The sequence below is a fragment of the Saimiri boliviensis genome, chromosome X (genome assembly GCF_048565385.1).
Source record: "Saimiri boliviensis isolate mSaiBol1 chromosome X, mSaiBol1.pri, whole genome shotgun sequence".
NCBI classification, from domain to species: domain Eukaryota; kingdom Metazoa; phylum Chordata; class Mammalia; order Primates; family Cebidae; genus Saimiri; species Saimiri boliviensis.
In genome coordinates this window covers 84,943,825-85,081,240 of record NC_133470.1, presented here as the reverse complement: position 1 = coordinate 85,081,240, position 137,416 = coordinate 84,943,825, and the positions used below count along the sequence as shown (strand labels likewise).

Below are 137,416 nucleotides of genomic sequence, written 5' to 3'. Positions count from 1 at the left end.
GTGGACAGCAAAGAGGGACAGCTCGGCAATCTCAGGCTCCACACTAGGGAGCCCAGTGGCTTCCAGATCCAGGAAAACAAAAGTCTCAGCCCGGGGTGCCTCTGACATGATGATGCTCCAATGGGGATAGCGAGGTCTCAAACTGCCAGAGCAAAAGGCACAAACCCTGAGGTGAGCGGGGCCCCTGCTGCATAACACGCCCCTGCCAGCCAAAGCCCTGAGCCCTCTGGTGCTCACTTCTGCCACCCCCGACCCCAGCACCTGTGACCTTTGGCTCTGGGAGCATCAGCCCCACTCCTGCCACCTACTGAAGAAAAAAAAAAAAAAAAAAAGCAGGCCTCGGAGCACTCTACTGCCTGCCCCGGGGCAGTCCCCAGCAGGGACTGGGAGAGGCAGCTGCAGCCCAGGGACGCTTTGGCTGGGAACCTAGGGCATAGCATGCTGGGTCTCCAGCTCTGGAAGCAGCCGCCAGGAAGCAGGCAAGCAGCCTCCCGAAAGAGCCCATGCAGTGCCTCAGCTCCCCAGGCGCTCCACCTCCCCGGCCTTGTCCCTGGCACAGGTGCTAACCCCGAGCTGGCCTCTGCCTGCCTGCCCCCAGGCTCCCGGGGTGGCTGTCCTCTCCAACCCCACCGCATCAGCTTACCTGGGGCAGGCACTGACCGGCTTCCTGGGCTTCTGGGCACCTGTCACCGCACAGGCTGCTCCAGGCGGCCTTTAATAAGCAGCCACGGCCCGCCCCCAGCTGCCTGTTGGCCAACAATGAGGCCTGGGGCCGCAGGACCTGCGAAGCCGGCTCGCACGCCACCCCCTCGCTCACCACCCCCTCGATAGCTCACAGCCACTGGGACACACGCCCCGTGTTTACAGATTAGGAAGCAGGTCCTGGGCCGCATGCAGGTTCCGGAGCTGGTCACAGGCACAGGCAGGAAGCTGGAGCAGTGTGGAAGGCCGTATCCTCCACCCCGCCAGGCTGTTGCTCCCCCATGCTGGGGCCAGTCACACAAAGGCAACAGGTCCTCTTTGCCAGCCCTCAGTCTCCCATCACTGGAAACTATGTGCCTCTCGTGGGGACGAAGCGAGTTCTGCAGTGTGAACGAGGTGCCCACACATGCCATGCTCCCCAAAAACCTAGGGATGTGGCAGCCTTCTCACACACCTTGCAGGCTCACTTCCACCGAAAGGGGGAGATGCTATCTGCTTTAAGGGCGTCATGACCCATCATATCTACCGTGTACCCAGCAGAGGCTGCTGGGAAGGAAGGGAGGTGGGCCTGGCCTGGGAGCTGAGCTGATGCTTCCCCTGCCAGGGACGAGCAATATTAAGGGGTGGGCAGGGAGGGCCAGGACTACAGGAGGAGTGAAGCCCAGCCCGATTCCCCAGGCTCGGGGACCTGCCCCACCCACACCATTCCAGGGAAAGGACACCAGGACCTTTCTGGTCCAGGGAGCAGTGGCACCCTGAGAACCTCATTCTAGAGCAAGACACTCCAGCCCTTGTTGGTGGGTGCACTGCAGGGCCAGCCCCCTCCTGGGGGACCGAGACGTAACCAAGAGGAGTCCGTTGGCCTGTAAAGCTGGTGGTGCACCTGACCGTGGTGACCACAGGCGTGCCTGGCCTCCCATCTCACAGTGGTGGCTGGAGGTGCCTCAAGTCACGGGGCTGCAGGGGGTTTGGCACCTGGCTCCTCCTGGCCTCCTTGCCATGTGTGCACACGGGGACCTTGGGGAAGCAGAGTTGGTGCCAGGAGGGAGCAGGGTGGGGCAGGCAGCAGCAGGTGGGACAATGGGCCCAAGGAGGCAGAGGCCCCACCAGGCGTGCCTGTTCCAGTGCTCGGAGGGAGGGACGCAGCTGTGACAGGCACAGTGCTCAGAGAGATACTGGGTCACCCTGCGAAGCTCAGACAGCAGCTTCCTGGACAACCAGTCAGGCTGAATTCCCCCGCCCAGAGCTGAGTGCCCGGGAGGGAGGAGGAGGAAACAGGTACCCCGTGCGGGATCCAGGGGCACTCAAGGAGGGCGGCAGAGGGGTGAGTCCTGCACAGGACCCTAAGGCCAGTCGGGGGAGGCAGTGCTGGGACTCTGCTCACACGCAGCAGGCAGCAGCAGGGAGCAGTGAAGCGATGGGAAGAGGGCACAGCCCAGGCCCACCACGGTGATGGGAGGGCCGCAGCCAGCCTGCCCAGACCTGGGTCACCTAAGCAGCTTAGGACAGACGGGAGGAAACAGACGCAGAGCTAGAGAAGCAGAAAGCAGGCTGGAGGCCACTGCTTAGAAACTGAGGCTTTTTTTGTCTGAACCAAACCACCCCTCTGTCTCTCCCTCCCCAACGGGGCCAAAGGTCCCTGCCGAGAGCACAACGTGGGCTTCTGCTGCCACGCTCATCACTCCTCGGCCAACTCAGTCTCAGGAGAGGGCTTCTTGCCCCCACTATCCTGTGCGTTTGCGTGGGCCATCACTGAAGACTTTGTATTTCTCCAGTAGTTCATTCATCTTGGCAGCTGCAGAGGAAAGAAAAGATGCCAACAGGAAAGTGAGCCTGGCGGAGAGGTGAGGAGCCTCCTGCCCGCCACCCAGGCTACAGGAGGACACTGCCAGGACGGCAGAGAAGGGACAGGCACTGCCGAGCTGGGAGCTGCTCAGGCTCTGTGGGGGCCAAGTCGGCAGCTTGGGAGCCCCGGGCTGGGTCACACCAACCGTAGCACGGTTTCCGAGGCCCAGGCCAGGGTCCGCTGACCCAGCTGTGCGGCTATGCCCCCGCCCACCTGCCCCCTGCCACCTGAGCCCCGGGGGCAGCACATGGCACACAGTGAGGAGGCAGAGCCTATCCTGACTTCAGTGGCACACTCAGTATTAACCAGATGTATAACACTGCACACAGAACAACAAACCCCATCACACAGACAGCCCTCAGGCCTGGGCTCCCCAGACCAGTGGCGACCATGGTGGCTGCACTGTACCTTATCTGCTGAAACCACATCCGTCTCTCAGGTGCCAACCCCAGACCATGGCCATCATCTCGCTCCAGCAGGCAGAGGAGGAGGACATAGCCCCTCAACTGCCCTGCCGATCTGCTCCCCATCCGTGACCCCACTGTCAGCTATGCTTTGCCTTTCACATGTTGAGGTCATTAGCATTGACATTAAGTGCTGTGAAGCCTAGATTTGTCATCCTCTGCCCATCCCAAGGATGACTCTGAAGCTCAGGAATCACGTGTATGCCTCAGGGTGACACTGACTGTGCTCAGCCCACCCGGAATGGCATCCCGGGACCCTGCCCGCTGGCATCAGCTTCCAGCGGCATCCCAGTTGAGGGGCTCCCTGCCGCAACGCGCAGCACTCTAGACTGTCTGCCCTCGTGTGGCCTCCGCCCCAGCCTCCTGCTCTGCCCTCGCTCTTGGTGCTTGTCAGGCATCACCAACAGGCCCCGGCTGCTCCTCTGACGCCACAGGCTCTCTCGAAGCTTTGGCCCCAGCCCTTGGCCCCCGTACTCTGGATGGCAGGAGGTGGGTCCCAGCCGTCCGTGCTCGGCGCCTGTAGTCGCCTGGCTTGTCCTGTGGACCTGCCGCCTCCTCCAGAGCCCTGCCCTCCATCTCCCCAACCCCGTGCCCTGGAGACCCTGTGGCTGGCTGGGGCCTGCACGACGCTCATCTCCGCGCTGCTTTTTCTGTCTCTTTTCTCTCTTCTTAGAGATCCCAGCCTCAGTTCGCTTCTAGTCTCCTCATTGCTGGGTCTTCACAGCTGTCCAGGCAGGTCTGCATGTCGGCACTGAGTGAATTCAGTGGTGTCACAAAGTCCGTTGGGGCTGATTTCCTGCTCATCCCGGGCTTCCTCCTCTCCTGCACAGGGCTGTTTCTCAAGCCGCCGGCGTCACGGAGCGGACCTGGGTAGCTGCTGCACTGCCCCTGCTCTGCTATGGTGGAGTGGCCTGCTGCCCATGGGGCCTCTCTCCAGAGGACAGTTTGAAGGAGTTCCATGGAGGCGAGGCAGGGATCAGCTCAGAGGCCAGGAAAAGGGAAAAGGGAGGCTTCACCCGGCTGCTGCCAGCCACATCAACCTCATCAAGAGCGAAACTCGGAGCCGCTCAGGCTCTGTGGGGGCTGGCTCTTCATGAGGCTGGGAGCTGGGTTTGCTTCTTCATTTCCATCATTTTCTTCAGAGAAGAGCAGGCTAGGGTCTCACTGGGGTCACCACCCTGTGCAGCTGGCCCTCTCCAGACCTGCTTCACCCGAGCCCTCTGCTTCCATCTGCTCCACTGCCCCGTCCCCGGCACCCCACTGCCCCTTGCGCTGTCCTCGCAGCGGCCGCTTTCCCCGCCCTTTCCCTGTCTACCTCCCAGGGTCGATGGCACCTCTCCAATGTTGGTGCCCTCAACTCTCCTGCCCCATTCTTGCGCTGACAGCATTGCTTTGGTCTCTAAATACATTGATGTTTTCTTGCCCCTGGGGGCCAAATGGGACTTCAGGCCCATCAGATCAAGACGGTGACTCCCAGTGTGTGGCGCTGACCCACAGTGCCAAGGCCCTGCCAACCCACACGAGATCACACCCCGGCATGAGCCCAGCAGGCACACTGGTCGCTCCTCACTTCACAGCTGATGCCACGCCTCCAACAGAGCCTGGCTGCGGGCATGCAGACTGCAGGGAGGGGAAACAGCACAGAAACACAGGCCTTCCACAGCAGGAGGAGGGCCAGCGAGACCAGGGCCCTCAGGGGCCACAGAGGAAATGGAACAAGTAAAGAACCAGCCCAAGTGGCCTTTGGCATGGATTTGATGCTGACCCTTTCTCTGGTGTGTCTAGAGCCTAATAATTCATCTCAAGCCAAATCAGGATGCTGCATTGATGAAAGCTGGGGCTCAAGACTGAACATACACTTTCCTGTACACAGTGCACTGCCCAGTTCACACAGCCTGGACGTACAGAGTGCATTTCTGGTAAAAACAGATACTACACTGATCTTAACCCAGAAGCAATAAGGGGCCCTTCTGCAAGGCAAGACCTGCCACCAGTCCTATGGTGCCACAGTCACAGGTGAGACGGCACACTGTTAAGAGTACCAATGATCAGTATTGTGGGAATGATGGCATGGATTATAAGCAGTTTATTAACAGCAATTATAAAAAGTGGAGAGAGAGTCGTAGTAACAGTGGTGATTAGGATCCATGCTATGATACATTTTTAAGTGGAGCGTTGTGTTGAAGTTCCATCAGCAAGAAGAGGCTTCTCAGTGCCCAGTATACACAGGGCAGATATGTGATGAGGTCAAGAGCAGTTAGAAGCCTCGCTCTCCAGGGAGACAGCCGGCTGGAGGTTTCATCCAAAGACAGTCTCCAAAAGGAGGATTTGGGGATCGGAAGCCACTGCTTGGAGGCACAGCCATGGACAACACTGACAGCAAATACTTTAGCTGCAGCTGGCTGAGGCAGTGCACCACAGCTGGGCCGACAAGAGACTAGACAAGCTCAGGAGGAGGGGCTGGAGAATCAGATGTCCACAGAGGCTCTGGAAAGCTCTGGCATAGTCCTGGGAACCTGGAAGACCATGTGCATGCACAGGGCTGTGAAAATGCCCAAGAGAGAGACCAGAGAAGGCCCTGAGCTCTCACCTCTGACTGACCTTGAGGCTCTGAGCAAGCAAGATGTGAAGGACAAAGAGCTGTCAACCGCCTGGCTGAGTGCTGATGAAAAACAAGAATGTACACATCTAGAAAGTTCAAAAAGCTCCCAGTAAAATAAATTCACAGTGATTCACACAAAGACACACTGGAATCAAACTGTCCAAAGCCAGGGACCAACAGAATTTTGAAAAGAAAGTAGAGAGACTCATACATCAGCTGGCTTCACATCAGAAGCTATGGCAGCCAGGGGACACTGGAATGACACATTCAAAGTACAAAAGAATTCTACATCCAGCAAAACTAGCCTTTAAAGATGAAGGAGAAATGAAGACATTCCAAGATAAACAAAAAATGAGGAAGTTCACCACTAGTGAGACTTCCCTACAGGAAATACTGAAGGTAGCCCCCCCGCGACTGAAACGAGAGAACACTAGACAGTAACATAAAACCACATGAAGAAATAAAGAACCCTAATAAATGCAACATCGATAAATACAAAAATGTGTACAAATGTATTTTTGTGATTTTCTCCTAATTTATAAGGCAATTGCTTAAAGCAATAACTATAAATCTGTCTTGATGGGCATATAATATCTAAAGTTGTATTTTGTGTAAAAGAATAGCACAAAGGAGGTAAAAAGGAATGAAGCTTCATTCTAATGAGCAGTTTTGGTATACAATTGAAATTAATTTGGTAACACACTGTCTTCAGTTAGGATGCTAAGTGCAATTAGAAGGGCAACCACTTAAAAATAACTAAGAAGAAGTGGTAAAGAAACAAGGGAATTAAAACAGTGTACTCAAAAATATCTAACACTAACATACTTTGCTTTAATAGGAGAGTTTTTGTATACTACTGAAATTAATTTGGTCCTAGACTGTTTTCAGTTAGGATACTAACTGTAATTCTAAGGGCAACCACAAAAAATAACTTTAAAAAACAGAGTTAAAGAGGCTGGGTGTGGCGGTTCATGCCTATAATCCCAGCACTTTGGGAGGTCAAGGGGGATGGATCACCTGAAGTTAGGATCCAAGACCAGCCTGGCCAACATGGCGAAACCCCATCTCTACTTAAAAGTACAAAAAATTAGTCAGGCATGGTGGTGGGTGTCTGTAATCCCAGCTACTTGGGAGGCTGAGACAAGAGAATCGCTTGAACCCAGGAGGCGGAGGTGAGCCGAGATTGCACCACTGCACTCCTGCCTGGGCGACAGAGCAAGACTCTGTCTCAAAAAAAAAGAGAAGAAAAATATGTTCGCACAAGACTTACAATGTACATAGCCAAAAAGTAGAAACAACCCACATATCTACCAACGACAACAAAATGTAGAATATACATACAATCAAATATTGTTCAGCAATAGAAAGGAATGAACAGCATGGATAACGCTTACCAAACTTTATGCTCAGTGCAAGACACCAGACACAGAAGGCTACATATTGTTATTCCATTTCCAGGAAATGCCCAGCACAGGCAAATCCATAGAGACAGACAGCATCTCTATGACATGGTTGCCAGGAGTTGAGGCTAGGGAGGGACAGAGAGGGACTGCTAATCACATGGGATTTCTTCCGGACTTAGGGACAGTGATGAAGGGATGCTTACATAACTTTGTGAATATCTTAAAGACCGTGAAACTGGACACTTTTAAAAGGGTACATTTTATATGTTATAATTCAGTAGAGCTGCTATTTAAAACATAAATTAGAAGAGGTAGAAAACTGGCTTTACCTTCTTTCTATGAGTTTATTTTGCTGTTTATTTTTTAGCCACTGAAATCTGATATTAGTGGAGAGAGAGTTTTTTTTTTTTTAAAAAAAAAGGGGGGAACAGAACAGAGGAGAACTCAGAAACCCACAGATAATGTATGGACACTTAATAATTAACAAGATAGATGGGATTATAGATCAATGAGGGAAAGAGTGATTCCCATTAAATGGTGCTGCAACAAATGTGTATCCATATATAATACAAGGAAACTGGACCCCTATCTCATTCCATATGCAAAAATCAACTCTGGGAAGATGGCCCTCATTATAAGCATTTTCCCATTTTCCTTAAGTAACTTTTTTTTTTTTTTTTTTTTTTTTGAGACAGGGTCTGGCTCTGTCACCCAGGCTGGAGCGCAGTGGCATGATCTCAGCTCACTGCAACTTCCCTCTTGTGGGCTCAAATGACTCTCCCACCTCAGTCTCCCAAGTAGTGAGACTGAAGGTGCATGCCACCATGCCCAGCTAGTTTTTGTATTTTAGTAGAGATGGGGTTTTGCCATGTCGCCCAGGATGGTCTCAAACTCCTGGGCTCAAAGTGATCCATCCTCCTCGGCTTCCCAAAGTGCTGGGATTATAGGTATGAGCCACCATGCCTGGCCCAAGTAATGTTTCTCATTGCCAAATACTATTCCATTCCGACATTTGCTATCATTTGCTTCACATTTTCTATTACTGGGTTATCTCAATTTTCTACGATGAGTGTTTTTGATAATCCACTGAAAGCATGTTTTCAAGGGAAGGAAAACGTGCATTCGCAAATGAAAAACTAAAGAAGGGGCCAGTCCCCAAATGCTCCCCCAGGGTTAGAGGAGCACAGAAATGGAAGCCCGCACATGAGGCAGCCCCAGGCGGAGGAGCAAGTGGGTGGCCACGTACCTAGACTCATGACGGAGCTGCTGCTGCCCCAGCAGATCTGCTCACCCTGCTGCTTCTTCACGGTCTCCACAGCTTTCGCAGACGTGTCAGCGACTGCAACGATCACTTGCAGCAGCTGGGGAGGGAGGGAGGAAGCCAGCGAGCGAGCAGGCACTAAATGCCGCTCGTCTGACCTAGCGATGGCGTCTCCTGCTTCCCACCCATGTTCACACTGATCGGGTACTACTTACCCGAAAGATAGCCAAGGGTGAGGGACACAACTCCCAGCTGGCAAGTCACCAATCAGAATTCTCAAACCTGAGTCCCCTCTTTCTGGCCCGGTGGGGATGCCACACTATCATGTCACTCTGGTAACCCTCGGTGCCTGGGAATATGCCAGCCAGCACTGCGTGTCCTCCCAGCCCAAGCAATTGGCAGGGTGGGAAAATAAATGTTCCAAGAAAAATAGACAGGAGAGGTCTGTGGCCTCACCATCCCTGATCAGGGATTCTCACAGGACCTGGCCAGTCAGAGGTTGGAAGGCTTGGAGCCTCTCAGTTTAAAAATCAAAATAAACATCACAGAACCCTTGAGCCAAGAGCAGAGTCGCACCTATGGCAACTGTAGTCATCGTAACTAAAGCTGGCTTCTTAGGCTGGCCTCTGGGGATCCCGCATGCAGAACAACGAAACAAGCAAACATTGACGAGCCCGCTTCCTCCCGTCCCGTCTGAGCAGGCTCGAGGGCAGACAGGCAGGCGTTTGTCTGCCTGCCTGGCACAGTTCTTGGTCATACACAAGAATGAATGGACCCTGCTATGTTGGAGCATAACATGAAAACAGTGAGGCCAACACAGGGACAGCAGCTGAAGGCAAGGACATGCAGGATCCCACGCCAAATCTAGGCCTAGCTACTGCCTGCTGAGATGGGCGGGTCCACAGACCAGAAGCAGCACGTGCCCCAGCCCAGTGATGGCCCAGAGCCCTGCCACGCCACTGGTCCACAGGGGGCCCAGCCCAGCCCCTCCCAGCCCCCGGTCTGGCCCTGTGGTCCCTTGTCAGGGGCTGCTAAGGTCCCTGAGGACAAGCAGGGTATGAGCTCTCGGTCTGAGTGAACAGGGGAGGGGGGTGGAAAGAGAAAGGGCCCCTTACTTGTCTGTAGGAAGTCAGATTCTGGTGCGTGGCCTGGACGATGGGGCCGCAGGGGTGGAGGTCAGGGCTGGGACGCTGGCAGCACTCGCCCAGCTCGTCATCGTAGACTTGGAGGAAAGCCAAGATGAGCTGGTGAAAGTCAGAGGTGACAAGACGCAGCTTCTGGTCTAGGGTGCTAACACCGGCCGCACCCATAGCGGCCCCTTGCTCGTGCTGTGCAAAGTACCGCAAAGTCAGAGGCAGAGTCCCTCGAGGCTGCCCTGCCTACCAACCAGGCTGCCACCAGCCCTCGCCCCAGACACCGCACGGTCAGGGCAAGGAAGAAAGCTTCCAGAAACAAGGAGACAGGGGAGCTATACAGAGCAACTCAGGACCGTCACTCACTCTCCTGTGGGTCCCGGTCTCCTCTGGGATCAAACAGAGGCCAGACCAGGAGGGTCACATGCGGCAAGGCACAAGGCAACGTGCTCAAGAGTGGGCACCGCCCAGTACCCGAGGCCGATCCCTTCCCGGAGCCACAGCACCTGCCTCTTACCTCCACGTGAACTGAGCACCATAGCATTCTAGAACGCGTCAGGCCCAGAGCACAAGCAACCTTGCTTAAGCCTCACATGCTGGAGGAAGTGACAAAGCAGGGCCTTGCCTTCAAGGCCCCCTCCCAGGAGCCAGCACCCTCACCTCCATTCTAAGCGCCTGCAACTTGGCAGCACTTTCCTGCAGCTGTCTGGCCAGCTTCGCCAGCTTCTCTTCCTCCTCGGACTCGGCAGAGGCGCTGGCCCTGCAGGGAGAAAGGGGACACTCGCAGTTTCCCACTGCCAGCAGTGGCTGCAGTGACAGAACCGAGCGGCCGGGGCTGACACAGGAGGCCAGGGTGCGGCTGCTGAGGCCTCCAGGAGCACGTACCACTGCCAGTCCTCACTCTGCTTATGGAGGAGGGGCTGCATGTCCAGGGGCCACGGGTCGTATTCTGGATTCAGGAGCAACCGCAAGTGGGGGCTGGAGAAGAGCTCCCCCAGCAAGGCCTCGTTCTTCTCCCTGGTGTCCTCGAAGTGCTCCATCAGGCTGCAAAGGTAGCCCCAGGGCCATGCTGTCACAGGCCAGAGGACTGGCCCAGCAGGCTCTCGGCCCCACAGGGAAGACCCTAGAGGCACATGGGGCTAGGCACAGAGCCGCACTGCTCGGAATCCTGCCCTACGTTGTCTGCTCTGGCTCCTCCAAAAAGCCCACCTATCCACCCACCCACGGGGCACCCTACGTGCTCACCCTCCTCTGTGCCTGGCCCATATGCTCTGAGCCCCATACCCCACCTTTACACTCACCCCCGAGGCCTTGGGCAGCAGTCAGCACCCTTGGGATACAGCCACTCCTTGCCCAAACACTGCCCGGCGCCTGACTGGCTGGCCAGATCCCCAAGGAGGGTGTCCCGCCTGACCCAGCACCAGAGAGGGAGTGACACCCCAGCCCCTACCAGCTCCAGAACTAGGACCAAGACAAGCCCGCCAAGGCTGCCAACCTGGGCCTTTACCTCGAGCAACTGGAGCACCCAACAGTCAGGCTCTGGATGACGTTGAGCAACTGGTCCATGAAGTACAGCTGCTTCTGGGCGCAGGCACAGCCCTGGGCAGGGAGGGCCACAGGCATTCACTGGCTCCACCTAAGCCAGGTCAATGCCAGCTGTCCCCAGTGCCCCTGCCCCCATACGCCACCCCAGCCAGGAGCCAGTGGAAAGGAGGGGCCTGGCCCATCAATGCCCCTGTGCCTGGCCGGCGATGTCTTGGACTAGCAAGTGCTCCCTGCCCGGTCCCCGCCTTGGCCTGTAATGATGCTGGCCCCACATACCGGAAAGGGCTGAGTGCTACAGAAACAGATGGGAGCGTGTGTCTGTGGTGTAGCTGGGCAGCACACAGCAGGGCCAGCTGCGACAGAACACAGCCCACAGCCCACAGGGGCACCTCCAGGACAAGACCCGTTTTCCTCCATAGATCACCCACCCAGCTGGGAACAGATGAAGCCGATAGGAGTGGGCTGGGAGGTGGTCTGCTTTCCAGCCAGGGGACTGGCGTTCCAGCCCGGAAGGCCCAGGCTCCTGGAGCAGCAGCTCCTGAGGCGCTGACTCAGTCCCCGACTTGCCAGAAAGGTGAGTGGGATTCCCACAGAAGCCACCCAGCCAGGAGCTCAAGGCTTCCAGAAGCACAGCTCTTTCCTCCTTCCAGAAAAAGGAGGAGGCTCGCCGATGAGCCCCAGGACCTGAGAGGCTATGCCTGCTCCAGAAAGGCCCCCAGCCAGGCCCGCCTCTCAAGCTCTGAACAGCCTAATCACGTCAAAAGGGCCAACTCCACGGGGTGTGAAATGCCACTGGAAGTACCTCAGCCCTTTCACTGTGGCCTGTGCCTTCAGCGCCAACTTGCCATGCAAATGCTCCTTGGGGGGCTTGGTGAAGGAAGCGGTTGGAACAGCCGGCTGAGCCAGCATGTTCCGGTGCGCTCCTTAGAACAGCCTGTGGCAACACTGTCAATAGCAATAGAGACTGAGCATCATCATGACATCCAACTGAGGCAGATTCGGGAGCACGAGTGCAAGAAGCTCAGGGCACCCAGGACAGGGGCGACGGCGCTGGGTGGCCTAACTGCCTGCATGGCGGTGCTGTCCACAATCATGCACTCCAAGGCGATCTGGGGACGCCACGTCCCCGCAGCACTGACCTGGCCTATCTGGACTACTACACAGCACGAGGCTGGCGAGGATCACCCGTGTCACAGTGCAGATCAGCAGTTGATTTCCTTAATATTGCTAGTTAGTTTATACATTCACCAGTTGAGGGACATTTGTGTTCTTTCCACTTGTGTGCCATTAAGAATCACACTCCTACGGACACTCAAGTACAGGATTCCGTGTGCAATTATGTTTTCGCTTCTCCTGGGTGTGCAGCTAGGAGTGGAACTGCTAGGTTACAGGGTAACCGTGTGTTGACATCTCTGAGGAACTGCCAGACTTTTCCACATTCCTACCAGCCACGCAGGAGGGTTCCAATTTTCCTCATCCTGGTCAACACTGTTAATTTCCTTTTTTTTTTCTTAAGCAACAGGGTCTTGCTCTGTGGCTCAGGCTGGAGTGCAGTGGCACCATCAGAGCTTACTGAAGCCTTGAACTCCTGGGCTCCATGTAGTCCTTCCGCCTCAGCTTCCCAAGTAGCTGGGACTACATGGGTGTGCCATCACAACCGGCTAATTTTTTACTTGTTGTAGAGATAGGGTCTTGCTATGTTGTCCAGGCTGGTCTTCAACTCCTGAGACCAACTGACCCTCCCGCCTCAGCCTCCCAAAGTGCTGGGATTAAAGGCATGAGCCTCTGGGCCTGGCCTCCTTTCCTTTTTTGAGTCTAACCCTCCTCGTGTGTGTAAACTGTATCTCACAATGGTGGGTGCGTGCTGCTCTAACGATCGGTGATGCTGGGCATCTCTACATGTGCTCCTCAGCCACTTCTTCATCTTCTTTGGAGAAATGTCTATTCAGATACTTTGTCAGTTTCGAACTGGGTTCTCTGTCTTTCTTATTGAGTTGTAAGGGTTCCTAATAGATTCAGGATACAAGTCCCTCATCAGTCATGTGATTTACAACCATTTTTCCCCCATTTTGTAGGTTTTTCTGTCTCTTTAGTTTCTTGATGGTATCCTTTGGTGCACCAAAGTGTTTCATTTTAACAAAGTACGATTGATCTGTGTTTTCTTTAGTCGCTTATGTTTTTAGTGTCAAATTGCTGACTTCATCAAACGTGACTTTGAACACCTGGATCTGGGTGTAAGTGAAGGGTGCCCGTCTACTGCAGCCACCATGCTTAGGAGGCTTGCACTGGCCCCTCTCTTAACTACTGCTAGTTGGCTCCTGAGTCCATCAGACGTGACTCTAAGTCTTGGATGAGTACTGCTCTCTGTGTTCCTGCCTGTATTACAGCCGGGGCGCTATTGTTCTAGACACATTCAGGGCACAGGATAAGGAAATGCATATTTCTTAAGTTAAAAATATATTAGGAGGATGGACACAGCGGCTCACCCCTGTCATCCCAGCACTTTGGGAGGCTAAAGTGAGAGGATCGCCTGAGCCCAGGAGTTCCAGACAAGCTCAGGCAACGTGGTAAAACCCGCCTCTACAAAAATTTTTTAAATTAGCTGAGTGTGGTAGCACATGCCTGTGAACCCAGCTACTCAGAAGGCTGAGGTGGGAGGATCGCTTGAAGCCCAGGGGCTCACACTGATATTCCCAATGAAAACTCAGGACTACAAGGTATGACCCTACCTAATGATCTTAAATCTGTAGCTCCTTTCTCCCTCCTTTACCTCCCAGGTCTCAATAATGCCAATGGAATTCTCCAATTCCTTTGACTGTTTATCCATAACAAGGAATGCAATCCTGCTACGTGCTGCTGTAACATGGGCAAACCCTGAAAACCATGCGCTCAGTGAGGAAGCCAGTCACCGAAGGCCGCATATTCCCGCATTCACCTTTGATGACAGACAGACAGTAACTCAGGGCTTGCCAGGGCCTGTGGGGAATAGCAGTGGCTACACAGTGGTCCAGGGTCTCTTTTTGGGGTCATGAAAATATTTTGGAACTAGATAGAGGCGGTGGTCGTACAACATTGTGAATGTACTAAAGACCACTAAATGACATGCATTAATGCGGCTTAATGGAGGAGAAGCTTCAGTTGGGGAAGATGAACAGGTTCTGCGGCTGGATGGCGGTGATGGCTGCACAGCACCGGAGTGTGCTCACGCCCCTGACCACACACTTGCAAATGGTGAATGCGGTACAATATAGGTGATGCATATTTCACCATCGTTTTCCAAAAAAATTTTTTAAAACGAGGCAAGCTCCCACAGGCCTGCTGGGAAATTGATTTTCATAGCTGACATGGTAGATTTTATGTAAAGTACATTTTGCCTCAGTGCAAATGTGGAAATATAAAGCTAGTGCAGAGCGCCCGCGGCAGGGCAGGTGGGTCAGGTAGGAACACCAGGATTCCAAGTTCTCCTGCAGAGTCACCGGGAGCTGACCGTGCCGCCACAATCACAGAAGTGGGTGGTTTATGTCTGGAGAACAGAAAAAGTGGAGCCCCAGGGAACTAGAAAGTATTGAAGAGAGAGCGGAGAGGAAACAGCTTAAGAAAGTGACCCCACAAATCTGTTTATAACACCTGGGCTCAGGCCCACCTGTGCATGGGTGGATCTAATCTTGGTGAACCCAGCAAAAACTCCCAGGGTGACCACTGGGTGGCGCACACACGGGGCGGGGATCCAAAGAGTCGTGCAAAGGCTGTGGAAACAGAGCCGATACATTCTCCATACAATTTAGCAAGACCCAGAGCCAAGGTAATAGCCAAAATGTACAGAGAACTACGTGGCACATGAAAAACCACGGACTCTCAGCCACAGGAGAAAAGACTCCCTGGATATGGACTTTGGGTGACGATATGTCCACGCTACTTCAGGGACTGTGACAACGGAGCCACCGGGTGCAGGGTGTCCACGGCGGGACAGGCTGTGCATGTGTGGGGCAGGGGGCCTGTGGGAAACCTCTGTGTTTTCTGCTCAATTTTGCTGTGAACCTAAAACTGCCTTAAAATATTAAGTCTACTAACCAAAAAAAAAACCTCACTGGACAAGTGACCTGATTAAAAAGTGGGCAAAGGACGTGAGTGTGGACATGTTTCCAGAGCGGATACAGAAATGGCCAAGAAGCTCACAAACAGATACTCTGTATCATTGGTCATAGGGAAATACAAATAAAAACCACGAGATACCACCCCACACCAAGCAGTGTGGCCAAAATCAAGAAGATGGACGCTAGCGAGTACCAGCGAGGACAAGGATGAACTGAAGCTCTCCCGCACTGCTGGTGGAAAAGGAAGATGGCGCCACTGCACTGGAAAAGCCTGTGACCCAGCAATCCCATTCCTAGCTATACACCCAAGAGGACTGAAAACACGTGTTCAACCAGCCAATGTATATCTCGCATTTATCAACTGATGTTTTATGTCTCCCTAAATTGTATAAAACCTAGCCGTGGCCCCACCACCTTGGGCACATGTTTGCAGGAACTCCTGGGACTGTGTCACAGGCCATCAGTCACATGAATAAATCTCTTCAGATATTTTTTTAAAAAAAAACATGTTCAGTCAAAAACCATATGCAAGAATGTTCATAGCAGCATTACTCATAATCATGGAGTGAAAACAATTATTTCAAAATTTAGAAACGTTAAGGTGGGGGCTGGGGTTTCTTTGACCCATCTCAGGGTAGATAAGGGGCCTCAGGAGAAACTCCCAGACAGGCCCCAAGGGCATGGGAGCCAGGCGCTGGGATGTGAGGCCTGGCTCTGCCACCGTGTGACCTCAGGTGAGCTGCCTGTCCTCTCCCTTGCTGCCGAGGGTGGCTGTGACAATGACTGGCACATACAGCACTCAGCACAGTACCAGGCAAGAATCACATCATCAACCAAGGACAGGACACTCTCCATCCCACTGGTCATCAGAAGACAGAGACCTGCCCCTACCTGCATGGCTGCCCTCCCCACTGTGCCCCAGGGACAACCAGGCTTTACCCAAGGGAATCCCAGCAGTCCTGGCCCCAGGGATGCCTGGAGAAGCAGCCTGCCTGGGCACCCAGCCCGCCCTGGAGCCTGAGGAACCTCAAAGGCACTAGGGGAGGAAAAGCCTCCCATCTGAGCCAGCACCACGAGGTCCCCCGCCCAGGGTGGAAAGTATGCATGTCACCTGCAGGACAGACAGGGGCCCTTTTACCTTGAGGAGCTCCTGGTCATCTGGCGCACACAGCATCAGCTCATGGCCCAGCTTTGTCATTTCTGTTGAAACACAAAGAGCCCATCACGGCAGGCACCTCCCAGATGGCAGGAGACAACAGACACCCAGGAAGCCCAGCACCCATAGGCCGGACCAGGGACAGGAGACCAGGGTGGACCAGGAGGCAGGTAGAAGGTACCCAGGTGCTGGTGCTGCCTCTTGCTGACTGGCCCCACCCATCTCTGGGCATCAGCTTCCTTGCCTGAAAATGAGGGGTTGCACCCGAGGCCCTCCCAATGTCTGGGGTCACTCATTCTGGCTTTGAGCAGAAGCCAGCAGCTGAGGAGTGGACAGGGGTCAGGAAACCTCCAGGGTGCACCGTGTGTCCCCCTCTGAGACCTCCCAAGGCCAAAGCAAACGGAACCACCACTCCCACCTGGCTATGTCCTGAGGGCCCTCATGCCATCATCTGCTCTCATCTGCTGGCAGCCCCGGGAGTGGTAGGCCTTGTTCCATTTCATGTTCGGGGAGCCTGGGGCCCTGCACACTGCAAACCATCCAGTCACATCTGCCAGGGCGCCCAGGGCATTTTCTCAGTAACTTGGAGCCAGAAAGCCTGGGGCCGGTGCCAGGCCTGTCCCTCCACCTAGTCCTGGAGGGTTTGTTGCCAGAAGTAAGCAGAGAGTCTATGGGGAAGCACTCAGTAACCCCAGGCCCACCACAAATGCCAGCTGCGCACCCAGGAAAGCCTGCTCCACCACTGCCCTTAATCCTACATCCTCGAGTCCTCCCTGATCCCTCTCTTCCTCTCAGCGAGTCCAGCCAACCCTCCCCACGCTAGAAATCCAGATCTGGCCAGCACTGCCTCCTGCACTGCCCTCCAAACTTTCACCTGGGCCACTCACTGCAACAGCCCCACACCGTTCTCTCTGCCTCTTCCCCAGGCACCCTATTCCCAGCACCGTGGGCTAGGAGTCTCACTACAGCCAACGGCAGAACGCAGCCTTCCTCGGAGTAAAAGCCCACATCCTTACATGGCCCACACGGCCTGGCCTGATCTGGCCCATCCACTTCCCACCTCACTCCTTGCCCTCCCTGCGCTCCAGCCACACCAGCCTCCTCGCTGTGCCTCCAAGCGGCCAGGCACAAGCCCACTGGGACCCTATGCACATGCTCTTCCTCTCACACGTGCCGGGCTGGTTTCTACCCCTCCTGCCATCTTATGTCAACAGCACCACCCTTCCCCAGCCCCCACGGGACCACTCAGCCCTCAGCTGTTCCCGGTACTTCTCGATAGCAGGTGCATGGAGAATTCTCCCACCCTCTTCCTGCCCGCACTCTGACAAGCCTGACAGTATATTCCCATGATGGGCAAAGGCTGGATTTCACCCCCATTTGACAGGAAAGGAAACTGAGGATGGCAGTGGCGGTATCAGGGCTAAGGCTGGGCTGGGTGGCACATGTGTTGGTGTGGGTCAGAGAATCTGGAATGTACCAGGCACGGCAGCTCCGGGGAAAAGGGCAATGCCCCTGTGTGGTCCAGGCCAGCCCACTGGCTACTCCAAGACAATGCCGCATTCTCCTGGCCCGCCTCAGCACGGGACAATCGACCCCAGATAATTCATGTGGCTACACCAGCTGGGGCCCAGATCAGGACTCCGGGGTCCAGCTTATCTACCCTGGAGTGGCCAGAAAGGACACAGGTCCATGAAAAATTTGACCTTTGGCATTCCACCAACTTCTGGAGAGATGACCGTGAAGGTAGAATGTCAGCCCCCAACTTGGGGACTGCAATTTTGCTCACCTTTATCTAACACTCATTACCAGGTTCAGTACAGTTTCTACCAGGAAGTGATGGAACAGAGGTTACAAAACAAGCCCCACTGGAGAGCAACAGGCATGTCCCCAGAAATGCCACCTGTACACAGCGGGTCACACACCACTGACACAGGGAGATGGAACCACTGGTGGCATCGGCAAGAATCTCTGTCTCTGGCCACTAGCACCACAGGGGCTGATGACTCTAGGTCCCTGCAAGAGGAGCTCTCCCACGGGGTCATGCCTAGGGAAGGCTGGGGTTGGAGAAGGCTCTCGCAACATCCACACCATGTGCACCACCTTAAGGAAAACACCGCTCCGATGGAACACGCACCACTCAATAAGGAGGCTGTGGACAAGCTCAGGATACACCAGGACTGCACCTACCTTGGATCTTCACCTCTGTCGGGACCCCTTTCAGCAAGCTGAGCCTGTCCTGCAGCGAGGGGCAGATCCTGCAGGGAAAGAGCAAAGCCAGTCAGGCCGCAGACAGCTGGAGAAGCCCCTGGGCCTCTAGACGCGCTTGAAAAACTAAATTCCTTGTGCACCTGCTCACTTTCAAATGGTTGCTTTCATGTCATGATTTCGTTGCCATGAATTATTAGAAAAAGAATACTCGAGCCGGGCGCGGTGGCTCAAGCCTGTAATCCCAGCACTTTGGGAGGCCGAGGTGGGTGGATCACGAGGTCAAGAGATCGAGACCATCCTGGTCAACATGGTGAAACCCCGTCTCTACTAAAAATACAAAAAACTAGCTGGGCATGGTGGCACGTGCCTGTAATCCCAGCTACTCAGGAGGCTGAGGCAGGAGAATTGCCTGAACCCAGGAGGCGGAGGTTGCGGTGAGCCGAGATCGCGCCATTGCACTCCAGCCTGGGTAACAAGAGCGAAACTCCGTCTCAAAAAAAAAAAAAAAAAAGAAAGAAAGAAAGAAAGAAAAAGAAAACTCGAGAAAGTATACCTCGGAAATGTGACTCTAAACACTAAAATGAAAATAAATTCTTCTCAAAACAACAACAACAACAAGACGGCTGCAGCAGAGGCCGAGAGGGAGGCCGCCAGCACCCAGGGCTCCTCGCTGAAATGGCGGTGCAAGCGGGTTTTGAGGGCTGGCCCCGGGCTCCTGGTGTCCTCCCTAGCCTCACCTGGGTGGGCATCAGCTCCTGGGGTACAGCAGTTTCTTCCCACCCAGTCCTTTGCAGAAAAGGCTTGTGAGGCCTACTTTCAGCCATGTGGGGGCTCCTGCTGCGACAGAATCCAGTGAAGGCTCATCACCCTGGGCACGGACTGCCGCACGCCACTCAGAAGCATGCCACCTTAAAAGCCATCTGGTGGGCAAAACCAGGTCCAGATGCACAGTGCATGAAAGAGAGGAAGTCCCGCAATGCCCAGACATGCGCCGCAGGTGACACAAGGCTCAGCCCTCCACTGGGTCTGCTCCTTCAGGGCAGTACAGCCCAGGCGCTACACCACCAGCCCCGAGCCTCAAGGCCAGTATGACACTGAGGCCCAGGTACATTACTCCAGCCACTGGGGCCACAGGCTCTGACCAGGGAGCCCCAGGTGCCTCCCGCCACAGCAGCCTTCCACAAACAAGAAGGAGGTGCTTTCCACCAGGCTGCCCTAGCTACACCCCGCCATTGCTGTCACGCTAGGGGCCTGCTGACTCATGTGGTGGGAAAAGGGCTAGTGGCTGTTCCCTGGAGAGGCCACACTTGCCCCAGGACTGCAGCAGAGATCAGGCTTGGCTGCCTCTGCCGTACCACCCGCCTCCATGGCTTATTAAGACAACGGCGGGGTCTGCGCAAGCAGGACTGGGAAAGAAAAAGAGTGACCAGCAAGCTGGTTCTGCCAGAGGGGTTGCCAGGAACGTCCCTGAGCACAAGGCCCGGTGGAGCAGGGGACACTCACCCAGCACTGCACAAGTAATCCCGGGCACAGTAATCCCCGGAACACGCAGCAGAGGCCCAAGCAGCCTGACTCAGTAAAGGCTGTCATTCAAAGCACTGCACCGTCACCGCAGGGGGCAGAGCAGGAAAGGAAAGTGCTGGAGGCCTTGGAGGCCCCCAGGAAACCACAGGGCCTTGACCTCCAGCATCCAGGGGCTCCAAGCTCTGCCCCACCCGACACCAAGGGCCAACGCTAGGCGCAGCTTTCAGGCTCTACCAGGAGATGGCAAGGCGGCCCTAAACAGGGCTGCCAGGGTGTGGCCACGGGCAAAGAAAGGCAATGAGAAATTTGGAGGCAAACTGCCATCCTCCCAGTTCTCCTGGAGGACCCTCAAAAGGCCCTTCTTAAACTCTTGCCAAGCTGAAATCAGACAGTGCCGTTATCTGTTCCCTGGCAGCTTTTCAAAAGGATTCTGTTTCTGGTATTTACAGAAGCACTACAGCTTGAGAATCCCTAATCTGAAAATCGGAAATGCTCCAAAATCCGAAACTTTTTGATTGCCAATGTGACACTCAAAGGAAATGCTCATTGGGGCATTTCAGATTTCAGATTTTCGGATTAGGGATGCTTAACCAGTATAATGGAAACATTCCAAAATCCGAAGAAATCGAAATCTGAAACACTTCTGGCCCCCAGACATTTCAGATATGGAACACTTAACCTGTAGAAGCATTTGAGGGATGTGGCTTTGGCCTCCCACCTGTCCCTCTCTGGCCAGCAGATGACCCAGTTCCCGGAGTGCCCCCAGCTTCCACCTGAGCCGGGCAAATCCGCTCCCCTCCCATAAGAGCCTCCTGAGAGCTCGCTCAAGACAGCCACACTCTACCCAGCCACCTCCAGTCCTGCCCCACCTACTAGGTTCCCGGGCCAGATGCCAGTCCCTCCAGGGCCAGCAGTGACTGCCAGACAAGCCGCCTGCCACTCCGGGCCGGGCTCCTGCGGTCTTTCCCTGGGGTATTAGTCTCCCTGCCTGCAGCCACTGCCCTTCAAATCCATCTGCCCAGAGCACCCCAAGTCACCTTACCAAAATACCAATCTCAGCATGTCGCTCCCCAGGTCCCATGCCTGCCCTGCCCAGAATATAAAGCTCGAAGACCTGGGCACGGCAGCAAGGCTCTGAGGGAGCTGCCCTGAGCTGCCAATCTGGCTGCAGCTGCCCAGCTCTCTCCCACGCCTCAGCTTCCTGCTCCTGTCCACACGAGCACCCGCCGTTACCCATCCCCCTCCCAGTCACACGCCACCTCCTCCCTGCCAACATCCACGGCACCCAGCTCAGACTGCAGTGCTGCGCATTATTTCTGCCCGACCCCAGGACTCATGCCCACTAAATACCCAGCTCCCTGAGGACACCCACTCACATCTGCAGCACCCAGTATGACACACAGGTGCAGCCTGAAGAACTCCCTGGCTACGTGTCCACACCATGCTGTGGCTCCCACACTGAAGAGCCAGAAATGACAGCAGGCCAAGACAGCACCCACAGGCTGAGTGTTCCAGCAGCGGCCGGATGTGCTCAAGAGGCTGTGGGCATCCAGAGGAAGAGGAATACATTTTCAAAGGAGATGGGACCTGTGAGTTGGGTCTTTGATGGCCGTATAGGAGTAGGTGCGACATGCGGAGACCAGAAGGGCACTTCCATGAGGGGAAACAATGTGAGCAAGAGCAAAAGGTTATGGGGCGAGGCTTGGGGAGGGGCCTGAGGAAGGGCCTAGAAGGCGGAAGCAGGAGACACTGCTGGAACGGCAAGGGCTCAAACACAAAAACGTCCCTTCCTTCCTCTGGGAGCCTGTATCCAGCTGGACATCCTGCTGATGTCCCTGGTCCTGGCGGGCCAGACCGGCTGGATACAAGCTGGCACCTCGCCGCTCTACTGCCAGGCTCCCCACCCAGGCCCATTCCTCAAGCAGCGTGGGCAGGAAGGCCACAGGCTGAGGAGGGGGAGGCCCAGGCCTGGCCTCACAAGTGGCTCCCGTACCAGCAGACCACAGCCCTTCCAGAGTACCGCCGTGGCATACACTCAATCCCACAGGAGCCTGTGCTCTCCATCCACAGCTGTGAGGCAGATGCTCAGCTCAGGGACCGCGTCACCAGGGCAAGGATGTCTTCCCTGGCCATGGAACGCTCTGGATCATTTCCTCTGCCATCACTCAGGAAGGTGCCCTGTCACCATGGGCCTCGTATGGTGCCAGGCATACACCATGCTACACCCCGACCCAAAGGCACCAGAGGACCAGGAAACAGGTCACAGCACAGAAGCTGACAAGAGGCAACACTGTATGAGGGCCACTTGGCCAGCTGAGACCCAGGCAGGAGCCTATGCCCTGGCCATGCTTGTCACTCCACTGCAAGGCCAAAGACATCCAGCCTGACCCCTGGCTTCCCGGTCTGAGAATGAAAGGACTGGAGTGGGACATTTCTCAGGCACCTGCCAGTCCTGAACCTCTGAACTTGTAGTTAAAGCAAGGCCAACACTGAGGCTGAGTTCAGCACTGCGGCAAAGGGGTGGCTGGACTAGCTCAGCACTGTCAAGGGCTACTTTAACCCCAGTTCAATCATGCCTTGTCACCAGCACTTCTTACCTACACAGCTATTCTCACAGGAGTGCAGGCTAGTGGGTGGAGCCCTCTGGGAGGACAGCTACTCACAGTAACCACAAACCCCATTCTCCTAGATGGGGCTGCGTGGCGCGCATGCACACCCCAAGTGGGAAGAGGAAAAAACCGACACATTACCGTGTACACATCCACTCCAGGATCTCCAAGCGGTACTTCGAGGGGCTGCACAGCAGTTCCTGAATTGTCCTTGGCTCTGTGATATACAGACCATCGAGGAAGGGGCAGTTTAGGTCCTAAGCGATGAAAAGGAAAGCAACATTCACTGAAGGTTCCAGTGTACATGTTTTTTGTTTGTTTTTTGTTTTTGAGACAGAGTCTTGCTCTGTCGACCAGGCTGGATGCAGTGCAATGGTGCAATCTCGGCTCACTGCAGCCTCCACCTCCCAGGTTCCAGCGATTCTCCTGCCTCAGCCTCCCGGGTAGCTGGGATTACAGGCACGCACCACCACTCCCAGTTAATTTTTGTATTTTTAGTACAGACGGGGTTTCACCACGTTGACCAGGCTGCTCTCAAACTCCTGACCTCAGGTGATCTGCCCAACTCAATCTCCCAAAGTGCTGGGATTACAGGCGTGAGCCACCACGCCAGCCCTTTTCCTTTACCCGCGTCCTGCCATCTTGCCAAGAGTTCAAGTCCCCCAATTCTCAACCCCACATCTCTCACAGCATGCGGCCTCCACCTCCTTCATGTGCTCCCACTCTGGGTTCTTGTGGCAGCAGGACCTAGGAGCAACACCTGAGACTGAGACCTGAGACTTTAGAGAGAGCCGTAGGCTTCGAGACTGAGGGAAAGGGGAGGGAGGGAGAGGGGCCACTGAGCCAGTCGAAGACAGGATGAGGGGAGTGGCTGCGGGGAGGAGTGAGCAGGCCCAAGGGACCTGGGACAGGTCCCTCACCTTGTGGGCCAGCTTTTGTCACTGCTGCAGTGAGTGCTCTGTACCACGGCGCTGTAGAGGGCTTCTGGAGGCCAGACACCTGGTATGTGACACCAAGTGACACCAAGCCCTAGTCTCGCTAACTTGACAGAGTGGCACGGGGCTCTGCCCATCTGTTCCCCCCAGGCCCGCAAGATCCCTGAGGCCAGGCCTGCGTCCTCCGTGTCTGCACTTGCGAGCGCCCAGCCCGGATACTGCAGTTCCACACGCGGCGCTGGCCCCAACTAATAGGCAAGGGCCATGGAGACGGCAAGAGCGAAGGCCTGCGGCACCGCAAAGAGCAAAGATGAATGATCCACAAGCATCCCCTGCTGCGGGGGAACAGTGCGCAGCCGGAACGAGCGACAGTGGCCTTGCGGTGCCGCGGACTTCCGTAGCAAGCCCGCCGGGGCCCAGGGCAGTGCCCTAACCAGTACCCCGCCCTAGAGTGGGTTTCTGGGCCCGCAGCCTTTCTGGGCCCGCAGTACCTTCAGCTTCTCGAACACCTCCACAGCCGCCCTGAACACGCTGCTGTCGCCCTCGTCCTCTGAGTAGCAGTCGCCGCCGCGGCCGCAGCCACCGTCCTGCCCCGCCATCTTTCGCGCTCGGAGCCGCGCCCCGCCCACGCCCTGGCCTCACAGGCAGGCACGGCCGCCAATCATCCTCCAACGTTCTTCCGCCCACCTGCCTGCGCCGGGGTGGGGCGGGGCCACCCGGCAGGCGGGCACGGCTCCGGCCCGCCCCCTCCCCCACCTACCCTTCCCATTGGGCCGCGGCTCCACCAGGCTGGCTCCCGGGCTCTCACGCCCGCCGCGGCACCACCCAGGGGCAGGACCACGGGGAAGGAGGCGGGGCGAACACTGGGAAGCTGGCGGAGCGGACAGAGGGAAGCGGGCGGGGCGAGCGGGCCAAGCTGGCTCTCAGACGCAGGCCTTGCAGTCGTCGCCCCTGCCGCCGGCTGGGAGTGATGACGCGTCGAAGCGAGGCTCTTCCAGGAGGGGGCGCTCCCGCCTTGATCGGTTCTCCTGGGCCACCACTAAGGGGACCCTAGTTCCCAGGAAAACCAGGGGGAGTCTTGGGTGCAGAATGGAGGTGGGACTGAGGCGCCCTCTCCCATCGCGGGGCTCTGTCTTCTCTTCACCATGCTCACACTATAGTTAGAAGGAAATTTCTTGTCATTCACTAGCTGTGTGCCTTTGAACCGGTTACCTAACCTCTCTGCGCCTCTTTGCCCTCACCTAATGGGGCCAATGAGAGCACCTATCCCACTGGGATGCAAATGAGGATGGCAGGCAGTAATAATTCCTATGGCCTGGCACATGCAAAGCACCATGTAAATGCTCACTATTATAATCTATGCTGGGCCCTGCTCCCCTCACGGCTCCCGGGGCTATCTGTGACTCCTTCCTACCGTGTCTACCTACAAATTTGTCTACAACCCTCAGCCCCCTCAAACTCAATGAGTCTGCAGTGAAATATGTCAGCCCCTCCTCCCCCAGACCTGCCAAGCCCCCAGCTCGCTGAATGCTCCCTACCCTGGGACTTGCTGATTGGACAAGGCTGGAAGAAGCTGAAGGGTGGCTTGTGCCCAGGAGCCCATCTGCCCCTCTTCTGCGCCCTGCCCTGCCACCTCCTGGAGGATGGGATCAAGGGGCAAGTCTAGAGTCAGGGAAACCCAAGGACCTGCAATCATCCAAGCGACAGGAGGGGACTTCGTTCTGTCCTGCGAAGACGGCATGGCCAGGAGTCTGGGACCCGGTGGCATGCCTCAGGGTCTCTCTCCGTCCTTTCACGTGGCTGCCGCCTCAGGCCCTTCTGGAAGCTGAGGGCTGTCAGGGGCTTTGGGATTTTTTGAAAAAAGCTTTTTCCCCTCTTTTTTGTTTTTTGTTTTTCTTTCTCTCTTTTCAGAAAATTTCATTTCAGTCACAGCCCCAGCTCAGACATTCAAATTCTTGTGGGTTTTTCTGTGGATCCTTCCTAGGACTGGGGAATTTGGCGGAAGAAACCACGGCAGTGTGGCAGCCTCCCCCAGCCCTCCCCCTCCTCACAGCCTCTGTTCCTGAGGACTGGGAAGAAAATCTCCCTCCTCCACCCAGCTCCATGGAGTCTGTGTGCTAAACAGGCCTCTCCCACCTCAGCAGTTCTGTCTATGGGATCTTGAGGAACTGGCAGGCTCTTGAGAGGAGGCCATCTCAAGAGGTGATGGAAGCATCCCCCTGCATGGAGAACCTGTTGGCCAGCTCTCAGCCCAAGGAGATGGTCTCGGAAGACTCAGCAGCAGGAGGCGGCCTCCCTGCCCACGCCACCCACCACCCGCCACCCACCACCAGAATCATAGCAGCTCCCAGGCATCTTCCTCCGGAAAAGCTGGAGGCTGGGGAGGGAACAGAGGCTGCTGGGTCTCTCAGGAAGTGGGGAAGAAGGGGCCCAGAGGTAAAAGCTTCTGGAAATGTGGACTCAAGCTTGATGCAAGACAGCACTCCTCCCGAAAAGCAGTGTCTGAACTGTGGCTGCCTGGAGAGGGAAGGGCTCCTGGTCCTAGGAGGTCTATAAGCCCAGGGAGGTGGGTGGGTGTGATGTGGAGGGTTGAGTCCTAGCATGGGGGAGGGAGGGGCGCATCTCTAAGGGGCATTCCAGCCGAGAGCCCCTGGGGCCTATGAGGGAGGCCTGGGGGGGTCAGGGGCCAAAAATGTGACTGAAGGACCCACTGACCTGCAGGAGGGATGGGGGGGAAGCTGTGGATGTCGGGGGAGAGCTGGGGAGTCCTGGGCAGACCCGGGTGTCCCACGCAGCGACAGCCAAGCTCCTGGTCATGGGGGAAACTTGGCCATGCGTCCCAGCAGGGCCTCAGCTGTGTGTCAGTGCTTGGAAAACAGGCTGAAAAATGAGACCAGTTGACAGGCACTGGCCCCGCCATGCCAGAGATGGGCTGGCTGGCGCTGGAGGCGTTCAAGACCCTCAGTTTCTGTGGTGGCCCAGCGGTTGGGCTCACTGAATGGGCAGCCTCCCTGACCTGTGGAGGCTGTTGAAAAAGTCCTCAGAGCATGTGGGCCCTGCTGTTCATATGACCTTTAGGACAGACCCCAGGATGCAGTGGGAATTAGCCAGCCCCCCCAATCTGCCGAAGATACCACCGATCAAAGGAAGCCGAAGTCCGAGGGCTTTCCTCTCTGCGGAGGTGAGTCCGCTTCCGGCGTGGGCTGGAGTGAGATCCAAGGGGGAGTTGCCCCACCTGGGGGGCTAGGCCTGGAATGCTGTCGGAGCTAAAGCCCTGGAAAGCCTTGCTGCACAGGCCACTTCTGCTCCGGCCCTGAACCAGGGAACCTAGGGAGGAGCCTTTGAGGGACTGAAGTGTCCGCCTTCACTCACCCCCTCCCCCGCCCCTAAAGTTCCTCAGTGAGGGTGGAGAGCACCAAACGCAAGCTATTGAAGACAAGGCAAGTGTGTGTGTGTGTGTGTGTGTGTGTGTGTGTGTGCATGTGTGATGTTTTGGGGGAGAGTTCAGATCAAAGATGGGAAGCTGATCACACCCATGGGAGAAGCAAGTGGAGAGGCCTGGCATTGGGTTTGGGGGAGAATGCGACAGAGTAATGAGATCAGGCTGAGGACGATCTGCGTGTGAGGCTCTCCCCAGGCAAGGCAAAGCCAGAAGGCTGCCTCTGCCTCCTCTCCCTCCCCTGGCCCTCTCTCTTCTTCCCCCTCTTGTTCTCCTCTCCCTCTTCTCCTCCCCCTCCTCTCCTCCCTCTCTTCCTGGGACCTCTCTGCTGCTACGCTGCCAGGCTGAGCTGTTGGTCATCCAACCACCCCGAGTCCTGGTATGCAGGCTCAGTGCCCAGGTCTGTGGGCAGCCCACGCCATCTGCACCAGCCAGGAGCCCACCCAAAACCCAGCCCTTCCCTCGAAGATGGGGGAAGGGGTGCAGAACAGGGAAGCAGGGGTGAGGGCCTTGTAAATGAGACAAGAAAGTGGCTGTTAGCTTGGGGGAGTCCCTCGACCTGTGGCATTAGCTCTGGAGGGACTACAGTGTCCATCTGGGAGCTACCTGAAGACTCGACTCTAGAACTTTCTTCTCCTCGGCCTCTGTGTTCATCTTTGGAGTCTAGTGCCGTATGTGAATGGGGAGGTTGCCTTGGGACCTTGGCTTCCTCTTCCTGTCACTTCTAGTCCCTCTGCTGGGCCCACCCTCACCTCCTGAAGTTGAGAGGCCCTCACCTGCCCCATCCTGCCCCCAGGCCTCCAGCACAACAAGCACATTCTTCAGTGCAGCCCACATGCTACCACCATTGCCATCACCATCATCTCCAGTGGGCCTGGAGGTGCCACTATCACCTGCCCTGTCCTGCCCACCAGGCCACAGGCTCTTGTAAGACCACATCCTGCAGGGCAACTCTTGCTCTGAGGCCAGAGGTGGTTGTAGGGGATGCGGACAGAGTCTGGCTGGCGGGGAGGCAGTGGCCCAGCGGTCCATACTTGTCCTCCTGCCCCGGGCCCCAAAAATGAGGGGGAAGGACTGGGACCCTGGGGACCTTTGGGTTTCCAGCTTCTGCCCTGGCACTGCGTGTATGCAGTAGAAGCACAGCGTGAGGCAGGGGCGGGAGCGGGGACCAGGGAGGGGACGCAGCGTGGGCGAGCGGCTGCGCGTGAACTCGGCTCGCGGGAGGTGGCGGACGGGGGCGGGGCGGGGGGCGCGCGCGGCTGCACGTGCGCGGGACGCAGCAGCCCCGGCGGAGGGAAAGGAAACGGCGGCGGGCGGGATCGCCCCCTCCGCGGGGAGACGCTCGGGTCTAGACGGCTTGGCAAGGCCGGTGGGGCTGAGTCACATGCGTCTGGAGAGGGAGGCCAGGGCGCCAGGATGGGAACACGAACGTGTGCCGCTATGAGGGCCTGCCGGGGGAGGGCTGCCGGGGGAGGGGACTCCCTGCCTCGCCTTCTCGTCTCGCCTTCCGTCCCCTGCCAAGATCCTTGACGCCCACCCTAGGGGGCAGGGCGGCGCTGCTTTCACACTGAGTCCAGTGAAGCCATGTTATGGGCGAGAACGAACTTGAATTTCACACGGGCAAGAAGGGTGGGAAACTGGCCCCTACTCTGCCCCCATCCCGACCATGGCCCTATTCCCTGTGGGCCGGTCCCAGCTGCGTGCAACCTTCTGCAGTCCTCCCTCCACTGGCACCCTCCACCCAATCTGCAGCCACCCTTGTCCAGTTTGGGGTGCTGTGCTCCCCTTCCCCCCTTTTCCTTCTCTATCCCCTTCTCAGAATCACCGGGTCTCAAGCATTTAGTGCTCACCAAAGCATCTGCAAGGAAAGTCATTTAATTGGGACCAGATCCTCTGAGGTTTCAGTGGCATTAAAACAAGATGGGTTTCCTCTAGGGAAGAGTAGCAGGCAACAGGAAGAGGGCATGGAAAGTGGGGCTTGAAGAGGGAAAGGCTCCATGTTGTTACTGACATAGAAGATAGCTGCAGGAGCATGTCCCCTGAGAGTCCCAGCCATGTGCCACACACTGCTGTTGATTTTACCCAGACAGCATGTTGAAGGCTCAAGAATGGCCTGTTCCCTTTCTCTGGGGGTGACCCCAAGGCTGTGTCTCTGGCTGCCCTGGGCCCTGGAAAAAGGACAGGCATGCAGTAGGTGCTCCTGCAGAGAGCAGGAGAGCAGGAACAGCCCCTAGACCTTGACCCTGAGGCTCACATGTTCCTGACCCCACCTGCTCCTCCCCGCAACCCCGCCTCCACCCTGGGGCAGCCACTTTCACCTGGCTGCTGCCTCCCACCTCCTACCCTCATGCCCCCAGTACTCCTTCCGTGCTCCACTCCACAGCCTGAGGGGCTGTGATCCTGTGACTCCTCTGCTTAGCAGTCCACGGTGGCTCCCTGATTCTTTCAAGGACAAAGGCCAATCTGCGCTCCCCGCAGCTCACTCAGCCTGCTCCGCCACTTTGCTGTCATGCATGGCCAGTGCTCAAATTGGACCCAACTCTTTCCCACCTGGGGCCTGCGCCGCTGGCCAGCCCTCCTCTTTCCGCAGCTCTCTGCACGGCCACGTCCTCTTCATTCACACCTCTGCCCAAACGTCACTTCCACTCCTCACCTGTCACCTGTCGGTGAGCAAAGAATCCACTCTCCAGTCCTTATTGATGAGAGCCTTGAGGGACAAACAGCAATGCTACCAATCTGAGTCCCCGCTTGTGGAGGGTATGTGTGTGCATGCGTGTGCACGCGTGTGTGAAGAGTGGGCTACGTGGAAGGGAAGGGGGAGGAGAAAAAGGGACAGGAGTCTCCTTGACCTTCAAATCCTGGGATGGTACAGCTAGAAGTGACCTTGATCAGCTAATGCAGCTTCTCTAGGCCCCTTCTGGCTGTCAGATTCTAGAACTTTCTAAGGAGCTGTGTGCACTGTCTTGAGATGAGGGGCACTGAGGAGGGAAGCTTGTTCTTGACATCACATGGCCAGTCCATCCAGAGCAGAACTGGGAGCCCGAAGCTCTTTCCAACAACACTCGGGCTGCATCCCTGGTTCCTGGAAAATCCCAACACCCCTCCCACCCTCTGCTCCAGACACCAGGCTCAGGATTACTGTTGGCCTGGGGCCTGCCTGTCTCAGCACAAGTCCATCAGTGAGCTCCTGGGCGGGGGTGGGGGGGGGGATGGGGGGTGCAAGGCAGAAACTTGCCAGGAGCCTCTGGCTCTGCTGAGCCCACTGAAGGCTGGCTCTGCTCCATGGGGGTTCCTTCAAGGTCCCCAACAATGGCCAGGTGCCTGGAACTGGACAGAGTGGGTGGCAGGAGTACTACTCCCCAGGGGCCCACCCAGGTCAGCCACCAGGCCCCCAACCAGGGGACGGGCAGCGAGGCCAGGCCTCCACAGGAGATGGGAACAGAGAGCACCCCAGGCCTCACTCCTTCCTGCCTAGGTGGATAGGAGCGTGATCCCTCCCTCCTCCAGGCTGGCTATGCCAGAGAGACCTGGGAGCAGGCTTTCCCCCACCCCCAGCCAGCTAATGGGAACCAGATGGCAGGATGTTTAGTCAGCGCCTGGGGAGCGGTGCAAACAGGGGAAATGGGTAGGGGGCCAGAATTCCAGAATCCATCCCCAGGCAGGCGGAGGGGTGAGGCCAGGGCTCCCATCACCATCCAGTCTCCAGGCCCCAGGTGTCGGGCTCACCTCAGGCAGGGACCTACCCCATTTCTCAGGCCATGCCTGGACCAGGAGGCAGGAGACCTGGCCTCTGGTGTCGAGTTTGGGTGAGCCCAGCTCACTCCCTGTTTTTTCTCTGTAGAATGGGGGAAATGTGCTCTGTCTTGCAGGATCCCAGGGCAAACTTCACTTAGTCTTGGAGCCATACTTCAGGCCTCCTGTGCCCACGTCCTGCCCTCTCTCGGCTTCGGCAGCTGCCCCCAGGAGAACACGAGCCCAAGACCATCCTGTGTCACCCCCAGGAGACAGTGGCCTCATCCCTGGCTCCCAAGGCATTTGCTCATGCCCCAGATGGTCCCTGTCTCTGGTCTGTACGTGGCACGGTCCAAATTCAGGTCAGAAACCAGAGTCCTGGACAGCGGGAGTGCCCTGGACATGGCAGAGGACCCCGTGTGGCTCCTATGGGACTGTGAGCTGGAGTGGCAGCTCCTCGAGGAGCCCAGTGAAGACCCGATTGCTGGAGCCTCCTCCCCATCTTGACTGGCCCTGCACCCCTCCGGGTCTCACACATTGCCCCATTGCCCCAGGACAAAGACTCCTGCCCAATGGCCCTTGCCGGCCCCTGCCCCTCCTCCACAGCTTCCCTTCTCCCCTCCACCCAAGCCCTGCCCACAATTAACTCATTTCTTAAGATCGCTTCCAAACCTAAGTCAACGCTGGACAGGGCTGTAGGAAAAGCTTCCTCAATGCTGGCCCTGAAGCGCCCAGCCAGCGGTGAGATCAGTCCTTTCTGCCAGCCCCCGTCTGCCTGCCCCCCTCCCCCAGCTCACACAGCAGGACCAGGGGCCTGCAGGGACACCCCAGTTGGAGCAGGGACTCCAGGCAGCCCTCTGAGAGTGGGCTCTGGGAACTGGAGCCAGACACCCCCTTCTTCTTTGCCCCTCACTCCAGCACACGCCCCTCCGGCCCCACCCAGCAGCCCCTTCGTCCGGCCCAGCCTATTTGCCGCCTCCTGCCATCCTGATCCACAGGCCCCCCTCACCTGCCACCTGGGACTGTTGGCCAAGAAGTCTGCGGGAAACCGTGACATGGCCTCACCAGGCAGTGCCTAGAACACCCATGCTCCTATGTAGGGGTCAGGACAGCCGCAGGACATCCAGGCTGCCCCCACCCCATTTTACGCAGGAGGAGGTAGAGACCCGGAGGGCAGGCAGAGGAACCGCAGCCAGCCCAGCCCCAGGCACGCCCATGCCCAAACAGCACTGGGGTCTCGGGTGCAGGAGGGGCACCCTTGCCGCCTGTGCTCAGCTTGCCAATATGATTTCCTCTGGAACCTGGCGGCCGCCACACTGCTGCCCACGGCAGAAGCCCGCGGCTTTGGCACCCACCCTTACTCCTGTGACAGCAGTGGAAGCAGGGCCTAGCAGCCCGCAGTGGCCAGCCCGCTCTGCGGTGGGCCTCTCAGGCCTGCCACGTGTGAGACAGAAGCCCCATTCATGGGGGCCACTGGGCCAGAGCCATCGGAGAATCAATGCGGGCCTCACAGCGAAAGGGCAGGGCTGCCCGGTCCGAGGAAAGGGCAATCTGTCTTTCTCTTCTGGTGGGAGAAGGGCACATTGTGGGAGTTGGGGGCAAGGCCTGGGGAGGTGTTCGTTTGACAGAAGAGGGGCCTTCCTAGGGAAGGGCTGGGGTTGGCAGGGGAGGCTCCAAGTGCTGCCACCAGGGCCCAGAACTTAGGGAGTGAAACCAACTTATACTGCCACCACCGTGCCGCTCCCAGTCCTCCTTCGCTCCAGGGCAGCCATGAGGAGTGTGCTGCTCCCCACCCTGGTGCTGTGGGCAGCGTACTGCCAACACCCCCCATGGGCTTGGCTACCCTGCAGCTGCTGCCCAGCCCACCAGGGGCCCTCGACGGTGAGTAGCTGGCACCAGCGGGAAGACGACCGCCACAGGCTGCCCACCTCGGGCCCACTTCGGGTACTCAGGCAGGGCTGTGAGGGGCCCAAGACCCTGGGGGAGCCTCCCTGGAGGGCGAGGGGTGTGTGCAGACTCCAGGGGTGAGGGAGGAAGAGCCTCCCCAGGAGTGAGCACTGTGGGGCTGAGAGCAGCTGGGCAGTGCTGGGAGGAGCAGGGACATGAAGAATCTCGAGGGTTGGAAGTGTAGGGCTTGGGGATGAGGAGTGTCACTGCCAGAGAGGGCTTCAAGGGGCTTGAGGATGTGGGCTGTGAGTGTCACCTTTGTCTTATAGGCCCGTGGTTGTAGCCACACTTGGTGGCACTGCCCCAGGCTTGGGGATGGGGCAGGAGGGGCCGGGCAGGTGGGTCTGGCGCCGGTTAAGGAGGAGCTGCTCCGTGTAGAGGGAGGCATTGGGGTTGCCACCCCTCTTAAAAGCGGCTGACAGACCCCTTGAGGTGTCCCCCAGCTTGCCTAATCCGCACCAGACCCCTTGTAGCAGGCACTGTCCCGAGGAGGCACGTGTGAGATCCCTGCTCACCACTGGGTATGGGGCAAAGGGGATGCTGAGGAAGCGAGAGGAGTTGGGACCCATGGTCCCATGAGCAGGCCAAGGCTGTCTACCCAGTGCTGCTGAAGGTCCCCTGGGCCCAACCCCCGGTCCAACTCCCTAGTTCTCATGGGCCTAGATTGCCCCCAGCAGTGAAGGACTGCCTCGGTTCTGAGAGCCAGGCCAGGTGGCCAGGGGCCGCTGCTGACAGTGGGGACAGCCTGTCCTCTCGCTGGTCTCCTCAGAAGAGAAGGGCAAGGTCGGGGAGGCCTGGGTAAAGAGGAAGGGTGATGGGCTGTCTCGCAGCGGACCACCCCTGGGGAAGGGAGGTGAAGCCCCCAGCCTAGACCGGCTCCTTCCCTGGTAGCATCTGCCTGGAAAAACCTGAGGCCAGGCAGCTGGACCCGTCACAGTCTCGGCCCACCCCGAAGCAGGGAGCTCAGAGAGCCCCCACCCAGTCCCCCTCCACTGGCTAGAAGGCACCCCCCCAGGCCAGCACTGGCTCTGAGGAAGGAGTCACCCCCAGTAGCGTCGCAGCAAGAGCAGGGTCACAACACGGGCCTGGCCAAGACGGCATCCATGGCGGCAGCGCCTCCGAGACCCCGGGCCGCTGGTGGAAAAGGCCAGGAAGCACACACGGGCACAGGCACAGGCATGTAGACCTGGGCACCACCCAGCAGGCCATGCCCTCTCTGCCGGCCTCGTGCCACCTGGCCCAGGCAGTCATCGCCTGTGGCGATGTCAAGATGAAGCATGTCCCTGCCCTGACCGACCCTGGCCTGACCACACTCTACCTGGCAGGTGGGTGGCCTCCTCCCCTCACACCCGCCCCGGTGGCAGAAGTGAGAAGGCCGAGACCTGGGCTCCCGCCCCAGCTCGCCCAAGCAGCCCTATCTGGTGTGGGAGGTACAGAGTGGCAGTGGGCAGGCGGCAGAGAATATGGCTGCCCCGTGTGCACACAGAGAATGAAATTGCCAAGATCCTGGGGCTGCCCAACCTGGAGTGGCTGGATCCTGGCAAGAACAAGCCAGACCCCGAGGCCTGCACCCCCATGCCTTTGAAGTATTCTGCAGAGCCTTCACCTGCTCCCAGGGGCCAGGGCTGGGGCTGTGGCTGGCAAGTCCCAGATGACCTGAGGCATCCACTCCCTGCAGGGTGGAGCTGCTTGCAGGGTAAGGCCTGGAGGAGGCACTGCAGAGAGCGCCAGCACGGTGGGCTTCTACGATTTGGGGTGACGTGCTCCATCACTGGGAGCAGGGGGAACAGCACAGGCCCGAAGCCCCAGACAGGCCTGGACTCAGTGGGAACTACGAAGCCATGATGCCCCGACAGAGCACCCTGGGTCAGGCCCCCAACCCCAGCCCACCTATTCCCCATGCACCCCAGAACCTGATGCGGTTGAAGCAGCCGAACCTGGATGGGAACTGGCTGGCCACAGTCCTGGCGCCGCCCCCCCCCGCCCCCCACTCCCTGCAGGAACTCAAGCTCAACGGCATCCTCCCGTAGGGCCTGCAACGCAGCAGCTTCCGTGATTCGGTGAGCTATGTGGCAGGGGCCAAGGGGGCCAGGCCGGGGCAGGTGGGCCCCCCAGGATGGGCTGGGAAGGGGTGGGCCCCCCTCTGGGAGGCACACTTGGGAGAGTGCCCGGGGCAGCCCAGCTGGAACGCAGAGGAGACTGCCAGCCTGGGTGAGGGGCAGGCAGGGCTTTGGGAGCTACTGCCAGGAGCTCTGCCCACCTGCAGGACTCAGCCAGCTGCTGACGCTGGAGGTGGAAGGGAACCAGCTGCATGACAGGGACATTTCCCCCCAGCCTTCCAGCCCCTCTGCAGCCTGCTGTACCTGAGGCTGGACCAGAACCAGCTGCAGACCATCCCACACGGCCTGCCAGCCTCCCTGCAGGTGAGCGGGAGCCCCCAGGATGGGGAGGCAACGTTGTTACAGCCAAACGACCCGCTTCTGCTTCTGCTTCTGCTTCTGCTTTGGGGTCATTTAGCAGCCTGTGGGGTGATCTGTGCGCTAAAACTCATGAGGCTTCAGGCCTCTCCTGAGCTTGACCTAACCTTCCAGAAGCCCAGAGTGGGACGTCCTGGATGGCTCTGCGCCCTCTGGGGTCCCTGAGTAAGACCCATAGCCTGCCTGGTGGTGTTCTCTGGGGCTGTCTAGGGCGATTCTGAGGTTCCCCTGCACAGATGGCCATGGGCCTGACAGTGGCAGAAGCTGGCACCTGAGTTACATGGGCATGGCTGGGTGTAGGAGGCAGTGCTGGCAGAGAAGGGGGACGGCCAGAGTTGGAGCCTGACCAGGTGGCCAACGACTGGCAGGTAGGCCCCTCAACCCAATCCCTGACCCCTGACCCCTGACCCCTGACCCTAGGACCTGCATCTGGGCACAAACCTCATCGAGGAGGTGGCAGAAGGCACGCTGAGCCACATCCACAGCCTTTACGTGCTGGTGCTCAGCCACAGCTGGCTTCAGGAGCACCGGCTGGCACCCCAGCCTGGATCCGTCTCCCATGAGGGGCCACCCCAGAGCTTCACCCCTATAGGCATTGGGACGCAGAGAGCAAGGATGGCCCAGAGCAGCCCCAAGAGGCAGGCGGGGAAGGCAGAGAGGGCAGTGCTGAGCCATGGAGCCCCAGAGAGGACCTCCCAATGCCTCTAGGGGTGAAGCTCCGGGGTGGCCCCTCACGGCAGATGGATCCAGGCTTGGGCCCCAGAGGAAGGCTTGTTCCTTGGGCCTGCTCTCTGGCAGGTCACTGGAGTCACCTCCTTCCCAGCTTAGGTTAGCCTGGGCCCTCAGTCGCCACAGAGTCTTCCAAGATATTGCTTGCAAGGCCTCCCTTCTGTCTCTCCCAACCAGCAGAATCCCCCTCGCCCTCCTGTGCCTAGGCCTGCCGCCCCTAGGAAGCTCACCCTGGAGGTGCCACGGGCCAGGGTGGAGGGCAGCAGTGGTGGGGAGAGCTGGCCTGGCTGCAGCACAGCCCCGAAGGGCTGGGGGCACAGGGGAGTGGGAAGGGGAAGTGCATGCGTTTCCTGGGGCTGCCATCGCTGAGTGCTACAAACCGGGTGGCTTCAAACAACAGGAATAAACTCAGTTGCGGCGGCCAGAAGTCTGCAATCTGGACATTAGGGGTCCTCGATCCCTCCAGAGGACGGGATCCTTCCTGCTTCTCCCAACTTCGGGGACCCCAGGTGTTCCTGGGCTTGTGGCTGCATGTGACCCCGTCCCCTGCGTGTCTCCCTCTGTCTCATCTTCTCTCTTCTGTCTCTCAAAACCTCACCTATCATGGGAGCGGGGCCCACCCGGGGAACCCAGATGAGCTCAGCTCGACATTCTTCCCTGCAATCCTTACTTCTGCAAATAAGGCCATGCTCACAGTTTCTGGTGGACATAGGCTCTGGAGGCCACTCTTCACCTCATTCCAAGAAAAGTTAAGGGCAGCTCCCTGGATCAGGTTGGGACAGCTAGGTGGGGATGCTAGCGCGCAGGCCGCTCACAGCAACCAGACGCTGCAGGGCTGGGGAGGTTGGGCTAGGGAGTCAGGACACAGTCCTCAGAACAGCAGGGAGGGCTAGGGGAGGCTGGGTGCCAGGGAGAGGCTGAGGAGGGCCTGATGACCACCGAGGCAGGGTGGGGCCAGCATGGGGAGGGAGGCGGGGGTCCACAGACAGTCTGACCCGCCATTCCAGGGACCAGAGCCTCCCGCCCTGCATCCTCGAGTTCCAGGAAAAACTTACCAGGACGTTTGGGTTTAATTATTCCTTTTTCCTCTCCCTCGCTTGCCAAGGGGGCAAAGGAAAGCAGACAGCAGCCTGGGAGGGGCTGCCCTGCCGCCATTCCACTCCTGCCGCGGGGCCTGGACAGGGGGCTGGCAGCAAGTCAAGGCACGGCCGCCTCAGCCCCAGCCTCTCCTGGACTCTGGCACCGCCCATGTCTTCTCAGGCTGGTAGAAAGGGAGGGGACGAAGAGGCACAGGAGCAGCGCAGAAGGCTGACCCCAGCCACAGGGGCTGAGGGCGTCGCCAAGAGAAGCCTTCCCTGTTCCCTGTCTCCCTATTCCTACCTGTTCTAGAAGCCTTGCCACCCTCTGCTCTTGCACACCTGCGTGGCCACGGGGACTGGATCTTCATGCTGCTGGAGTCAGGGCCTCAAGGAGTCAGATGTCCACCGTGGAGGGACGGGGGCTCCCGGCTGAAGGCAGCAGCCCGACCTCCACTATCAGACAGTGAGGGCTGTGTGATCCCCCAGCATCCCCCTGTCCGAACCCTCAGAGCCCGATCCTTCTCTCCCGACCCATCTGGCTTCTACGCATCTGAGGCTAAGACTGGAAGAAGCAGGATGAGGGCAAGAGAGCGGGAGGGACAGAGGAGAGGGCTTCGAGGCTGAGGCTGGCAGGGGCAGAGACTGCCCCACTTTTCCCCTAGATTTCAGGAGCTGCCCTCTGAGCTCTGTCAGGTGTCAAGACTCAGAGACAGGAGGCCCGAGAAAACACTCAGAGGGAAGGAAATTAATGGGACAGTAGTCTTTAGGTCTCCACAGTGATGGCCATGTAGGGAGCAAGGAAGGCCCCCACCCCGATCCTCTAGTCCCCAGGCCTTGGGGGACAGAGGAGGACATAAAAGCCCTGACACAAAAGCCACACAGGACCTGGCTGGACTCACACAGGAGTTGTGAGGGTCCCAGCCGCCGAGGGTCCAGGTTGAGGTTGCCGTCGGGGAGTGAATCCCACGCTCATCTTTGCGCTGCTGCGGCCCCTACCGTCAGCTCCCTATGCCCCAGTGTGCCCCACCCCACGGGAAGCTGGAGACCCTCCACCTGTCCTACAACCGGCTGGTGCACGTGCCCTCCTTCCTGCTGAGGGGCCTGAGGTGCCTGGCGCCGCACCACAGCTGCATCGAGCGCATCCCCGGCTACGTGTTCGCGCACATGAAGCCAGGCCTGGAGCTCCTGCACCTGGCCCACAGCCGCTGCAGGCAGATGGCTTCCACAGCATGTCCTTCCTGGGCCTGTGCGCTCCGCCGGCAGAGCTGCTGCGGGATCACAACCAGCTGCAGGCCTCAAGGGATTACAGGTGCTGGGCCTGAGCCACGGCAGGATCAGAGAGCCTCCCCCCTGCACCTGTGGCCACCCCCACCCCTACGCCCCTGCCAGCACACAGAGAAAGAGGTACCTGAGGCCGGGAGGCCCTGCTTTCCCGCTGTACTAGGACAGGCTGGCCTGTAGGCTCTTTACCCGCAGGCTGGAGAGGCCGAGGGCAGGAGCTGGGGCTCATCCACCCTCCCACAATCCAGCCATCTGCCCACCTTGGTGGCCATGATGGAGGCTGTGCCCAGAGGCTGGTAAGCCTGGAAAGCCAAGGGCAGGCAGTGGCTGGATGCTGGCAGGGCTCCAGCCCAGAGCAACAAGGGCTGGGGCGGGGGCCTTGGCACTGCATTTCAAGTTGGGAGGGTCAGGAGGCCGCCACAGTCTCAGAAGCCTGCTGCCCCTCTTCTGTGGTTCTGATTCGGTGGCTCGGTCTCACCGCTCCTCTCAGGGCAGGGATCTCTGTCTGTCTCTTCTTGAATGATGTGACCCCTTCTTTCCAGGGTCTTCTCTCCCCTGCTCTACCCCACCCCTCCCTTGCAGGCAAGTGCCCGGAATTCCATTTGTGACACTCGTGTGGCCCAGGACTGCAAGCTCACCTCCACACACCTGGAGAACAACCTCACTGCCCGGCACCACATCCCGCCCAGCGCCTTCGCCTGCATTCGGGCCTGTCAAGCGTGGTGCTCCAGCCCCAGCCTGGGGAGGGGGAGGGCTCCTGGCTCCACCCGCCGCCTTCCTCCAGCACACACTCTGCTTCTCAAGAGCGTGGAGGGGCAGGATGGGCTGTGTTTGGCCTTCACACCACTGGGAGAAAGGTCCAGAAGACCCCACGGCTTCCAGCGCACCCAGTTCCCACAGACTGATGCGGCCCCTCCACTTCACAAATGGTCCAGGGTGCAAGGTGGCATTGGTTTGTACTTGAATATAATAAATGCAGCTCAGGCAAGCTCGCCAGCCAGCCTCCTCCCTCCAGGAGCTACGCAGCATGCTCCTGAGACTGTCGGCAAAGGGACTCAGAGGGCCTGGGTCCCACGGCTTATCTGAGAGCCGCCCCACCCACAACCTTGCTCCACCCCAGGCCATCAAGGGGCCAGGCTCCCCTCCTTTGCTTGGGGCAGCATCTGCACCTGACCCCTCTCATATAAGAAGCATCCCTGCCCTGGGCCTGCACGAACCTACCGTGGGTCCTAGAGCCACCCACACCTGTACGGAGGCCTGAGGCCAGGGGCTGGGGACACTGCACAGTGGTCCTCTCCGGAAGCCCCTTTGCCCCTCCCTTGACACCCCTCCCAATTCCTGGTCCCAGAACCCTCATCTCAGCCCCCAACATGCACGCCCACCTGCAGGACAGGTCCCCAGGGTCTCACCCCCAGCTCACAGATGAGTAACTTGCCCGGGGATGGATGACTGGCTCACTGTGACACCAGTCTGTGCCCCTAACTGACCTGGTGCCAGGAAGGGTGGGAGTGAGCATGAGGTCTGTGCAAAGCCAAGCCCCACCCTGAGCACCGGGCACGGACCACCCCGGCCGGAGTTGCTGTCTGCCTGAGCGACCTCATGTGCCAGGAATCCCTGGGAAGTGACAGTTCAACTCTGCCAAGCCCTGAAGACAGACTGGCCAGCTATGCTGGCAGACACACTGGGTCTGTGGAGCCCTTGAAAGCCACTGAGGCCATTGCCCCGTTGGCCTTCTTGAGCGAGGGGGCCCCTGGGAACCGGATGGGGTTTCTGGGACAGCTTCCACAGCTCTCCAGGCCACCGGCCCCTGTGCCGGGAAGGGATAGGGACAAGGGGGTCACAACCAGTAGGGAGCACGACAGCCACTGCCCTTGGGTGGGGCTCACAGAGACAGCCAGGCAACAGGCGTGGATGACGCCGCAGGAGGGGGCCCAGCAGAGGTGTGCGGTCCCACCAGAGACACAGCCCAGCTCCACGGAGCGCATCGCCCCATCCCCATCCTCTCCCACTCTGACTCGTGAGCCTCCAGCGTGCCCCTCCAGCCCTTGCTATCCCACACCATCACCTCGGCACCCCCATCTCAATCTGGGCATGGCCTTCCTATTTCCCAGCCCTCCTCCACCCTGGCAGGGCCGTCCCTCTCCTTCCCCTCTGCCTCCAGGCTGCCTAGGACCTGGGCCTGGGAACTGAATGTCGCCTTGGTCCCATTCCATCACTGATTCCCCCCACCCCTGAGTTCTCAGTGGAGAAAGCGCCAGACTGTGGTGGGGAAGAGAGGCCTGGGAAGCTATGAGCTGTTTTCTTTGGACTCATCCTGGCATTCCTTCTCCTCCAGCTGGCCCCGCAGATATGGCACTTCCTGTTTGGGCTGGGTCACAGGTCAGCAGCCCTCAAGGCGCTCTCACAGCCCCTCCTCCCCTCCTGGCCTCCCCAGCCCCTGCGCCTCTGGCTCGGGTCACCATGCAGTCCCCACCTTCTCGCAGTCCCAGAGGTCAGGCCCGAAGGCAGAGGAACAGTATGCTGAGGGAGCCCTGACATCCCAACAGATGACGCCAGAGGGGAAGAGGAAGAGGGTCCCTGGACTGCAGGAATGCAGGGACCGAGCGGGCCACCCACAGGTGGTTATTCCACTTCTCAGAGCCTGGGCCAGGCTAATCGTCTTGCGACCTTCCCAACTGGGGAGGCAAGGGACTTGTGTTGGGGATATGTACCTTCGGGCTCTTGGGGTCGCACCTGGCCAAGGGAGAAGCTGGGCTGCAGCCCAGCCAGTCCTCAGCCAACCTGCGCTCTGAGATGCGGCAAAGTGTCTGGGCCTTTATGTCCCCTCACGACTGGGACAAGGGGGGCTGTTTTCAGCCCAGGGGATTCCCCAGAGGGCCGGGAGCTCATGGCTGGGGGATTCCATCCTTGGGGCTGTGGGAGCGCGGGTCAGAGTCTAGTTGGCACTGTATTGGAATCTCTAGACAGAGCCCAGCCCGAAAGCACGGGCAGCCCAGCGGTGCCTGCTGCAGGATGAGCCCAGCGGTGGCCCTGCACCTGCCCTTGCTTCAGCGTGGGCCACCCTCCGGCACCCACTCACTCCCACCTCCGCCTGTAGCTACTGTGCGCCTCTGTGGGGTGCCACTGGCTCCAACCGAGGGCACAGCAGTAGGTGCAGCTCAGTTGGTGACCCCAAAGTGCTGGGCATCTGAGGGGACAGTGCAGGGACAATGGCAATAGTGATGACGACAGAGTAGGTGTGACTGGGGGTCAGGTGGCAAGAAAGGAGGTGCTCGTCAGTCCCCAGATCGAGATGGGGACACTGAGGTGATGGGGTGAGACTGAGGGTAAGGACAGTGGCGACAGCTCACAAGTCAGACGGGTAGAGAATGGGGGTGGGGAGCCACCCCTCCCTGCGGCTGGGGCTGGGCCTGTGTCTCCAGCCTGGGACCTGGCTGGGACCTTGCACCTCTGCTCCACTTCTCCCAGCTGCAGTCCCAGGAAACTGCCCATCAGCCTCCAAATTCTTCTCCAAATGACCCTCGCTGGCCCCCACGTGCCCACACCTCGCCTTCCCCACAGTCGGTTCCCAGCCCTCCCTCCGGCCTAACACCCCCATTTGCAAGCATCTTGCCACGGTGCCAACCCCCACCCCTATGGCGGTCACACAGCGACAGTCTGGGCTGTGTGGCCCTCAGGCCAGGTGCTGTTCCGCCCCTTCTTTGAGCATCTGGGCCAAAGATCGCCCCAAGCTGAAGTCAGGGCTCAGCACAGGCCCAGCGCCTCCCCACTCCCACTGGAGCCTCCCGGTACTACTCCTGGGTTCTGGCCTCCCTGAGGGAAGACCACAGGGGTTCTAGGGTGCCCCTGGCCTCTGGCTCACAGGCTTCGGCTTCCAAGGCAACCCACCTTCCGTCCTCTGACCATGCCCCAGGCCATGCCTCTCTAAAGATAGCTAGACGCAGGCTGGGCCTCCCCGGAGCCCCCGTGCCGGCCCCGAAATTACAGCCCTGGTGGCCCCGAGAGAAGAGATGCTGTGTGATTATGTCCTCAGGAGAAGGTCAAAAAAAGCTCCTGGCATGGAGAGTGCCAGCTTTCAGCAGCCACACCTCGGCCATCCAGCACTGGGAAGCTTCCAGATAGTGGAGGCTCGGCCCACTCAGCATCAGCTTGGCCGCCCCGAGACACCCAGAGGTCCCCGCTGAGCCAAAGCTTCGTGCTGCTTCGGGGCTGCAAGTCATCCAGACACCCTCGAAGTGGTGGCGGGGCCGCCCTCTGGTGTCTGCCCCGAGGGTGTGGACATTGGGAATGGGCAAAGCCCGCAGGCCAGAGTGAGGGCCACTCAAGGGCGTAAACTCCGGCCCCTCTGGGCAGCGTCAGTTGCTCAAGAGGTAACCTCAATGCGTGACAGGTCCCTGGCTGGAAATTTGTCCTGGAGGCTGAGGCTCTGCAAGAGCTACTCCCCAAGTGACTGAGAGGCGGCCTTAGGGCACTGCCTCCTCCCATAGAAGCCCTCCCGGCCCCAGGCTTGTATGGGCGCATGGCACTCGTCACCTCCTTGCTTCTTGAGGCTGATGGTCCAGGGGATCGAGACACTGCCTGTCTGCCTCCCCTGCTGCGGCTCTCTGTCCCAGCTCTCTTGGCTCTCCCTCTGTCTCTTTGTCCCATCCCCAAGACAGGCATGGGCCCTTCTGTTCACACCATCAGGATGGATGGGGGTAGTCGAGGGGAGTTCTGTCCAGGCAGAGGGATTTGAGAAGCAGCCACCCAAGGAGAACGCGCGGGCCTGCCGGACACGGGGAGAAAGGCAGAGGGAGCCTAGGGCCCAGTTCTAGTTTCCAGACCCTGGAGACTCACAGGGCGAGCAGGGGGGCCTCTGCATAAAAGACCACCTCCCAGGTGCCCAGGCTCTGCCCTCCAGGACTCACACTACCCGCCAGCATTTCACGCCCACAGCCTGCCCTCTGGGCCCCCCCGACCCCTCTGCTCTCCTGGGCCTCCCTGCTGTAGCTTTGAAGACAGGGCACCACCAGCTGCAGGCCAGCTGCCTCCAGGTCCTCTTCCCCACACGGCCAAGGACATGGCAGCTGCCTTCGATCCCTGCACCCTGCCTCCCTCCTCTCAGCTCCTGCCTCTGTGGCCCTCTCCCTCCCTCAGACGTGCCCTGGTCCTGCCCTTTCTTCCCAAGGCTGCTGCCCCACCTGCTACCTTCCAGCACTTGTCCTGGGCTCTGCCCCAGGCAGGCTGGGGTGGCAGCTGCCTGACGAGGGCTAGATGAGAGGCAGGCTCACCACAGTGTGGCCTGGGGCTCCCGGGCAGGGGCAGCTGCCGGGGCAGGACAGCTTTCCCTAGAAGCCTGAGCAGCCCGCCTAGGGTTGCCCTCCTCACGCAGCTGAGGGGTCAGGCTCCTTCCTTGTCAGGTGGAGAGGACTGAGCTCTCGGCTCCATCTGGCAGGAGGACGGCTCCCTGGGGCTGAGAGGCAAGGTGAGGCTGGTGCCAGCAGGACGTCCCCGCCCTCTGCAGCCTTTTGGGGGAAGCATCCCAGCTAGGGTCACATACAGGCCGTGCTGGAAGGGGCCAGGTTCTGCTTCCCCCACCTCCTGCTGGTGTGTCTGCCTCCTCCCCAGGAGCCCTGGGGGCCTCAGGAAATGCCTGCTCTTCCTCCCTGCCTTGCAACCCCAATGCCTGCCCTCCCCCTGCTTCCACTGTCTCCCCCTGCCTCCTCCCAGCCCTGAGAGGCCAGAAGGGCAGAAGGCTTCCCGCCCGCCTGCCTGTTCTGGCCAGCAAGGAAGTGCTGTTCCTAGAGCAGTTCAGCTGGGATCAAGGTCGCTTCTGTGCTGCAGAGAGAGCCCAGGCCTGAGGATGGGAGAGTGGAAGGGGGAGCAGCAGGGGGTGGCCCTAGGACAGAGGTACTGCCTGGCTGGTCTGGGAGTGGCTCCCAAATTAGAGGGCCAGGCCCAGTGACTCAGTGGGTCCTGGGCTGGGCGTGCAGTCATGGCTTATTGCAGACTGCAAACCACAGACACAAGAACCTTCCAAGCACAAGGACCGTATTTATACGAGTATTCCCCCAGAAGCAGCCCCCAACTTCGGGTAACAGCTGCAAGGTGCATGCATAATGTGTCTCCCCAAGCAGGGTGTCACCTCACTGCCACTTCCAAGCCCCCTCCAGGAACTTGCCTGGCTGAGACCTGCGTCTCCCCACAGCCCCCGAACCTGGGCTCTTCCTTCCACCGGCAACATCCCTCTTCTCTACTGGCCTGCCCCAGGTCACCTCCTCCAGGTAGCCCTCCCAAGCCTCTGGCACTGTAGATGGGCTTGTGCCCCCATGGTATTCAGAGCTGTGTCACTGCCACTGGGACTCCTGGAGGCTGAGGCCCTGAGTGACAGCTCCTGGGTTCTCAATGCAGAGCAGTGCAGGAAGGGACTGGGCACCAGCGCCTTGGGCAGCATGAGTGCCTCGAGTGAGTTTCTCCTTTCCTCTGAAACAGCTTTACCACAGGATTTGCCCACTGAACACATACCAGGCAAGGGTTATTATCTGGTCTGGTCACAGAATTGTGCAACCATCACACAGTCAATTGGAGAGCATTTTCGTCACTTCGAAAAGAAAAACCATACTTTTAGCTACCACCCCTCTGGCACCCCCTTCCCACAAATCCAACTTCTGTCCCCACAGATGAGCCTATTGTGAACATTTCGAATGAATGGAACCGGAGGGTCTGTGGCCTTTTGCGACTGGCTGCTGTCACTGAGTGGAATGCTTCCAGATGCTTCTCTCTCCACCCAGACTGCTAGTCAGGCCCGGTCTCTACTGATGGGTTTCACCATGAACGAGTTGGCATCTGGGTCCAAATCCAGTGGGGGATGGAAAGAGGGTGGGACAATGAGTCGGACGCTGAGGCTGGGCAGGGCTGTAACAGCTTGCTTTCTCCTGCCAGGTATGTCCACATGTTTACAGCAAAAGGTAAAACACACAAACCTGCCAAAAGACAAGCCACCCCCTTTGTCTGGAAGGGGCACACATGGTCCCCCATGTCCTCATCCCAATCACGAAATCAAGAGGAAAGCGGGATTCCCAGCCTGGCCCCTGGTCCCCCGTGTCTCCCTTCTCCCTGGCCCAGCTTAGAAGCTTCTTGCAAGCAGGTCAAGCCGCCATGTGTCCCAGATCCTGGCCAGGCCGTGAGCTGCCTCTGGGACACAGGAAGGGTCTGTGCCCTGCCATGCTCCCAGGTAGGGCCGTCCTGGGAGCATCCGCCCTGGCCTGGGGCCTTCCAGATGGCACTGCCAGGCAAGTGAAGACCCTCAGCCTTCGCCACTGTCCTCTCCTCCCTAGCCACCCCTCTCTCCCTCTCTGCCCCTTCAAGCTTTTTCTCTCCATATGCAATTTTCTCTCTTGGTCCAATTCTATTGCGGAGCTCAGTTTCTCACTCCATCTAAACCCTCACCCTGTGTCTCAGGAGCTGCTCTTGCTGAGGGAAGAAGGGGACACCACGGGACAGGGGCCAGCGTCATGCTAAGGACCCAGGTTCTAGACACAGGAGGAGCTGGACTCACTTGGGCCCTCAGGAAGTGGCCGAGGCTTGGCGGGGTAACCCGCTCACCCCCGGAAGTGACCAGCACAGGGTTGAGCCCAGAGGAAGTGGCCACCCACAGAGCAGTTCTGATGTCCGAGGGGACCGCTGGATCTCTCGTCTCTGAATCAGCTCAAGGCAGGCCAGTGGGCGAGGCTCCTGCCCTGTACTGCCACCACCAGATGGATCAGGCCCTCTTTTCAAGGGAAGAAAGGCTGGGGTGGAAGGGAGGGCTCAGGGCGCCCAGGAGCTATGTGGAGTCCACAGCAGCTGCCTCTCAGATCCCGAGAAACCACCTCCTTGCTTAGGCCGAAGCAGGTTCCCCGCACACTTAGGACCAAATTCCAGAGCCACTCCCGGGCCTAGCAGCCCAAGGCCGCCTCCCCCTCATCTTCCTTCCATCTCTTTTCTCCGCCTGGAGAGATGGCAGCCAGCACCTCAGTGTCCCCATCTGGGCAGTGGAAAGTTTGACTCTCTGAGGCAGTGCCTGCCCAGAGACTCCAAGGGTCCTTGTTTGAGTGAGTGCGAGTGTGTCCGTTCCTCTGCTGTCTGCCCCAGACAGGGGCGGGGGGGTGGAGTTGGTGGGGGCAGGGGGAGGGGTGGGGGTGGAGGTGGTGGGGGCAGGGGGGCGGGGGCTCAGCTAGCCCAGCCGTCTACAAGAAAATTGCTCCCTTTGAAGCTGCCAGGGGGGCCGGGAAGCCTGCCCCCTCCCGCCTGTCCGCCCGCCCTCTCCCTTCTTTCTTCCCTCCCCGCCCTCTCCCTGCCGTCCCCTCCCCATCGGCCCGCCTGCCCAGCCTTTAGCCTCCCTCCCGCCGCCTCTGTCTCCCTCTCTCCACAAACTGCCCAGGAGTGAGCAGCTGCCTTCCATCCGCCGAACAGACCGGACAGACAGACGTGCAGACGGCCCACCACCTCGGCCAGCCAACTAGCCAGCCTGCGCCTGGCACCTCCCCTCTCCAGGTAGGGCTCCTGAGCCAGCCCCGCTCCCGCCCTGCGCTGTCTGCACTGTCCCCTCGCTGGCCTCAAGCTGCCTCCTCACAACCCAGAGATGCCTCTGGCCCTCCTGCCTCTGCTGTCCCAAGCCCTGGTCCTGCGGTCCCCAGGGCCCTGAGGGTGTCCACAGATTTCCCCAGCACTCGCTGCTGGCTGCCGGCCCGCGCCCCATCACCGCCACCCTGTGGCCCCCTCAGTCCCTGTCAGGCTCTGCCTCCTCTTGCCGCCTTCCAGGCACCTCTCCCTCGCCCCTGCCTCTCCCTCTCCCTTCTGACCTTGCTCTGCTTCACCCAACTCGTGTCTCTCTGTCTCCCCCTCGGGGTCCCTCTTCTTGGCTGCCACCCTAGAGCATGGCTGGGTGATTGGCACCCCAGCTTTGCCCTGGGCCCTTTCCCATCATTGCTAGTCCCAAGCGCACGCTCCACTCCTTCAGCCATCCTCTGCCAGGTGCCTCCTTGCTCCAGGACTTGGCGCCTGGCCCAGGTTGGGTCGGGTCGGGACCACCCAGCGCCCACCGAGCTCAGCACCCAGAAGCAGTCCTCCACCACGCTGCCCAAGGCCAGTCCTTGGCCTGGGCTGAAAGACTTGGTTTCCCAGGCACCCTGCCCAGACATTCCTCACTCACCCCCAGGCTACTGCCTTGCCTCTACTTCTGTGAGAAGTGTGGGTCCTGGGAGCCCTGGCTACAAGCGCCCTGGCTGGGGCTGCCTGGGTGGCTCAGCTCTGTCTGTCTGCAGGACCCCCTTGGACTGGTACTGAGAATGGGCGGGGAGGGGAAGGAGAGAAAATCAGGCAACTGTGCCATGTTCCCCAGGGCAGACCTGGCTTGGGGCCCCAGAGGGGCCTGCCAAGGGACCCAGGAGAGGAAGCAAGAGAGTGCCCTGGAAGGCCCAGGGAGGGGAGTGCCCCCTCACTGCTCCTTGGGCGGGGCTGGGTGCCTGTGCTGAGCAGAGCAGGGGCACCCGGGTCAGCAGGCGCAGGTCACGGGAATCTCCAGTGGTGTGCCTTGGCAGGCAAGCCTGCTGTCCTGCTGTCCTGGTACCAGGCTGCTCAGGTCCCATCCTCAGAGGCTCCTGTCTCTGCACCCTTGCCCCTCTGGCCTGCCAGCTGTGTGCCCTATAGCAACTAACTGGAATTGAGACAAGCTGGAGATGCTCAGGCCCTCCGCCTGTGCCAGAAAGGGTCCCGGGGGCCTGCGCCCAGGAGTGCTGGCGAACGCCTCCTGGCAACGTTCAGGCGCCTGTGCCAGCCACACCCCAGGAGGGCTGGTGTGTGAGCAGGGGTGCCTTGGGGCAGAGTGTGTCCATGTATGGCCACTGTGGGCCATCGCGAGCGAGCCTTTGAGGGCAAGCCCATGTGGGTGTATTGAAGACGCAGGGCTGCCTGCAAGCTACCAGGTCTGGGCGGTGGGAGCAGGCTCTCAACCAGGAAGCAGACAGGTCTCCCATGGCAAGCTAGCCAGCTGTGGGTGGCAGCCCCGGCCTCCCTGGCCCACCTTCAAGCCCCAAGGACCCAGGTGGCAGTGGGCATTAGCCCTGCCACCGCATAGACAAGGAGTCTGGGAAAGGAAAGGGGATGTTTCCAACGCAAGAATGAGCTTCCTGTCTTAGCAACATTCCAGTCATTCAAACAAGGCTATAGAGTGTCCCTTCCAGTGACAGCACCAAGTCCCTGGAGGAGGGGTTTGTAATGAGTCCACACTTGACAGTTCATACCCAGAGCCTTTTTCGAGGGCTTCTGAGTCCTTGCCACCCTGCATAAAAGTGGGATGTGGACCTCCCCCTCTACCATCTCCTGTGCTTCCCAGATGCACCCCCCACCATCTCCAGCCTGTCTGGGAGTCACGTGTCCTCAGCCCGCAGAATCCCCAGCACATGCCCCACCCCCAGGTCCAGCCCCAGCCCCAGCGTCCCTGGTGCCCCACCTGCCAGGGCCCCTCCCCTGCCTTGCTCAACCCCCAACACCTCTCATGGTTGAAAAGGTCTTCCCCTACCCACCACGACCCCCTGTCACTCATCTGTGCTCGGGAGAGCTTGGTCCCTGCTCCCAGTTGCTCACTCTAGTGTCCAGGCCCGCCACCGAGCCCCTGCCAGCCCTGGGAACCCCACTGGTGGGTGGGGATGTGCTGGCGCCAGCCGGGGGCCTTGCTCGTACTGAGGGGCTGGGGGTGATGGTGGCCCTCCCAGGCACGCTGCCAAGGGCTGTAGGTTGCTGGGTGGGCACCAGATCCCTTGGAAAGCAGCCCAACCCAGGACCCTGCCGGCCCTGACCCCGAGCCTGCCGGCCAGGGCCTAAGGGGACCAATGCCCTGTCCTCTTCTGCTCAGACACCGGGCTGGGAGATCAGGAGCAAAGCTTGGTCACCCACAGAGCCCTTTTGGCAAGTCTTAGAGGGACCATTGGCGGGGGCGTATGCAGAGGGGGTGCACTCAGGCTGTGGGGAGCGTACAGGGCTCAGTCTTGCTCCTGGCCTAAGTGGCCCTTCTCTAGCCTTCCAGAAAGAACCAGCTTCCCAGGGTTCCCTAGGGAAGGCCTAGGCCACCTCCTCTGGGGGAGTAGTAGGGGCTGTGCTTCATTCCTCCTTCCCCATGTCCCCTTCCAGGCCGGCAGATCCCCTCCCCCACAGGGAGCCCACAGCCAGAAGCCCCCTCTGTGACTCTAGGCTCCTGGGAACCACCCCAGCTGCCCCCTCCTTCATTTGCTTTCTTCCCCACCCTGTCATGGCTCTGGGTCAGAGCAGCCTCTGGAGTGGCTCTGGAGGGGGCCAGTGGCCTCGGCTCTTCCAAGGACTGCAGAACCCTTCCCCCTCCCAGCTTCCCACCTGCCCCGCTCCGATCCCAACCAGCCCGAGGAGCAGGGGCTCCCAGCTCCCTGGCAGGCCTGGTGAAGGTGCTGCCCGTTCCTGAGGGGCTCATCTCTGAGGCTTAGGGGCCTGGGGCTCTAGCCAGCCTTCTTGAATGGAACGCTCCCATCCACGGCATCTTAAGCCTGAGCTCCACGGAAACACTGGCCAGGGATGAGCTGCAGGACCAGGGTGCCGCAGACTCTGTGTCCTCTTGAACTTGCCTCTGCCCCCGCCCCACCCCCACAAGCTGCTGGACATCCCAGTCCATAGTGGGCAGACCCCTGGGTGGCCACAGGATTAGAAGGCAGCCCTGTCCCTGAAGACAGGGGAAGTCCGGAAGGCCAGTGCGACTTCTGTCCTCTGGAAGTCTGAGTCCCTGCTTCACCTTGACTGCCATCCCGTGAGTCTTGGAGGCTGCACACCCATGGGAGCCCAGCAGCCCCGGGAGCCTGAAGCTAAGTAGGCTGTGGGTCGCCCTGGCTGGCTGAAGGAGGCTGATCCCAGCCCAGCCTGAGCCCCTGGCAGAGAGCAGGTTGTGGCAGGGAGTGCTGCACCAGGGAGGGAGGGAGGCGGCGCCCCAGGCTCTGGGGGACAGGCAGGGAATATCTCCCCTGGGGCCCTGAAGTGCTCACCTGGGGAGATCTTGGCTTTTCCAGGAGACGTTCCAGCAGAGAGAGGCAAGGGTAAGAGTGCTGGGCGGGGGCTGCCCTGCTGTGTGTGCCAGGGCTGAGGAGGGGCTTCTGGGTCTGTGGACCATGGGAGCTGCTGACGGTGGTATCCGGAGAGAAAGGCCATGCTTCCACGGGGCAGAGAAGCACTCTGCACACCCCCGAGAGTGTGAGACCTGTCAGCTCTGGGTCCTGTGGCACTGTCTGCAGTGACAGAGGGGGGGTCCAGACATGTGGGCAAGGACACGGACGGACAGAAAGACAGTGTGTGCAGTCCCAGACCTGCTGTTTCCTCACCGTGTGGCTCCCCTCCCCAACTTGGAGCCCACAGCCAGAAGCTCTTGCCTTGGGCAAGACCTTGAGGAACAACTCCCTGAGCCTCAGTTTACCCCTTCATTGAATCATAAGAGCATCACTTCCTTCTTATGGTCAATGGGGGATGGCGGGGGGCTAAGTAAAGAAATCACGAGTCCACTGCTCTGCCTCTGAGAGGTGACAGCATCCTCCCTTTTCCTTGGAGACTCCAGCAGGAGACCCAGGATCTCTTTAGGGAGTGGGAGGGGACAGCAGTAGTCCCTGTGGTGTGTAGAGGACCAGGAGCGCACAGCAGAAAGGGCTGAGTCCTGCACTCTGCCGACTGTGAGACAGGCTGGACCTGGACATGGGCACCACAGGCTGCAAAGGGCTGGCACGGAGAGGTGGCAAGGTGGCTGGGCGCATCAAGAGAGAACTCCACCCCTCCCCCGACCCTGCCAGAAAAGCTCTGGAAAGCATTTGGGCAGCAGATGAGCGGGGGTTTCCCAGCCCCTCCACACGTGGCTGCCTGAAGGGCATGCCAGGGCGATGACGGGGGCTTGGCAGGTGGCTGGGTGCAAAGGGTCCACCCTCCCCACTCCAGCCCCCAGCCCCTCAGGCTGCCACTCCCACAGACCAACGCACACACCCGGACTTTGCCAAGGCCATGGAGGGCACACATCCCCTCTCTAGTTGACGCCCAAGTGCAAGCTGGAGCCATCGGCAGGGAGGGACTGGTGGGCTGGGTCCTGGGAGAGCGGCAGTGCTGGTTGAAGCTGGGCCCGAAGGGCTTTGGCGGCCAGAGGGGAGGGAGGAAGGACGCAGTCCCAGGGACCCTGCAGGGCTGCGTGGAAGGCGGCACGTGTGTCAGAGTTCAGGGCTGAGGCTGCAGAGACAGCGTCCAGCGTCTGCCAGACCTCAAGTCCTGCTCCCGCCGCCCTTGGCCTGGCCTGAATGCCTGGCATGGACCCTCCATGTTCTCAGAGGCTGCCAATGCATCTTGTTTGGCTGTGACCTGGAGCGATCCGGTGTGGAGGACTACGCTGGCTTTCTGAGGGGCAGACAAGGAGGGCCCTATTGGGGCGGTGGCGGAGGCTCCAGGAAGCCCAGCCTCCTCCCTCGCTCACACTTGCGGTCACCAGACCTGGGGCTTGTGCCATGGCCGCTCCTGTCCTTTGCTCCTGAGACGCGGCATCCAGGGAGCTCAGGGCACACTCTGATATGGCTTAAAGCCCTCCCTGAAGTCCCTGAGGGCACACCCAGGGAGGCTGATGAAGGGAAACTGAGACCTAGAGGCCTCGGTGGTGGTGGAGAGGTGAGGACCGGAGGGACTGGCTGTGGGTCTCATAGGGTCTGACTATGGGGTACTCCTGCTTCCTGTGTGTATGTACGTGTGTATGTGAGTGTGTATGCATGTGTGCATGTCAGTGTACACATGTGCATGTGTATGTGTGTGTGCATGTGCATATGTGTGTACGTGTATGTGTGTACTTATATGCATGTATGTGTGTCTATGTACATATGTATATATATATGTGTATGTGAATGTGTATCCATAGGCATGTCTGTGTGTATGTGTGTGTCTAGGTGTGTGCATGTCTGTGTGTGTCGGTGTGTGCATGTATGTCGATGTGTGTGGATGTATGTACATGTGTTTTGTATAGGTGTGTGCATGTGCGTATGTGTGTGTATAGGTGTGTGCATGAGTGTGGATGTGTGCCTGTGTGTGTATGTTTGTGTGTACGTGTGTGTGTGCATGTTCTGGCAGGAGGGACGGGCTCAGCGTGAGGTGGTGGGAGAAGGCAGGGGCCAGGCTTTGGGAAGACAGCTGGGCCTCTCCATCTCCAGAACCCCCCAAACTGCCACCCCCAGGCTCGGTCATCCCCACCCCCAGGTTCTCGAAGGCCCAGAGGCCTGGTTGGAGCCCCTGTGGCTGAGGGCTCAGGGCCTAGAGACGCCACAGCAGAGTTCCAAGTCAGGCTGAGTGACTTGGGGAAGTCGGAGCCTCTCTCTTGGCCTCTGCTTTCATGTCCATAAAATGGGGAGACTCATCGGCCAGCTGCAGGAAGCCTTTCCCCCAGGGTCCCTGGCTCCCTCCGGCTTCGCGGGCCCCTTGCCACCTCCTGTGGGCGCGGACATTCGGCCTGCCCCTCTTCGGGAGAGCTCTCACTTTTGTGCCAGTTCTTTGAGGGAAAATGAGGGTTGTGCCGGGAAGCCTGCCCAGCCCCCACCCCTCCAGCCTGCCCACAGCTTGGGCACAGCCACGAGCCACGGAAAATCAGCCAAACCTTGTCCTTTTGCCTCTGTCACGGGGCCCGGGCGTATGGGCCTCCTGGCCCTCAGCCTCCCTCCCTGCTCTGAGGGAACCTCTTCCCCTCGCCCCTTGCTCAGTCTCCTGAAGACCCCCAGACATCCTGCTATATCAGACAGCTGCCTCCACAGTCCCTGTCACCCCATAGCTGGTCCCGGGAACCTACCTGGGACCCTGATGACCAGTCTTGCCACGACTGGCCTGCCCTGCGCCTGTGAGTTTCCCCAGCTCCCAGGGAGTCCTCCTCCAGGCCAGTGCGTGGGTCCTGCGGGGCTCTAGACTAGCCATGGTTACACGGCCCTCTGTCCCCTCAGCCTTCCCCAGCCCCTCCCACAGCCTCCCCTAGGCCCAGCCAGGCCACCCCAACCCCACCTGCCCAGGTGGACTGCCCATCCTGGAGCTTTCCAGGGCTCCGGCGGGGCGTTCCAGCCCTGACTCACTCCTCCTGGGAGGTAGTGGCTTTGGCAGGGGCATCGGGCAGGGAGGGGCGGGGCAATCTTCTCCCTCCCCGCTCCGTCTTACTCTCCTGCCTCCATCCTGCCCTTCCCGTTTTCTCCCACTGCTTCTCCTCCACCTCCTCCTGCCCCCGGGAGTCCAGCGGCACTGGGTGAGGGCCCCGCAGCGGCAGCGGGCACCAGAGGTCGTGCCCTGCCTTGCCCGGGAGGAAGGGAAACGCCATCCAGGTAGGCGAGGGCTGGGTCTTCTCCCTACTTGGGGCCAAGACCCTCCGGGGGGGCTCCCCTAGGTCTTGCTGGGCTGGCCTGGGGCTGCAGTCATGGGGTCTCAAGGCTCAAAGGAATGAGGGAGGCTGTACCCAGCAGGGGCCTCCTGGTGACCCTAAGGGTCAGCACAAAGTCCAGCTCCACATGAGGGGACTTTGCAGTGTGGCCCAGGGCTATGGGCTCAGGGAGGCTCTGGGGCTGGCTGCAGAAAAGCCACTTCGCTGGCCTCACCAGAGGTCCGTCTGTCCACAAGTGTAGGAGGGGGCATGGGCAGCCCCTGGGGGGGATGCCAATGCAGGGGGGACATGCACCAGCAGAGGCTCCCTGGAGCATCTGGGAGAAGCTGCTCGGGGCACAGTACAGGCCTCCTTCCCAACCCACTCCTGGGACTGATGGAACCGGAGGCACAGCACTGTGCTCAGACCCAACCTGGCCCCGAGGTGGCCTCAGGCCCCCAGTCCACTGGTTGCTAGGACCCCAAAGCAGCAGCCCCTGGCAGCCAGCCCAGCCCCCAGATCAACTGGGCCTGCTGGGGAGGCATTGGGCAGAGCAGGGCTGCTCAGAGGGTCTGGCCTAGGCAGCAGAGTCCCCACCTCCCCACAGCTTCCGTGGACCCAGGGCCACCCCAGGCAGTCCAGCTGGGAGGAGAGCAGGGCAGGCATGTTTATTCCCACTTAACAGATGGGGAAAGTGAGGCTGGGAGGAGACCTGGGCCTTTGCCAGGGAGTCAGGGTAGATGGAGCCTCTTCCCATAGGGCGTCTTCCCAGATGCCTCTGGACAGGGAACTGTGTCCGATGAGGGAAGGAGGCAAGCAGAGGTGGGTGCTGGGGGCTGGGCCGCTTCCCCTCTACTTCCACCCGCCACCTCAGCCTGGGGGGGGCCTCAGGCAAGCCTGACCCTGCCCTGCCACCCTGGCGGCAGCCTGCTTCCCTGGGGTGGGACCTCTCTGGGTTAGGCTGTGGACAGGGAGGAAGAGTGGGAGCAGATCTGGGAGCCCCAGGGCTGTTGGGGCCAAGGCAGTGTTGGGGGGGCACTTCCACCTCTGGGGCCTCCACTCAGAGTTGCCTCAGCCAACTTTCCCCGTGGCCTCAGCTTGTCTCCCTGCTTTGGCCTTAGAGGTGCTCTGAGAAAGGTGGGCAGGGTGGAAGAGGGCTCAGGAGGTGAGAAGCAAATTCAACTAACTTCATCCACGCTGCCCTGAGCCCAGAACTCAAAGGAAGGATTGGCCCAGGCAGGAGGCTACAGTGGTGTCCCCAAAAGTGAATTATTCAAAGCCTGTGGGGGTCAATGGCTAGGATTCCCCCTCACCTCCTCCACATAGCCTCACGGATGCCCCTACCCCGAAGCAGGCTGCTGGCAGACTCAGAGGCCTGGGGGCCCAGAAGACTTGCTAATGGGGAGACATTTCATCACCCCGATGAAGCGAAGTCCTGTCATGGATAGGGAGGGGGCAGTGGAAGGGGCGCCATCCGGGCCAGCAGCACGTGCTCCCTTCCTGCCTGGAGCCCTCTGCCCACACTCTGCCCTCTCTGCCTCCCGCCCCAGGGTCTGGACATCCCTATGAGGGATGGGAATGCAGTGCCCCTGCTATGGGGAAGACAAGCGGGTGCTGGTACTGAGGGTCGCCCTGCCTCTTCCCCCAGGCCCATCCACCATGCAGCCCCTGTGGCTCGTCGCGTCTCTGTTGGCCCTGAGCCAGGCCCTGCCCTTTGAGCAGAGGGGCTTCTGGGACTTTACCCTGGATGATGGGCCACTCATGATGAACGATGAGGAAGCTTCAGGCGCCGACTCGACATCAGGCCTCCCGGACCCAGACTCTGTCACACCGACCTACAGCGCCATGTGCCCTTTCGGCTGCCATTGCCACCTGCGGGTGGTTCAGTGCTCCGACCTGGGTTTGTCCCTGGGTGTTGGGGAGTGGGGTGTGCCTGAGAGCCGCTTCTGAGGGGGCACATGCTGCTCCTGCGAGATGGGCGAGCATGGTGTGTGGGAGGGCTCCGGCCATCTGGCTATGAGCTGTGCAACTTGTGCCCATTTGTGGTGGCATCCCCGTGTGTATGTTGGTGCTCTGTGTGTGTGTCCCCTGTCCTCCCTACCAGTGGGACTAATGAGCTGGATGACCCCAAGTTCATGCTGGTGATTGTGGTGGGTTCCCTAGGTCTGAAGTCTGTGCCCAAAGAGGTCTCACCTGACACCACGCTGCTGGACCTGCAGAGCAACCACATCTCCGAGCTCCGGAAGGATGACTTCAAGGGTCTCCAGCACCTCTACGTAAGCACCCCACCTGAGGAGCCCAGAGGAAGCAGCAGGCCCACAGTGGGGGGCAGGGGTCCAGAAGGGTGTGCGTGCTTGGACTTGTGGGGCATGAGAAGGGGCTCAGAGACCCATGGGCTTCAGGGTGAAGCCTGGAGCCAGCCATGATGGGAGCTCTGGGCTTCCAGCTCACTCGCGTGGGTTCGAGCAACCACATCCGTAGGACTGTCTCACTCAGCTCGGCTCCCTTCGCTGCTGAAAACGTTTCATCACATTCGTTCCTCCCAGCAGCAGAGGAGAATGGATTCCATGGTAGCCAGTGTGCGTGAGAGAACGCAAGGCAGGAGCTGGGGGCGGTGGGCCGGGGAGTCAGCGCCTCCACCTCCTCCGCCCGCCCTGCTTCAGGCTCTCGTCTTGGTGAACAACAAGATCTCCAAGATCCATGAGAAGGCCTTCAGCCCACTGCGGAGGCTGCAGAAGCTTTACATCTCCAAGAACCACCTGGTGGAGATCCCGCCCAACCTGCCCAGCTCGCTGGTGGAGCTCCGCATCCACGACAACCGCATCCGCAAGGTCCCCAAGGGCGTGTTCAGCGGGCTCCGGAACGTGAACTGCATCGGTGAGTGCAGCCCTGCCGCGCGGGTGCCCAGGGGCCTCCCAGAACATTCCATAGTCTTGTCTTGGGGCCTGGGGAAGGGAGACCAAGCAACAGCTTTAGAAGCCCAGTTCAAGGAAGAGTCTGTTGAGAACAGTGAAAAGAATATCCACGGATTTCTTAGCAAATCCTCCAGGCAGGAGGTCACCATGGCTAAAGGGAATGTGGGGCCAGAGGGCCCGGGTGGCTTCGGGGAGCCCCAGCTTCATCTCTGGCATTCTTCCCCATGGAGCCAGCAGTCCTGAACAGCTGGGAGTTTGTAATTAGCCCAGTAAATGAGCGGAGCTGCTTTCGGGAGATGGGAGCAGCCGGCCGTCAGGAGGGCCCATCACAGGAGCCCGGAAATGACAGGACCCTGGGGCTGTGCGTGGACCGCCAGGCTCCCGGACTGATGAGGTCCCTCTCTTAGAGATGGGGGGGAACCCACTGGAGAACAGTGGCTTTGAACCTGGAGCCTTTGACGGCCTGAAGCTCAACTACCTGCGCATCTCAGAAGCCAAGCTGACCGGCATCCCCAAAGGTAGGAAGGCCGCCCTTGCTGCCAGCTGCCTGCCTCACCCCCCAGGGCACAGATGGCCAGGGTGGGGACTCTGGACTGGCCCAGTGTACTCAGGGAAGGACTCAGCAGTCCCCTCCCACCACCTGGGGCAGAGCAAGGTACCCTGCCCTCAGCATCTGCATTCACCCCCATGCCCTCTTCTCCTGGCAGACCTCCCGGAGACCCTGAACGAACTCCACCTGGACCACAACAAGATCCAGGCCATCGAGCTGGAGGACCTGCTCCGCTACTCCAAGCTGTACCGGTGAGGCCAGCAGGGCACCGCCTGAGGGTGGCACGAGAACGCCTCCGGGCTCCGCAGCCCTCACACCCAGCCCACTGTTCTGCTCTCCAGCCTCTGAGTCTGTGTCATTCCTCTGCTCACAGGCTGGGCCTGGGCCACAACCAGATCCGGATGATTGAGAATGGCAGCCTGAGCTTCCTCCCCACCCTCCGGGAGCTGCACTTGGACAACAACAAGCTGTCCAGAGTGCCCTCAGGGCTCCCGGACCTCAAGCTCCTGCAGGTGAGAGCTCTGCGCGCACCACAAGCTTCCAAAGGCTGCGCTCGGGGAGGCGTGCGTGGCCCTGCGCTGGCCCTCGCCTCCCTGGTGCGCATCTGCAAGGGAGCGGCCCTGATGCTCACAGCCAGTGCTGAGGAGTCAGGGAGCAGGGCCTCCATGGTGGATTCCAAGCAAGGCAGCCTGGTAGGTGTTGCACCTGAGGATCCCCAGGTGGGTCAGACACCAGAAAGGTGGCAGGGCCCCAAGAGTCAAGAAACTGTGGGCATGGGGCTGCAGGGATCCATGCCAAGACAGCGACGGCCCAGGGCAGGAAGTGGGCTGAAGACGGGGAGCAGGGTCTTGCCTGGGGTTCCATCAGGAGCTTCCATCCCTGCTTTGGCCCCCAGCCCACATGGGTGATCTTGGTCTTGCCCAGCCCTGCTCCGGCCACACCTGTTTGGAGCACCCCCATCCGCACCAGCTGTGAGCCAGCACTAGGCAGGCTGGGCCCATGCTGGATCGAGTGCGCCCTCTAGTGGTCATTGTCATGTCACTGGGTTCCCAGCCCAACCCAGCAAGCGATTCGCCTGTCTGCCAGCCTCTGCTCCTTCCGGAGACAGCAAGGCAGTGGCTCAGAGAGCTGAAGCGGCTGCTACAGGTTGACTTTCCCTGAGGATGAGAAGAAAGAGGAGGGCACCCCAAGGGCTTTTTCTACCCTCATGCCCCATGGAGTGTAAGGATGCTCCCCCGAGGGTCAGGCCAACTTCCCTGCACCTCACACCACCACACAGCCCCATCCCAGCCCACCCCGTGTACGCCACCTGTCCCACCCAGTGCCTGACACCCACACAATGAATGCACCCATGCCTTGATTTGCTCCTGCCAACACCAGGGAGTCTCCTGTGTGGCCCTTGAAGCAGGGAGCAGAGGACACAGCGAGATGCCTCCTGGAGGCAGCGGGCTCCGCGGAGAGGGTGGGCGGCCCACGGTGACCCGGCCCCTCTGCCCGCAGGTGGTCTATCTGCACTCCAACAACATCACCAAGGTGGGCGTCAACGACTTCTGTCCCATGGGCTTCGGGGTGAAGCGGGCCTACTACAACGGCATCAGCCTCTTCAACAACCCTGTGCCCTACTGGGAGGTGCAGCCGGCCACTTTCCGCTGCGTCACTGACCGCCTTGCCATCCAGTTTGGCAACTACAAAAAGTAGAGGCAGCTGCAGCCACCACAGGGACTCTGTAGGGGTCTCTGGGGAACACAGCCGGACGTCCTGATGGGGAGGCAGAGCCAGGAAGCCAAGCCCGGACCCAGCTGCCTCCATCCCAGCCCCCTACCTTGGGTCCCTCACCCCAGCTCACTGCCCCATCACGGCCTCTCCCTGGCTCCCAACGGTGCAGGTGGGTGCAAGGCCTGGCCCCCATCAATCACATGCCCCCTTGGCCTCAGAGGTACCCTTGCTCTCCCCCCCAGCCCCCTCCGAGATGCCCCCATGAAGCTTCCTTCTCATCCACTCCCAAACCCAACTATCCAAGGCTCCAGTCCTAGGAGAATGGTCCCCAGGTCAGCAGGAGGGAGGGGGTCCATAGGAATGCTGACGGTGGGCTCTGCCAGACACGCACGTTCTGTTCCTCCTCCTCATCCACTGCCAGCCTTTCAACCCTTCCCACCCCGCAGCTCCCCTCAGCCCCCTTCCAAGTCCATGCCTGTCCCTCCCAGCACCCCCCAATCCACTGACCCTGGGACCAGTCCCCCCTTCTGTTCTCCCTGCCCCCTCCCTCCTTCTCTCTCTCTCACTTTCTCTCCCTGTCCCTCTCCCTCTATGTGCCTTGTGCTTCCTCACACCTTTCTCACTTCTGAGCTTGGTGGCCTGTCCCCTCCATCTCTCTGGACCTGGCTTCGCCCGTCCCTCTCACTCTGCATGCTCTGACCTTCTGCCTCGAGCTGGATCTGCTTTCTGTCTCACCAGCCTGCATCTAGCCCCTGCCCACAAAAGCTCGGGGACAGCGGCCTCCCCAGCCTGCCTGCCCAGGTCTTGCCCCCAAAGCTGTATGGTCCTGGAGGAGGCTGGGAGGTGGAGGCCCGACACTCCGTGCAGATGACACCATCAAGCAGGGAGCCCTAGACCTGTCAGGCCCTGGCCCTTCCGCCCCCCCCCCAGAAGAGGAGAGGCCCCACATCCCGCCAGAGTCCCAGACACCAGTTTTCATGGAACCCCCGCCCCCCCATGGCTAGGTCTCCCCTTGCCCTCTGGTCCAGCATGAGGAGGGGCTGCTTCTGAGGTCGGTGGCTGTCTTTCCATTAAAGAAACACTGCGCAACATGGCTCCATGCGCTGCTCCTGCGGCGGCCTGGCCTCTCCATGCCCCTCCCAGCCCTTGGGCTCCTCGCCCTCAAAAGAGGGGCCCCATCGCCCTCAGGTCTGGACTAGACAGGGAGGCCCTGGGTGATGGGGCTAGCCAGTTTCCCCTCCCTTCTAGACACTTCCATGGCCCCAGCTATCCTAAGACAGGGCTCCAGAATCCAACCAGGCCTGAATGGCACCTGCCTTCTCAGCGTGGAGCCTTTGCCAAGAGCACGCTGATTGCCCGGCACCAGGCTAGAGCCTAGAAATCTAAGCGCGGCCCTGCCTGCCCAACTCCATGGAGTCTGGGGCTCACAGCGAGGCAATGCCAACACCCGAGGGGGAGACAAGAAGGAGGGGCCCCATGAAGCCAGGGAGCGGTGCTGGGGGCACCCACTTGCACTGGTCTGGCCTTGGCTCCCCAGCCAGCCCTCAGCAGGTCACACCGTGTGCCAGGAGAGCCAAGCTCAGGCTGCAAGGCATTGGTGCTGGCTCCCAAAAGAGAATCCAAGTTCAGGGCCAGGGGAGCCTGCATGCTGGAAACACAGGTCATCCTGGAAAGGACAGCTTAGAGGGGGACAGTATCCAGAGCACACTGCCACCTGTGCCTTTCCCTCGGCCCTGTACGAAGAGCCTCAGAGCAACTGGCAGGACCTGGGGCTTCCCTGGCACTGCGTGTTGGCTCCTCACACATAACTGTGCCTTTACGCCTGGGTTGGCACTGGGGCACTGGTGTCCCCAGGTTTCTCCTTTTTGGGATGGGAGGCGCCACGCAGTGTGGTGGCCCGGTGATCGAATGTCACCAGCCGCATCATAGCACTATTCTGGGCCATGTGCTCCATGGCCTGGCAACGTCTGCTGAGCTGGGCAGGCGCAGTGCAAGGGAACTGGCCAGGAGCCAGGAGTCAAGGGTTTGGGCAAGTCCCCTCGCTGGCTGGAAGGAGGGGCAGCCAGCACCAGGGCCTGGCAGAGATAGAAAGACGGGGCTTCTGCCCATTCATCTGAGTGGGTCTCGGGGCACTGGCTCTGTGTTCAGTGGGTCCGACACAGCCCCCCGAATCTCTGTCCACTCTTCCTGCCTCCCGCTCAGCCTTGCGCCTCCGTTCCTCTCTGTCTCCCTCTCATTTCATGCGCCTTCATCACACCCGTCCTCTGCGTGCCACAACAAGCCAACGGGACATGTGTGATCTGGATGGTCAGCGCAGAGGAAGGCGTCCTGTGGGCTGTATGCTTAGCGTGCACAGTAGGGGGCGCCCTGCAGGCAGCACACCCTCTGCCTCGACCAGAGTTGGACAGGGACACAGCCTGCAAGGGCTTCTAGATCATGGTGGAAGGCAAAGTCCATCCTCAAAGCATTTGGTCCTGACCACAGTGTGAAGATGAATCACACAGCCTCACTGCCGTCAACTGTGGTGAAAGCCATCAGATAATACTAGCCAAGGTGAGACTGATCTGGGCTTAAAAACGAAAATGGCCAGGCATGGTGGCTCACGGTTGTCATCCCAGCACTTTGGGAGGCCAAGGCAGGAAGACTGCTTGAGGCCAGGAGTCCAAGACCAGCCTGGGCACCATAGTGAGACCCTATCTCTAGGGAAAAAAAAAGACTATAAAATTGGCTAGGCATCTTGGCACATGCCGGTGGTCCCAGCTACTCAGGAGACTGAGGTGGGAGGATCACTTGTGCCCAGAAGGTTCTCCCTGCAAGCTGCCAGCCCCCCACATTCACTTGCAAGTGGCTTGGAGACAGGACTGTGCTCAGGGCCCCAGCTGTAGCATAGGAAGGCCGATCTTTGCTTGAGTAGGATCCCCTCAACTTAGGGACAGATTGAGTGTAGTGTGAGAACAGGATTGGTTGTGATGCTCTGTGGCTTGAGGTCCCAGTGGGGCACAGCCTGGGGAGGGCAAGGGGGTCCTGAGGACCACCACCTAAGGGCCCAAAGCATCCCAGAGCTGTTGGAAGGCAGCAGGCATGGGCACACACACACACACACACACACACACACACACACACACACGTGCACATGCACACAAATGCGTACACAAACATGCACGCACACATGCACACTCGAACGCACAGACACAATCACACAGAAACACACAAACACGCACAGCAATGAAAGTCACAGAGCCGCTCCCTTGGAAGATGTGGGGCCAGGGCGGGGCCGCTTCTCAGCACTTGCTGTAAATCAGGTGCCTTCTGGGCGCAGCAGGGCCCAGTGGGAGCCTAAGCCGAATCCACTGCTAGGGTTTAGACGAGTCCAGGCTTGTCAAAGGGGCAGCGGGCCAGACCTTGGCAAGCTGGGCCCACGATGCGGGCAGGGCCCCTGAGGGACACGCCTCCTCCTTTGGGGGGCTGCAAGGGCAGGTGGCCCCCCTGGGAGCCAAGGCAGAGGGGCTGCTTTGAGGACTTGGCAGTGGCCTGGTCTCCAGACTCTGCTCCCGTGGGCTCCAACTCTAGTCTGAGGAGGCCATGACCACAGGAAGAGGCCAAACCTCTGCCTGCCACTCTGGACAGCCAGGGCAGGGCACCATTGCCAGCAGAGAGCCCTTGTCTCCCTCAGCTTCTGGGAAGGCACAGCCGCTCTGGGACCCTGATACTGGAGCTGCACTGGCAGGAGTTATGCTCAAAGAACCATCTCACACACAAACACAACACACAACACACAAGACACACACAACACAACACACACAATACACATGCACCACACACACACAACACACACAACACACATACAACACACACAACACACCACACACATAACACACAAAACACAGCACGCACATAACACACAACATAGCACACACCACACACAAGACACAATACATACAACACACAACACAACACACACACAACGCCCACACTACACACACACACAACACACACAACACACCACACACAACATACAACACACACAACACAACACACACAACACACAACACATACAGAACAGACACACAACACACACCAGCACAAACAACACACAGAGAACACGCACAACACACACACACACACACACACACACACACAGCACACACACACACACACACACACACTGCATCACCAGCCAGAGCCTTCCAGAACCACCAGGAGTGGATGTACTGAAGCCAAGCAGCGCAAGAGGCCTGAAGTGTGCCGTGGGCAGGGCTCTGCCGGGGCAGAGCTCCTTGGTGGCCCAGCTGTCATGGATAACCACAAACCGGGTGGCTCACCACAGAGGAAGTGGATCCTCTCCCAGTCCTGGAGGCCGGAAGTGCCAAATCCAGGTGTCTCAGGGCCACGCCCCCCCAGAGGCTCTAGGGAAGACTCGTTCCTGCCTCTCCGAGCTCCAACAGGCTCCAGGCATCCTGGGCTTGTGGCTGCCTCACTCCACTCTGCCTCTGCAATCACACGGCTTTGTGTGTGGGGGGGTGCATGTGTTTGTGTATGTGTGTGTTTCTGTGAGTGTATATGTGTGTGAGCGTGTGTGTGCGACTATGTGGGGGTCAGCATGTGTGTGTGCATGTGTATGTGTGAGCATGTTTGTGTGTGTGTGACTGTGTGTGTGACTGCATGTGTGTGCGTACATGTATGTGTGTGTGCAATGTGTGTATGTGTTTCTGTTGGTGTACGTGTGCGGTGTGTGCATGTTTGCAAGTGTGTACATATGTGTGTGTATGTGTGGGGGTGGGTGCATATGTGTGTGTGTTTCTATGTGTGTGTGTGCGTGTGCGTGTGCGTGTGTATGAAATCTCCCTCTTGTAAGGATACTTGTCGTCACCTGCAGGGTAATCCCCCATCTCAAGGTCCTTCACTTGATCACCTCTCCAAACACCCGATTTTCAAATAAGGCTGCATTCCGGTTCCCGGGGTTGGGACTCGGCCCCTGAAGCCTTGGGGTAGAGGCTGGGACCTCAGCCAGGGAAAGAGTGGGCAGGAGAAGGCCGGGGGTGGGGGGCCCAGGCCCAGCCAAAGGGACCCTCACTTCAGGGCTGGCAAAGGAGTTGCTGTCCCAACAGTGGCAGGAGGGACCTGGGCAAGGAAGGGGCATGGCCCAGAGGCCCAGGAGAGGAAGGGCCTGGTGACCAGACAGGGGCCAAGGAGGTGGGAGAGAAAGAAGTCGTGGGAGGGGAGCGGTTGCTGAAGGGGCTGGAGGCAGGTGCTGAGAGAGGAGAGAGGTGAGACTGGGGGCGAGGCAGCCGGGCGGGATGGCGGGCAATGGCTGAGCGCGGGGAGCTCCCAATGGCTTTGGTATCTTGGGCTGAGAGAGCCTTTGAGCTGTCTGTATTGCCGTGCAGTCGTTGGCAATGTGGGAGATTGGCTCCCCAAGTAACTCCAGTGCGGACGACAGGACTTGGTGTGTGGGAGCACTCTGCAGCAAAGCCCCCACCTTTTGACTGATGCAGGATCCAAGAGGGGCTGGCCAGTGAGCAAGGATCACCAGTGACACTGAGGTGTCCTCATTCCCAGGCCTGGGGCCTTCCTCCCAGCCCCGGTGCTCTGTACCGGGAACCAACAGATGCAAACCACAGAAAAAGGACCATCCCCTCACCTGTCCATTGGCTGCTTAGGGACCACGATTGGTGAGGACTGGGGACTTCCATGACACTTTGTTCCCCGGCCATCTGACCCTGGCCTCCGCGAGACTCATCACAAAGGTATGCACCACGGCCAGCTCTTGGCTGGATCAGTCCTTGAGCAGCGCCCTGGGGGCCCGGGAGAAGAGGTAACCCCGCCTCAGAATTTCTCCCAGGAACTTGCTTCCTCCCCCTGGCCAGAGAGGGCATGTGCTAAGACCGAGGTCAGAGAGCACGGAGTGGGAGATGCAGAAACACCCAGCCCAGGCAGCAGCTACTCCAAGCTCAGGGAGATGCCCCCATGTGGATAGCAGCCATCAGTTAAATGAACAACCTCCATCCTCAAGGAGTGCTCACTGTGTTCGCTGGTCCCAGAGAGAAGACGGTGACCAGTGGCGCAGCCCAATGGGAGTCCTCTCTTCTTGTCAGCTCTCACGGCCACTCCTAAGCCTTTAAGTGTTGGTCTCCCCAGCCCCACAGCCTGCCTCCCAGAGCTGCCCACACATGTCCGCTAAGAGGTGTTTGCCTTCAGCCAGGACCCACCCCTTGCCCAAGGGTTGCTCCTGCTGGGGGCCACCAAAGGAGGCCGGCTCAGCAGGCTGCCTCTGCCTTTGCTCACTGGAGCAGGGCCCTGGGGCCTGAGGTGGAAGGACATGACCCCAGGGGGCCTGTGGGAAGCCAAGAAGGGACACAACCTGAATGCTCGGGAGAAAGGAGGCCACGGGCCCCTGGGAGACACTCCGGAGCTCACAGCTCCTCTGCCCTTCTGTGGTGCCAGGGGCCAAAGTCCGGCTTCCAACCTGCCCCTCGTGGGATCTGGTGCCCTCTGGGCCTCCCCTCCCCCATCTGGAATGTGGGGTGGTAAGATGACCACCTCCTCCAAGATGGCAGGGCTCTCATGCAAGGGCCAGAACTCAGCTCATGACAAGTTTCCAGCATGATTGGGGCTTGCTTCAGTCCTGATTTTTCCCATCTGGGGCCATGAGAAGTCACAGCCTGTGTGTGGGGGAAGGGGCCAGGGGTGCCCTGACGGTGGCTCCGGGCCCTGAGGAGCAGCCTGTCTGACCCCCGCATATGCCCCAGGCTCTAGGGTTGCAGGAGTCAACACACGAGAAAAGCTTCGCTGGAGTTGGAGTGGAAGGGACTGTGTGAGTGTGTGAACGAATGTGTGTGTGTCACTGTGTGTGCAAACTGAGTGGGGAGAGTGTGTTTGTGACTGTGAGTGTGTATGTGTGTGCCCTTGTGTGTGCTCACCGGGTGACTGTGTGAGTTGTGTAGCTGTGAGAGCATGCAGCTATGCATGAATCCCTATGTAACTGTGTGGGCCACTGAGCATGTGTGGGTGAGGGTGTGTGAGCACATCTGAGCGTGAGGATGCATGTGTGGGAGACATTGTGAGAGTGTGTGCATGAGTGTGTGAGTGTGCTTGTGAAAGCGGGCGAGTGTGCATGAGTTCGTGCATAGGAGCAGGTGTGAGTATGTGTGTGTGCATTGGAGCCGGGGAGAGTGTGGGTGTGCCTTTGAGTGGGTGTAAGACTGTGTGAGCGCATATGTGAGCAGGTGTGTGCATGTGTGTGTGTGAACCTCAGCCCACACTGAGAGGTGCCAGGGCGTTGGGCCTGGCTCTGGGATGGCAGATCTCACTGGCTTTCCACTGAACCAGCTACTTCCTGGGGAAGGGAGGGGCAGTCTGTGGGGGTTGTGCCAGTTCCGTGGTTGCAGGGGCAGCAGAACCTTCGTGTCCTTTTGGTCTCTAGCACAGTGGTACCTCCTCAAAGAGACCTTTCCTGACCCACCAGCACCCTCTTTCGTGGCTCCCCATCAATGGGTCCCGTGGCCCTGCCCACAGCAGTGCGGGTGCATTTGCCATCTGCTGGCCACTCCCTGTTTTGTGGTCCCCGCTGTTCCCAGTGCTCAGCTCTGGTCTGGCACACAGGATGCCCGGGGCCCTATTTGTCCAAGGCAAGAAAGAATTCGAGGCTGTGTCCAGGCCTCCTGCACCTGCCCCAGGCTCCCGCCCTGACCCCCTACCTGTGCCCCAGCCCCGCCTCTGCTCTATGCTCAGAATGCTGGCAAAGGCCACCCGGGGGTCAGAGGCCTCCACTGGCCCTGGAGCTAGGAAGCCTGGGAGTCCGAGGCAGGCACTGGGGTCTCTGTCCAGGTAGGTGGGAACTCGTGCTTGTGGGCGTGGCCAGGTGTCTGCCCTGGGGTTTGTCTGTGTGTCTGTTTCCACTCACAGCGTGTCTGGCTCTGGCGCCCACCTGTGTGCGGTCTGTGTCCTGCCTAACGGTGCTCCCGGGATCATCTTTTGCCATCACCCGTGGTGAGGATCTCTGGTAAACACAGCTTCCTCTGGGATGCCGGAACTCTCCACAGGTAGTGGAGGCTGCAGGAGCTCACCAGTGGCTTGGAGCCCACTGCGGCAAGGCCCAAGGACCCCACACTGCACATTAACCACCCGGCTCCACGCCCCATATTCCTGTTGGGGGATGCACCTAGAGTGCAGGGGTCTGGAGACGTAGCGCCAGCCTTTTGCCCCAGTCGCAAGCTCACTCGGGGTGCTCTCTCTGCAGTCACAGGTGCCACGATCCCCCAGTTTCCAGCCCCACCCACCCCCAACTCGGCCAGTGCCCTTTGAGGGAAATGCCAGGTCAGGAAGGGCGGGCATCCCCGCGCGTCCTGGGGACAGAAGGGCGGACACCGGGCGCGTGGCTCGGGAGCCCCAAGGCCCCTGCGCCGCGCACCGCCCCCCGCGCCCGCTCCCTCCTCCCTCCCTCCTCCTCCTCCGGCTCCCTCCCCCACCCCCCTCCCTCCCTCCGCGCTCAGAGCTGCGGCTGGAGTCGAGCGCGCCGCGTCGCCCGCCGCTAGTGCAGAGCGTGGGGAGCACTCCGCCGCAGCCCTCGCCCGCCGCGGAGGGTTGCGTGCCGCGCCGCCGGCCAGGCCGCCCCGTGCCCGGGCCTTTCCGTCCTTGGAGAGGATCGTTGCCCGCCGGGCGCTCGCCCTCAGCGACAGCGCCCGCAGGAGCCGAGGCCGCAGCGGCGGCCGTGCCCATGCCCGGGTAAGTGGTGCTCGGGGCGCGCGGGCGCCACCGGGGTGGGCGCGGGCGCGGCGCGGGCATAGGCGCAGGCGGGGGCCGGAGGGTGGCCCAGCAGGTGGCGCGGCGGCAGGTGGGGGGACGCGGGTCCCCGGCCGAGGCACCTGCGCCCCGCGCGGGGCCTGCGTGTCCTTGCGGCACCGCGGCTGCGAGTTACCCGGGGGCCCCAGGCCGGCGGGCAGCGCCCGGCATCCTGCACCCTGCGCCCTGCGCTCCGCATCGCGCGCGCAGGCGCATCCGTGTCTGAAGAACAAGGCCGTTGGGGGCTTCGGGCTGAGGCTCAGGGTGGGCACAGCCGGGGGCGCGGGATCTGGGCCGGGAGCCCGCGGGTGCGCACGCACCTTCCCGGAGCCTCGGGCACTCCCTCCCCCGGCACCCTCACACTGTATCCATCCTCCCCCTCTCGCGTTCCCACACCGTCCCCCACATGCCCACGCGGCTGCCCAGGAGACCCCGCCGCGGTCATGGGCAGTGCCCAAGAGGAGCCGCCCGGGGCGCACTTAGGTAACTTCTCCATCCCTCCAGGAACAGCTGTCTCCCACTCCTCGCCTCTGTGACCTTGGCCAGCCAGCTTTTACCGTGGCTACCTCCGTTTTCTCACGGGTGAAAGCTTTGGCTTTAAGATTCTGGAATTTGGAATGGCAGGTGCCGCATCTCCCAGACCCTGAGATGATGGGCTGCTCTATCTAGGACCTGGTCTCCTTCCCTCTGCCGGCCCTTCTGGGAGTTAGTGGCTCAGCCAGCTGGCTGAGAAGGGGTGGGAGGTAAGGCAGGCCAGGCCTGGAGGGAGTCTTGGAGAGCCCTCCAGGGTGAGGGCTCCTTGAGGGTTTGGGAGAGACTGTGGAAAGACTCCTTCGCTCACTCAAGGGGCAGGGAAGGGATCAGAATTCCTCAACTAGACGCTTGCTATTTCCTGGTTCGGCCATATAACTTTCAAAGATGAAGCTCCAGGGCCTCAGACCTCAAGGGAGTCCCCCGTGTGCCCAAGGGTCAAGTCCAGCCTGTCCCCAGCTGGCCCCCATCCTGAATTCTGCTGGCACCCTACAAGTTAGCCTACTTCCCCTGGCTGACTTGGGCACCTCCTCCCCTCCTTTGCCCACTAGGCTCTGTACCCTCACCCCTGCCATCACCCGTCACTAGTCAGTGACCATGTTAAGGCAGGGACTGGCTCTTAACTTGCACGGGCTGCTCGAGTGCCCAGCACAGGCCTGGCACAGAGTGGGCACCTGGTTTCTGCATGGCATATTCATGACCTTGACCTCACTGAATCTGCAGACTCACTGAACAGGAGACGCAAGGCCTGGGTATTTGTCCCCGTTTTTCAGATGGGATCATTGAGGCCCGAAAGAGGAGAAGGGACTCGGCCCTGAATTGAGGCTCCTTCCTTCATGAGTAGATGACTGGGGACGTTCCTGTAGTCCTGGTGGTGGGGGGAGAGGTTATCTTCATAATCAAAGGCCAGCCCCACTTCCTGAGCTCCATCTGAGTCTCATATCAACCACACGAATAAACGGCTGTTTTCATCCCCCATACACACACTTTTCACAGATGAGGAAACCAAAGCCATGTGGCTCGTGAGAGAGGAGTTGGGAAGCTGAGGAGAGGGCTGGGGGTGCCCAGGCCCCTTCATGGCTCAGCTGAGACTCAGTAAAGGGTCCCAGGGTGAGGTCAGGCCCTCGAGTCTGCGCCATCAGAAAGTGCTGGGCAGTTGTGGTCCCGGGCCATTGATTGTCCCTGCTGCTGGCCCCAAGGCAGGGAAAGGCCAAGGACACAGCCAGTCTCCATCAGCTCCACCTGGGCCGTGCCCAGCAAGGCCAGGTGGTTTGAGCGCAGGGGCAAGCATGCTCTCACACAGCAGGGGGTAACAGGCAGATGGAAGTGGGGCAGGCGTGGGAGGGGGCTTTGCACAGAGCCAGAAGGAGAGCCGGTCCTTTGAGGAAGGAAGTCCCCAAGGCTAAGAGCATACCAGGGGACAGCCGTGACGCCAGGCAGAAGAGATGCCGCAACCGGCCCCCCAAAGCAGCTCCATGCCTGATGGTCTTTGTGACCTTGGCCAAGTCCCTTCCAGATCCAGGGAGGTGGGGGTGGGCCTGGGTGAGCTGGAGCTTCGGAGGTTGAATCATTCACTATCGGGAGAAGCCAAGCCTGTGAGTCAGTGAGTGCTCTCCATCCCAGAACAGCTGCTCTCAGCCCAGGGATGCAGCCATGGAGTGCCGAGGTCAGCTTCGGAGGCCCCTCTGAGGATGTCTTGTGGAGAGGGGCCCCTTGCCTGTCCAGTAAACAGGATGAGGGTGCCCCTGAGCCCCAGGGGCTTCTGAGAGCTGAGTACCCGCTGGGCATCTTGCAGCCAGCAGAACCAGGCAGAGCTTCCTCTGGCCTTTGCACCTCCTCACCCACCTCACAGAGGAAGTCATCAGCATAAATGAACTCCCTTCTGATTTTAAATTGATGGCTTGTGTATTTCATCAATGGCCACTGTCTCCATCAGCGGTCAGCAGCACATCAAATAATGTCAACAATGACAATAGTTATAATGGCAGTCACTTTATGTCAGATACTGAGTGCTATGCAGACATTCCCTTGCCCACTTAATTGAAACAACAATAAATGATTGTATCCCCATTTCGCAAATGAGAGTGAGACCCAGAGAGGTTAGGTAACTTGCCCAAGGTCACACAGCCGGTAGGTAGCAAATCCGGGGCTGGAATGCAGTCCATCAGGCTCCAGAGTCTGGTCTGTGCATGTAGCCATTTGTTCCTGTATCTCCAGAAGTGTGTGCAGAAGTCAGCAGAATAGAACGCGGTTCTTGTGAACTCACTGTCTAGGGTAACCCCAGCCCTGTGGGCTGAGGCCGGGGATTCCTGAGAAGAACATGCACCTCTACCCCATCTACCCACTGAGAGAAATGGACAACAGGTGGATTTAGATCAATCTCCAGCAAGCCAGGGACTGATTCGCTTTGCACTCATGGCCCCTTCAGGGCACTCCGAGGCACTGGTGGTGCATGTAAAGGGACCTGGGCTGTGGCGCCGAGGGCAGATGCTTCCGTCTAAGCACTTGTGAACCTCACCACTGCCGTCTCTGAGATGGGCCGAGGCACTGGGCTCTCGCTGTGACTTTGCAGCAAGCTCCCCAGCAATGCCCCGGGCTGGGTATGCAAAGCAGAGACCCGGAGCATTCACAGGGCTCCTCCCTTCCCTGCCCTGGCTAAGCTGGCAGAAGCTAGGCCAAGCGGTGCCTAGCTAGAAGGCCCTCCCCTGCCTGGGCTCCTTCTGTTGGGTGGGCGGTGCTGGCAGCGGGCCTGGGAGCCTGCAGAGAAGGATCAGAGCCACACGTCACTGTCACCGGGGCAGAGGGAAGGAAGCTCTCAAATGCAGGGGAATTCGGGCATCCTGGACTGCCCACGGTTGGGAAAGGGACAAGTCGAATCAGAGCAACAGGACAAGGGTGGAAATGCCACTGGTTGGGGAATCTTGGGACTGGCAGGACTCTGAGCACGAGGAGGTTTCCGGAATCTGGCTTCCAAATCAAAGTTGTGCAAAGCGGGTATGTCTCAGTGTCCTTGGGGAGCACCATATTTAAAGTGGTCCTGAGCCAGCCTCTCTTGTTCTGTAGGTGGGTCCCTCAGGAAATGAGCAACCATTTTCTTCCAATGGGAAGTTGTCCCCTGAGGCCACAGGCTCAAGGCACTTTCTCCAGCTGTGCTGTGCAAGTTTTTATTAGAATGCACTTCCCCAGGTGCGTAAGGCTGGTGGCTACCATCACAGACATTTTTCATCCCTCCAGAATGTTCTGTTACACAGAGCTGCCTTACAGGAAATGGAAACCCGAGTCCTCACACGGACCCTGAAGCCACCTCCCACACCCACTCCCTGGTGGCACAAGGCCACTGATGCATCAGCTTGGGCTCCCGCAGAGAACAATCCTGAAGAGAAGCCCCAAAGAGGGCTGACTGGTCACAGCTATTTGAAGATGTGTTCTGTGATGAGGTGGGCTCCAGTGTGAAAGCTTGACAGGTAGGGACAGAAGGTGCCAGGCTGGGCTTGAGTGGGTCGTTCCTCAGAATGGATGAGTGCATTCCATTGTCAGGAAGGGGCCAGTCATGCCAGGGGCCACATCTTATTCACGTGATGGGCATGAGGGCTACTGCCCTTGTTCACTGCGGGCCAGGCTCTGTGTTTGCTGCAGGGGAGATGGCAGAGAGGGGAAAGCAAGCGCTGTGCCCTTGCTGCCCTCCTGGAGCCTCTGCACTGTGCTAAGAGTTCACCAAAGTAAAGAGCAAACCTGGCTGGGGCCGGGAGGATGGACAGAGGCCACCAACCTGAGTCCCTGCCCATCCTGCCCTGATACCGCCTCCTCTGCAGCCACACGTGGCTGATGGCTACCATATGGGACAGTGCAGAGAGGGAACATTTCCATCGCTCCGGAATGTTTTGTCACACAGAGCTTCTTTAGGGCAAATGGAGACGCGAGTCCTCACCGGGACCTAGACCCCTCCGCCCTGCCAAGTCCACTGCCCCACGGCTCCTAGAAGGGTTCGCCAGGCAGGGGCTCTTTGAGAGCTGCTGGGATACCTGGACAAACACAGACAGGGGAGGAGGGAAACGGCCCACCGTTTCATGGGGGATGCCCAGACCTTGACTCGCGCTCACTCCGGTGGCCCTAGCACATCCAGCCTGGGGCAAAAACCAGATCCAGCCACTGTCTGGCCGTTGTGAGGCCCCGCCATATGCCCTGCATGCTGTGTGTGCTCAGGAAACAGCAAGGAGGAGCCGTGGGATTTAAAAATAAATAAATAAATAAAAATAAAAAAACATTGATTTCTTCCTATTTAAAAACAATCCTCTTAACATGCTGTCTGTAGGAAACGTATGAAACACAGAGAAGTCGAAGATGGAGTAAACCCATCCGATCATGCAAATGCAATTCAACATCTCCATTTTATTTATTTCACATTACTGTCATTATACCATGGGCTCAATTGTGTAATCTGTTTTTTACTTCACATAAGCATTTTCTTTATTAATATAATCCCTTCCTAAATGAATTTTTTCAAAATGGTTATAGTTTAATTTTTTTTAAGATTATGAAAGCAGTAAGTGTTTATTGCAAAAATAAAGAATGATCTTGAACTGTGCAAAGAAGCAATTTGATCATTCAATAGTTATTTACCAAGCACCCGGGATGTATCAGGCAGTCCTCAGTAATTACAATTTTCAATGGCTGAATAATATTCTCCCAAGAGATTGTAATTCGCTTAATTATTTGGCTATTTTTGGAAACCCAGGCAGTCATATTTATTTTGCTCTTATATGTGAGCTCTGCTGGGGAGCCTCTGTCCTGAGGAGGGGACCCAGACAGAGGCATCTTCTGCCAAATTGTTCTCCAAAAGGGCTTTTGGCGTCGCACTGGATGGTCTGTCTCGCTCGCTACAACCTTGCCAGCATTAGGTATTTTAATCAAACAAATTGTCACAAGTGTCTAGGTCAAAAACATGTGCTTTAATTTATGTGTCTTAAATTGCTGGTGAGGGGGAATGTTTTTCCTCATGTTTATAAGTTGACTTTTCTTTGTGAATTATCTGTTCCTTTTTTTTTTTTTTTTTGAGACAGTCTCACTCTGCTGCCCAGGCTAGAGTGCAGTGAGGTGGTCTCCGCGCACTGCAACCTCGGCCTCCCAGGTGTGAGCAATTCTCCTGCCTCAGACCCCCTAGTAACTGGGATTACAGGGCACACCACCATGCCTGGCTAATTTTTGTATTTTTAGTAGAGACGGGGTTCCACCATGTTGGCCGGGCTGGTCTCGAACTCCTGACCTCAGGTGATCTGCCCACCTCAACTTCCCAAAGTGCTAGGATTACGGGCATTTATTGATGTCTTAGTGTTTCTCCTGTGGGCTTGAATAAACTGTATACATGAAAAAATAGTGACAATTTAACATATTTGTTGCAAATAATTTTTAACACCTTTGTTCTTTGCCTTTTTTTCCCATGCAAAAGGTAAACATTTTGTATCTCACAATTATTTATGATTTCTTCCATTGCTTCTAGGCTTAGAAAATCCCTTTCAGAAAGTTGAGAGCTGTTCATTTATGAGTTTTCCGTGTGTCTTCGTGTGTGTGTGTTTGTGTGTGTGTGTGTGTGTATTGGCGTAGTGTAGTTGCATTTTTAAGATATTTAACTCTTTAGGTATCAGCAAGCTTTTTCTGCAAAAGGCCAGATGGTAAATAGGTTTCCAGTTTGCAGGCCACATAGTCTCTGTCCCAACTACTCAACTGTGCATGGTAGCCTGCAGGTAGCCACAGGCAATGCAAAATGAGTGGGCGTGGCTGTGTCTCAATAAAACTTTATTTGCAAGAGCACTGGGCTGCCAGACATGGCACTTAAGCTGTGATTTGCCAAACTGTTGAATCCAAAGGAGATGTGTCTTGGGAAATCGTATGAGGTGAGGATCTAAGGTGCGTCTTTCGCAGATTGCTAACCAGTTGTGCCATCTCTAGTAGCAAAGCGGTTGTTCCCGGGATGGTTTGCACGTGCTGATGCTGTCCCACAGGCCCCTCTGTGTGCTCCTGTGCTGACGATGTGCTGCCTCTGGTACCTGATGTCATTTCATACCTGACCTGCCAGCCCCACCTCAGTGATCCCAAAGCTTGCTTCTCCGTCTGGTGAACATCAGAAGCACTTTGGCAGTCCCCCTTCCTCCCTCTCTGCCAATGTAAAGCACTGGGCGATACATTCTCTGGACATCCTCAGAGTTCTGATGCCACTGATGAGTCCTGTCCCCATGGGGTCGGGTGGCAGCTGACTCTGTGCAGACGCTGCGGATTTGCAGGAGAGCACCATTCTGAGTGAAGGCCCCCAGCTGAGGGTGGCCAGACGGGCCTAGGAATGCCAGAGCCTCCTGATTGAGAAACACAGAACAAAGCTGGCGGCACAAGAGCGCACGGGAGATTGGGAAGCCACTGCGGGGCCAGCAGAAAATGACCTCAAATGACAGGACTTTGGTCTTTCCACTGCTCTTTTGGAAATCACTGTCCTGGCACTCAGAATTCCTTGCACTCCGGTATTTCAAATCTAATTCTGAACCAGGCTAAGGCCCATGGAGTGGCCAGTTTGTAACTGAACCTACATTCCCATGGATTGCAGGCCAGGGGTGTGACAGTGGCACAGGGTATGACCAAGTGGGGAGGGGCCCTTTCTCCAGATTGGACCAGCCTGGTGGAAACTGCTTGGCTCCCCCAGAGAGCAGCAGGAGCAGGAGTGTGTGTCCAGCCCCGAGTCCTGGGCAGAGCAAGGGCTTGCCAGGCACAAGGGTCCATTCCACCCCCACCATGGGCATTGGCTCCATTTCTCCTGGAAGCATCCTGGACCAGACACTTCCGCATCTTAGTTTGGAGCCACAGGCCCAGGAGAGATGGGCTCAGGGGTCTCTGGGTACTCTCCTGTAGTCAGAGGACAGCTGCCAGCCGATGGTCCCGCGCCTGGTGCAGGAGAGGAGAGCGCCCGCCTAGCGTCATCTCCCCCTCCTGGCCTGTGGTTCATCTGCCCACAACACTGTGACCAGCAGTGAAGCTCGGAAACCTCTGTCCTGGGGAATGGAGCAAGAGTCCCTCCTTGCAACCCATCTATGGGGCCAGAGGGTGAGGATGGGCTGGCCTGGGGGCCACTGCCCCAGACCCCTGCCCTGGTAGGCCCTAGAGAGGCCTTCGTGGCTGTGTCTGGAGGTGGGATGGGGCAGCGGGGGTGGGTCAGGGCTCCCGAGCCACCACCTGGCTCTCTGTGCCCCATCTGCCCTTCCCTGCAGGAGGAATCTGGGCTATAGCACCATCAGGGGAGGGGTGCGTGAGATGGAGATGGGCAGGGTTGGGCTCTCCCCTAAGGGAGTAGGGAAGAAGGTGAGCCTGCAGAGCAGACATCCACCCCTCCAGGCCCTGTCTCCAACCCAGCTGTGCTCTCCCGATGCCTTCCCAGTGGGGAGAGCGGGCGTCTGTCCATGAGCACAGAGTGGGTGGGAGGAATGCAGCTGATGACAGAGGATGATAAGAGGGTCAGGAACTGGAGGAGTGGCTGGCTGGTGGTAGGGAGGTGGGGGGACCTGATGGGCTGTGGGGTACGCTGAGGGAGAGACTCGGAACCCTGCACGGGTGTTGCGTCCAGCCTGAGAGGGGCCCTCCGCCTCTGCATCCCCTTCAGGCGCCCCTGGAGTGCTGCAGGAGTTTTGTGGCGCTTTCTCTGGGCTTCGGTGGAAGAGCTTTGGGCTCATGTGCTGGGTTCCTCGGTCAGAAATGGTGTTTTAGGAGCTAGCAACGCTCAGTTCGTTCGACTCAGACAGCAGCCAAGCCCTTGGTGACCTTCAGATCCTGCTGTCACAGCCTTGGCTGCAGCGTCTGAGGTGCCCTCTGTCTGGGCACCTCCCCACTTGCTTTTCCTCCATCACCGCAGTTGGCAGCGGGGAAAGTGGCACAGATGCTCCTGTGTGCTCATTCCTTGGGTCCGGGTCACACAAAGGCAGCCTCGACTCCCGACTTCAGGGAGCCCCCATTTAGAGGTCTGTCTTCTAGATCCTTTTATTGGCCTCTGACCTTGAACCCCATGAGTCCCCCCAGCCTGTCCTCCCAAAGACTTTGGCCTGCTTCCAGAAACCAGGACACCCCTTCTACTGCCCCTGCCAGGATTCCTAATGGGGCCCCACGGGACTCATTTCCTAGGAGGACACGTGTGTGTGTCCTGGTAGCGCCTTATTTAGTCACTGCCTGTCCGAGCTGGAAGAACTCAGGCCTGCCCACAGCCCAATGGCCTCCAGCTGCCTGTAATTTCCTTAATTACCTATTTAGGCCTTGACAGCTTCCGGTCCTCAGAGCTGGCTCTGAGATTGGAAGCGGGCTGGGACGGGCACCAAGGTACCCAGACAGAGCTAGGGCGACTTGGGGCAACTCTCCTCCCATCCACATGCTCTTCGGCTATGAAGGTCTGGGAGGACAGGGACCCGGTTTCCTAATGGACCCCAAACACAAGGTCTCCGTCCCTTTGCAAGCTAGAGTCTTGCACGCTGGCCACAGCCACCACGTTTCTAGGTCCCTGTGCCATCCATGCCATCAGAGCTGCTAGGCAGGCCGGGGCTGGCAGGAGGGGCGTGGGGAGTGCGTGGGAGCGCGTGGGGAGTGCGTGCGGGTGGGGTAGTGGCTGGCCAGGCTCAGGCTGCAATGCAGCTGGCAGCCGGCTGTAATTGGATAATTAGTGTCATTATGCTTCCTGCTCCTTCGCTCTCTCCTTCTGCAGCTCTTGCCTTCTCTGGCAGGAAACAAATGACTGTCCCCCAACCCTCAGTGCCCTCAGTGCAGACTTCTGGCCCCAGTCAGGAAGGGGCTTCAAACCTCGCTGTGGGATCCAGGGACAGCGGCGTTGTGAGGGCCACCTGCGTAGGAGACAGGAGTGCTGTGGGGGTCCAGGAAAGTTTGGGGAAGCATCCAGAGAGGCACATGAGTTCAGCGCCCTGCCGAACGGAATGTTCTGGCTTCACCGGTGGAGCTTGGTCCTGACCTGTGAACCCCAGAGTCCAGCTGGAGTCCAGCTGAGGACTGTTTGGCTTCCTGGAGAGCTCAGGGATTGAAGGAACCTCCCGGAAAATGAGCCCAGTGCCCTGGGGACCTGGCTCAGGGTGTGTGGCTAGGTGGAGCCCTGTCTTCCTCACCAACCCAGCAAGAAGGAATAGGAACCCATTTCATGGATTAAAAAGTGAAGGGCCGGAGTGCTTGAGTGAAAGCCAGCTGGCATGGCCGGGCCTCTCCAACTCCGGCACCTGCACTCCGGAGCCCTGAGGTTTATGGGCACAGATTTCCTGCCCAGTCACTTTGTTGAAGTCTTTTAATTGGTTCTAATCACTTGCTTTTTGCTTTTCTGGGGTTTTCTGGGCAGTAACTTGGCAGAGGAGCAATGTAGAATCCTCTGGAGCTAGACCACTGGAGGGCACATTGGCCTCTGCTCCCGGCTTGCCTGTGACCTTGAGTGAGCTCCTCTCTAACCAGTCTGTGCCTGAGCCACGTCCGCTCCTTGGTGGGGACCATCACCGCATGCCGTAGAGGCTTATGGCAGAGTGAATGCTGGGGACTGGAGATACCAGTGACAGAACTGTCATTCTGTCCATTGTTTGTGGCTCTATCCTCTCCCTTCTGCCTTAACTAGAACTTCTAGGACAATATCATGCCCCAGGGAGCTCAGGGGAGTCTGGGGATTTTGTAGGTCTTGGAGTGAAGATTTACTCGGGCTATGGGCTTAACCTGTCTAACAGAGACCCCACACTACAGTAGCTTCAGTGAGAGAGAGTTGACTTCTGTCTCATGTAAGAGTCTGGGTGGCCAACTCAGGCCCAGCGCAATAGCTACTTGGCCCTCAGGGATCTGAGCTCCTTTCACTGTGTCATACATCGATTCCATCTGCAAGATGGCATTCCAGCCAGCAGGAAGGAGGGGAAGGGCAGAGGAGGGCACATTAATTCTCTTTAAGGACACGGCCCTGAAGTTGTCCCTGTCATTTTTGCTCATACCCAATTGGCCAGGACATAGTCAGATGGTCATGGTTAGCTGCAAGAGAGTTGGGGAAATATCATCGTGAGCTGGATGACAAGTGCTACATGGCGTAGGAAGTGCGGGAAAAGCTGGCAGGTTTCTGCCACACACCTCTGGGGCTTCATTCACACCTCCTCAAGACACATTTGAGAAATGGAAGGTACCTATCTTCAGGCCAGACCTTCCCCAGGTGACCTGGCCAGCCCTTCTGGAAACGGAATGGGGTCCGTACCTTTGAAGAAGTGTGGCAACAAGAGGGGGCGTCTCTGCACTGACCCAGTCCTGTACCCCAAATAGGGTTCCACCTGGCTGGGCAGGATATGGACGATGTTAAAAGCCACAGAGGCTGTAGGGTGGGTGTAGGGTGGGCGTAGGGAAGGGTCTGCTTGGGTTTCCATATCCAGTAGGGGGTTTCCTAGAAGTTAAAATCCATGCAGGCAGACTGCTGGCTGATTGGGCTCAAAGGCACTGAAACTTCTGCAATCACAGTGTGTGGCTTGGGCACCACGGGAGGCCATTCAGGCACAGCGGGCACCACCCTGGACACACAGCGAAATGGCCGATGGGCCCTGCTTGCGTGTTCTATTGTGGACATACACATCTCATAAAACACACCGCGCTCCCCATGTTTAAGTGTGCGTCCCGGGCATAAGCACACTCCTGTGCCGTGCAGCCATCTCCGCCATCCAGCCACAGAACCTGTTCATCTTCCCCAACTGAAGCTCTGGCCCCGTTCAGCCCAACTTCCCACCCCTCAGCCCCGGGCACCCGCCCCTCTACTGCCCGTCCCCCAGGAGTTCACGGCTCTCCTGTGAGGCCCCTCGCAGGAGTGGAATCCTACAGTGCCGGCCTCTCTGTGACTGGCTCCTTTCACTGAGTCCCATGTCCTCGAGGGTCAGCCGTGTGGGAGCCCGTCTCAGAATGGCCTTCCCTTTTTTTTTTTTTTTTTTTTTTTTTTTTTTTTTTGAGATGGAGTTCTCACTCTGTCACCCAGGCTGCAGTGCAGTGGTGCGATCTCGGCTCACTGCAACCTCCGCCTCCCGGGTTCACACAAATCTGCCTCAGCCTCCCAAGTAGCTGGGATTACAGGTGCCCACCACCACGCACAGCTAATTTTTGTATTTTTAGTAGAGATGGGGTTTTGCCATGTTGGCCAGACTGGTCTTGAACTCCTGACCTCAGGTGATCCGCCTGCCTCGGCCTCCCAAAGTGCTGGATTACCGGCGTGAGCCACGGCGCCCAGTCAGCATGGCCTTCCCTTTGAAGGCTGAACCCTACTCCATGGCCTGGATGGACCAGTTGCCTGTCAATACACATGGGGCTGCATCCACCTTTTGGCTATTGTGAGTAACATCGATATGAACTTGGGTGACAAATATGTTTGCATGTTTGTGTCCCTGCTGCCAATTCTTTGGGGCCTATACCCAGCGGGGTTGGTGGGTCCTCTGGGAATTCTGGATTGAATGTGTTGAGGAGCTGCCATACCACTTCCCACAGCCGCTGCGCCATGTTCTATTCTGTGGCAGCGCTTGTTTGAATGAGGGAATTCGGGGCGGCCCTGGAGCCTCTGAAGGCAGGCAAATGTGTGATCTCAAGCTTGGCTAGGCACCCAAATCCCCAGGGGTTGGGGTGATGACTGCGTCCTGGTCCCCCTGCTTCTGAATGGAAGCCTCTGGACCCAGACTCTGTATTTGTAAAGTTCCCTGAGAGGGGAGGGGTGCCCACTCAGGTCTGGCATGGGCTGCTGTAGATTGGACTAGAGAGCTGGTAGTGCTGCAGAAGGCAAACTCCTGGTCTCCTGCCACCTTCAGGCTGTTTCTCTGGGTTCCAGGATCCTCCGTGGCTGGACCCTCGCTAACGGGGCCTTCCAATGCCTGTGTCTTTCTGTGGCACCTGGCGCCGGACACGCGGTTGCTTTGGCTTTGCCCGCAGCTGCCAGTGGGTCTCCAAGGTGTCCCCTCCAGGACTGCCCTGCAAGGCAGAGCTTCAGGCAGGTGGGTGCATGCGGGAGTGGGGAGGAGGCGCCATGGTGACGGGTATTGTTTTTGCCCAAAGCTGTTCCAGGCATGAGAGCCACTTGGCGTGTGCACAGATTGTACCAGGAACAAGGGGGAGGAAGGAATGAAGAGGGCGGGGGAGGGGAAGCCTGCCCCTTTAAATCTGTTTTCTCGGATTTTATTTCCTTCTCTTTTCCCATCCTCCTCCCTCCACCAGCACTAGTGGAGCCGTGAGGGCCCAGGAGCTGCGGCGGCGGTGCCTCTCAAATATTAATGAGGCTGTTCTCTGCCTCGGCTCCTTTCCTCCCCCTCCCCGGCTGCAAGCAGGCCCCGTCCTTGGAACCCTCCTTTCCCCTCCGGGGGGATCACCAAAGTGCATCATGCAGGGAGAGGGGCCGGGGGCAGACAGGAAGGAGAGGGCCTGCCACAAGGGAAGGAAGATGTGGGGATGGGGGTTAAAGGGTCTCCCAGGTGCACACTGGCCTCCAGCATCTCCGACTGCCTGGGATCACGCCAGGCCAGGAGAAGGCAGGGTGGCTGCCAGCCTGGGTGCCCTCCTCCCGTGCGCTCTCCCCTCCTGCTCCCCGGCTGCTCTGGGAGGCCACCCCGGTCCTGACCTGGGAGGCCTGGGCCACGCCTCTCCCTGTCTCCTTGGCTCGCTCTTCCTGAGCCTGGAGGTGGAGAGAGACGGAGGATTAGTGTTTCAAGGAATCCCCGATGGGCCTCTGGATGACGGGCTCATGCTTGGTGGGTCTGTAGGGAGCAGGTGATGGACAGTCTGCTTCCAGGAGGGCCCAAGGTGGAGGGCACGTGCCCGGGTGGGCCCCCAGGCCTCCGTGTCCTGCCCTCTCACCCTGAGTTCTGCTTCGAGGCCACGGCATCCCAGGCCTCGCTCTGGCATCTGGATGTTCTGAGGCCCCAGGGGCTGCATGTTCTCATCACTCGTGACTAGTGAGTGACTCCGGGACTAGGACTTCCTTCAGTACATGCCCCATCACCCCTGTGGGGACGTATGTCCACACAGACTCCAGAAACGGAAGGGGTACTTGGCTGGGGTGCAGTGGGGCTGTTTTCAGGATGGAGAGCAGGGCAAATTCCAACGTGTGCCTCACCTGAGATCTGGAGGACAGTGGTGGGGTCTCATCCCCGATCTGTCCTCCACTCCATTAAGGTGGAGCAGGTGGCTGAGTGCAGTGCAACCTGAACCTGCTGGGGAGGCTTCTGGGGGTGGCATCAGAGCGCCCCAGCAAGAGCAGTCATGACCCACCTCAAGTCACATGGTAGGTAGGGCCGGCAGAACTACCGCAGAAGCAGGAGCCTTCCTCAGCCTCAGTTTCACCTCTGTAAGGCAGGGAGCATTCTCCTGGCCCTTGTAAGGTGTTTCTGAGGGTGTAGTGAAAGAAACATGTCTGTCCAGGGCTGGCATGCAGATGTGGGCTGCAAACTCAGTGTGCGATTGGGTCCTGAGGGGGCAGCCCGGGAGTGGAGGTGCCCCCACTTAGAAAGTGCCCAGCCTTCTGGAGCGTACTGCGCTGCCCAAGGCCTGGAGGAAGTCCATGGGGGACTAAGTTGGAGGTGCTGGGAGAACCCCCAAAGCCCAGTTAGGGGTGGCCAGGGAGGGACAACACGGGAAAGAGGGCCCCTGGGTTTCTGGCCGGGTGGGTTTGAGTCACTGGGTGGGGGGGCAGGCACTGTGTGTGAACCTAGCAGGGAGGTGAGGGCGTCGGGTTGCGTAATGGGCCTGGAGTTGGGCCATCTCCTCCAGCAGCGCCCAGAGGCATCCGCCAGGGACCCCCCTGGCTGTCTCCCCCGGCAAGGCCGGAGAGTCTGTGTGGGGATGGCGCAAATGCTGGAAGGTGTGAGGCCCCCTCTGTGGAGGTTCTCAATTCAGTTAAGCCAATTAAGGTCAGAAAGATGAAAAAGCACAGAAATGGTATGTTCCCTGCCCTTTTGGTGCCTACAGACCGTTCTCGGCAGCCAGCCCAGGCCGGAAACTCTGTCAGGCCTGCCGACCTGATAGGCCCAGTGACTTCGGCTCTTGGCCATTTCAGCGATGGCTCCTGTCTTCATTGGGAATCAGGGAGGCCATCGCCCAGGCTTATATAGAACCCAGGGAAAGCAGAGTATATGCCATTTGGTCTCTACAGCAGCTGACAGTCAGTGTAGATGGGGCTTACTTTAACTGATGGCTCCTGTCTCTCCTATAGCCTATTGCATTCATGAAGACGGTGAGAATTAGCTAAGCACCCCCACCCTACCCTGTCCTCCAGGATGGAGACTCCGCCTCCCAGGGCTCCAGGATCCTCCTTTGTGGGCCAGGCCCCCACTCCCTCATTCCTTGAGGCTCCCGGCCCCATGTGGCCGCTCCATCACCAAGTGTCTCAAAGAGCTCAGGACCCAGCTCGTGGGAGACAGGCTCACAGATCACTGCAATGTCAAGCAGAGTCAAACAGGAATGGGTCGTGGGATTATAGACTCAGGCGCCATCAATTTTGGCTGGGGAACTGGCAGAGACTCCTGGAGAATGTTCCGCTTGAATTGTGGCTAAGAGGATTCGTCAGAGGTCAGCAGGTGGAGCTGGAACAGAGGGCACGCGGTCAGGGCTCAGGACTGGCAGGGCTGTGCAGCTGGGGCGGGAGCCGGAGCTGGGAGGTGCTCAGAGGGAATCTGGCCTTTTGCTTGATGGGGATGGGTCGTGGCCAGTGGCCGGACTGGAGGGAGACCTACCAGGTGGTGCACAGGACACAGAGCTTGCTTGTGGGGGATCCTGACGTGGGGAGGGCCAGCAGGGCCAGCCGAGAAGAAGGAACTTGGCCCCGGGACCATGGCAGAGGGGAGGACTCCTCTTGCCCACTGCCCTCCCCATGAGTCACTGTGGATCTACTCAGCCACAGCCATGGCCGTACTAGTCAGGAGGACCTGGTGTGGTTCTGTCTGGGCCACCCCTGTGGGGTCAGGGGACCAGGAGGGGAGGACAGAGCTGGCCTTGAGTATGCCCTGGTCAGAGGAGGGAGGATGAGCATGCCATGGGGAACCCTGCTCTGAGGAACAAGCATTTCTGTCATGGCCATGTGCCACCCGAGCCCACCAGACAAGCCATTCACTCTGTCACCCCCCGGGGGCACAGAGCTTGAACCTGACAGTTGCACCAAGTTGCTGCATAGTGGGAATGTTGAGGCATGAGGCGACTGGAGCCCAGGGAAGCAAAGGTCCTGGGGCAGGGAGGGGAGGCAGTCTCAAGAGGATGAGGAGTGCAGGTGACAGCCATGTACCCAGCTGTCTTCTGGCTCTGCCACTTCCCCAAGCCAGCCTGTTTCTCGTATTCACAAAAGCAGGTACAATTCGTCTACACAGCACCCCCAGAAGGAGCCCTCCCTGCCTGGGACAGCTCTGCTTGCTGCCCCGGCCCCCTCTCCCCAGCTGTCACACCTTCCAGTTCTCTGTCCTCATGCCTATCCCCAGAAGCCTTCCCTCACCCTTGTCCCAGCTGCAACCTCACAGTTCTTGGCCCCAAGGCCTGCTGCTTTCTTTGTCCCAGCTGGAGAGGGACAGGGTTCGTTGAGACTTATCGAGTGCCATGCATGTAGTAGTTGCTCAGTGAACATGAGACAGGTGACCAACTGTAAGACAGGGCAGGGAGAGGTGGGGAGAGAGGATGGCACAGGCACATTGCCACCATTTTGTCCCCATATCTCCCAGAAGTGAAGGCTGCTTCGTGTGGAAAATGTTGCAAGATTAAACATGCAAATGCCCATGCTTTTCAAACGTGGGTCATGATGGACGGATGTTTCCTGAAGTATCCACCAGGGCCTCTCCTGAGAGTAAAGCATGGACTTGGCTGCCTGAGGGATTTGTCACCTTGATTCGGGGCTCTGGGCCACTCATTTCCATGGGATCCTTCTGAACCAGGAGCTTCCCCAGAGACAAGGGGTCAGGGCCCCACTGAGCTGCCAGGAGGGCTCTTGGCTGATGTCAAGGCCAGGTCACGTGCACTGTGGCAGGCTTAGCATGTGGCCCTGGGAGATGCTTCCACTTCCGCTCGGGCCAGGAAGGAGTGGAGAGAGACAGGCTGTGGACAGCACCGCAGGCTCTGCGGTGGGGGAGGGGGACCCAGGAGGAGCAGCCTGGGTGCTAGCGGGTCCTTGGATAAGCTGAGGGGGACAGGGAGAGGGATGACAACTTTTCGATGCTTGGCAGAGGGGGGTAGGCAGTCTGGCCAGGGCCATGGCCTGGATGTTTTCAGCGTGGGGAGACCTTAGCTCCTTACCTTGTCATGTGGAGGGAAGAAGGGCGTAGAGGGGAGGGGGTGGCACTATGCTGTAGGCTGGGACATTGGCACACTCGCCTTTCTCCTCCTCCCCTCCTCAGCCACTCCCTTTATCCCCTCCCTCTTCTCCCTCCCTCCATCCCCCTTTCCCTCCCTCTCTTTGCCCCTCCCACTTGTCCCTCTCTCCCCTCCCCTCTCTACCACCCTCCCTCCAGGCCTCCTCCTTTCCTCGCCCTGGGCCCCCCAGGCACCCTCAGGGCCGCAGAAACTGAGCCACTAGAGCTGCACCAGAAGACCGCCAGGGACTCATATCATGCCAGCTGCACCGGGCGTGTCTTAAGCAGACAAGAGCAGGGAGTGAGCCGGGCTGGACAAGCCCAGGACTGGCGGTCGGGCACGGGCAAGACCGGCCACTGCCCAGTCCCAGCACGCTGCCCTCACTCCAGCATGTGTTCCTGGTGGATTTGGAGGCAGTGAGGGCAGGGTCCTGGCAGCACGCACCAACACTGCCCCTTCCCCAACTGGCCAAGCCCTCCAGGTTCCGGGCACCTGTGGTAGGCAGGACCCAGGAGTGGCATGGCCGGTTGGGCCTGGCAGAGCATGAGGGCCACCGGCCCAGCCTGGGAGGTTACTTTGCCCTTGGCGGATCATGGCACAGACTGTCTCAACTGCTCCGCGCCTCCTTCTCCCCAGGTGTCCACGATTAGCAGCTTTTCCACCACTGCCAAACCTTGCCCAGGCACTGGGACCGTGGGTGGCCACCTGGCCCTAGCTGCGGCTGCCGAGGTTGCACGTGTGAGGAGGCCTGACAGGCAGCATGGGTGACATGGCCAATAGTTCCATCGAGTTCCACCCCAAGCCCCAGCAGCAGCGGGAGGCCCCCCACGCTGGAGGCTTTGGGTGCACGCTGGCAGAGCTGCGCACCCTCATGGAGCTGAGAGGGGCCGAGGCGCTGCAGAAGATCGAGGAGGCCTACGGGGACGTCAGCGGGCTCTGCCGGAGGCTGAAGACCTCGCCCACAGTGGGTAAGTGTGCCACCCAGCCCTCCCCCCAGCCTTCAGAGAGGCATCCTGCAGGCATCCTTACCCCCAAGGCTGGCCAGGGTCAAGGGCCACCTGTGCCCCTCCTCAGCCATTTCCCTTGAGTGGGAGAGGTTCCAGGCAATCTGGGTCCTCAAGGGGGTGTGACCTGACCCCTCATCCCCACACCTTCAAAATCAGCAGTTCTCCACTCTATAGAGCCAGGTAGGGGAGGCGGAGATAGGAACCTCATGGGACGAACACATGGGCCCCTAACAGAAACCCCTCTGAGAAGCGGGGTAGGGCAGGAGGAAGAAGGCAGCCCTGACTGCATATCTGGGGGTTCCTGGAATGCTCACCCCTGTGTTCAGTTAAGGGGGATCCGAACAGGAAGAAGCGGTCAGGGTGCAAGCCTTTGGAGCTTGGGGTGGCTGGGGCCTCTCCTGGGTCTGGCAGGAAGGAGGCCCAGAGTGTTGATCAGAGGTACAAGTGCAGGAGGGCTTCAGTGAGCAGTGTCTAGAAGGATCTGGGGTGGAGGTCTGGGGTGGAGGCGTGACTGTCCCTGGGGGAGGCGTTGCTCCGCCCAGCCTTGTGTGGCCTGCCCACCTGGTTGCTGGGGTCTGCCATGAAGCGGGGACCCCCAGGAGCCAGGCCCAGCCCCAGAATCCGCAGCATTCTCTGGCCTAGCTGTCGTGTGCCTGGCAGGGCTGCTGGGACGATCCCAGCCTGGTGCCAGGTCTGTACCCCAGCCAGCGCAAGCTGATTTGATCTGCTGCCTGTCAGCGCAGCGCCTGGGCCCAGCCGTCTCCTCTGCTCCCAGCCCCGTGGCTCCTCAGTACCTCCAGCCTCCCACTCTGCTCTCACCCCAACCCAGAGACGGTTCTCCTGTGGCTCCGGCCTCCTCGGCCCTTCTGTCTGCAGGGGGCAGGCAGGCTGCAGGGAGGAGTGGGATGGAGGAGGGGGGCTTCGGGCCAGGTCAGGAACTCCAGGTTGGCCTGGGTCTCCCCAGCTTTGTGCTGTGAAGCTGATGCGCCCATCGCACGCTGCCTGCACCGTGCAGCTGCTTGGGGCCGATGGCTTGGCTCCACTCCCGACCGACTGTCTCTTGCCTGCCCTCCTCCTTGCCCAGCCCCCAGGAGGTTGGGTGGAGGGCCATTTAGCCACAAGGGCTCTGGCCTCTCCCAGATCAAAGGAAGCAGATGGGTCTCAGCTGGCTGCTCTTCCCCCTGTCTGCCAGGCCTTGTTAAATATTTAAAATGTCAAGGCCCCTGGGAACCTGCCCGATTCTGCCGTGGAGCTCAGGAGCTCTCACGTGCCTTCGGAGGCGGGGGCACAGAGTAGAGCAGGTGCACAGGTGGGTGGCTTAGCCTCTGATGGGCTTCCGAGTGCCTCGGTCCCCAAGGCCACAGTGCAGGGAGCCGGCCAGGCCTGGATCTGCTGCCCGAAGAATGAGCAGCAGAGAACCGGCCTCTCCCTTCTTCAGTCCTCAAGGTCCTCAGGCTCAAGCTGTCTAGGTGCCAAGAGTAGGTGACTCGATCCCCATATCCCCCAGCCGGGTCATGTGCCCAGACCCTGTTACTCAGACGTGCCTGCCCCTCATTCCTCAGACACAAGGGCCTGAGCCATGGGGGCAGCTGGCTTCGTTGCGTCTCAGGCCCCATGCCAAGCCCCTGGCAAGGTGGGCAGACTTGGGGCTGGGCAGGAGGCAGGCACACCCCCATGGGCAGGTGCTTTCTGGCGTGTGGCGCATTGCGGGAAGGGGACTATCTTCTGGCGGTCCGCTTATCGATCCACTCCCCTCTGCCTTGGGAGCACTCCAAGAGGATTCCAGAACCATCCTGGAAACCGTGCTGCTGTTGTCAGGAAACCTGGGTCTCAGGCTGAACTGAGAAGTGGGTTTGCCCGGGAACCTGGCCTCACCCAGTCCCCCGCTGGGCTCCACAGGACTAGCTGGTAGCCAGCACAAGATGCTCCTAATCCAATTCTGATGGCATCTGGCCTCTGCTCCAGGCAGGCCACCCATCTATGTCCATGCCCACCGGCCAGCCCCTGCCCCCACGCCCCGTCAGTGGGTGCTTCGGTGGGGCAGTCAACAGGACCCCAAGCCCACAGGAAGGCTAACACCACAGGGCCAGGCCGAGGGCAGCTGCCCATGTAGCCAAGGAGGGACGAGCCAGGCTACAGCTGCAAGGGCAGGTCAAGGCCAAGGGAGAGGCTGACCAGGGCGAGAGAGCTCCTGGGGAAGGGGCCAGGGGCCCGGCTGCTCTCACGGACAAACTGGGCATGTGACGCGGGGCAGGCAAGAGACAGACTCACATGGAGGCTCCAGGCTAAGGGGTCTCAGGAGCCTTCTCCTGCCCCTCCCTTCCCTCTCCCCATCCCCAGAGGTCCCGAGGTTAGCATGTGCTTGTTCTCAAGTCACTGGGGGGGTCTTGTACTCCCTAGTACTGACCCCACCTGGCTTAGCTCCTGTCATTCCGGGAGACAGTCCCAGTCCAGAGTGAGGTGCACACCCCTCAGTTGGGTCCCTGGTCCCCAACCCCTCCCCACCACCCAGGAGCTAAGGTCCAGCGTTGCCCCCAGGCTCCCGATTGGGGCAAGCTCGGGCCTCAGCAAGAGGTCTTTGGCTCCCGAAGAAACCTGAGCCAGTGGGGAGTGAGGCAGGCACAGCTGTAGCTCTTCTGAGTGGGGAGTGCGCCTGTGGCCAGCGCCTAACTGGGTCGAATGAGCCTCAGAAGCCCCACGGTTAGCCCCTGTTCTGCAGTCATCCAGGGGGTCTTGTGTGCCTTCCCAGACCAACTGTGAGTGCCCCATGGTCTGGGGCTGGGCTGTCTGACCACCTTGTCCCGGCAGCAGATGGCAGCACGAGGCCAGCTGCCCAGGGCTGGGAGCGGCAAGCTGCTGTTTGTCCACTAGGTGTCAGCGTGAGTCTGGTCACCGCCCAGGACAGCCCTGGGCACTGGGTGAGCGCTGTGCGGGAGGATTTGGGATCAGCCAAGGCTGAGAATCCTGGGGCCGAGGGCAGCCCCATGTGGGGGGAGAGTGTCATCCCACATGCCTGTCCCAGGAGAAGGTGGCTGAGTGGGTGTCCATGCCTCGATGCCAGTCATACATGTAAGCCTCCAGTACCTTCAGGCCTAGGAAGGCTGAGAAGTGAGCATCTCCAAGGATGACAAGTGACAGAATTGGATAGGGACAGGTGGCTCTGATTGTGAGGGCAAGGACAATTCAGGGGCTTCTGAGTAGCTCTGGGTGTCATTCAAGTCACCATGTAGAGGAGCCCTTGCACAGCACAGTAGGCTCAGAGGACACAGCGGGGGCCGGCCTCCCTTGGCTGTGAGCTCCGGCTGAGGGCTTGAAGTTGTCACTGGAACCGCATGAGAACCAAGGCTGTGTCCTGACAGCCCTGTGCTCGCCGGGTCCTATCAGGCCGTGTAGGCTCTGTCCTGACCTGGGCCGCAGGCCAGAGGTCTGACTCATGGGCACCAGGCCCTCCCCACCTCCAGCCTCAGTGGCCTTGCCTGCACCCTGCAGGGAGCAGCTTGAGCAGCCCAGGAGCAGTGTCCCGATCCGTTGGCACTGACCATGCTCATGCCCCTGTCCTTCAGGCCCCACTCGCCCTCTTTGCAGGCTGTTCTTGACCCCACAGATTGGGCTGTGCGACCTTGCCAGTCTTTGGGACTGGCTGGCCCCATCTTACAGAGCAGGAAATTCACAGGCTGGGAGCTGGAGAGCTGTTTCCAGACGGGGCAGAGCCCTGGCCTAGTCTTTGGTGTCTGGTTCAAGCCAGGCTGGTGCCATCCCTGGCTCCCCTGATTGGTGGCCCTCCCCGTGTCTCCATTAAAGTCCCCTGGACACTCGCTCCCTCCCCAGGGGACAGTTGGCTATTCTCTGTCCTGTATCCTGGCAACCCTTGGCTATACTCCCCTTGTTGGGTCCTGTCCCCTGCCTTCCAGTGCCCCCTCAGTGGTAGTGTGGAGGTAGGTGGCCAGGACAGCACAGGGACCTGGGACCTGCTGGAGTCCGGGAGCCTCCTGGCCTGTTTTGTCATCTGCATGTCAGGAGGAGGGTGGCTAGCATCCCTTCCTCATGCTAGGGACTCCCTGTGACGGCAGCCAGAGGGCTGCATGCTTGCTCCCCGTGTACCCCCCTCCCCAGCGGTCTGCAGAAAGGCTCGTGCCACAGGCCTGTGCAGGTCTTGCCTTATGAGAGCTTACTGTCTAGAGGGAGAGCCAGGCGCTGGCCAGGTGGCCCCAGAGGGCTGCTCCCACCCCAGGAGTAGTCAGGCAGGGCCACATAGGAGGCCTGGGACACACAGGCCCTGCTGGTCCCATCCTGTCCTCTCCCCTGTGTTTCCCGGGCGCTGTGCAGGCCTGGCAGACAACGCGGATGACCTGGAGAAGCGCAGGCAGATCTACGGGCAGAACCTCATCCCGCCCAAGCAGCCCAAGACGTTCCTGCAGCTGGTGTGGGAGGCCCTGCAGGACGTCACCCTCATCATCCTGGAGGTGGCTGCCATTGTCTCTCTGGGCCTCTCATTCTATGCACCGCCTGGAGAGGAGAGTGAAGGTGAGGGCCAGGGCCTGGGCTGGAAGCAGGGACAGGAATGGGAGTTGAGGTGAGGGGAGGGTCACAGGATGTTGAGACCCCAAGTGACAGGGCTCTCGGTGACGTCTCCTCCACCACTTCCCTTCTGCCCTCGGCACAGCCTGCGGGAATGTGTCAGGAGGCGCAGAAGATGAGGGCGAGGCCGAGGCTGGCTGGATCGAGGGGGCCGCCATCCTGCTGTCTGTCATCTGTGTGGTGCTGGTCACGGCCTTCAATGACTGGAGCAAGGAGAAGCAGTTCCGAGGCCTGCAGAGCCGGATTGAGCAGGAGCAGAAGTTTACGGTCATCCGGAATGGGCAGCTCCTCCAGGTCCCCGTGGCTGCACTGGTGGTGGGGGACATTGCCCAGGTCAAGTACGGTGAGTGCCCCGGTCGTCACCCACCCTGTCATTTCCAGGGAGGGTGGACCAGAGGAGAGCCCCAGCACAGGGTCTCCCCGGTGGAGTGGGTGTGGTCACCTGCAGGAGGCCAGAGGTGGGGGAGGTGGGGGAGCACAGGGCAGGGCAGAACAGAACAGGAGGGTTTCAGACACAGCAGGCCCCCCAAGAAACAATTGTCCTCACAGCCTTCTCCGAGGGCTTCCCCCATGCAAAGGGTGCAAATCACCTTTGTTCCCTAGGAGCAGGACCACACGGCTAGGTGTGGGTGTTTCCCCCCAGAAGAAGGGGGACTCCTAAGTCCCTTTCCCAGGTGGTCCATGGCACTTGATGGGGCCTCCCCCGGTGCATCTGGGAGGAGGCAGTGGGGAGAAGGCCTCTGCTTCCCGCTGCTCTAGGAGACCTGCTGCCAGCCGACGGCGTGCTTATCCAGGCCAACGACCTCAAGATCGACGAGAGCTCCCTGACGGGCGAGTCTGACCACGTGCGCAAGTCAGCTGACAAAGACCCCATGATGCTCTCAGGTGAGGGCCACCCTCCCAGCCAACCTGGCACCAAGGGGCATTGGCAGCCATGTGGGCCAGCATCCTGTCCAAGCCCTCTGCTGGGCTTGGCCTCCACCAGGGAGAATATGCAGTGCGGGTAGTGTTTCTTTTCCAGAAGGTTCCAACGTAGCCCAGTGTTTATCCCAGTTGGAAATGTACTGTGAAACTGGACAGGGCCCTGTGGGGAAGGAGGCTTCAGCCTAGTTTTAAGATGGACACGGCCTCTAGAGGCCTCTAGAGGCCACATCCCTGCTTCTGGGATACCCTGGAAGACAAGCCGTAGCGCTGAATATGGCCCCCACCGGGTGGTGTAAATTCCTGTCTCAGTCTCCGTGTTGCTGTGCCAGGCACTCATGTCATGGAAGGTTCTGGAAGAATGGTGGTGACTGCTGTTGGCGTGAACTCCCAGACAGGCATCATCTTCACACTGCTTGGAGCTGGCGGAGAGGAGGAAGAGAAGAAGGATAAGAAAGGTAACGCAGCAGTGCCGCCAGTCCCCGGCGCTGGGGTGGCCTCCTCACATGCAGCCCAAGTGGGTGGGAGGCCAGGTCCTCTCTTCTGATTCTCCTTAGGGACTCCTCTTCTGAGGATTTTCCCCTGGAGAGCTGGCAGGCCAAGGGCCCCTCCAGTGCTATGGACAGGAGCTTCCCTGAAACCACCATCCCCAAAGGCTTCAGGACCCCATGCCTACCTGGGCATGAATGGGGTCAGAGGGACAGGGGCTGCGAGGACCCTCGTGCCCACCCTCAGGGCCCATGCCCATTAAGGTACCATGGATCCCAGGCCTGCATGGGAGGCAGTCAGGGAGGTGGGGGTCAGAGGTCAGCGGAGACTGGGACAGGTAAGGGCAGGGCTGCCCGCCTGTGGGTGGTGGCACGGCCCTGGGGCTTACAAATCCATGCAAGCCTGCACCAGAAGGGCCCATTGCTCGCCCTGTGGTTGGAGTTACCACCGTCAGGCCCTGCAGTGGGCAGAGTCATCAGATGCTCGAACCCGAGGACTGTTCAGGGAGGCCCTGATGGACAAGATCAAATGGCTGCCACGCCCCTTCTGGCCTCTTCTGCAGTCGAAACAGGGTAGGGAGCCACGCTGGAACCGGAAGGCTCTGCTTCCTGCCAGGGGCCTTCAGCCAGGGCCCTGGGGCCAGTGTGTAGGGCATGGGGGCCAGGGTCAGGCAGTCAGGGCTAGGGGAAAGGTCAGCCCTCAGCCCTGAGCCCAAAGCCCCTGCTCCTGTGACCTAGAAGCTTTGATGAGCCCCGCCTTCTGGCAGCCTGGGCCTGTATCTCCCTGCACCGGCTCCTCTTGGCACCAAGTCCCATGTCGCTGTAGGACTCAGTGCAGTATCCCACCCCAGTGAATGCCCTGGGAGTGCACAGACAGATAGGTGACCCTGGGCCTCGTCCAGTCTGGGCTGGAGTCCCAAGGCCTCTGTCCCAGGAAGCCCCGCTGCCCCCGCCAGGGCTGCATCCCCATGCCTTGCACAAAGGGCCCTCTCCCATGCCCATGGGAACCCATGCTCCTCTGGAGTTTCTAGCCTTTTACCTTTTCTGTCCCTTAAATGAGTGTGCCTTTCTCAACTGTTCCAGGCCTCTCCTCTTTGAAATTGACAAGACCATACAGCCCCTCCCAGGCCCCACCTACCCCCCACTCTCCAGGCCCTCAGGCTGTGCAACTTAGGAGTCAGAGCTAGAGGACTTCCTGGAGGAAGGGAACCCTGAGGGGGCCCTGGAGGGACAGCAGCAGCTAGCGAGCCGGAAAGAGGATAGCCGCAAGACCGGGGGCTCCCTGCTTGCCCTCCCCTTCGCTCCCCCGCATCCCCGTTGTTCGGCGCGGCCTGCCAGGCACACACCTAGGATCCTTCCCTCCTACCTGCACCCAACTCCCTGTTTCTTGTCTCTTGACCCTGACTCCCACGCACCTTTCTCCAGGTGTCCTTCCCCTCCTCACCTTCCCCCACTCCTGTGTCTTCTGGCCAGGCCCAGCCTTCCTCTTCCAGCAATGCTCATCCCAGGCACCCCACTGCCTCCCTCCTCCAGAGGCCGACCACGGTCTGTGTGCAGGCTGGTTTATAGTCCATGCTTACTTCGGGCCCCCACGGCCCCAAGGCTCTGCTGTCTCCCCTGCTGTGCTGCGGGGTCATCGCACTGCCATCCTATGTCGATAGGGGTCTCCCCTCCCTGCAAGAAGGCCCTCTGTGCCCACAGGAAGCCTGGGCAGAGAAGGCCTGATGAATGCCCTAGCCCTGGCTGAGTGGAGGGCCTCTCCCTGCTGTCCAGAGACCCCAGACCCCAACCCCAACTGCCTGGGAGCCACCTGGCACCATCTGTATCCCTGGATGCCCAGTGACATGAGTCATTGGATGGAAACTGACCACAGCTACTGTGGTTGCCCACAAGCCCCTCCTGCCCTGGTCGGTTCTATTCTAGAGGTGGGGCCACTGAGGATGTGGCCCCAGGAAGCTCCTCTAACTGCGGCTCTCAGAAGGCGTGGCTGCACCCACCACCTGAGCCCCCGCATAGGGGTTCTCTTGGGGCCCAGACCGGCCTTCCAGGGCTGCTGCGAGCTGGTGCTCAGGCGGGCGCTCCCGTGCAGTGGCCCTAGGTTGACCAATGAACTAAAAGCACTTTGCGGAGTCCTAAAGTCTTATTCCTTCGTCCCTTTAAAATACACAGAGGGCGCAGTAGCTCATACCTGTAACCCCAACACTTTGAGAGGCCAAGGTGGGAGGATCACTTGAGGTCAGGAGTTCAAGAGCAGCCTTGCCAACATGACAAAACCCCGTCTCTATTAAGAATACAAAAATTAGCCGGGCACAGTGGTGTGCACCCATCATCCCAACTACTTGGGAGCCTGAGGCAAGAGGGTCGCTTAAACCTGGGAGGTAGAGGTTGCAGTGAGCTGCGATCGAGCCACAGTACTCCAGCCTGGGTGACAGAGCAAGACACACACACACACACACACACACACACACACACACACACACTGAGCTAACTGCTGGCCGTGGCTGCAGGGAAAACCGGTCCCTAGGCCAGGGCAGCTGGGTGCTGTCTGCCCAGTTTCCAGGGGTTAGGGGCCATCTAAGTGAACCCCTTGAGCTGCTTTGCAGGGAGCAGGTCCCAGCTTCCGGGAACCTCCCACTGCCAGCCATGTGTGACCTAGGGCCCATCCAGGGCTGGCTTTAGGGGCTCACTGTAGGTCTGGGCTCAAGGCTCAAAGACCACGGGTCTGGCTCAGGAATACCGGTGTTCATGGTGACTGTGTGCTTGCTGGGAGGTGGTGACGGGGTGAGCCTGGAGAGGCGGGGCATGCAGAAGGTGCCGCAGTGCGCAGCGCTCAGGGCCACCAGCAAGCAGGCCCCTCCTCCCCACCCCCTCTGCCATGTGCCCCAGGCTGTGCTGTGCATGTGCATGCCACACGGTGTCCTCAAGCCTTCGTGTCTGTCATCCCTCTTCCATTGTAGGCAAGCAGCAGGATGGGGCCATGGAGAGTAGCCAGACCAAAGGTAACGTGTGCCGCTGCTCGGGCGCCACTGGCTTGGAGCCCTGGGGGTGGGCTGGTGGAGGGCACGGTGCAGGGGAAGGGTCAGCTGCCTTGGTGGCAGGAGCAGCACTTGGAGAGCAGGTGAGTGAGTTGCACAGTCCCGTCCTGGGGCAGAGGTAGGAGAGGGTACACCCCTGGGGCTGCTCAGGGTACCCTGGCCACAGACACAGCCACCTAGAGGAGACCTTAGCCCAGCACGGCTATGAGGGTCACCTGTAAGTGGGCACCCCAGGTCCACTCTGGCCAGATCAGGAAACTGAGGCCCAGAAGAGCTGACTCACCTGAAGCTCTAGGTACCACTCAGGGTGTTTCCCAAGCCAGCTTCCTTTCAGCCAAGTCCACTGAGGCCCAGAGACCCGACTCTCCTCTCAGCCCCAGACGCCTAGCACGTGCCGACACCCTGGGGCTGGCCTGCTCCTGGCTGTGAGGCTCAGGAAGCAGGAGCAGGGGAGTGGGGGAGGCCAGTGTGGCCTATGGAGGAGATGTTGCCCAATGCAGCAGCCAGCTCTAGGTGCTGGGACTCCACGGGGACAAGGCAGGTCCCGGCCCTCAGGAAGGTCACAGGCAAAGGCAACCAGGGTTTGGGAGGGCACTGGGGGGAAGCCTGATGGCTGAAGCCCTGAGTTGAGAAGGTGGCAGCAGGTGGGGTGCAAAGCTAGAGGGGCCTAGCTGGGTGGGGCCATTGCATCCTGAAGCCCTGGGAAGAGGAGCCATGGCGAGTAGCCTTGGGCTGCCAGGTGAGCAGGAATAAGACGAAGCAGAGGTGATGGTGGTAGCGCCAAGAACCCCAGTGGATGGGGGACCAGAGTAGCGAGGGAGAAAGCCAAGTCTGCTGTCCCCAGGTGGCTGTGTCAGTCCTGGGACTGAAGAGGACGTAGGGTGGCCAGCCACGGAGTGGGTGCAGCCGGAGCAGCCGTCTGCTCCAGAGAGAGGCGGGGAGGGTGCTGGAGGGACAGATGGAGCCTGAGCGGGTGCAGGGCTGGCTGGTGGGAGGACAGTGCACTGGGCTCCTGGGCCTCCCTGAGGGAGGTGGGAGGTGACTCGGACACCAGTAGACAGATGAGTCAGCTCAGGGTTCTGGAACATTCCAGGGGCCACAGCCCTCTGCTCTCAGGTATTATTTGGGGCATTCCAGGACCAGTCACCCTGTCTGTGTGCCCAGATTCCTTGTGCTGTGTCTGTCCTCCCTTCTCCCGAGAGAACCGTCTCTGTCCCACCTAGAACAGTGCTGGGACCACCCCACCCACGCCGGGAGAGGCCTGGGCTTAGGAGGCGGGAGAAAGGAAGTGGGTGGACTTGGCAATAAGGAAGCGCCACTGAATCCTGCATCCTCTCTGTGGTGTGGAATGTCTTTCCCCATGAAAGTCCCTTGTAACCCCTTCTCCCCAGCCAGGCTCTAACCTTGGCGATGGGGTTCCTCTGTGTGCAGCTAAGAAGCAGGATGGGGCAGTGGCCATGGAAATGCAACCCCTGAAGAGCGCGGAGGGTGGGGAAATGGAGGATCGCGAGAAGAAGAAAGCCAGCACACCCAAGAAAGAGAAGTCTGTCCTTCAGGGGAAGCTCACGAAGCTAGCCGTGCAGATCGGGAAAGCAGGTAGGGACGGCAGGAGGTGGTGGGCCCAGGCCAGCAACTAGACATGGAAGATGCTGGGCTCCTGGAGATGAGCCCAGGCTGTGCAGAGTGAGGCAGAAGGGAGGTGGCAGCCTATGTGGGGACCAGGCAGCCAGGGGCACAGGCAAGAGCCAGCAAGGGCCATCAGGGCCTGGCACAGCCCTTCCCTAGCGAGCATAAATCGCAGACCCTTGACCAAAGCCTTGGGTCACACACCGAGCCACTGCCCATGAGGCGCCCCCACCCAAGGCTCCAGGCTCTGCCCTGGCACACTCAAAAGGCAGCTGGGGGCATGTGGGGCTGGTACCCCAACTTCTGGGGGTTAGTGGGGGATAGAAGTTTGCTGGGCCTCCCCAGCAGTGCCTCTGATGCCATCAGGGCACAAACTCCACTCCCCTGCCCCAGAAGGACTCCAGAAGAGGCCACACAGAGCCCCCTTGCAAACAGGCCCCAACTCACCTGCTGAGCCAAGCCAGGGCTGTTTATCCCAAAATGCAAGGCAAATCCACAAGCCATTCTCAATGGCCTCCAAGACCGTGACCACACCTCTTCTTCCCTCTTCCTGTCTCCCTCCCTCTCTCACCCCTGGCAACCACTTTTCTGTCCTCTTCCGGCTGTGGCAGGGCTGGTGATGTCTGCCATCACTGTCATCATCCTTGTCCTCTACTTTGTGATTGAGACGTTTGTTGTGAGAGGCCGGACGTGGCTGGCAGAGTGCACGCCAGTCTACGTGCAGTACTTTGTGAAGTTCTTCATCATCGGTGTCACTGTGCTGGTCGTGGCTGTTCCAGAGGGCCTGCCTCTTGCTGTCACCATCTCCTTAGCTTACTCTGTCAAGGTAATCAATCATAAAACTTACAGTTGATACCGTTTACAGAAGCGGAAACTTGGTTAGGAAGCCATTAGGCACCTCGGCCACAGCAGAAACTGGGGGAAGGGAGATGCCGGGCAGGGACCCAGTGGGCAGCTTTCCTGATCCGTCAGGTCAGGTTCCTGGGCACGAGATGTGCCAGAAAGCAGGCAGTGGGGTTCCCCAGGGGGTCAGTATCTGCACAATGTGGGCAAGGGGATGGAGGTGCTGCCTGCAGATGCCCAGGACAACAGGAGGCAGTGGGAGGAGGGTGGGGGAGCCAGGGGTGGGGTGGTGAGGTGGCAGAGGGGTAGAGGTGGTGGGTAGCTGAGAGGGGGCTTGGGCAGGGGAGTCCCTGGGTGCGCATCCCGCCCCGCCATTGGATGAGGTTGGTGATGCCTTAGAGCTTTGCTGTTGGCTCAGGGCTGACCAAGATTCCCAGTGGGCTTAGTGCCACACGTGGAGCTGATGAGCAGAACAGAGCCACGTGATGTTTGTGTTGACATCTCTCACTCCCCCACCCCAACAAGCACCTGGACCAAATGACCCTGCCCCCACCCTTTGCAGAAAATGATGAAAGACAACAACCTGGTGCGCCACCTGGATGCCTGTGAGACTATGGGCAATGCCACAGCCATCTGTTCCGACAAGACGGGCACGCTCACCACCAACCGCATGACTGTGGTCCAGTCGTATCTAGGGGACACCCACTACAAAGAGATTCCGGCCCCCAGCGCCCTCACCCCTAAGATCCTAGACGTCTTGGTCCATGCCATCTCCATCAACAGTGCCTATACCACCAAAATACTAGTGAGTGGGGGCAGGAGCGGGTGGACAGGGCTGGGGCGGGAGCAGGGCAGGGCCCAGCCAGGGTGCTGGGAGAGCCGTTGCGAGGCACTCATTAGGCCCCACTTGAGAACTTCTGCTTAGAGCCACAGCGGTCTCTGGGGTGCCACTAATTCTCCTGTCCATCCTCGTAGGTGGCTCTGGCTGTTGGGCAGGGCCTGCCAATTCTGGAAGGCCCTTCCGAGCCCAGCGAATGCTGGGAAACCGCCTGAGCTAAGGCATGGCCCTTGCAGTCCTCTAGGGAGACCTTCCTCTGCTCCCTGCCTCCCACACCCTCACAATGTGCTGACCACACAGGGGCAGAGCTGGAGCCCCAGGGACGACATGGAGGGAGGTCTCAGGTCCCCGATGCCATGCTAGCCCTACTCATCTTGCAGCCTCCTGAGAAGGAAGGTGCCCTCCCACGCCAGGTGGGCAATAAGACAGAGTGCGCCCTGCTGGGTTTCGTCCTGGACCTGAAGCGGGACTTCCAGCCTGTACGGGAGCAGATCCCGGAAGACAAACTTTACAAAGTGTACACCTTCAACTCAGTCCGCAAGTCCATGAGCACAGTCATCCGCATGCCTGACGGCGGCTTCCGCCTCTTCAGCAAGGGGGCCTCAGAGATCCTGCTGAAAAAGTGAGTGGGCAGCAGGGAGGCACCTGGCAGTTTCTGTTTCTATTGTGGTCAAAGAGGGAAACAACAAATTCACCGTTTCAAGCACTTTACGGTGGACAGTTGAATGCACATTCATGATATCATGCAAACATCACCACAACCCAGTTCCAAAACACTTCCATCGCCCCAGAAAAAAAAGTCCAGGGCCACGAGCAGCCTCTCTCCATGCCCCTTCCCAGCCCCGGGACCCGTTCATCTGCTTCGTGTCTCTATGGATTTGCCTTTCTGCATATTTCCTGTCAAGCGACTCCTACTCTGTGTGGCCTTTTGTGTCTGGCTTCTTCCCTTAGTGTTAAGTTTTTAAGTTTCACCCAAGTAACAGATTTCTTCTGGTTTTTTTGTTTGTTTGTTTTGTTTTTTTGCTCAAGCCATCCTCCCACCTCAGTCTCCCAAGTAGCTGGGATTATATGTGCACAACACCATGCCCAGCAAATTTTTAAATTATTTGTACAGATAGGGTCTCATCATGTTGCCCAGGCTGGTCTTGAACTCTTGGGCTCAAGCGGCCCACCCGCCCCAGCACTACAGGCATGAGGCACCGCCCCGCCGGGACCTGCTTTCTGTTTAAGGTTAATGCACCACTGCATGGTAAAGCACATTTGGTAGGTCCATTAGTCTGTCTACTTGCCCGTGAGTTGTTTGCACTTTTGGCTGTGGTGAGTCACGCTGCCGTGAACGTTCGTGTACATGAATGTGTGAACCCATGTTTTCCATTCTTTTGGATGGATGTCTAGCAGAGGAATGGCTGGGTCATGGTGGGTAACTTTTTGAGGAACCACCAAACTGTTTTCCACAGGGGCAGAACCATTTCACATTCCTACCCCTGACACACGAGGGTCCCACCTTCTCCCCATCTTCAACAGCGCTTATTTTCTGGTGTGGCAGTGCTGGTGGGGCCACCCTTGTGGCCGTGAGGAGGTGAATGTTTCCCTGATGACCAATGACGCTGATTTTCTGAGTGCCTTTGCTGATTGCGGAGTTGGATTGTTTGTAAGGTTCTTCATGCGTTCTGGATCCTAGGCCTTTATCAGCTATGCAATTTCCACGCATTCTGTCCCACGCTGAGGCCTGTCTTTACTCTCTTGACAGCGTCCTTAGATGCACAAATGTTTTACATTGTGATGAAGCCCAGTTGCTCTGTTTGCTTGTTGTTGCTTACATGGGGTTCTTTCAGAGATGATGAAAATTGTCCGGAATTGGAGACATGATGGTTGTGCAAGTCTGTGACTAAAAAACCACTGAATTGTCTACTTTAAATAGCTGGACTGCGTGGTGTGTGAATTATATCCCAATAAAGCTGTTAAACAAAGGGAGGGAGCATGCACAGCTTCACCTCCAGGTGCCCTGGCGTCCCCATGCCCACTCAGCATTCCTGGACTCCACACTCTTGGCCTTGGCCTCTCTGTCCCCCACCCACCTGGCTCCTCATGGCTGTCCTCCCAGGGCCCTCAGGACAGGGCCCTCTGCAGGACATCCAGGGCTCCCCAAAGGCCCGGGATCACCCTTCTTTCTGCTTTCAGCAGACTGGACCACCAAGTGCATCCTGCCTGGCCTCCCTACCCACAGCACTCTCCCAGAACTCTGCCAGGCACAGCGTTCCCCACCAGGGCCAGGGCCCCCGCCTCCCCAGAGCCATCCCTGCTGCTGCGGGGGCTTCAGCCCTCTTTCGAGCTTCTCCTTTGGCGGGCACTGGGATTCACAGAGGGACTGTCAATAAAAGGCCCAGCCCAGCTTCACTCTGCTGGCTGTGTATACGTGAGCGAGTTACTGCCCCCTACTCCCATGCCTCAGTCTCCCCTGTGGCATGGAGGTCACAGGATACTTACCTCTGGGAAGGGGCGTGAGAATTCCATGGGTGAATCCACATCCGTAGGAGGCCCTTCATCCGCACAGCTTCTGTTACATCATTTCCTTGATCACCAGCGTTCCATGCAGTGGCAGCACCTGGCACTCACAGCCCCACTGGCTCCTTCCACCGTGCCCACCTCTGTGGCCCTCGGCTCCTTTGCTCCCTCCTCTCCCCACCTGAATCCTCCCAGTCCTGTCCCTTTTGAGAAGCTCCTGGAGTCATGAGGGCTCTAATGAGACTGTGGCTGCCTGGACTCGGTGACAGCGATTGTCCACTAAGTTCACTTTTTGCCCGTGGTCCATGCCCTCGCCCCATGGAATCTGTGGCGGTGCTGCCATGAGCCATGTGCTCCTGCCCGCCTCCCGGTCTCTCAGCCTGCAGCAGTTCATGAGTATCCGGGGGCTTCAAGCAGCAGAAATGGATTCTGCCCCAGTTCTGGAGGCCAGAAGTCCAAAAGCAGGGCACATGGGCAGGGCTTCAGCGCTTCCAGGGCACCTCGGGGAGAATGTGTCCTGCCTCCTCCAGCTTCCAGTGGTGGCCACCAGTCCTCATGTTCCTCAGCTTCCAGCTGCCCCTCTCCAGTCTCTGCATGTGGTCACATGGTCTTCTCCCTGCGAGTCTGTGTTCTCACATGGGGCTGTCCTCTCGATAGGACCCAGTCCTGGGCTAAGCTCCCAATCCAGTGTGACCAGCGCTGTTTCCTGTTGTTCTCTCCCCGCCTCCACCTTGTCTCCGCCCACCCCCACCTAGGTGCACCAACATCTTAAACAGCAATGGTGAACTCCGCAGCTTTCGGCCTCGGGACCGGGACGACGTGGTGAGGAAGATCATCGAGCCGATGGCTTGTGACGGTCTCCGCACCATCTGCATCGCGTACCGGGACTTCCCTGCAGGCCAGGAACCCGACTGGGACAATGAGAATGAGGTCGTGGGTGACCTCACCTGCATAGCTGTCGTGGGCATTGAGGACCCTGTGCGACCCGAGGTAGCCACCGCCTTCTCTGTGAGCTGCCCTGGTAACTGTGCCGTCTGCCCGAGCTTGTCCGGACTGGTGGGGGGAGCCTTTCTTCACACATAGCCACTGTGGTCCCTCCGCAGTACACTTGTGCCCCGTCCTGGTGCTGTCACCCTGGCATCCGCACAGGTCCTGGGTGGTCCAGCTCAGGCTCTACCTTATTCCAGCTGAGAGGGTGACAGTGTCAGAGAGACCTTCAACATTTGGGATCTGGTCCCCTCAGGATGGATGAACTGGAGGTAGAGCTGAAGCCCGAGGGACACAGGTTTGAGGGACAGGATAGGCATTTACTAGTTGAGGATTTGGCTTTGGCCACTTGAAGGGCAGGACGTCCCGTAAAGAGCTCACAGCAAAGGTCCCGGTGGGAGAGGGAGCCCAGAAGCATATCTCCATATGAACGATGCCACCAGGGGAGTGCAGACAAGGGGGGGCCTCAAGGGTCACGTGGCAGATGCAAGAGCAGAATGAAAGTGCACAGGTCAGGCTAGCCATGGCTTTGATGCTGCGAAGTCACTTTGCTGTTGAAAGATGGCAGAGCCTGGAAAGCCTGGAGGATAGCAGGCCCCGGAGGGAGCGTGCGAGGCGTGGAGGTACCCCTCTGTCTCCCCAGGGAGAAGCAGGGCCACTCTGATCCTGCTGATTAGCCTGAGACCTTGTATGTCAGGAGCCACCCTGGGGCATGCAGGTGCAACCCCGGAGCAGAAGCTTCGGGACACTCCTTCGAGAGACAGGGATTCATGTATTGGATCACATAGCAGAGGCACTCAATTCAAAGACAGTGAATCTAAATGCCAGCCATGGGTACTGTCAACAAAGCAGCCCTGCGTCCCGAGAACATGGTCACAACGTCTGGAGAGGGAGCACCTTGAGCCTGCCCTAGTGGAAATGGGTGGTAGCAGAGGACAGGGACAGAGGTCCAGCCAAGGAAATGGGCCCTGCAAAGGCAGGCAGGGGCATGAGTCCTGGGCCCCACTGGGCCTGGGAGAGCAAAAGGAGAGGGTGCCAGTGAGGTGAAGCAAGGCCACAGCTCGGGAAAGGCGGGGAAGCCTCTCCCTTCAGGAGCCATCGAGTGCCTCTGTTGGACCAGAGAGAAACTGACGCACAGAGCAGAAGAGGGAGTCTTGCCAGAGGGGCCTGAGGAGCAGGGACAGCTCCTTTCTGGCTTGAGAGTGGTTGAGAGAGAGTCCAAGTGGCAGAACACAGCAACAGGGCCAGGCTGAGGACGCCGGGAAGACCCTCACAGAGACTGGCCAGCAAAGTCCTGGGTGCCGACAACAGGCAGGAGGGCACGGGGCATCACTGAAACTTGCCAGGGCGCTTGGAGGTGCGGGAGGGCTGCAGCCAGAAGAGGGCCCTCGGGGCTGGGCCCTGGGGGGCCACAGGAAACATGCCGCTGGGGAGGTAATGAATCCGGAGCTGGGCCAGCCGGGGGCACTGGCAACTTCTCCAGGCACCTGGCTGGCTGCGTGCTGTGGGGCCTTGGGGAGAAGGCTGAGCAGGCGAGAAAGGACAGCTTGGCCTGGCCCTTTGAGGCCTTGGGGAAGGAACAGGGCCACACACATCTGGCCTGAGGAGGCGGCAGGCCTGGGTTCACAGCTGCAGGTTTTGAGGCTCGTCACGGCCACTTGGTGGCAGCAGAGGGGTGGCTTCCAGACGGTTCAGTACAGGAATTCACTCGCCCAATGGAAAGTTGTCTTCCTGTGGCTCATGATCTTATCCAGCACCCCAGGAGCCTCAGAGAGTAGAAAGTGTCCCCAAGGCTGGCAGCAAGGGACTCACCCCAAGGCTCGTCCTTCCGGTCCACCTGGTGGGATTTGCTGCAGGGATCATTGGATCGCCCTGCCACAGCCTGAAGTGGGGCCCCAGCTCTCACCGTGGCAGAGATCACAGCCCCCTGCCCATGGCCTCAAGGGCTGCCAGCATGTGGGGCTCCCAGGTCTCTGTCCTTCCCTGCCCCTGTGTGTCTACCCCACCTGCCCCAGGCTCCCTCGGCCTGCGGGCTTGGCCACACCTGGGACACCCCCACTCTCAGGCTCTCTCCTCCTCGGCTCAGCGACTGTCCCCCCAGGGCTTCTGCACTCACCCAGCGGAGTTCACAAGGCGCACTGCCTAGGCCTGACCTCCTCATTCACGTTCCCAAATCCTGAACCTGGCTTCCCTGCCCCTCCACCTCAGTGGCGTCAGCTGCCTGACCCTGTCTCTCTGTCCCCAAGCCAGAAGAGCCACGTATCTCTTCATTTGGGACCTGTCTTCCCTGTCCCTCCATCACTGGGACAATGCCACCATCTCCCAGCCGGTCTCCTGGCTTCCTGTTCTCAACCCTTTGCAGGCTGTTCGTCTTCCACTCAGCACTGGCGAACCTCTTTCTCTTTCTGTTTTTCCCGACTCTCATATGGTGCAGGCGGTCCCCAACTTTTACCAATGTTTGAACTTGGTGCAGAAGTTCTGCGCATTCAGCAGAAATTTTGCTTCGAGTCCCATACAAGCATTCTGTTTCCCCCTTTTACTGCAGTCCTCAGTGACACGTGAGAAAACCAACACCGTATTCCAGATGAGGCTTTGTGTTCAATGCTTTCGCGCCACCGTAGGCTAACACGTGTTCGGAGCACGTGTAAGGCGGGCTAGGCTATGTCTAGCAGCTTAGGTGTATTAGATGCATCTTTGACTTATGGTATTTTCAACGTATCGTGGGTTCATCGGGACCTAATCCCATCGTAAACTGAGGAGCATCTGCGTTTGAAAACTGAAATGTGTGCTACACAACCAAGACCACGTTTTGGAGTGAGATACATTATCCTACAAAACCTACAACTCTAGGAAAAACATTAACTCCTGAGAAAAATGTCTTAGGTTTTATATTGTTTAAAAAAAAAAAAAAAAAAAGGCTATAGAGGCAAGTGAGAAAGGAGTCCAGGTGGGAGCCCTGGAGGTGGCTGAGGGTGCGAGGCCCCTCCTCCTTCTTCCTTAGGGCTAACATGGCCCCAGCCAGCCTGTCCATAACCCAAGCTAACCCCAGATCAGCAGCCCTGGGTCTGTTTTCCAGCTGGAAAATGAGGTTGACCCAGGTGACTCTTCCAGATGTGAATCTGATGCTCCCCAGGGCCTCGGTCTGTCATCACTGGTCCCCAGGGCCTGGCATGGTGAAGGAGAAATCACCCACTCACTGTAGTTTGGCTGGGGCAAGACAGCCCCACCACCCGCTGGGCCTCCTCTGGGCCCATGCCTCCACAGGGACCCTGCATGGGGACCCATGGTTTGGCTTTACTGTCACCTCTGCCGGACCTTGCGCTGCCTGCAGATCTGATAGAGGAAGGGCTACTGACTCGACACAAAAGATGTCTTGCCTCGATGGCCCCACCCACCTCTCTTGTCTCTTCCAGGTCCCTGAAGCTATCCGAAAATGCCAGCGTGCTGGTATCACAGTTCGCATGGTGACTGGGGACAACATCAACACTGCCCGGGCCATTGCGGCCAAATGTGGCATCATCCAGCCTGGGGAGGACTTCCTGTGCCTGGAAGGGAAAGAGTTCAACCGGCGGATCCGCAACGAGAAAGGCGAGGTAGCACCCAGCTGTCTGCCGCCCCCGACCCCCTTTCCTCCCTGCCCCCGCGTGCCCGCCCTAGCTCTGCAGCGTCCTGTGCTTCCCCTCCCCAGATAGAACAGGAGCGGCTGGACAAGGTGTGGCCCAAGCTGAGGGTGCTGGCCCGGTCGTCTCCCACCGACAAGCACACTCTGGTCAAAGGTAGCAGAGCTCCCACACCTTCCTGGGGTGGTCGGCCTGAGGTTGTCCGCTCCCTGATGCCAAAAGTCAGGTTCCCAAACAGGTCCACAGGGCCTGCCTAAGAAGCTGGGTCCATTTGTCCCATTAGCCCGGAGCAGCAGGGCTGGGGCCCATGAGGGAACAGGGGTTCAGAGAGGGCCAGTGACTCACTCCAAGTCACATAGCCTTTCTCTAGAAGCATTGGGTGTAGAGCCAGGGACCCGGGATCATGTCCCCAGGCCTTAACCAGTCAGCCCCCAGTCCCCATCCTCCCACCCTGGCCCTGTGACTCAGTGAGACTTGGTTGCTTATTTGGGGATAGGAGATGGTCCCGGTGATAGTGAGCACAGATAATTGGGACAGTCAGCACGTGTGCAATCCCAAAGGGTTTTCACGGCCAACCTGCCCCCATAGCTCCCTGGGCAGGGCTTCACAGGGATGTGTTGACAGATGGGCCCAGCCCTGCCCTGCCCCGATCTGTCTTCCAGGGATTATTGACAGCACCAGTGGCGAGCAGCGGCAGGTGGTGGCCGTGACTGGGGATGGCACCAACGATGGGCCGGCCCTCAAGAAGGCGGACGTAGGCTTTGCCATGGTAAACCACCCAGTTGGCATCCCAACTCACCACGGCAGATGGGGCCTGTGTGTGCCCCATGGACTTTAGCTTTATACCAGGAAGTAGGAGCCAGTGTTGGGGCAGCTTACAGAGCGACCGAAGGTTCTTTCTCTCACATCCGGGCCACCTGGGCCTGTGTGGGCTCTGCCAGTCAGGGAACACGTGTTCAAAGGCATCTGTTGTGATGCCCAAGGTGATAGCGGGCCCTAGATGAGATGTACTGTGGAGAGGAAGGAGAGTGGTGGCGGGGTCTCATCACTGATGGGCTCTCAGCCCCAGATGAGGTGAGCAGGGTCCCCAAATGTGCTTTTCCTCTGTACTTCCTTCCTGTTACTCACCCACTGAGCAGGGTAGCCCTGGAGGCGCCACCCACATGGCTGCTTGCGGCCCCACAAGAGGCTGGGCTCCTTTTTCGGTAGGCCACCTGGGGAACCCAGCCCCGTCCTTCCCGGCACCTGTAGCCCAGAGCGGAGCTCCAGCGCAAGCTTCACGAGATAGTGGCTCTCACCGGCCAGACCTGGGGTGGGGAAGAGAGCTGAGCAGCTTGTCACGGCTGCAACTGTGCCTGCCCAGGGTGTCCCCTGCAGGACTTTCCAGCGTGCCTTACACAGCAAGCCTCTCTGGAGTGCTAAGAACAAACCAGGCTGGTTGGTGGCCACCTGGCGGCAGCTGGCCTTTATGTGTAAAGCTGTGTTGATGCCATGTCATCAGTACCCTCTGTGTTTATGAGGAAAGCCCCCCTCACCATGACATGTGACAACTTACTGTGTGTAGTATAAGAATGTGTGAGACAAAAATCAGTCCTGTTCTCGGCTTTGCAGGGGAGGGGTGGGATGTTATTCAGAAGGGACGGGCAGGGAGCCAGCCCAGGTGGGCCAGGTGATCCAGGGGGGCTGGGGAAAGGACCCCCCAAATACGCTATGTGTGTGAGTGTGTGTATCACCCATCAGGGCATCGCAGGGACCGACGTGGCCAAGGAGGCCTCTGACATCATCCTGACCGATGACAACTTCACCAGCATCGTCAAGGCAGTCATGTGGGGCCGGAACGTCTATGACAGCATCTCCAAGTTCCTGCAGTTCCAACTGACAGTCAACGTGGTGGCCGTGATCGTGGCCTTCACAGGCGCCTGCATTACTCAGGTAGGCACTAAGGGCTGCCGTGCCCCGGCTAGGACACCTGGACTCAGGCCTGAGGGCCAGATTATAAGAGTGAGGGTTTTGTTTTCATTGCTGCAGATTATTTTAATTGAGATCAAATTCACATGCCAAAAATTCACCGTTTTTGAGTAAACAATTCAACACTCGAATTTTGAGGACATTCACCATTGCCTCTATCTAGCTCCAGAAGATTGTCATCATCTTAAATAAAAGAAACCCTGTGCTCCTGAGCAGTCACTTCCCCATTGCCCCCAAACATCCCAGCCCTAGGCCACCACTCACGGGCTTCCTGGGTCTATGGATTTGCCTGTTCCAGACTTTTCATTCCGATGGGATCAGATAATATGTGGCCTCATGTCTGGCATCTGGCTTAGCATCATATTTTTCCTGCCTTTTCATGGCCTCAGATCACTCCGTGGTATAGACTGTCGCCGTGTGTCTGTCCTGATGAACCCGTAACTCGTTCCTACTTTTTAGCGCTTGTGAACGGTGCTGCCAGGAACATCTGTGTATGAGTTTCTGTGTGGGCTATGTGTCCCATGGGAATGCTTTCTCAATAGTCCCATTTTCCTCACGGGTGAGTGTCTAGATTTTCTTCGCTGCCCCCCCCTTAGAAAGGGGGTGCAAAAAAATACCCGTTTGTTGCTGATCGACTTCATCTTTTCAAATATTCTTTTTTAACTGAGACAAAAATCACATAACAAACTTCACCAGAACCATTTTTACCTTTTGAACGTCCATAACTCAGAGGTTTATCTCCCTCCACAGTGTCGCAACCATTGCCACTGTCTTCCCGGAACACTCTCTTCACCCCAAAATGATACCCTGTCCCCATGAGCAGTCACTCTCTACTCCCTGTCCCCCAGCCCCTGACACCCACTCATCTGCTTTCTCTCTCTGTGGATTTGTCAGTTCTGGAAGTTTCCTATGAATGGAATCAGACAGTACGTGGCCTTGTGTGTCTGGCTTCTGTGAGGCTGATTTTTAACCAACAACTCAGAGGAGCTGAGAAGAAAGGTCCAGCTCAGAGTTTCTGCCTCCTCCTCCTCCTGGGGTGCAGGAGACAAGGCGAGCAGCCCTCACTCTGTTGCCCCAAATGGCAGACCCCATCGTCAGGCTGTTTTGTGGTCTGGGCTTTTTCACCTCCTGCGAGGGATTTGGAGCACACCTTCTAGATCACTGCCACCAGGTGAGAGAAGGGAGGCGGGCGTGTGACAGCCCAGAGAAAACACCCCGCTAGCCTAAAGGAGATATCTGTTTTCATGGGCGTGAAATCCCAGTGATGTGGCCCCCACAAGGAGTTTTCCCCCAGGCGTGACTGGGTTTCCACCCCTGGCCTTCCCAGGCGGGCGGCCCACGGAAAGGTGAACGCCTCCTCTCCGTAGGACTCTCCTCTCAAAGCCGTGCAGATGTTGTGGGTGAACTTGATCATGGACACCTTTGCCTCTCTGGCCCTGGCAACGGAGCCTCCCACAGAGTCGCTGCTGCTGCGAAAGCCATATGGCCGCGACAAGCCCCTCATCTCCCGCACCATGATGAAGAATATCCTGGGCCACGCCGCGTATCAGCTCACCATCATCTTCACCCTGCTCTTTGTCGGTAGGCTGGCCAGGGGCACGCAGGAGGCCTTCGGGACACTGTGGCCAGCACCTCGGGCTCAGATTCTGTCTGGTGTCCCTCCACCTGTGTCCCCGGGCCCAGTACGGGGTGGGACGATGCAGTTCTTGACTGGACAACACCCAGGGGAAGGAGCAAATGGGCCAGGCCAGCAACCCTCCAGCGAGGCCTGCTGGGAGCCTGCAGCTCTTTCTCAGCCTCTCCTCCCAGGCCCCTGAGCAGCTGAGAAACAGTTTATGTCTTGACTTCCGGCTCCCAGCCTCTACCTAGCCCCAGAGTGGCCACGGTAACCCTAGGAACAGCACAGCCCACAGTTACCCCGTGACGATTGCTCCCACGGAGTGACAGAGGTGCTGTGCTGGAAGCTGTGGGACCAGGGGGACCATGAGAGAGAGAGGGAGGAGGAGGGCACCTGAGGAAAGCCAGCTTAAGAGCATCCCTTCTTAACCTCTTCCTTCGGCCCTCAGGCTCAGGGACACCACCCCTGGGTCTGTCCCTGGCCTGATAGGGTCTCAGGACTCTGGTCGGTTGAGCCTGTAGTCTGGCTGTCTTGTCTGTGGCCTTGTCTGTGAGCTGGAATTGGCCGTCCCCTGGGACAAGAGACCCCTCTCAGCAGCTGCACATTGTGGTCTTGCTCCTGAGTGATGCGTCACGCACTGAGATGGCTGTGCCTGAGTGGGGAGTGTTGCCCGGCCCCCGTGGGGGCTGCTCCCTCATGCAGGCGCCCCCACCTTCCAGGAGAGCTCTTCTTCGACATCGACAGCGGGAGGAACGCACCGCTGCACTCGCCCCCCTCAGAGCATTACACCATCATCTTCAACACCTTCGTCCTCATGCAGCTCTGCAACGAGATCAACGCCCGCAAGATCCACGGCGAGAGGAACGTCTTCGACGGGATCTTCAGCAACCCCATCTTCTGCACCATCGTCCTGGGCACCTTCGGGATCCAGGTACGGCCTCTGCACCTCCACTCCCAGAAGCAGCCCCACCCCATCTGGCTTTCCTGTGGCCCCCGGTCCTCTCTGCATGGTGGAGCGGGCCTTCTTCATCTTCCAAATCTCACTGGCCTTGCCCTGCGTTAGCCCCCTGGTTTTCAAAAGGTTTTCATGAGCCTTCATCAGAGCTAACTTTTCTCACAGGTCCTGGAAGGAGTCCTCCCTGGCCCCCTCTAGGTCCGCCATTCCCATTCCTAGTACTTAATTCCTTGGCACGAGGCTGCCATAGCTCCAGAAGGTTCTTTTGCAGATGCCCTCTGTGATCAGTGCTGACACACTAACCTCTGCTTCCCACAGGGCTGTGGACAGGCTGCTCAGCCCCCATGTCTATTTGTAGAAAAATTGAGGTATAGTAAGGCCAATAGGTCAGGAGACGGTTGCCACTGAAAGACAGTTTATGACTCACAGATCCCGCGTGGTAGAGCGCCAGGCAGGAGCCAGGGTGTGGAAGCTGTGGACAAGAGCCTGTGCCGTGGTTCCTTCGGGGACAAGTGGGTGAGGCGGGGTGGCTGGTAGGCTCAGGACTGGGTAGGCTGTGTCATTGCAGCAGTTCTAGGGCATGGGGCACTCCCGCTTGTCTGGTACCTGGCCCTGGGTACTGAAGGCAGGAAGATAGTGGCAGGGACTGCTACAGTCCAACGGGGGACAGGGTGTTTGCATCTGGAAAGCTTGCCCCTGAGAATTGGATGCCTCCCAAGGAGGCAGGAGGCCAAGGCAGGGTGACCAGCAGGTTCTAGGGTCCTCCAAAATGAGGCGTGTCCGGTGTGCCCGCAGGCCTGGTGTCACAGCACCCCTGGCCTTGTGGTCCTCTCAAGGGAGCAGCCTGTGTGCCTGGGGGAACTGACCAGGGTGGCTGGGCCTTCAAGGCACTGGAGGACAAGGGTGGCTGGGGAGCTGCGGCTGGACCTGCCTCTCTCTCTCACCTGCCCTCTGTAGATTGTTATCGTCCAGTTTGGCGGGAAGCCCTTCAGCTGCTCCCCGCTGTCCACGGAACAGTGGCTCTGGTGCCTGTTTGTTGGTGTTGGGGAGCTGGTCTGGGGACAGGTGAGTGACAGCCCTGCCCCTCATTCCAGACTGCCCTACAGACAGCTTCTGTGATGGCCCCACGGCCCTAACCCTGCTCCAGAGCCTTGGGGTCCACAGCCCAGGAAGCATACTGTGTCCTCAGGCCTCTGACACACCAGGACCCAGGGACAGGCCACAAGGGATGGTGTCAGCAAAAGAATGCAAAGGAACATGGCCGGGATGTGACGTGGCCCAGGAAAACTGCCCATAGCTCCCCTTTCCATGATAAGAGTCAAAAATTGTCCCTTCAAACTGGGTGGGTAGCTTGGGGAATTCCTACATATTTTAAATCAATCAAACAGCACCCTGGTCAATAAGCCATGGGGTGAAGACAAAGTCTGAAGGGAAAATCTCGAGAGAAATTAGGAAATCTTTTGTTCTGCTGGAAAGGACAGCGAGCCCCACATCCAGCTCTGTGAGCTGCAGCTGAAGCCGCACACCGGGAGTCTCTGGGATCCTACAGTCAGATCAGGAAGAAACAGCCTGGGTGTTTAGGATTCACTTACTCCATCTTCATCGGCTCCATAGACTGGGAGCCTTGGACAACAGACACTTAGTTTCTCAAAGTCCCGGAGGCTGGACATCTGAGACCAGGGAGCCAGAGGGCCGGTTCCTGGTGAGGGTTCCTTCCTGGCTTGCAGACAGCCGCCTCCTCAATCTGTGCTCATGTGGTGGAGAGATGGAACAGGGTCTCTGGTGCCTCCTTTCTTAGGAGCACTAATGCAGTAGGATCAGGGCCCTACCTTGGTGACCTTAATGAACCTTGATCACTTCCTTACTCCAGATCCAGCCACGCTGGGCACCATGAACTCGGGAGCACATTCCAGCTTTTGTTTCTTTTTCTTTCTTTTTTTTTTTTTTTTGAGACAGGGTCTTGTTCTGTTGCCTCAAACTCCCAGGCCCAAGTGACCCTCCTATCTCAGCCTCCCACATTCCACCACACCAGACTGATTTTTGTATTTTTTGTAGAGACGGGGTTTTGCCACGTTGCCCTTGAACTCCTGACCTCAAGTGATCTGCCTGCCTCCGCCTCCCAAAGTGTTTTTGATCTGCTGGTTCTGGCTGCTGACCACAGGGGCTGCTGCAGCTGCTATAGATGCCAGCCTTCTTGCCCACCCCAGCATTAGTGTCCTCAGGGACAGTCCTCCCAATTCCTCTGCCTCATTTAAGAATTCTCCTTTTCCTCCGCTACTGCACCTCACCTCCCAATCACACTAGAATCTGGTCTCTCCACGGAGTCCCTTCACTTCCCAAACGTGGACTTTAACCACAGCCCAAGGGGGTGCCACGCCCGCTTCTTGACCTTCAAGCTCCCAGGCCACTGGCCTACATTTCCCCCCAGGAACATGGCACCAGCCCGTAGCTCAGCCTCTCTGGGTTACCAGCTTGTCTTTTTCATTTTTAACCTTGTTCAATTACAAAGATAAAGCATCTTCAAGTGAAAAACTAACAGAAGGGAATGTCTGTGAACCAGTCCTCAAGTCCCCACCTGGTCACGTTCAAGAAGGACACTGGCTCAGACACACCAGACAGACGGGACGTCTTATTCTAGAACTCCCTTTCTACAGCTTCCCCTGCGTCCTTCTAGACTGTTCCCCCCACTTCCCAGGGGCCTGCAATATGCAAAGCTACTGGGAAGTGGCCCTCTCTTCACTCCTGCCTTTCCAGCTGCCACCCTCCTTGTCACTTCCCACCTTCCCCCGATGCACAGGTCTTACCCCAGGAGATGCCCTCTCCAGGAGAGACTAGGCCAGAGCTCCAGGTGTGTCTCCCAGCAACGGTGTGGAGCAACATGCAGGGAGTATTGTCAACCAAGGCAGCTCACCCAGCCCTGATGTCCACAGCTTTTCTTGGGGTGGTTCACAGAGCCATGCTGTGCTCACGTGGCTGGCCTCCATCTCCAGCCTTCCGGAGGCCCGGCTGTTTGTGTAGAGTACAGGGCACGGCCCCCAGCCCCCGGCCCCAGTAAGCCATGCTGCTTTCAGGCAGGATGTTCCCGGGGCTTAGCGATCTCTCCTAGGAGCCCTTGCTGCACAGTGCTCGACTCCTGGGCCCTTTGGCTGAATGGGACTCCGTGGAGGAGGAGTGGGCCCAGAGCTCCACATACTCCTGAAAATGTGCCTCAGTCCCCCCCCACCCCCGGGGAACACTACACCAGTTCCCCAGGGGCTGCGAGTTCCTGGGGGACAGAGATGGGGGCTGCTGTACCTTTACTCCCTTTGCTTAATCACAAAAAACAAATGACATCCTTTGGAGGAAGGAGGCTGGCGTCTCCCTCTGCAGAGGGGACCTTGACGCCAGGCAGATGCAGCTCAGCCTGGCTCTCACAGCCATCTCCGTGTGGCTTCCCCAGGTCATTGCCACCATCCCCACCAGCCAGCTCAAGTGCCTGAAGGAAGCTGGGCACGGGCCGGGGAAGGATGAGATGACAGACGAGGAGCTTGCCGAAGGCGAGGAAGAGATCGACCACGCCGAGCGGGAGCTCCGCAGGGGCCAGATCCTCTGGTTCCGGGGCCTGAACCGGATTCAGACTCAGGTAAGCCCCACCTCGCTCTTGCCCGGGCGCTTTCATCCCGAGATGCTAGAGGCAAGTTGGCAGCGGCAGCCGAGAGCGGCTGTCTGCACCCAACACCCACAGGGAAGCCCTTTGGTCTTGCTGCTAAGGTCACAAAAGCAGCTGCTGGTGTCCCCTTTGCCATTCCAGGATGTGCCCACTGATGGCTGTGGCACTGAGGTCGCCTTTCCCTGACACCTCCTTCAGAGCGCAGGTGTCCCCTGTAGCTAAAGGTGTGTGGGGGTGACTAATGGCTCTCTCAGAGGCACGGGACAGCGCTGTCCTCATCACTGCGGGGGCTCCCTTTACTTGGCGGGAACCGCCCCAGATCATGGGCAAGTGACATTCTCGGGAAGACAGGCCCGTTTCAAACAGCCACCAGCGAGCTCAAGGTTGACTGGATGACACCATAAATGCGATGGGGAGGCTTCATTTGGGATGTGGACTCTGGCCACCTAGTTGGTCCTTTCTGTTCATCCAAATCTCCTACCATTAGGGTCGGCCAAGACCAAGGCCGTCAGCTGGGTTCTCTCCTGAAGTCAGGTGGTCACCACTGCCGCCAGCAGCGGGCACTTGCCAGAGCTACCCCACTCCCTTGTCCCCATGTCCTCCCAGCCAACCTCCTTGCCAGAACGTTCCAGACTCGCTGTGTCTCCACACCCCTCCCTGGACCTCTCTTGTGATCCCACTGCAGCCCGGCCTCTGCCCACCACTCCCCAGAAACGGCGCGCGCCTAGGTCTGCAAGGCTCCCCTCCGGCTCCTGAGGTCGGGCTATCCCTGCATCGCTCCTGCCTGCTGTGGGCACTGCCTGGAGACTTGCTGTCCTCACCCGCCTGGCACCCCCACCTCCTGCTCAGCCCTTGCCCTACCCTGCTGTGGCCCCTGAGCGCTGAAAGTCCTGGCCGGGGAGGAAGGAAGAGCCACGCCCCTCTCCCACAGCCGCCTCTCCTTCACGGCCTGCCCTTCCCCCAGCAGCCTCCAGAGGGCCACCCAGCATGCTTCACACTCCACCTCCTCCTGCAAGGCCTGGGCCACCGTCTCTCAGGTCACAGCCGTCGCTCCCTGCCCCTTCAGCCTCTGTCCCAGACCCCCAGTCCTCCCTGGGGTCCTGCGCACTTGGCCTCGCAGCCAGGGCCCGCCTAAGCCACCAGCCCCAGGCGAAGCGGGAACACCTGGCTGGGCGTCCATCAGGAGTCTATCTAGGTAGGGCCTGAGGCCACAGCCCTTCCCAGGGTCTGTCACACATCACCAAGGGCTTGTCCCAAAGAATCATCCATGCAACTTGCCCAAGACTCCTCTCGGTGCCCTGGGTCCTGTTCCCTCCCAGGGGTATCAAGGGCCCAGCCTCAGGGCAGCCCCATCCCCCAGGCCGCAGCCTCCCTTGCTTGCCTTGCCTCCACTCAGCCCCTGCAACGCCGCCCTCTGCAGTGCAACTGGTGGAGCCTGTGTCCATTGTTCTAAGGATGAAGTCCAGGCTCCTGCCTCTCGATGTCAACCCGTCCTCCTGCACCCCTGCACCCCTGGCCGCCTGTGCACTGCATCTCCACAACTCCCACGCGCCTCCTGGGGCCCTCATGCTTACAAAGCCCGCTCTGACTCCACTCCCACCACGGGCTACCTGTGCTGCCAGCCCAGGGCACTCGAGTTGGGGCATGTCAGAGTTCCTGCCGAACTTTCCAGAGCTACAGAGTCCCCAGGCCTACCCCAGAGATCACGATCATGCAGGGCTAGGTCGGGGCACAGGAGAACTTCACATTTAAATCTGAGAACTGGGAAGTGGGGCTGGCATCCGAGGCACCTCACACAGCGCAGCCTGAGAAGGGTGTCTTAGGTTCGGACTCAGCACTGTTATCTACCCCCTGGCCTGGCCGGAACACAGACAGCCCCGGCGAGGAAGGAGAGCCGGCTTTGTAGCCAGCTGGACTGCATCTCCCTCCCAAGTGCAAGGGCTAATGCCTCAAGCCCAGTGCCCGGATAGGCCAGGGCTGCACTACAAACAGCCTTTTCTCGTTCCCCGAAATACATATTTCTGTGCTAAATTTACAACACATCAAATGTTAGAAGCAGCATCCGTCTCCCCCAATTCCCTCCTAGCAGTTCAACTGTGCCTTCTACTAGACCATGCCTATGAGCCCCCCAGCTGCCCCCAGTTGGGCTCTTATCTGTCACACCCCTGTTGTGCTACAGAGCCCAGAGCTGCCTAAGCCTGGAGTTGGGGGTGTGGACAGCAGGCTTCACTTTTGCCAATGCAGCCAAAGGCAACATTAGCTTTTCCAGCAGCTGAGACAGCAACCCTGCCCGGATCTGAAGTGTCCGGTGGCATCAGTAGTACCCTGGCCACCTATGTGTCTCGTGTCCTCTGTATGTGGGAGCCATTGGTTAGTCTTAGAGTTCCAGGCTGTTCCAATTGTCAGTGCCTAGAGAGACACGGGCTGGTGACGCCCTACTTTGCCTCTGAGGAAACGGCGACCCTGGGAGCAGGACGCACTCCTTTCCCCTTGGCTCCTGATCCCCAAGGCTTTTCGCTTCGACTTTGTCACATGCAACTCACCGTGTTTCTCAGGAATGCCAAACCAGTCAGTTCTGTTAGCCAACTGTGAAAGAGCATCTGCTCTCTTTGATTCCAAATACCTGCTGGAAAAAAAATGGAGCTAAAGGAAAAGCCCATCAGGTTGTACATATGTCTGAAGGCAAGGAAAGCATTTCCTAGGCAGCTGGCCCCAGATTTCTGCATTTTATGAACCCCAAAATCGCTCCCCAGATTTTGGAGGCTGGCACACGCTTTGACGTTGCTGAGTGAAGGCATTTTGTAAGCTGCTACCTGCTCGCACCACCGTTCCACACTAACACATCAACGCACCAGGCGGACAGGGTGCCTTCCAGAATAAAAGAGTCCTTCAAACCCACAACATGTAGCTGTTTGAAGCGCTCATGACTCGGTCTGTCTTTTTTGCACCCATTATGACCCAAAGAGAAGCTTCACCAGCGACTGGGCCTTGCTCCTGGCCCAGCTGTTGGGCTTCTGGGTATGGGGTGGTGGCAACTGCGGTATTGTCACTGATGTGGCTCTCCCACCGGGACACCATCTGTAGCCAGGCCAGGCCAGCACAAACCTGAGGCAGGAAAGGCATCTTTCCCGTCCCTCTTCACTTTTGCGGCAGTGAGAGTCCTTTCCTGAATCTAGACAGGAGACCGCCCCAAGCCACCGCGACACCGTCACATCAACCATCTTCCTTCCGTGCGCTGATCCACTCAGTATGCATTCCTCACAGTTGCAGCCAGCACCACGAGGTTCCCCTGTCACAAGCGAGGAAGTGGGATGTGCTGGCCAGAAGGGGACTGGGCAGGCTGAGAAGAAGGAGGAGTCCTTTCTGAAGCGCGTCAAGGGTTGAAGTGGAGGACATCCTCATTTTGCTCAGTTACGGGGGTAGTCTGAATATTCAAGCTGCCTTCTTGCACGAAGCCGTGGCCCACGTCAAGACACCTAGCTGAACCTGGTGGCCACCATGTAGCCACTGCAGGGCTCGGGCTGGAGCAGGTAGCTTTGGGCTCCAGATGCACACACTGTCTTTGCTGTTCACATCACCTCCAGCCAGATGGACACGAGTTCCCATGCCAGCCAAGGGCAGGTCAGGAAATCCAAAGACACTGGGTCAAGGTCCTCTTGTGGGCCTCAGTTTCCCGAGCCTCGCTTCCCCTTCAACTTGTAGAAAGCTGTCAGAGTGGGGAAAAAGCGAAGCCATGCCGGCCGGTCAGTGGGAAAATGCCCCCTCCTGCCGGGTCCATTCCGCTACTGAGGTTTGGAGGGCGCGCCCCGCCAAGTCACTGCAATGAGCCGCAGAAGCTAGCAGAGACGGGCAGGCAGACAGAGCGTGAGGCACAAACCCTCAGGGTTTAGAGGAAGCAGGGCCGGTTCTGGTAGGAGCGTGTCCTGTCCCTCAGGTGTGTTGGGGCGGAAAAAAAAAAAACCGTTGAGAACTACGAAGTGCTTCCTGACGAGTGGCTTGCAAGGGGCATTTCTGAGATGTTTGCTGTCTGCCCCCAACTCGTGACCCCTTCCCTTCCCGATCTCATGACCACTAACCATCTGCTCAGCAATCCCTCTCTCGGTGGGTGGCACAGAGGCCAGCCTCGGTCGGGGCCCTGTCCAAACATCGCCAGCTCCCAGTGAGCGGGGTGACCCAGTGACGCTTTGCTGTCGCCCTATGTGTCCTCCCCCCCGCAGTAGCCTGGACAACAGTGCAAGCCACACTTTATCTCATTTTCTCTCCCACAGATGGAGGTAGTGAGTACCTTCAAGAGAAGCGCTTCATTGCAGGGTGCTGTGCGCCGGCGGTCCTCGGTCCTCAGCCAGCTCCATGACGTAACCAATCTTTCTAGCCCTACTCACGTAATTCTCTCTGCTGCCAATCCCACCAGTGCTGCTGGGAGTGAGTCTTGACTTCCCTTTTCTCCCATAAATGGCATCTCTGGGGAAGAATAAGCCTCCCCAGCTCGGCCTCTCTCTTTTCCAGTCTTGCCTCCCGCTCACCGTGGCTTTTCTGTTCTTTCTTTACCGCCCTGTCCAGTCCTTCCCGCCCAGACGGTGTCTCTCAAAAGCCATATTCTTTTATGAAATGTATCCAACGCACGGCACTCCGGACCTCCTGTTCTTTGCTTTCTTTGGTGTTTGGTTTGTGTTCAGTGCTCCTTGTGCCATTGGTTTTCCTTTCTTGAACCTGTCTGCCTTTGCCGACGGTTCTTCATGAACTTGGGCCGTTTCTGGAGGTGTCTGGGGTCAGGCCGGGGCCTTGCTTGGTGTTCAGTGGTGCAGCGTCAGGGCAGCGCGTGGGCTCAGGGCCGCTTTCCCAGGGCTGCAGGGGTGGTAGGTGCCTTTCCCGCACTGTTTGCCGTGGAAGGATCCAGGCCACCTATCCAGGAACTGGGGCGGCCGCTTCCAGCATCTTCCTTGAGTTGGTTTCCTAAGGATCCCGCTGTCGCCTGTCCCCAGGTGGGCTCAGTGGTAGCCAATGACCCCTGCAGAGTCATTGCGCCGGCAGCGTGCCCAGGAGCCTCGGGGTCAGGCTTTAGCCCAATCCTTAACCCACACACTCTCCTCTCTTTCCTCTGAGAAACCGAGAGAAACCACTTCCCTTTGAGAGGGTGCCATGAAAAGTTCCCACCACGTTGGTCACATTTTAAAGAGAACCCAGGGGCTATCCTAAGGCGGTAGAAAGTTCCATAATTGCTCACATATTTTTACAAAGACAAAGGAAAGGCCACTCTACCGCTGACCATACCCCCCTGGTGAGAGAGAACGCAGGGAACCCAGTGGGCCCAGCCACGCGGCCTGCTCCTTCCAACAAACCCAAGAGACTTTACACACCAAGCAGTAAATGTTCGCGCGTGGGCCCAGAGCCTTGCCAGGATGGTTCTACGGTACCTCTTTCCTTTCCTTCTAGCGAGCCCCCGAAGCGCTCCCCTCTGCCAACATGAACACGCCACCCCCTGCAGACCTTAACCACGCCTTCTTCCATCACAGACTCTTCCAGCTTGATTTCTTTTCTTTTCCTCTTCTTCTTTTCTTTTTTTTATTTTTTACTTTTTTTTTAGGAACTGGTGAGAGGTCCCTGGTGTGGGTCACCCCTCCTCTCGCATAAGCTGTCGTTTTGGGCCACTTTGCTCTTAAAGGAAGGGAGGAGGGCTGTCCTGTCCCCCTTGGGAACAGAGCACATGCGCTCAGACACACACACACACACACACACACACACACACACACACACTCCTCCAAGCCACAGGCCACTCACACCTCCAGCTTGCTCCACACTCATCACGGGGCCACCTACCCGGGTCACAAATATTGGCCGACACCATGGTGGTTGGGCTGAAGCAGCCAGCATCCCCAGTGCCCCAGACGTGGGCCCACGGGGGCCTCACCGCCACTCCACCTAAGAGGCCAACAGGAGGGTCCGCCAAGTGAGTTAATGACGGAAATGGTTCGTAGCCTCCCAGCACCTTCCTTCCTGGGAGCTGAGGGGCAGCTTGGGGCATGGCTGTGCCCCTGCCTCCCTCCCCCTTGACTTCCTCCATATGTTGCTTTGCCATCTTTCTCTGTGCTTCCTGTCTGTCTGTCCATCTGCCCATTTGTTGAGTTAAGGGGAAGGCAGCCACCATGGCCCCACTGTACGCGTTCCTCCAGCCTTCACAGCTCTGGCCTCATCCCACCCCAGGGCCAGCTCCTCGCCCTTCTCCAGGTCCAGCCCAGCCCTGCAGCGGGGCCTGCTGTCTCTTCTCCCTCTGGATTCCCCCCACTTCCTCCCCGGGGCGGCCTCTCTCTCCTCTCTTCCTTGGCTCCTAGCACGTCCTTCCTGCCTTCGTCCCGTGGCCATCTGTTCCCCTTCTCCCCACCTCTGGAGCCTGGCAGTGCCGGGTAAGTACAGTGGGAGAGAAGCCACCCCTCCTGATGCTCAGAAGCTATTCCATGGGGGCCCTAAGTGGCAGATAGCCAGAGGAGGGCAGCTGTCCCTTGCACGCTGTGTGCTTCAGCAGAAGGCGGGTGCTGCTGTAAAGTCACAGGAGTCCTGATGTCCTGCCCGACAAAGGCCGACCTAAAACGCCCATCCCAGCTGAACATCAGTACCCCACAAAGGACTCTGCCGTGGAGGAAGATGCTGGCTAGGGACCTGGCAACACCAAGGACGTGCCTGCTTCTGGAAGCCACCCGCCAAAACCACCACCCGCCAAAACCACCACCCGCCAAAACCACCTCCCGCCAAAACCACCTCCTGCCAAAACCGCCTCCCGCCATCATCACGGTGCAGCGGATTGGTTTAGAACTCAGAACCCAACCCCCACTCCATGCCTCAAGGACCCCAAGACATCACCAAGCCCGGCACCCTCATCCTAGAGATCAGGGGAAGGAGGGGCAGCCAGGCCCAGCAGAGTGGGGACTAGCACCAGCGCCCACCCTGTCCTTGGAACTTTCTGGTGGATGGGAGATGCCCCGAAGGCCGTGACAGAGCTCCCCTAGACAAGAGGGCTGCCCCAACTAGGCCTGCAGGGTCTTCGAGTCTCGTGGTTTCCCATCCTCTTTGCCGGCTCCAAGCCAGGCTACCTTTCAGCCCACCGGGAGTCTGGGGCCTTTCTGGGCACTGGTGCTGCCTCCATCCACAGCCTTTCCCACTAAGGGCCTCAGGCCCTCCAGGGAGAAGGGCCAGGGGTTGGTACCATGACATCCCCTCACCCTGTGCCCCTGGGGCCAATGTAGGAAGTAGCAAGAGGGTGACTAGGAGTCCAGAGATGCAGGATCGCTGGGGCTCAGGGCTCACACATTCCAGCCCTCCCCACCCTGTCTAGCCTCCCACGCTTTTGCTGCTTCCAGACTCAGGAGTCCCAACACAGGCCCGCCCCTCCTCTGCCTGCATTGTCAGACTGCGCCAGCCATGACCTCACTCCCGGCTTCCGGACAGCCTCCAGTGCCCCTCGCCTGCCCAGCCTGCCCACCCGCACCATGCCCCAACCACACACACACCAAGGCCGCAGCATCCCTCTCCCGATGGGGTGTCCATATTCGAGAGAGCTGGCCAGAGAGGGGGGTTCAGCTGCTGGGGTCTACTAAGGGCAGCAGGCTCAGGGGGCTGCGTGTCAGCCCCCAGGAGGGACGGGAGGGTGCGGGTCATTTGGAAAGCCCTACCAAAGCCACTCGAGAGGTCTTTCTTTTACGTCTGTTTTCCACTGGGACGTACAGACAAACCCCAGCCACGCATTCTTCCTGCAGCGCCCACACCGGGCCTGTGTGAGATGCTCGCTGCTGGAGTGGAAACAGTAGCAGCTCTCCCCAAGAGCCTGCCCTGCCCCAGGTTTTCCTGGAACCCTGGGCTCTACCACAGGGGAATGCCCTTCCAGGCAATTCCTAAAGTAGACACCAGAACACAGCCTAGGGCAGATCCCAGAACTCCTGGTCCCAGGCCCTCCCCATCAGGAGGTCCCGCAGCTGGACTCGCCTTCCTCCTGGGTCCTCTTCAGTCTGACCACCCGACAGGCCTGGGATTCATCGCGCCCAGGTCAGTTCAGCTGCTCAGTGCTGATGTCAGGAGCACAGATCGAGGCTCACACAGTCCAGGGCATGAGTGTGTACACAGGGCGGGAGGTAATTTTCCTGAAACTTGCCAGCACTCGCAGACCCATGTCTGTCGTTTCCATTCTTTGCTTCAATTCTTTGGGGAAAGAGCCAGCTGTGGAGTTTGCATTTCCATTTTTCCTAATTCAAGCATGTGACATCCCCCTGAGGGAGACAGGGGCCTTCCCCTTGCTCTTCCTCCACGTAGAAAAGCGAGACCGAAGCCATCTTCTCGCCAGTGTTCAGGCTATCTGAGCTTGGATTCTCATTGCCCGAGTTGATTGATGGTTCGTATCACTACAAACTCTTGAGGACACTTTTGTGTCACTTTCAAGTTGCGATTCACCTTCACGCCTACAGGGGTTGTTTTGGGCCTGAAACCCTAAAGTTCCTGGCGAGCAGCTCCCCATGGGTCTCCCTGGCTGCTGTGCTCAGAATCTGCTCTAAATTCAAAGCTCAGATGCCTGGGGAGCTGACAGGTCCCTGCCTCTGAAGGAAGGCTCTGGACCAGTGTCTGTTGCCAAGCAGTGGACAGGCAGGGAAGAAACTGACCAGAAGTATCTGAGCTCTGTGAGCCGTAGCGATTGAGACTGAGCAGAGTGTGGAGCCCCTGGGCCCGCGGGTGCCCAGCACAGCAGCAGCAGGATGGGGTTTGTTTCCGCTTGAGGAATTAGAAGGAAGTGAGAAGGCGCCAGGCACAGCTTCTGTGGTTTCTTTTGTCGCTGTGGTTCGGGAGTCTTTGCTTGACTGTTCTCTCTTCCTTTCCTTTTTTCCACTCTTCTTGGAAGGGCAGGCGTCCCCAGGCCTTTGCTTGTCACCCTGCTTCCCCGGCCCTTCTCCACCCTCACCCTCCTCCCTGGCCCTGCACTGCCAACTCCATCACTTGAAGGCTAAGCAGGGGCACGTCTCCCCATGCACATGGCAGGCACCTCCACTCCAACCGGCTAGCAGCGGCATCGCACATGGCATTCCATACCCACAACCCTTCTGCTTTGGCTCAGCGTGGCCAGGGATGGCCCTTGTCAGTCTGCATCGTCCCTCGCCCTGTGTAAGGCTCAGAACTGCTCATCCACGCAGATCGGGAGCCTGGGTCAAGCCAACAGCACCCGGCGTGTGTCCTCTGGGCAGCTGGTAACAAACTGGGACAGCCTCTCTAAGGATGGGTACTTGAGCTAAGTTCAGAGGAAGGAAGCCCAGCCAGGCAGCAGAAAGGGCAGGGGCCATGGCTCTGGGGAGCCCCTGCTTGGTGCATTAAGGAATAGCACCAGCCAGCTGGGCATCACGGAGTGGGTGGAAAGCCATGGGGAGGGCCGAGGCCAGCACAGAAGACTGGTGCCAGGCCATGTGGGCCCCAGACATTCAGCCCCGTCTATTGAGACCCTGCTGGGTGCAGCAACTCAGACAGACAGACCCCTGCCCCAGGGGGATTCTCTTCCGGTGAAAGGAAGGAGAAGTAGGCACCGGGCTGCGGGGGAGCCTTCCTGGTGTGGGGTGCAGACGGAGCAAAGGCCCCGAGGTGGGATGTGCTGGACGCTGAGGGGTGAAAGAGGGCAGAGCCAGAGAGGCTGGGGCAGGCCCCGAGGGCTTCCCGTGGGGGAGACCAAACACGCTCTGGCTTTTGTACCGCCATGCTAAGGGCAGGGAAGGGTGGGCACGAAGTGCAGGTTCTGGATGGCGTTTGAAGGGATCTGCGCGGCTGGGGCCAGGGGGTCGGGCCTGCTCAGTTTGAGACTCGGCTTCTACGCCCAAGTCTGGAGCTGGAGCCAAGAGGCTGTCAGTCATCAGGTGGAGTGGAAGGCTGAGGGCCAGAAGAAACTACATAGACCCAGAGGAGGGGTCCTCGGGTGTCAGGGGATGGGAGAGGAGAAAGGCTGGAGGATTGTGGGGACCACAGAAGCGTGGCAGAGGGAGACCACAGGAGGGCCTCACCCAGAGTAGGTAGGGAGTCCCCCAGCCCAAGCTGACCCTCCTCAGCCTTCGTGGGTGCCTCGGCCATACCCCTAGGGCCATCTTTCCTGAGAGTGCTTTCATTTCTTTTCTTTTTAAATTGTCCTGCAGTAAAACAGGCTTTGCCGGTTCCAGTTCAATGAACTTCCCCACAGTCAGGACGTGTGGGCCAGTTCTGCTGCCTACTGGAAGGGTTGGAGCCAGATGGGGGAGCAGCAGAGAGAGCTCGGCAGCCAGAGAGAGCTCAGAAACTCCACCCGGAGAAGGACAGGCAGGACGGAGGGCTCTGCTGGTGGGGTACCCCAGGCAGCAGCAGTGGAGGTGGGGAGAGTTGGATGTGGAAGATGCTTCTGAGTTAGGGTCAGTCCCACAGGACGCACGGATGTCTGGCAATTGGGTCAGGGGGTCACTGGGATGGGAAGGCTGCTGGTGGACAGAGTTCAGCCAGGGCACTGATAAGAGTCCCCCTCGGGCCTCCCACAATTTGAGAGGTCCCTTAGGTATCCGAAGGGAGACACCTGGGAGGCAGTCAGGGTGGGAGTCTGGCAGTCTGGGAAAAGGTGGCGGTAATACAGCTGGCAGCTGCAGTATTTACAGCGGCCTGATGGCCTGCAGACAGCTTTGACAGCCTTGGAGGCCATGAGATTCCTTTGGGAGCAGTAGCGGTGGTGGGGCGGGGGGACGGGCATCCTGGGCTGGGAGCAGAGCAGGAGGTGATTCAGGAGCCTAAAAAGATGGCAGGGGAGCCCAGGCTGGGGGAAGGAGGCCCAGGGCCATGGGGCATCCTTGAGCACCAGGTAGGAGGAGTCCAGCCCTCTGGATGGACCTCTCTTAGAAACGTTTGCTGCTTTCTATTGAAATTCACTGCATCCTTCAGTGTTGGATGGGCTGAAAACAGTCCGTAAGACTAATGCTGAAACATTGTTTAATAGCTCAGGATTAGAATCCAGGGAACACAGAGCCTGGAGAAAGCTGCTCACTGTCAGCTGTAACAGACTCACCTAGACGCCAGCCAAGCTGAGCATCCCCAACAGCAGAATGTTGAGGGCAGCCCTACCGTCCTGCAGCGGCTCACTCTGTCACTTGCACATTCCCCAAGTGTCTGCTGAGCAGCTGCTCCGGGCCAGGCTCTGGTGTTAAGCAGCAAACAAGGCAGATGCCATCCAGGAAGGGCACGCTGGAGCAGCAGAAGCCAGGCCTGGAAGGAAGGGTTGGCTCCGTGGCCTGGCTGCCCTTTGCGGAGTTGAGCCTGGTGCAGTGAGGCCCCTCAGCGAGGAAAAGGGTGTGGTCAAGGTCACCTGGTGCCAGCAACCTCACCCTACACAGCCCTGGGGTCGAGGCCTGCAGCTTTCTGTCCTTTCTGTGACTTGATGGGCATGAGCACCAGCTGGAGTAGGCGATGCCCCAGATGCTTCCACACTACCGTCCTGTACCAGAAAAGGCCTAAAGAATGAGGCGAAAACTGAATTATGTTTCTTTTCATTAAAAATGTAAATGATTCTCAATTTCTGTGTTACCTCTAATTCAGACAGCAGTCCAGGGATAAAGGCCTGAGTGAAAAGAGCTGACCATCTGCCATCTGGCAGAGGTGGCTTTCCCAAATCCAGAGAAAGTCCTAACTAGATTTCAGAGAAGGTGCTAGAAAATTCCAATTTTGTGGAGCTTTTTGCTCACTTTTTTTTATTTTAAATAGCAACCGGGTGGGGTATCTCACTCTGTTGCCCAGGCTGGTCTCGAACTTCTGGTCTCAAGCGTTCGGCCCACCTCAGCCTCCAGAAGTGCTGGATTACAGGCTGGAGAGCCACGGCACCCGGTCCTGGCTGACTTTTTGCACTGGAAAGGGGATGAGGTTGGCATTGTTTCAGTTGATTCAGGAGCGCTGTGCTTGGCCTAGCTGAGTGGTTAGCCGCAGGGTCCAGCCCCCGGACGGCTCAAAGGAAGTCACCAAAGAGAGTGATTCATTGTCTAAACTAAGGAGTGGCTAACTTTTCCTGTACAAGGCCAGAGAGGAAATATTTTTAGCTTTCCAGGCCTGGTCTCTGCTGCCGTGACACAACTTTGCTGTTACAGCATGAAACTTGAACCAGTCAAACTTTATTAACCAAAACTGGCACAGAGCTGGGGTTAGCCCAGGAGCAAGCCCTGACAGCTCATCTAAATCCAGAAAACCAAATCCTAGCTAGAACCTTGGCCCCGGAAATGCTTCAGAACTCCTGCGTCCACCCGCTCACATAGGGAGGGACAGGCAGGTGCTGGATGAACCCCAGGGTCCGCCTGGCAGCTTGGCGCTCCATCTGCTGTCCTCTACAGGGATGGCAGTACAAGGTGGGCCAGCTACCATTGGTGGCTGGGCCGATGCTGGCCTGTGTAAGGCCAGGTGGAGGCCTCCCCATCAACTCTTGGGTTCTAAAAGCGGGAGGGAGTCCAGGCTGAGAGGCCAGGGAGCAAAGAGAGGCAGCATGGACTTGCGTGCATGAGGCAGGGTGGAGAAGCCAGAGGAAGGAAGGGCTCATTCTTGGCTCAGTGCCCTGCCGGCCAGTCAGGGGGCTTCAGAGGTGCCGTGAACTCAGCTGAGGGTAGAGGGCCACTGTGGTCGGGGAGTCTGGGCACGGCAGGAGCTCTTTCCTGCAGGGAGTTCCACTGATCTGAGCTCTGCAAACTGCCGTGGAAAGGGATGGCCAGGGAACAACACAGAGCAAAGCCCAGGGTGTGTGTGGCGGGTGGGGGGCGGGGGGAGCGGCAGAGATGCAAGTTTCAGACTGTCTGACTGGGAGATGGAGGAGGACGAGGGAAAGGAGAGGACGGGGTAGAGAGGCCAGAGGAGCAGGAGCATCAGATTCAAACAGACTCAACCAGACTCGGGGGCTGTGAGGAGGCCACAGAGGCATCTGAGCAGAGACAGGCTTCAGTGGGTGCAAATCCAAAGTGTGGCCATTCTTGATCTCAGAGTTCTGAGTACTGTGGCCAGGGCGGAGAAGTATGGACAGAGAGGAGGAGGGACAGGGACAGGGCCAGGTCAGAGCTCTGGGGCACCCAGGGACATAAGAGAGCAGTGGAGGAGATGGAGCTGGAGCGGCTGGTGAGGCGGAAGAGGGCCCGGCAGGGGCAACGTCAGGAAGCCATGAGAAGTTTCCAGAAAGAGGGATGATCAGCTGTGTTGAGCGACCTGAGGGATAGAATAAGACAAAGATAGAGAAGTGGCCAGTGGAGTCAGCCACAGGGAGACTCTGGGCATGGCAGGTCCCAGCTCCGGCCATGGGAGCTGGGGATGGAGGCCGGGTCCCTGAAGGAAGACCCATTAGAGAAAGCCGGGCGGTGCCCATAAGCTGGGGCCTTGCTCATACCAGAAGCTACTTCGGACTTTCTGGTAAAATCGAGCAGAGAGCCCCTCACCAGCGTTCTCTTCTGTTCAAATCATCTTTCTTTTCGACCAAATTGGAATTCAGATTGGGCAGAGACCCCAGAAGCCACCAAAGCCAGTTGTCCCCCCAGGACAGGGAATTGGGAGGTTGCAGCCCAGAGCCTAGTGCAGCACTCTTGAGTTCCAGAATGTCTGCCCAGCTCAGCCCAGAGAAAGCCACTGCCACCTTTTCCTGCATGTGAATCAGTTGACCAGACCAAGGCCCACACCTGAAAACCCTTTCCAAAGCCAGGCAGAGCAGCCTCCAAGCAACGGGTGGACATTTCTCATGCCATGACCCCCAGCCATTGATGTGGGTGGAACTTGCCAGCACCAGCCAGCCACTGACTATCTCTTTCCTTCCTTCCTTCCCTCCTTCCTTCCTTCCTTCATTCCACCTTTCCCTTCCTTTCCCTTCCTTTCTTCCCTCTCTGCTCACACTCTGTCCCTCCGCCTCCCACTCCAGATCCGGGTAGTGAAAGCGTTCCGTAGCTCACTCTATGAAGGCCTGGAGAAACCAGAATCCAAGACCTCCATTCACAACTTCATGGCCACGCCTGAGTTTCTGATTAACGACTATACCCACAACATCCCGCTCATCGATGACACGGACGTGGACGAGAACGAGGAGCGCCTCCGGGCCCCCCCGCCCCCGTCCCCCAACCAGAACAACAACGCCATAGACAGCGGCATCTACCTGACCACGCATGTCACCAAGTCAGCTACCTCTTCAGTGTCTCCCTCCAGTCCCGGGAGCTCGCTCCACAGCGTGGAGACGGCCCTCTAATGAGAACTTGTCTCAGCACATGCACACATGCACACTCGGACTCACACGCAGTCACACGCACACACGCACGCACACACAGATAGCGACCCGCACACCTGCAAAACGGGGGAACAGCTAAGGTGGCTGAAGAGCCTGCTGGCAGGGCATTTGCGAGAAGCCAAATCCATTCAACAAGGGTGCAGCCTGCCACAGCCTCCTCACCAGGACGGGGGAAGTGGAGGCCAGGGTGGAGGAAAAAGAGGAAGGGGAAGACAAGAAGGGGGAGGAGAAGGTTCTTCATCCAAAGGAGGAAGGAGAAGTAGGAAGCGAAGAGCTGAGTTCCCCACCTTTTTTCTATTGATGCTTCTTTTTTAACGAACTCAGTTCCACTGCGTGTATGCGGTGGGCAGGGGCTGGTTTGGGTTTATTGGGAGCTTTTGTTGCACCCATTCGGGAGAAATCAGATCAACATATTCGTGCAAAAAAAAAAGTTGAGTGCTCTGCAGGGCTGTGAAGGGTGCCACCCGAGGGCGCCGCCTGCAAGCATCCCTGCAGCCACAAAGCAACCCGTCCCTGGCAAAAACTAGGCACACCTGCAGTGTGCATGTGTGTGTGTGTGTGTGCGCACATATATGTATGTGTGTGGATCTGTACACAGGCACATATATATGACCAGATGCATATTTCCATAAGGAACTATTTATTGGCATGATATTTATATTCCTCTTATCAGGCATTTTCATTTGGAAATTTTATTATTGAATGTAGTAAGGTTTTTTTTTTTTTCCAGAGAACTAGACTGCAAGAATATCTGGTCAATCCATTTTCATTCTTCATGACCCACTCCCACCCTTCGCTCCTGCCCTCTGCCCGGCCCTACTGAGATTCCCAAGGAGAAGGCGGAGAGGGGACGCTCCAGGTCTGGAGCACTGAGACCCCTGCCAGAGAGAAGAAAACCCTTTCAATGGAAGTTCTTACCTAAAAGGAGCCCTTCAGTTAGTGAAAGGGGAGTTTTGTTTTCAGCTTTCTTTGGTTTCTCCAATTCCACCTCCTTCATCCTGGTCACTCCCCCAACTTCAAGAGCACGAAGCACTCTTGGAGGTGCGGGTCCTGCCCAGAGTCCAGGGAGCGCCCCAGCTGAGCACAGGTCCGAGGGGCCAGGTGCAGGGCCAGGAGTTCAAAAGAAGCCAGTGGAGGGAGACGGGCCCTCAGAAGCCCGGAGGAGCTGACCCTGTCCACTTGGCACCCAGATGGACTCCCACTGTTTGCTCTGGCAAATGCTGAGGAGTGCTCACTAGACCACCTCAGTGTCTGCTGTTACACCAGAGGCGCCGCCACCAAAGCACTCTTTCCACCCTGCTCCTCGCATCCAGAGGCCAAGCTTCAGCCCTGAAGGCATGGATTTGTAGCTGAGCACCAGGTCCTGACGGGAGCCTATCCTTGCAGTGTGGGCACCTGACGGGCCAAGCCTCAGTTTCCCCCAAATGAGCAATCACTTGGGAGGGAAGTACAGAGAAGGCAGAGGGAGTAAAGGAGGGCACCGTCCTGAGGAAGCCACACCCACAGTGACGCCATGGAGGACCCTTGCCCTCGGGACTTGCAGCTGTCACGTTTTGCAGGGAGGTGGTTGGGCCTGGGGCTCAGCCGCTGGGAGACAGCTGGAAGCTGAGGGACAGAGGTTGGAATGGAAGCCACCGACATGGACTGGCACCTTCGGGAGGCTTGTCTCACCTCCACCGTTCCCACTATTACCATTAATGCCATGTCACCCCTGAGCAGGAGGAGTCAAATCTCGGGCGAAAGAATTTCAGTTAGAAAGGAAAATCCCACCTGAAAATGCCAGCTGCAGATAACTCAAAGCCATCCTTCTTTCCTAAAGGGCACACTGAGAATGTTACCCATTTTTAAACTGCTCCTTGATGTCCTTGTTGAAACGATAGTAAGAAAAAGGATCTTTGTGTTCTTCAACGAGAAATAAAATTCGAGACGTTGAAATTGCAGAAGATGAAGCGCGTGCTGCTGCACTCACGGGCTTCTTCTCATTCTCTGCCGTAGACACACCGATAGGACCAATGGCCAATAGCTATTAAAAGCAAACCCTCACTGCTGCTGTAGAAAGTTGCCTATGTAAATTTCGACTGTTCAGTCCCTAGGTCACCTTTGTGCTAGGATGTGGGGTTCAGAAATGAGGCATCATCTTCAGACCGGGGGCCCTGTCTCACTGGGAAGCCCCTCCTTACAAAGCATTCTGTTACCTGGAATGGCTTGGTCAACTGTGTTGAGTTCATAAATATGTTTTACATTTTTATCTGCCTGTTATAAAGATGGAAAAAAAATCTTTAATGAGAAAGATCACAGATGCATAATACTTTAAACTCCGTAGTTGAATTTCCTAAGTTAAAGAATAGACCAAAATTTCTGTGTGTATAAAAAAAAAAAATGAAAGTCTCCCATATCCTGGTCTGGATAACACGTGTGATTTATTATTTGGGGAATTCCTGTGCGGAACAAAACAAAGGCGCCTTCGAGCCGTTTTAACAGAGCTGGAGAAGCCACAGGCAAGAGGGGGTTTCCCCTGGGTGTGCAGCAGCCCGGCTGGATGCTAGGGTGCTAGGCCCCCGGGCGGAGGCGCTCCAGCTGCTGCAGGAGTCAGGGCTGTCTGGACTCGACAGCTCGGGCCAGTAATCCCAGCACTTTCGGAAGCTGAGGCGGAAGGATCCCTTGGGCGCAGGAGTTTGAGGCTCCCTGACACACATTGCACACTCCTCACTTCTTTTATTGTGGCAAAATACACATCTCGTAAAACACACCGCGCTCCCCATGTTTAAGTGTGCGTCCCGGGCATAAGCACACTCCTGTGCCGTGCAGCCATCTCTGCCATCCAGCCGCAGAACCTGTTCATCTTCCCCCAACTGAAGCTCTGGCCCCGTTCAGCCCAACTCCCCACGCCTCAGCCCCGGGCACCCACCCTTCCTTCTCCTGTCTGTCTCTATGGATCTGACCACTCCAGGCCCCTCATAGAATTGGAATCCTATAGTATTTGCCCTTCAGTGGCTAGCATGGAGTCCGCAGGGGTCATCTACGGTGGAGTGTGTGCCAGAATTTCCTTTTGAAGGTGAATCCTACTCCATTGTCTGGATATACCACATTTTGCTTATGCAATCAGCTATCACTGGACATTTAGGTTGCTTCCACGTTTCAGCTATTGTGGATCCTGCTTCGGTGAACATGGGTATGCAAACCACCCTTCCAACCTTGCCTTCCATTCCTTTGGGCCTATACCCAGCAGTGGAATTGCTGGATCCCATGGGAACTCTAGCGTGGCAGCTGCACCATTTTCCCTTCCAAAGCCACAGGAAGAAATCCTGCCATTTCACTCATTCCCATAATCCACGTGTAGGGTCCCACCCTACAGGGACATGGGGTGTCCCCTATTGCTGTGCTAAGGTGCTGGATCCGAGAAATAAAGAAGCAAAAACAGAAGGACAAAGAAAGCACAGCTGGGCTCGGGGACGGGGGCGGGGGACATGCCACTTACGCGCAGAGACAGGCAAGGCCCTGAATGTCCAGGAGTGTCTGTATTTCTTGGGTACAGGTTAGGGGGCAGGGTAGTGAGTGACGTCAACTTAAGGATAGAGATAGGGTCAAGATAATCACATGAGCAATAAACAAGGGGCCCACCCCCATGAGGTCACCTGGGCTCGGAGGCGGGCCGTGCGCAGTGAGGAGGGTGCAGTGTGCCGAATCTCCTATCTAGGGGCAGGCAGCATCTAAGGAATTCTATAGGAGGATGCTTTGAGTCAGCACAGCAGCTGAAGAGCTGACGGGGTCCACAGCCACCTGCTAGCAGCTTCCAGTGGTTTCTGTAGGAGGATGCTTTGAATCAGCACATAGCAGCGGGGCTGACAAGGTATACAGCCACCTAGGCGTGATTACACCGGAGGGGTTTAAAGCCCTGGGACGCTCGAGAGCTTGCCAACCTGAGGCCAGCTTTCCACAAGAACTGGACGCAAGGTACTGAGACTCCTTTTCAGGAGGAGTGACTCTTGCTCCAAGCCTGCCATATAGCGGGTATCTTTACGATACTGAACGCTGCCGCCTGGGCCAGCCTGCTATGTAGCGCATGCCTTTTCAGGCAGAGGCGCTATCACCTGGGCCATAGATTCTTGTCCTGGTGTAACTGTTTTTCCCTTAAATCATGCTCCGCACCATGTCTGCTCTAGACATTCCTTCGACTATAAGCAAGATATGATTATGTGTGTATAGCTTATTCCTTAATTCATGATCTGTATCGTGTCTGCTCTAGGCTTTCCTCTGACTATGAAATAAGATATAATTTTAAATATATATAGCATGGAAATAACTGAGTAGTAAGATATTCTTCAGGCACTAATTGTTCCGACTATAAACTAATACATGATTATATACAAAGGATTATATAAAGGAAATAGCTGAGTAGTAACGCTATGAACGAAGATATGCTGCAGGCACTAACTGTGCCGGGGATCTGCTTAGCCCTCCCTCCCCGGTGCCCACATACATGCTGCATCCTTGATTGACTGCACCTGTGCATGCCCACGCCCCGTGGTCCCACCCTAGCTTGAGCCCGGAAGAGCCAGGAAGGCAATCCTGTAGCCAAGACCCGCCGATAGCCACCCTGGTGATGTCGCTAAGACCAGAGCCCCACAGTTCACTGGATTTCTCTTTCCCATCTCAAGTTGGCAGCACCAGAAGATGCATTTTCCAGGAATGCTGCCAAGAGAGGAGAAAAATGGCTTCAAATTTATTCAAAGCAGCAGAGTCCATGCTTCTAAAACCGGCAAAAAGACAAATCAGGCCGGGCACAGTGGCTCATGCCTGTAATCCAACACTTTGGGAGGCTGAGGCAGGTGGATCACTTGAGGTCAGGAGTTCAAGACCAGCCTGGCCAACATGGTGAAACCCTGTCTTTATTAAAAACACAAATATTAGCCAGGTGTGGTGGCACACACCTGTAATCTCAGCTACTTGGGAGGCCAAGGCAGGAGAATCACTTGAACTTGGGAGATGGAGGTTGCAGTGAGCTGAGATCACATCACTGCACTCCAGCCTGGGTGACAGAGTGAGATTCTATAAGAAAAAAAAAAAAAAAACATTGAAAACAGCAGGCAGAAGAATCGCGGCATGCTCTTGCTGCACTGGTGTCCGAGTGCATTCTGAACAATAAAGATGAGTGAGTCCAGATTAAGCCAAAGTCCATGCCAAGACAGCTGGCCTTTCATGGAGAGACATCCGGCTATCCCAAAAGAATTGCAAATTCGTGTCTGTGAATTCCCTGCCCACCAGGTTCTGCTATCGAACATGACACCAGTACCATGGGGTAAGATCGGTGCTCAGTGAAACAGCTTGGGGCGAGCAAGTCCCCCAACAGCTGAGCCCCGGAAGTAAAGGCTTGTGCAGGGGTCTCGGGGAGGGCCGTGTATGAGTGTCCTGTGGCTGCTCACAACAACAGAAACTTCTCTCACAGTTCTGAAGGCCAGAAGTCCAAAATCAAGGCCTTCAGGGGACGCTCTGTTCCGGGGCCTCCTCTTAGCTTTGGGCGTTGCTCTCCTCTTTTTCTCCATAGCTGAATTAAGAAGTTTCATTCTCACCCACAGCACAATTCAATGCATGCAGGAGGCTCTGTTAGGCTCCAGAAGTTGTTTCCGGCTTGCAATTCTGCCACCTCAGAGTCCTTTCTTTCTGGAGATTCAGATGAGAAAATAGATGCTCTTATACGCTTACAGTGACACCTATAGTGTCCCCTGGACTTCCAGAGGTGAACACGAAGCACGTGACCCTATCTGGACTCACTGGGCACGAATTTTCTCCACCGCAATGATTACCTGTTCTTTCAAGCAATTACTGTGTTCCCTATTGCTTTTACGTTTTACCATTCCAGACCAGGCATGGTGGCTCACACCTGTAATCCCAGCACCTTCAGAGGCCAAGGTGAGAGGATTGCTTGAGTCTAGGAATTTGAGACCAGCCTGGGCAACATAGCGAGGCCTCATCTCTACTAAAAATAAAAAATGAAATTAGCCAGGCATGGTGGTACACACCTGTAGTCCCAGCTACTCAGGAGGCTGAGGTGGGAGAGTCAAATGAGCCCAAGACATCAAGGCTGTGGTGAGCCATGATTGCAAAAGAAAAGAAAAAAAGAAGGGAGAGTGAGGGAGGGAGGGAGGAAGGAGGAAGGAAGGAAGGGAGGGAGGGAAGGAAGGAGGAAGGAAGGGAGGGAGGGAGGGAAGGAAGGAACGGAGGGAGGGAGGGAGGTACGAAGGGAGGGAGGGAAGGAGGAAGGAAGGAAGGAAGGAAATGAGGGAGGAAGGAAGGAAGGAAAAGGAAAAGAAAGGAAATACATTTAGCATTCCAACAAACAAGAGTGTGTTCTGGAATTAGAGCACCCGGCTGTGAAGGTCTGAATGGGACCCGCATTCTGTCTCCATTCGTCTGTTGTTGGACACTTAGGTCGCTTCTGTATCTCAGCTATTGTGAACAGCGCTGCAATAAACATCCGAGTGCGTTTGTCTCTTCCGCACACTCATTTCATTTCCTTTGGATACATACCCAATTGTGGGAGTGCTGGATGATAGAGTAATTCTTTTTTTTTTTTTTTTTTTTTTGAGACTTAGTGTTATTCTGTCGCCCAGGCTGGAGTGCAGTGGTGAGATCTTGGCTCACTGCAAAAGACAAAAAAAGTTAGCTGGGCATGGTGGCATGTGCCTGTAATAGCTACTCGGGAAGCTGAGGCAGGAGAATTGCTTGAAAACAGGGGTTTGGAGGTTGCAGAGAGCTGAGATCGTGCCACTGAACTCCAGCCTGGCAACAGAGCAAGACTCCATCTAAAAAAACAAAACAAAACAAACAAAAAACCCTTCCCCAGTCCGACAACATGAAGCATCTTCCCTGCTTTCTCCCAGTCATTTCCTAGTTTCAGGTTTTGCATTTAAGTCTTTATTTCATCTCGAGTTGATGTCTGTGTGTGGTAGGAGGGAGGGGTCTGGTCTCATTCTTCTGCATGTGGATACCCCATTTCCCCAGCACCATTTCTTAATGAGACTGTCCTGTCCTCACTGTGTCTTCTTGGCACCTTTGTTGAAAATCAGTGCATGCATTTCCATTTCTGGGCTTTCTATTCTGCTCCATTAGTCTATGTATCTGCTTTAATGTGACACGCTGTTTTGATTACTATACCAGTTGTAGTATATTTGGAAGTCAGGTAGTATGATGCCTCCAGATGGCTTTGACTATTTGTGGTTTCATGTGAACTTCAGGATGTTTTTTCTACTTATGAAAAATGTCACGGGAATTTAGATAGGGACTGTATTAAATCTGTACAATGCTTTGGGTAGCAGGGCCTTGTTTTTTTAGCACAGATTTTCACTGTGTGGCCAAAGCTGGAGTACACTGGTGCAATCTCATCTCACTGCAACTTCTGCCTCCCAGATTCAAGTGATTCTCCTGCTTCGACCTCTCCAAGTAGCTGGCATGACAGGCAGCCACCACCCACTTGCGGCTAATTTTTGTATTTTAGTAGAGACGGGGGGGTCACCATGTTGTCCAGGCTGGTCTCAAACTTCTAACCTCAAGCAGTCCGCCCATGTCGGCCTCCCAAAAAGTGCTGGGATTACAGGTGTGAGCCACCATGGCCAGCCATCAGGGCAATTTTTACCGTATTAATTCTTCTGAGCCCTTTTCACCCCCACACTACACATCCTCATTTTGTTTCGCCTGGCTGCCAGAGCTTAGGTAAGGATGGGGCACACAAGGGCTGCTCAATAAATGTGGTCTGTGACTGATTAGTCCTAAAAAGCTGACAACAGGTAAAGCCGGAGCCCACACTAAAGAGAAGTTAATCATGAAAACCCACAACAAAGGCCAGGTCAGCCGCAGCAAGCCTGCCCACCAGGGAGGCCTGTGACATCTGCTCGGATTCTTCACCCTGAGGACACTGAACAGTCACTCTGTAAAGTCCAGCAGGCCTCTGCCCTGGCCTGCATCACCCCAGCCCCCACACCTGCAGGCGCCGGAATCCACCCTGTGTACACCAGTCCCTGGCCCTACACCACATGCTGAACATATGTCTAGCCTGAGGGGTTCCAGAGTACGCCTCCTGGTCTATTTTTCACCCACCTGCTTTTGAGCAGGGAATCAGTTCTGAGTTTCTACAGCCTCCCCATCCAGACTAGCTGCCTTGACATTTAAAAATGCATTACTTAAAAAAAAAAAAAAAAAAAAAAAAAAAAAAAAATGCATTACTTTTAGTTACGTTCGATCAGGTCTCGCTTTTCTGAATGCAAGTGATCCCCCGTAACCCCAGGCCTGCCGCCTGATAGCCGGGCCACTCTACCTGAGAGCACTCCAAGGGAAACAGAGCAAAGCCAAGGGTCTGTTGATTAGTATCACATTTTATTACACAAAATAAATTTCATCCTTGTTGCACATTCATTCTCGCTATAAATCTGGTTTTAAAAAAATCCCTAGGGATTCTGTCTCATCTATTTCATGGTTTTCCTTTCATTGACATCATGCCTCTATTGCAGTCAGAGTCCTCTCAAAGGACAAAGCAGATGTGGCTGCCTTGGGTCAGCTGCACACAGTGCGCTCCCGGCCTGCCCGCTGGAGGCGCGGCTCCCATCATCAGCTGGACCGCGACTGCTAGGTACTGTCAAAGTGGCAGCGTGTCATCGCCTTCACCAGCCCTTCTCCAGCAGCACAACCAGTCCTCCCAGCTGGTCCTCTGGGGACCAGCCATCATGGCGACGTGCTGGCAGTGTCCCCAGGCAGCTGACCATCCTGGGCTTCTCTTTGGGCAGGCCTGGGCCAGGGCCTTAGGGGATTTCTGTGTCCATGGTATAAATCTGAATGAGATCAGACACAATATTATCAATGATTGGCTTGGTAAGGTCGTCACTAAATACCTAGAAAGAAGAAGGAAAACAGGTTCCAGTTAGACTCCCTGTGTTAAACAAGGCACCAATCACTAAGCACAGAATCACATTTCATGGGCACGGGAGGGGCACAGGGACTTGGCTATCCAGGAAGATGGTAGCTCTTCTGCAAAGCCAGTTCAGTTCCAGCCTGTTGAGGCCAATCACTTTACAAAGCCGAGAACATTCCAGATGGAACAGGCCTTGGTGATCCTCTGACCCAGACAGGAGGGGACCTGTCCAGGGTTGTGCAGGGAATTGGTAACACAGCTGGGCCCAGAGCACAGGCTCCTGCCTCCTGCCTGGGACTCCCTCAGGTCCAGGGTCTCTGGGGATGCTGGCAAGAGAGGATGGCAGTCCCTGTGCAGCCACAGGCAAGCTAAGTACCTGGACCCCACGCCCACCCGAACCCAGCCCCTGGGGAGCACATGGACCCGCTCCACACCAGGACCAGACACCTGAACCACCACACGCAGGAGCACTCGTAAGATGGCAAAGGATATCATCTTTGGGGCCCATGGCAGGAGGGCTGAAGCCCAGAGCCATGCCATGGGCCAGGGTCCACACCCTGCACCTTCCAAAGGCAGGTCTGGCCTCTGCCCGGCTCCTGGAGGATAACATCTAGGCCCCTAGAAAATCCTGCCCGGCGCGAGCATCGGTTTACTGGACGGCCAAGTGGCCTGTGCTAACCACATCATTTATGGTGAAGGCCCTGGGCCACAGAGTCCCAGCTGAACCTCTGGTGGCTGCGGCCCAAGTGACCAGGGTTGGCTACACAGGCACTCCATGCCTACATGACCCACCCCCAGCAGAAACCCTGGCCACCACAGCTGGGGTGAGCTTCCCCAGTTGTGACTCTGTGCACGCTGTCCCACATCTTTGCTGGGAGAAACAGCTGGTGTCTGCACAAGTCCCTGGGCAAGGAGCCACAGAAGCCCACATCTGGTCTCTCCTGGACCCCACTGTGCGCCCTGAGCCTTTGCTGACTGTAACCTGTGTCCTTTCCTTGTAATAAACTGAAACTGGGAGTGTGATGGCTTTTCTGAGTTCTGAGCCCTCCCAGCACAGCACTGAGCCCCAGGTGCTCTGGGGGAGCCCCAATGATAAGGGAAATGGTAAGCAAAGCAGCACGACATTGGCCAGATGCTGCATCTGTAGTCACCCTTGCCAGGGCTTGCTGCCTGGGGAACCAAGGTACCAACAGGCCAAGGTCTTGGGCCAAGTCAAGGCAAGAACTGGACCTACATCCAC

General features: G+C 58.2%; 5 protein-coding genes across 23 annotated transcripts in view; 2 read left to right on the top strand and 3 right to left on the bottom strand.

The window, feature by feature from the left end:
* The window catches only part of TREX2 (three prime repair exonuclease 2), a 3,073-nt gene extending 866 nt beyond the window's left edge, over nt 1-2,207 (bottom strand). Inside the window, exons 1-2 of one of the 2 annotated variants that reach the window (XM_010331761.3) lie at nt 644-2,207; nt 1-142 (exon numbers count right to left, since the gene is read on the bottom strand). The exon at nt 1-142 is cut by the window's left edge and continues 866 nt beyond it. In XM_010331761.3, coding sequence (XP_010330063.1) covers nt 1-108 — 108 coding nt within the window. In that variant the 5' untranslated portion in view covers nt 109-142; nt 644-2,207. The remainder of the gene's footprint in view (nt 143-643) is intronic. The other variant, XM_010331762.3, reaches the window with a different exon arrangement.
* Nucleotides 2,208-2,267: 60 nt separating this feature from the next.
* On the bottom strand, nt 2,268-24,172 carry HAUS7 (HAUS augmin like complex subunit 7). 3 transcript variants are annotated; one of them, XM_010331763.3, is made up of 10 exons: nt 23,974-24,166; nt 22,689-22,804; nt 18,394-18,461; nt 16,189-16,250; nt 10,919-11,010; nt 10,297-10,455; nt 10,072-10,171; nt 9,394-9,606; nt 8,264-8,378; nt 2,268-2,497 (listed from the first exon to the last, which is right to left on the bottom strand). In XM_010331763.3, the coding sequence occupies exons 1-10, from the start codon at nt 24,079-24,081 to the stop codon at nt 2,427-2,429; spliced, it is 1,104 nt and encodes a 367-aa protein (XP_010330065.1). In that variant the 5' UTR covers nt 24,082-24,166; the 3' UTR covers nt 2,268-2,426. The 3 variants fall into 3 exon arrangements, with proteins under 3 accessions (XP_010330065.1, XP_039320101.1, XP_074248194.1); XM_039464167.2 differs by lacking the exon at nt 2,268-2,497 and adding an exon at nt 5,084-5,528 and having other exon boundaries at nt 23,974-24,172; XM_074392093.1 differs by lacking the exons at nt 2,268-2,497; nt 22,689-22,804; nt 23,974-24,166 and adding exons at nt 5,084-5,528; nt 20,981-21,124.
* Nucleotides 24,173-46,539: 22,367 nt separating this feature from the next.
* On the top strand, nt 46,540-59,818 carry BGN (biglycan). Its single transcript, XM_003943867.3, has 8 exons — nt 46,540-46,680; nt 55,197-55,448; nt 55,712-55,824; nt 56,212-56,425; nt 56,871-56,981; nt 57,171-57,264; nt 57,387-57,525; nt 58,514-59,818. Exons 2-8 carry the CDS (start codon nt 55,208-55,210, stop codon nt 58,709-58,711), a joined length of 1,110 nt encoding a protein of 369 aa, XP_003943916.1. The 5' UTR covers nt 46,540-46,680; nt 55,197-55,207; the 3' UTR covers nt 58,712-59,818.
* Nucleotides 59,819-67,219: 7,401 nt separating this feature from the next.
* ATP2B3 (ATPase plasma membrane Ca2+ transporting 3) lies at nt 67,220-129,674 on the top strand. 15 transcript variants are annotated; one of them, XM_039464158.2, is made up of 22 exons: nt 67,220-67,453; nt 85,010-85,341; nt 89,707-89,904; nt 90,044-90,301; nt 90,718-90,843; nt 91,212-91,337; nt 94,325-94,366; nt 95,834-95,998; nt 96,640-96,854; nt 97,434-97,676; nt 98,090-98,331; nt 100,970-101,204; nt 104,615-104,794; nt 104,890-104,977; nt 105,484-105,590; nt 106,562-106,753; nt 108,157-108,370; nt 109,127-109,338; nt 110,320-110,427; nt 112,802-112,984; nt 117,280-117,366; nt 126,915-129,674. In XM_039464158.2, exons 2-22 carry the CDS (start codon nt 85,134-85,136, stop codon nt 127,233-127,235), a joined length of 3,750 nt encoding a protein of 1,249 aa, XP_039320092.1. In that variant the 5' UTR covers nt 67,220-67,453; nt 85,010-85,133; the 3' UTR covers nt 127,236-129,674. The 15 variants fall into 15 exon arrangements, with proteins under 15 accessions (XP_039320092.1, XP_039320091.1, XP_039320097.1 ...); XM_039464157.2 differs by having other exon boundaries at nt 95,798-95,998; XM_039464163.2 differs by having other exon boundaries at nt 95,798-95,998; nt 117,280-117,433; nt 128,005-129,674.
* A 5,953-nt stretch (nt 129,675-135,627) lies between these two features.
* The window catches only part of CCNQ (cyclin Q), an 11,186-nt gene continuing 9,397 nt past the window's right edge, over nt 135,628-137,416 (bottom strand). Inside the window, exon 5 of one of the 2 annotated variants that reach the window (XM_003943874.4) lies at nt 135,628-136,156. In XM_003943874.4, the coding sequence (XP_003943923.2) occupies nt 136,067-136,156 (90 nt within the window). In that variant the 3' untranslated portion in view covers nt 135,628-136,066. The remainder of the gene's footprint in view (nt 136,157-137,416) is intronic. The other variant, XM_003943875.4, reaches the window with a different exon arrangement.

Excerpts from the sequence above, each read along its gene's own strand:
- HAUS7 (XM_039464167.2), bottom strand. The coding sequence starts at position 24,081 with ATGGCGGGGCAGGACGGTGGCTGCGGCCGCGGCGGCGACTGCTACTCA. Across the intron at positions 9,607-10,071 it reads TGCAGGCGCTTAGAATGGAG|CACGAGCAAGGGGCCGCTAT; the intron begins GTGAGGGTGCTG and ends TACTTTGCACAG. Across the intron at positions 8,379-9,393 it reads ATCTGACTTCCTACAGACAA|CTGCTGCAAGTGATCGTTGC; the intron begins GTAAGGGGCCCT and ends CTCCCTCCCCAG.
- BGN (XM_003943867.3), top strand. The coding sequence starts at position 55,208 with ATGCAGCCCCTGTGGCTCGTCGCGTCTCTGTTGGCCCTGAGCCAGGCC. Across the intron at positions 55,449-55,711 it reads GGTTCAGTGCTCCGACCTGG|GTCTGAAGTCTGTGCCCAAA; the intron begins GTTTGTCCCTGG and ends TGGGTTCCCTAG. Across the intron at positions 55,825-56,211 it reads AGGGTCTCCAGCACCTCTAC|GCTCTCGTCTTGGTGAACAA; the intron begins GTAAGCACCCCA and ends GCCCTGCTTCAG.
- ATP2B3 (XM_039464156.2), top strand. The coding sequence starts at position 85,134 with ATGGGTGACATGGCCAATAGTTCCATCGAGTTCCACCCCAAGCCCCAG. Across the intron at positions 96,855-97,433 it reads CCTTAGCTTACTCTGTCAAG|AAAATGATGAAAGACAACAA; the intron begins GTAATCAATCAT and ends CACCCTTTGCAG. Across the intron at positions 101,205-104,614 it reads AGGACCCTGTGCGACCCGAG|GTCCCTGAAGCTATCCGAAA; the intron begins GTAGCCACCGCC and ends TGTCTCTTCCAG.